Source organism: Phyllobates terribilis, unplaced genomic scaffold (genome assembly GCF_046119375.1).
Source record: "Phyllobates terribilis strain yellow unplaced genomic scaffold, ASM4611937v1 Scaffold_5__5_contigs__length_657084704, whole genome shotgun sequence".
Lineage (NCBI taxonomy): Eukaryota > Metazoa > Chordata > Amphibia > Anura > Dendrobatidae > Phyllobates > Phyllobates terribilis.
In genome coordinates, this window is record NW_027362765.1 from 612,366,284 (window position 1) to 612,510,462 (window position 144,179).

A 144,179-nucleotide genomic window follows, 5' to 3' on the forward strand; every position below is an offset into this window, starting at 1 on the left:
GTGTTCCATCCCAAGATCCGACTGGGTCCCGGTGTTAAGGGAACGGTTGCAAACAACTTTATTAAATAATGGAAAGCAACCGAACCTGGGGTCCGCGATGTAGCCTGGAGGACTGCGGCCGAACACCTTCCGGGTAAGAAGGTAAAACAACCAACTGAAATAACAATCCCTTCCGTGTTACTGCACACCGGAACGGGAATAGGGATTCGCATCTCCATTAGCTGTGCGACAAATAATGTATCTGTAGCCCTGTTTACAGCACAGGGACTACACAGCAGACGCTAGGATGCGTGTGTAATTCACGCCGGCGTATACGTGCTCCCAGTCGGCGTGCTACCGGACTGAGGAGTATCTCTCCACGTGGCATACAGGCGGTGCCGGGAATACGGCGTCTGCAGACTGCTCGGGGTGTATGGCGACCCCTTTGTCAGAGCCAGACTGTCAGACGAAGCTACCTGTCTCCCTCCTTCTAAGGCTGCCTATCCCCCACTAAACCTGCCTGACAGAAGCTAAAGCACACGTGGAGCGCAAATGACCAAGCGTCCACACAAAAATACCATCACAGCTCAATGATCAGAGCGCGCCGCCATGTTTGTGGGCGGGCTATTTAAAGATTAAGCCCTGCCCACCGTCGCACTTTTGGTGACGTCACCCACGACCAATCAGGCGGTGCCAGGTCACCAGATCAGCTGACTCCCAAACCACCAATCACGGTCCGCTATGTCACGGGCTTGCTCAGTGCAGTGAATCCTGGATTTAGGCTGTAGCAGCCCTGTTTCCCTCCGCAACCTACACTTCATGTTGCTAGTAACAAAGACTCAAGAGATAACTTGTGCATCTTGTGCACCAGCTAGGCGTTGGGACTGATGATGATGCTGAGCAGCATCAGCCCTGGCTAGACCAGAATGGGAGACCACAGAATCCACTGGTGGTTCTGAACCCATTTTGGATTCAGCAAACGCCCGACGCCTAACACCCAGCTTCCACTATGTTAACCCAGTGTGCCGTCAGCGAGATGTATCATCCCTGCCCACAAGCGCTTGTCCTCATGTCCACGTGTCCGTGGTTAGGTGGACTTTCCCAGTAACTGCGTTGTTGAGGGCACAGCTAATGTTTTGGGACACATGCTTGTGTAATGTGGGGATGGAACACCGGGAGAAATAGTGGCGGCTGGGGACCGAGTACCGAGGAACGGCCACCGCCATCAGGTTGCGGAACGCTCCGTCTCCACAAGCCTAAAAGGCAACATTTCGAGCGCAAGCAGTCGTGAAATGTGAGAATTTAGTAGTGTGGCCTGTGGGGCGTTGGCTGCATATTTGCGTTCCAAGGACTGGGGTATGGACAACTGAACACTGCGCTGGGACAAGGACATGGACGTGCTTCCTGATGCTGCTACTTGAGAGTGCGCAACGACAGGTGCAGGGCAGGAGGCATCTTCGCATGCACCATGGACATTGTATTGGCTTGCATGCACAACAGCAGAAGAAGCAATGGTGCCACCTGCAGACAATGTTCCTGGACCCTGGGGTTCGGCCAACAAAGTCGGGTGCTTTGCTGCCATGTGCCTGATCATGCTCGTGGTGGTCAGGCAGGTCGTTTTGCCAACCCTGCTGATGCTGGCCTGGCAGGTGGTGCAAATGGCCTTTTTGGGGTTATCGGCAGAGTCTTTAAAAAACAACCAGACTCGGGAAGACCTAACAGTTGTACTGGCAACTTCCTTCGTGTTGGTGTTACGGGGAAAGGTTGCCTGCCTTCTGTCTGCGGCCACCACACTGCTTTTTCCTGCCTGTTGGGGTACTCTGCCTCCCCCCCTGTGTGCTGCTGTCCTCGCTCTGCATGTCCTCCTGCCAGGTTGGGTCAGTTACTAAAGCATCCACCACCTCGTCTTCCACTTCTGCACCCTGGTCCTCCTCCTGACTTTCTGGCAATTGTGTCTCATCATCGTTGTAACATACCTGGCGGCGCCCTTGCATGGTGGTCCATCTCCCACTGTGCAAGAGCGCGCACTTGGTCTCCGGTCCAGAATGTCTCTCTGGCTTCCCTCCATGCTGTCTGTTTGTGTCTGTTTCTGCTGCTTAAGGGCGGCGCCCGATCACTTCCTGCTTTTTGTACCTGCTGTGGGTCACACCCCTTGTGCATCCTCAGCCTATTGCTGTCTGTCACCTGGTATATAACCCAGCTGCTCCAATCAATCCCTGCCTGAGCATTGTGCTTCATTCAGTGTGTGCTTGCACTCTGAAGGTGCCAGGTCCCGTTCTGTGTTTCTCTTGTCTGCCTATCCTGGAGGCTGTATTTCCAGGCCTGTCTGAACACGCTCCTAGCCTGTTCCTCCCGCCTTCTAGGGGCCGATTATCTAGACCCGCTCCTGTATCTTGTCTGTCCTGTCTGAACACGCTCCTAGCCTGTTCCCCCCGCCTTCTAGGGGCCGATTACCTAGACCCGCTCCTGTATCTTGTCTGTCCTGTCTGAACACGCTCCTAGCCTGTTCCTCCCGCCTTCTAGGGGCCGATTACCTAGACCCGCTCCTGTATCTTGTCTGTCCTGTCTGAACAAGCTCCTTGCCTGTTCGTCCCGCCTCTCTGGGGGCCGTATTCCCAGACCCGCTCCTGTATCCCGCTGCAGTGTCGGTCTCTTCCGTACACTCAGTTCCAGTCTGAACTCTCTCCTATCCTTTACCTGTTTTGCCTCTATGTCCGTTCCTTTCCTTTTTCTGCAGAGTCTGAACTCGTACCTAACTCCTGCTTGTTGTCTCTGTACTCCCGTTTGTGAGTTTGTGTTCCACTCGCTGCTTCACTGCGGGTGCCCTGTGGGTGTCTGGCTCTGCCTTTCCCTTCCTGTCTGTTCCGTGTGAACAGAGCTCTGTCCGTCCTGCTCTGACTCCTTGCTCACTGCTCCGGCAGCCTTGCTCTGCTCTGACCCTTTTGCTCACTGCTCCGGCAGCCTTGCTCCGCTCTGACCCTTTTGCTCACTGCTCCGGCAGCCTTGCTCCGCTCTGACCCTTTTGCTCACTGCTCCGGCAGTCTCGCTCCGCTCTTATCCTCTTGCTCACCGCTCCAGGCGGTCTCGTCCTGCTCTGCTCTTGCTCACCGCTCCAGGCGGTCTCGTCCTGCCCTGCTCTTGCTCACCGCTCCGGGCGGTCTCGTCCTGCCCTGCTCTCGCTCACCTCTCTGGGTGGCCTCACTCTGCTGTGTTTGTCCGCCACATCTGTGGTTCTGTTCCAGAGTCCCAGTGTGTACTGGGTCCTATCCCGCCTGTGTTCCTACCTGCTAGTGCCTTCCTGTCTGCACTCTAGCCATGCTTGCCTGTACCCCCCTGCCTGCATACCCGCCTGCCTGCATACCAGTCGTGCCTGCCTATTCCCACCAGTCTGTGTGCCAGCCTAACCAGTCTGTTCCTGTATTCCCCTGTGTGGGTCAACAGCCGTGTCCGGGGTCTGTCCTGGAGTAGCACCTGGTCCCTCTGCTCGGTTCCTCCTTGGTGCACTGGTGTCATATGCCGTCGTGCGACCCTGGTCGGATCGGGTGAATACCTAGTTACGCCCCTCCAGGCATTCACTCTCCGGCATGGTCCAGTGGAATCACACGCACACGCCGCTCAGCCCGAGCGTGTGCATTACAATCGTCTACCTCTTGTGACACTTTCCCACCGTCGCCATCATGTGACCGTGGCTGCGCAAATATTTGGGCATCGCTACACGCAATCTCCTCTTGCCCCGCTTCAAGTGGACCGGGCGAGAGGCCTGAATCTATAAATGGAAAAGTGAACAGCTCTTCAGAGTGTCCAAGTGTGGGATCAGTTGTCTCCCTGCACTCGGCATGGTGGGAGGAAGGAGGATCAGGGTGAGGAATATCCGGTCCAGACTCACGGCTACTGAGACTTGACCGTGTGGAAGACAGGGTGGTGCTGGTTGTGGTGGCTAAGTGACTGGTAGCATTATCCGCTATCCAACCAACAACCTTTTGACACTGTTCTGGGTTCAGTAGTGGTGTGCTGTGGTCCCCCAGGAATTGGGACCGGAAGGTCAGGCGAGAAGATGTGGGTGTTTGTTGTGGCACAATTTCAGCTAGCCCACTGCCTTGTCCTCGGCCTCTGTATGCACCATCACCATCACGTCCAGTTCCCCGTCCTTTGCCACGTGCCTTGCCCTTTTTAAATTGAGGACGGTATCTTCCACACTCACTACAAATGACTGAGTTTGGAGCGAACTTATATGTGATCCGTGTGACGGAGAAAACAGAGTTTTAAATACCTGGCCTGTAGGTAAGTAGTTTGAACAGCAAACTGGTGGGAATTGTTTCACTGACACACTGAAAGAAATTTTTAATGGAGGCCAGAAATGGCAGCATTTTCTGACAACGTATATGTGATCCGTGTGACGGAGAAAACAGTTTTAAATAGCTGGATTTCTAGCGCTGTAATATGGAAAGGACCTGGCAGTATTCTGCAGTGCCAACAAGCCAATGGCGCAGTAAAACGGTGTTCTCTGGATTGCTTTTTAAGCAAATAATGAGGATTAAGATCCAAAAAAAAGTATTCCTGGCCCCTAAGACCTGGGCCTTTGTATAGAAATATCTAACAGTAGCAGAAGGCAGAATTGGAATGGAGCCTCTTGTGCTATATGCATTGCAGTCTGCTATATACACTGCCTGCCTATATACACTGCCTGCCTGATATCTCTGCAGATGGATTAGTTAGTCCTCAAAAGGACTGTTTGTTAAGACGGATATGTGTAATGTATGGTTTTTCACCCTACACTACCTAATACAAAAGGAAATCTCTCCCAGACGCAGCAGCACCTCTCCCTACTGCCTGATTCCGGAGTGACTGTGACGAGCACAGCGGCGTCAGGTCTGATATAGACCTGACGACGCTGTGCGGCCAGCCAATCACTGTAATGCCACAACCACCATGGCTGCGGCATTACAATGAGTGGCAGGCAATCCCTGCATGTTGATTGGCACTCTAAAGAGCGCCAAACATGGAGGGAGGGGACCCGAGCTCCCGCCGAGCATCTCGACCAGTGAGATGCTCGGGTGAGGACTGAGCAGTAGTGAGCATGCTCGCTCATCACTAGTAATGACTCTGTATAATGAGTTTCACTTTTTGTATTGAAGAACTGAAATAAATTAACTTTTTGATGATATTCTAATTTAGTGAGAAGCATATATATGCCCTCCATCCGGGTATATATGTTCCCCATTCTGGTACATATGACTTCTATCCTGGTATACTGTATATGTTAAAGGGAATCTGTCACCCCCTGGGACCTATCAGACCTCTAATATGGGCATACAGGTGATAGAAATGTGAATCTATACTTACTTGTATGCCCCATATTAGAAGTCTTGTGGCTGTGAAATTGCTTTGTATTCTTGTGACTTACGATGTGTTCCCGTCCAGGGGATGGGAATAAATCCCGACCTCTTGTTTAATTAAAATATTTCTCCCCTCTCCTGCACGTCACAGTGCCCTGTGATGTGCAGTTCCCGTGGCCGGATCCCGCACCTGCGCACTTATTCCGCAAGGCGCATTTCCCTGGCGTCTGTGTATCCTTGTAGAGAAGGGAACTTGTGCACAGGCGCCGGTGAGTCACTCTGACTTCCTGGCGCCTGCGCACTAGATCCCTGCTTCACACTTGTACACAGATGGCAGGGAAATGCGCCTTGCAGAAGAAGGTGAAGTGCGCAGGCGCGGGATCCTTCGGCCATGGGAACTGCAGGGAAGGGGAGAAATATTTTAATTAAACAAATAGGAAGGATTTCTTCCATTTCACCCGGACAGGAACACATCGTAAGCCACAAGAAATAAAAACAATTTCACAGCCACAAGACCTCTAATATGGGGCATACATGTCAGTATAGATTCACATTTCTATCACCTGTATGCCCCATATTAGAGGTCAGATAGGTCCCAGGGAGTGACCTTTAAGCATCCTGGGCCAATCCTGGTATATAAGTTCCCCAACCTGGTGCATACGTTCCCCACCCTGAACCCATCCTGATATATACATCACCCACCCTGGTATATAAATCCATTATTTTGGTCCCATCCTGATATATATGTCCCTTATCCTGGGCCCCATCCTGGTATATATCTCTTATCCTGAAATATATGTCCTTTATCGTTGGCATCATCCTAGTATAGTCCTGCTCATCGTTATTGGCACCCATGAAGTTTAAGTACATAATGTGCCATATTTCCTGAAAAAAATTTGCCAAGTGAAACAGTTTTTTGTATACAGCACCTGTGTTAAATACAAAAGAGAAAATAAAATAATTTAAAACAGAAAACAATGGGAGGGAAAAATAGAAAAACCTAAAGCTTGCTGTGACACTGGTATTGGCATCCTTTACATTAATTTAGTATGGAAATACATTTTTACTCGCCTGTAGTAAATCACAACAGAGATTCACCTGTGATTAATTGTCAACGCCAATGTGACATGAATTACCAATGAATGATGACTTCAGTGTTTTAAAAAGCCACATGATAGGCCCTGTTCCTTTGTCACAATGGTGAAGAGAAATTAGCTGTCTGAAGACATCAAAACTTCTATTTATAGCAAACACAAGACTTCCAACGGGTATAAGGCCATCTCCAAAGACCTTGGTATCCCAGTTTCTACAGTGCGTAGTGTTATTAAGAAGTTTGGCAAGCATGAAACTGTCAAGAACCTCCCTGGACGTGGGGGAAAGAGGAAAATTGACAAGAGATGTTTTCGAAGGTTGGTGCGAATGGTGGAAAAAACACCATGTCAAACATCCAAAATCCTGAAGGCTAACCTGGAACTGTCTGTGGTCATGGTTTCAACAAGTACCATACGCCACACACTAAACCAAGCATAGCTTTATGGGTGAAGGCCAAGGAAGAAACCATTGCTGAAGAAAAGACATAAAAAGGAAAGACTGATCTTTGCCAAAGAAAACCTTGACAAACCACAATCCTTCTAGGAAAATGTTCTGTGGACAGATGAAACAAAAAATGAAAATTTGGTGAAAATTTTGCAATTTTAAAACTTTTAATTTTTATGCCCTTAAATCAGAGAGTTATGTCATACGAAATAGTTAATAAATAACACTTCCCATATGGCTACTTTTCATCAGCACAATTTTTTAAACAATTTTTTTGTTAGTAAGTTATATGGGTTAAAAGTTCTCCAGCGATTTCTAATTTTTCCAACAAAATTTACAAAACCATTTTTTTAGGAACCACATCACATTTGAAGTGACTTTGAGGGGTCTATATAACAGAAAACACCCCAAAGTGACACTATTCTAAAAATTGCACCCCTGAAGGTGCTCAAAACCACATTCAAGAAGTTTATTAACCCTTCAGTTGCTTCACTGAAACTGAAGCAACGTGGAAGGAAAAAATGAACATTCAACTTTTTTTCACAAAAATTTTCCTATATTTTACCCTTGTCAAAATAAAAAAATTGTAACAGGAGAAAATGGACCACAAAATTGTTGTGAAATTTCTACTGGGCATGCCAATACCCAATATGTAGGGAAAAAACGCTGTTTGGGCGCACGGCAGGGCTCGGAAGGGAAGGAGCACCGTTTGACTTTTTGAATGCAAAATTGACTGATATCAAAAGCAGATGCCACGTCGCGTTTGGAGAGCCCCTGATGTGCTTAAACAGGGGAAATCCCCCAAAAGTGAGCCCATTTTGGAAACTAGACACCCACGTAATTTATCTAGATATGTGATGAGCACCTTGGATTCCCCAGGTGCTTCACAGAAAATCATAACATTGAGTCTTGAAAATAAAAAAAATCTATTTTTTTCCATAAATTTTATTTTAGCCCCAATTGTCTTGCAGAATTTGATGGAATGGTCTGAGGGCGTCATGTTGCATTAGGAGAGCCCATGATGTGCCTAAACAGTAGAAACCCCCCAGAAGTAACCCTATAGGCTATGTGCCCACGATGCAGAAATGCTCTGGATTTTTCCTGAGCGTTTCTGCATCTCCCTGGCAGAAAAAACGCATGCGGATTGTACATGCATTTTCCTGCCAGGGACATGTGGAAGTGAAGCGTTCTTCACATGCATTTCCACATGCGGGTTGTCAAGCGCTTTCCAAGCGATTTTAGCATCACTTGGAAAGTGCTTGACAACTTGGTCACACTATATAAATCCATGCAAACGGCATGGATTTATATAGTGTGCCCGAAAGAATGGTAAAAACTAAAAAAAATAAATATATACTTACCTTCTGATGGCCCCCGGTGTCTTTATCCGATGCATCTTGGCTTGCCGGCAGCTCACGGTACACTAAAGGACCTGCCGACGTCAGCGGTCGCATGACCCGTCACATGACTAAATGACGTCATGACAGGTCCTTTTCAGACCAGCGCAAGTTGCTGGCAAGCCGAGGCGCATCGCTAAGGACACCGGGGTCCATCAGAAGGTAAGTATAATGTATATTTTTTTATTTTATTCTTTTTTTTTTACAGGTACTACAGTACCCGGGTCCGGAGGAGAGTCTCCTCTTCTCCAAACCCGGGTACAATCCGCACATTGAAACGCATGGATTCCACATCTGCAGATGCAGTGATGCAGGATTCCACGCATTCCAATGCAAGTCAATGGTGGCAAAAACACCACGTTTACGCAAAATAATTGGTAGTGCTGCGGATTTTTTCCGCAATGATAATCCGCAACGGAAACTTCCACGGCATGTGCACAGCACATGCGGATTATCATTGGGGAACATGGCAGACCTTCTAACAAGCGTTTAAGCATTTCTGCAGCGGAATTCCCGCTGTGGAAACGCTAAAAAAAACACATAGTGGGCACACAGCCTTATTGAAATTGATCTAGTATTTTCCTGGTATGTGAAATTTATAATGTGGGGGCATATACGTAAATTAAATAGAGTGCATCAGGTTCACATACGTGAGTTGTGTAGCGTTTGTCAGGTTGGCATACGAAAATTGTGTAGTGTACATCAAGTTGTCATATGTGAGTTGTGTACAGTACGTCAGGTTGGCATACATGAGTTGTGTAAGTCTGAAATTAATTTAGTAGTCCATGGTTGTGTGGTACAGTTCAAAGCATTCTTTTATACACAGGCCAGGTTTGTCGGGGCAGGTGTCGCATTGTCAAATGGTGTTCTTGCTTATCCCCCTTTTGTAACAGACTCTGCACCTCTTTTGCAACCTTCCTTTCTTTGAGGTTTGAGGGACCTCACCAATGGAATGTTGGCCTGGTACGATACGAGCACCTTCAGTTCTGGAAGTACTGGAGCCCGCTCCTTCCTGACTGCCAAATATTAGGGCCTCCTATCACTACCTCCTGGAACTGAAGGTATGTACCGGTATGCCCTGCACATCGTGATAGCATAAAGTGTTGTACATTGCCATTTGTACGATGTGCATGGCCATCTTCTTGTACCACACTTTGGCTTTTCTCATAGCACTGTATTGCTGGAGGACTTGAACAAAGAGATCAACTCCCCTCATGCTCTTTTTGTACCCCAGTACACAGTCTGGTTTGGTAACCTGTGTAGAGGTACCTTGTACCGTGGTGGGGGTGCTGCCATCACCATGTATTGTGGTCAAAAAAGGACATCCCTTTTGTCCTTGTTCTTGACCACCAGTATGTTGTCTCTACATTGGATTCTGCTCTCACATTTTCTGAACAGCTGCCCAGTTAGCATCTTAGGGAGGCCTTTCTGATTTTTGCAGACAGTACCGCAGGCTGCGGTAGTTTGTGCAGAGAGGGACTTGAATAGTGGGATGCTAGTATAAAAGTTTTCTACGTACAGGTGATAACCTTGATCCAGCAGTGGGTGCACCAAATCCCACACAATTTTCCCACTCACTCCCAGGACACGGGGGCATTCAGGGGGATGAATCCGGGTGTCCTTTCCTTCATAAACTCTAAACCTGTGGGCATACCCTGAGGTACTCTCGCACTGCTTGCAGAGTTTAATTCCGTACCTGGCCCTCTTACTGTTGGAATTTGGGCCTCCCCTTGAAATGTATTAGGGACTCATCCATGCAAGTGTCCCTTTGGGGCATGTACATCTCAGCAAATTTGTTGCTGAAGTGATCATTGACTGGCCGAACTTTGAAAAGTCCGTCAAAGTTGGGGTCATCTTGGGAAGGACACCATGCATTATCTTTGTAATACAAAAATTTGTGGATGACCTCAAAACATTTATGGGTCATGGCCATGCTGAATACTGTATAAAATACTGCATTGTATAAAACATCAACACTCCAAGTTCTAGCTTCGTCACTAACCCCATGTGAAGAATCAGGCCTCATATAATTTCTACTTCGTCTACAGGGGTCCAATTAGAAAATGATGAAGGCTGGTTTTATGCTAAAAATTGCTGGATGTACAAATTTGTCTCGGCCACCATGAGGTTTACAAAATCCTCAGAGAAAAAGACTTTGAAAAATTCTATTTCTGTGATGCCCGTGCTATCAAATTGGATTCCTGGTTGCACCACAAAATGAGGAATCTGTGGCTCACGGTCTTTGGGGGGTGAGGTCCATATGGAGTCCATAACGGTGGGCGCTGGTTCATTTTCTGTCTTGGGGCTTCTACGTGGCGGTCCAGTATCACTTGAGAAAGAGGATGAGTCGAAAAAAGAGAGGAAGGTGGGATTTCCTACCTCGCTATCAAAGTTAGGTGTCAGTCTGTTGCTGGATTCAAAATGGGTCCAGAACATCCTGTGGTCTCCCATTTCAGTCCAGCCAATGGTCATGCTGCTCAGCATCATCATCAGCCCCAACACCTAGCTAGTCCACAAGATGTGCAGATTGTCTCCTGGGTATTTGTGCCTAGCAATGTAAAGCATAGGTTGCAGAGGGAGACAGGGCTTTTGGAGTCTAAGTCCAGGATTCGCCGCACTGAGCATGCCCGTGACCTGGCGGATTGTGATTGGTGGTTTGGCACCCACAAGACCCGGTGACCTGCACCGCCTGATTGGTCCATGGGTAGCGTCACCAATGGCGTGTCGATGGGCAGGGCTTAGTCTTTAAAAGGCCTGCCCACAAACATGGCGGTGCGCTCTGATCATTGAGCAGTGATGCTGGTGTGTGGATGACTCTGTTCCACGTGTAGTTTCCGCTAGGCAGGTTAGCTCCATAGAGGCAGGTAGCTTCGTCTAGCAGTCTGGCTCAGCCAAAGGGGTCGCCTAACACCCCGAGCAGCCTGAAGATGTCCTGTTCATGGTTATCATCTGTCAGAAACGTGGAGTAATACCCTGCAGTCCGGTAGCACGCCGGCTGGAGGCACGTGTACCCGTCGGCGTAGTCACACACACATCCTAGTGCCGCCAGTGTAGTCCCTGTGTAGTTAACAGGGCTACAGATAGTTTCCCAGTCGCACATCTCCCGTGCTGTTAACGGAGATAGAGCAAACCGCTATACCCGTTCCTGTGTGCAGTAACACGGAAGGGTTTATCATTTAAGTTGGTTGCTTTCCGTTTCACCTGGAAAGTGTTCGGCAGCAGTCCTCCAGGCTGCATCGCGGACCCCGGGGTCGGTTGCTTTCCATTATAATAAAGTTGTCTGCAACTGCCCTCCTAACACTATCAGAGCGCCAGGGTCTTGCCGAACATGGCCGACAACCAGCAACTGCTGCAGTATATACAGCGAATTGAGGGCAGACTTAAATCTCTGGAACAAGCTGTCCCGGTCGCTGATATCACTGCAGTAGCTACCCAGGCGGCTACTCTAGCAGCCAATATTATTAACTCGGCTGCGGTGAATACTGCAAGCACTGCAAGTGCCCCATTACCCCGTTTTGCTCTCCCGGAAAATTTTTCTGGGGACAGTAAACTCTGCAGGGGTTTTATTAATGTATGCTCCATTCATTTGGAGATGATGGAGGCACGGTTCCCCTCCGAAACAGCCAAAGATATATCATCTCATTACTCTCTCACAGGGCTCTGGAGTGGGCTACTCCTCTATGGGAGCGGAATGATCCGGTTGTAGTAAATGCGGGTCTTTTTCTTAAGACCTTAAAAGGTGTATTCCTAGGTCCTCAGGTCACGCATGATATGGCTCTTAAGCTTCTCGCGTTGATCCAGGGTTTGGCCACCGCCAGCCACTATGCCATCCAGTTCAGAACCCTAGTGGCTGAACTGGATTGGTCTGATCGGTCACTTATCCCGGTGTTCTGGAAGGGTCTGGCTGGGCATATTAAAGATGCTCTATCTACCAGAGAGATTCCAACCTCCCTGGAGGAGTTAATATCTCTCGCTGACCGTATAGATTTGCGTCATGCGGCACACAAGTTAGAGCTGGAGGTTGCCAGACCTCAGTATCAGTTGGCACCATCCTTTTCTAGACCCATTTCCAAACCCGAGACTCTCGACCCGGAGCCTGAGGCTATGGATATATCCCCGACTGAGTCTGGTCCTTCTCGTTCCCGTCCTGCACATCTCTTTTAGTCCCCCGTTAATAAGGGTTCCAAGCAGTCGGGTAAACGAGTTGGTCTTACCACCGTTGGAGGAGGTGTATTAAATTCTGGGACTTCTTCCTCCAAATTATTATATAACGTGACATTGTCTGTTGGTACATCTGCAGTTACTGCCAAGGCGTGGGTGGACTCTGGTGCTGATGGCAATTTTTTATCATCTACGTTTGCCCAGAGGCATGCCATCCCTATAGAGTTACTCTTAAGACCAGTGAACATTAGTGTTGTCAATGGTTCATTCCTGGACGCGCAAATCACAAACCAGTCGATTCCCTTACCATGTCATTTCCTCAGGGCCACCGGGAGGTCATCTCATTTCTTATTATTCCTGGTGGATTAGACGAGGTGTTATTGGGTCTCCCCTGGCTACGCTGTCATACTCCACACGTTGACTGGAATACGGGGAGAATTTCTTCCTGGAGTGAGAATTGTGCGTCTCAGTGTATGTCAAAGTCACCCGGAGGGTAGTCTCTGAACCCTCTACCGATGTGGCCTCCGGTATAGATTCTTTGTCTGTCCCCAGGACCAGGGTCTTGTCACACTATGTCAAAAAGAACTCTCAGGTAGAGAGGGTGGCTGCAGTGTCCTCTAACCCGGTTCCGTCGGGGAGGACGTTTTTTTCCCCTAATCTACAGAATATGGTGCTCTCCTGGGCTCATGTCCCTAAGATCGGAGCCCACCTGGGGGTCAAACGTACCGCTAAGTCCCTTCAACGGTCCTATTGGTGGCACCGGGGGCGCCAGGACATCAGGGACTTTGTTCTCGCGTGCCCCGTCTGTGCGAGAGTTAAATCTTTCCGCCAAAGTCCGGTTGGTCTTCCCCATCTGTCACCCGTGACGGACTCCACACATAGTGAGTCTGTTGCCACTTCTCGTCGCCCTGTCCCCGTATTCTATCCGGGCGATAGAGTGTGGCTCTCGACCCGCAATACTGAAGTACGCAGGGAGTCTGCTAAGTTTGCCCCCCGCTTTAAAAAAGGGTACCCTGTACACCGGAGGGGTCACTATTCTGTGAATCCTCTCTGTGACCAGGTGGACCTCATTCTTGCCCCCCGGCTCATGGGGGAAAATGAGTGTCAAGTGGAGGGGGATGTTAGGCGTCGGTCTGTTGCTGGATTCGAAATGTGTCCAGAACCTTCTGCGGTCTCCCATTTCAGTCCAGCCAGGGCTGATGCTGCTCAGCATCATCATCAGCCCCAACACCTAGCTTGTCCATGAGATGTGCAGATTGTCTCCTGGGTATTTGTGCCTAGCAATGTTAAGCATAGGTTGCAGAGGGAGACAGGGCTTTTGGAGTCTAAGTCCAGGATTCGCCGCACTGAGCATGCCCGTGACCTGGCGGATCGTGATTGGTGGTTTGGCACCCACCTGACCCGGTGACCTGGCACCGCCTGATTGGTCCATGGGTAGCGTCACCAATGGCGTGTCGGTGGGCAGGGCTTAGTCTTTAAAAGGCCTGCCCACAAACATGGCGGTGCGCTCTGATCATTTGAGCAAGTGATGCTGTTGTGTGGACAACTCTGTTCCACGTGCTCCCTAGCTGTTCACTCCATGACCTGCCGATGCCAGAGTTCGCTCGGCTAATTAGCACAGGTCGCTTAGGCAGGTTAGCTCCATAGAGGCAGGTTAGCTTCATAGAGGCAGGTAGCTTCGTCTAGCAGCCTGGCTCAGCCAAAGGGGTCACCTATCACCCCGAGCAGCCTGCAGACGTCATGTTCACGGCTAACGCATGTCAGCCACGTGGAGTTGAGCCCTTCTGTCCGGTAGCACGCCGGCTGGGGGCACGTGTACCCGTTGGCGTAGTCACACACACATCCTAGCACCGCCACTGTAGTCCCTGTGCTGTAACAGGACTACAGATAGTTTTTCTCTGCTTATCTCTCGTGCAGCTAATGGAGATAGTGCGAATTGCTATACCCGTTCCAGTGTGCAGAAACACGGAAGGGTTTTACATTTAAGTTGGTTGCTTTCCGTTTCACCCGGAAAGTGTTCGGCAGCAGTCCTCCAGGCTGCATCGCGGACCCCGGGGTCAGTTGCGTTCCATTAAAATAAAGTTGTCTGCAACCGCCCTCCTAACAGTCAGAGGCAAGGAAGGCATATGCCTTATCTGCTGAATACCGTGTTTGGGACGAGCGGGACAACAGTTTTTCACGTATGCGTTGTTTGTATATGTACCAAATTTTATTCAGGTGTGTGCGTGAGTGTAAACTTTTTTATTCAGAAGAGAAAAAAATCCAATCCTATCAACTAATTTAAATTTTTTTTATTCTTTTTTCACACAAACCCCCCCCCCAAAAAAAACAGCCGGAGGTCGATCAGTGATGTCTTGCTGATCAGTAATCGATGGCTGTAGGATGGACGCATGGTTGTGATTTTTTTTTTCCGCACTAACTCTAACCCTGACTCAGTTCAGTAAAAAATACTGTAGTAGACAATGATTACAATGGCATATTTTTACTGTCCCTAATCTAGTCCTATCAACTAATCTAAATTATGTTTTTGATTTTTTTTTACTTTACTATCTGACACTAACTCAATTCAGTAAAAAATACTGTAGTAGTCGACGATTACTAGGCTATATTTTTACTGTCCATAATCTAGTCACATCAGCTAATCTTAATTATTTTTTACTCGATTCTTTTTTCACACCAAAAAAAACTACAACCAGGGGCCGGTCAGTGATGTTCGTCACCGACCAGCGCTTGAAGGCTGTAGGACGCATGCACAGATGTGGTGCAAAAGGGGAAAGAAACAAGAAGCCAATGCCTATAGAAGGGAGGAAAAGTAACGTGGAATATTGCAATTGCAGGGCGCAGGTGTGGGACAACCACTAGATGCCACAGGGCCCTGTGACGCTAATGGGAAATTACAGGCATGTACATGAAGACTGGAGGCCAAGAGTCCTTCAGGAACCGCACGCCCCAGAGCCTAAAAGAATGCATTAACATAAATGATTAAAAGATGATTTCTGAAGAACAAGACTGCAGATATGAGGAATCTAGGTATGACTATTTTAAGTATTCTAGAACCCTTATGTCCATATTAATAGGTTAGGTACATCCAAAGGGGTGACAGATTCTCTTTAACAAAATTATTTTATTTAGCGGCACGATTCTGTTGTCAGATTACCGGGGGCCAAGGGTTCCTTCCCCCTAGGGGCGCCCTAACTATCCCTGCTCCCTAGATTACTACTGATTATGAAGATGCTGGGGCCACGTACCTTGCTGAACTCCTGAATCAGCCCTATATCTGTCCCCCCTCCCCCACCCAGGGAAGTGGGAAGGAATTGTGTATGTATATGCACAAACTAGACAAACAAGGAAGGATGTACAGGGATAACTGAAAATACCAATTGTGACAACACAGCTTTTAATCTTAATTATCCAGACATCTAAATCCAGTAGGGCAGGAGCCATACGCTTTTATTTTTATGTTGACTTTTGAACTTATGTGTTTCTTTCTTAGAGTGGAACAAGAAACATGGACTTTTGTCATAAGTCTGAATGTTGATTATTTGAGTTGATATTTGTTAATTGATGAATGGCTGTTATTTAGATCTTATATCAGCTCCTACAGTTATTCTACTGTTATCTGTGCAAGACAGGGTCATAGAACAATGATGTTTGCTAATATGCTAATTACATATTGTACTAGGCCAGCTAGTTTGTTGATCTGCAGAGCAGTGGGATACAAACTATGCAAATTGATTCTCATGGATATGTTGTTTGGGGCTGCCAGGTAGGACCCTCCGGTCACCTGGAACCCATTGATACACTTGGAGAAAGCCAGGTTGGGACCATCCAGTCACCTGGCCACGTACCTCAAAGGACTGTTAGCTTCCTAAGCTTGCCGCTACCTCCTCTCTGTGGATGTCCACCCAAAGTGGGGTGCAACTGGTTGAGGTAGTTGGCCCTGAAAGTCTTAAAGTTGCAGCTGCTGTTTTCCCTGCGGGCCAGCGGAAGAGTGAGACTATGTAATTTTTCACCATCTTGGGTATTTACTCTGACTATTATGTATGTTTATTGTCTGTTTAGTGGTTCAATAAAGTATTGCCACACTGTTTTACCCTCACCCTGTGCTGTCTGAGTAGTATTCTGCCCACGGAAGACCCCCGTGTCTTCACACCAATCATACAAATATGCACTCGCAAACAACAGAGAAGAACACCAGGGAGAAAAGGAAGGGAAATTAAATAGGAGAGGAGAGTATTTGCACACAGCCAAAACACCGAAGCAACAGTCAAAAATAAACACTCCAAGCGCCTCTACCAACAGCCGACTCCTCCAAGACTTAACACTGGCAATCCAGAGGCGAGTATATATAGGAGAGGGGAGTGGCCAATACTGAACAGCTGAGATCAACCAAGCTGAGAAGCCTCAAAGACTCCAAGCTGAACAGATTAACCCCTGCACTGATAACAGGAACCTCCACCATTTAACATGAAGAAGTCATGCTTCTGATCAGCGCAGGAGTGCGTGAAATAAGAAGCTGCAGTCTTTTGGACCCTCTCTATTGCGGTAGACCTGTGACAGTTAGATAGTGAAGACAATATGACTGATTTTCCTTGTAAGTCACGCTTCCTCTGAGCCATAACAGCATGCATCACTACTTCCTTAAATACAAAACATCACACATACAAACAATTAAAAGCATCCACTAAGTAAATTGTGGTGAAAAGCTGTTAGAGTGCATTAATCATTAATCACAGGAAACAACTAATATTGCAATTTTTACCTTTGCAGAAAAGGACTAAGATCAGTCTTGATCATTTAATCCACCTTGACCTAGTGCCTCAGTACAAAGTATTAGTTGAGCTTTTCTCTGTAAGGGTATGTTATGCCTGTCCCCTTCACCACATGGTATTGGGATCTGACACAGGGCGAGAAACTGTGTGAATTGTTAAAAGGGGTGAATTAAGAGTAGCCAGGACCCTGTGAAATTTAAAAGGCATGGGCCCACCAGGTGCCGGATGACATTTCACATGATCACGTTTAATAGATCATATGACACGTCATGTGAGTAACACACAGGTGCTTTGGTGCACATCGATACACATAAAATGACAGATAGCTTGGCGCAAATTTTTCCCTTATGTATAGCACCATACATAACAGTGTTATACAGAATAGAGCAGTCGTGGGAGATTAATTTTCCCAAGGGGCCACATGAGAGACCGTGACTGTTGTGGAGGCCAAACCAATAGGCTGAAATTAATTCTGCTCAATATTAACATAGTATAAAAAAATAATTATTAATAATTGTATGACTTAATATTGAGCAGAATTAAGTATGCTGACATCCCCCACATAGCCCTCTACATACAACATGAGCCACTACATAGCCCCCTCAACTATCAACCAAAGTGACCAACCTATGGGACCCTTATACATGTAAACCATGACAAAAAAAAGCTTGAAAAATTCTCTCTTTATATAGTTAGTTTGAAAACCCCATAATAAAGACATAAATACACACACATTTGCACAGAAAAAAACAGTGATTTTAAAAAATAAGAGCAGAAATGAGGGGAGATGGGGACTAGTTTTGCCCTTCACAATTCCCTTCCTGACAGCGGAGGTTGGCACCCTAACTTGAAATGGTATGGCACCCCCGCTCCTTGTCAACTGCCCCTATGTAGCCCTACCACTAGTCTAACTGACCAGACGTCCTCAATAGTTGATCAGATAATGTGTAACGAACATATATAAATATATTCAATATAGATACTAATGGACTGAGGGGTATATATATATATATATATATATATATACAGTACAGACCAAACGTTTGGACACACCTTCTCATTTAAAGATTTTTCTGTATTTTCATGACTTTGAAAATTGTACATTCACACTGAAGGCATCAAAACTATGAATTAATACATGTGGAATTATATATTTAACAAAAAAGTGTGAAACAACTGAAAATATGTCTTATATTCTAGGTTCTTCAAAATAGCCACCTTTTGCTTTGATGACTGCTTTGCACACTCTTGGCATTCTCATGATGAGCTTCAAGAGGTAGTCACCGGAAATGGTCTTCCAACAATCTTGAAGGAGTTCCCAGAGATGCATAGCAGTTGTTGGCCCTTTTGCCTTCACTCTGCGGTCCAGCTCACCCCAAACCATCTGTGGAGGTCGGGTCATCTGGCGTAGCACCCCATCACTCTCTTTCTTGGTCAAATAGCCCTTACACAGCCTGGAGGTGTGTTTGGGGTCATTGTCCTGTTGAAAAATAATTGATGGTCCAACTAAACGCAAACCGGATGGAATAGCATGCCGCTGCAAGATGCTGTGGTAGACATGCTGGTTCAGTATGCCTTCAATTTTGAAAAAATCCCCAACAGTGTTATCGGCAAAGCACCCCCACACCATCACACCTCCTCCTCCATGCTTCACGGTGGGAACCAGGCATGTAGAGTCCATCCGTTCACCTTTTCTGCGTCACACAAAGACACGGTGGTTGGAACCAAAGATCTCAAATTTGGACTCATCAGACCAAAGCACAGCTTTCCACTGGTCTAATGTCCATTCCTTGTGTTCTTTAGCCCAAACAAGTAACGAGTGGACACAAAACTCACAAACAGAAGTACAGAGACAACGAGTTGGAGTTAGGTGCAGGTTCAGACACTGCAGGAAAAGGAAAGGATCGGACATAGAGACAAACAGGTAACGGGCTAGGACACAGTTAAGACAGGAACTGAACCTGGAACAAGATACAGGAACGAGCCTGGGTACTCAGCCCCCAGGGAGGCGGAAACAGACTAGAAGTCACAGATACAGGTTACGGGCCTGGGTATACAGCCCCCAGGGTGGCGGAAACAGACAAGATACAGGACCTGGCAACTCAGTTGCACAGAACACACTGAAAGAAAGTGCTGCTCAGGCACCTGCTACTGGATGGAGGGGGGTTTAAGTATCCAGTGACTCACAGCAATAGGCTGGGGACGCATTAGGACTGCCCACACTGTAACTTTAAGAAACAGGAAGCAACAGCGCCGCCGCCATAAGCAATCAGACAAGAGACATGCACACAGCAAGTAATGGAGCAAAGTGTGAAACCTGGACTGATAGGAAAGTTGGCATTCTTGCATGGTGGGAGATGGTAAGCCATGCCAGCATGCCGCCAGGGATGTTACAGGGAAGTAATAAAACCCATCCGAGTACCTTCATTCTTGGAGGAAACAGAGCGATTTTGGAAATATAAGTTGCACCCCTCCTTAAAATTATTAAATAGTTTCTGATCTCCCCCAAAAAATCAGGAAGGGGCACCTTAGGTTCTATGGGAATGACCCCCGCTGCAGTCCTGGGGTTAGAACTTACCTGTATTGGGGGACCCCATGAGCCAGGGTCTGGCTGTGCTGGTTCACAGTGCCCGCCAAATCCTGGAACATTCCCAGAAGACTCTGCATCTGGTCAGGAAGTGTCACGGGTGTGTCAGATGTGACAGACAGTCGCCCTGCAGTTGGTTGCAGGTGATCTCTTCGTTTGGCATTACAGACACCTTCTCAGAAGCTCTCTCACTCTAGGACCCAGCGGCCACCTCCCTCATGCTCTAATTAACATGCTGGCCTGGGTGTTTAAATACTTTCAGTCTGCTTTAGTGCGGCGCCAGTGATATTCACATGTTTCCTTGTGAAAGCTTGGAGCAAGTCCAGTTTTTACTTCCCCTCTGGTGCTAAGAGGACGTGTGTGCTATCTCTCTGAAGTCGGCTCAAGCTGTTATTTCCCCCATGTCTGTCTCCCCTTGCTGTCTTTAGTTGTTAGTGGGGACTGACTAGCGCTCACCCCCCCCCCTTCCCTAGCGAGGGCTTAGCTCTAGAGAAATAAAGGGTTTTAGGTTCCTGTGCGGTGATTGGTGATGAACCAATATAGAGATGATAGGGGAGACAGGGTGATATCAGATCAGCCTAGTAGGTCTCCACTCCCCCTTTCCCTTGTGTTTGGGCTCCCTTCCCCTCATCCCTTCATGTTGCACTGAGTCTTTTCCACAACTTGCTTGACATTATCAGTGACCGTGCACATTTAGAGAAAAAAAAACCTGACACTTTAGTTTAATTGGGTGGGGTTTTTTTTACTTTCTCCTTGGTATGGGTTCAGTTGCAGAGCAGTTGTGCAGTTTGTCTCTGGAGGTGGATGACCTCCTCTGTTAGGGTCAGCAACAGTATCAGCGGCTACAGGTCACTAATGTGGGGGTCTCTGCAGGTAGGCCTGTCCAGTCTGAACCCATGGTTGCCCTCCCGGACAGGTTTTCAGGAGGTAGGGACAAGTTTTTTGTATTCAAGGCCTGCAAACTGTATTTTAAACTTCGTCCTTACTCCACCAGAAGTGAGGAGCAACGAGTAGGAATTGTGATTTCACTGTTCCAGGGAGATCCTCAGTCCTGGACGTTTTCTATACCACAGGATTCGGTTTGTCTCCAGTCTGTAGAGGGGTTTTTCAGGGCTCTGGCCCTCATCTATGATGACCCTGACGGAGTCGCCTTGGCTGAATCTAGGCTCGTCGCCTTCAGCAGGGGAATCGGTCAGTGGAGACGTACAGTTTTGAATTCCGTAGATGGGCATCGGATTCTAAATGGAATGACTCAGCTCTTAAAAACCAATTTTGTGAGGGTTTTACTGAAAGGTTGAAAGATTCTTGGGCAGTATATGAAACCCCTCAGTCCTTAGAGGCTGCTATGTCGTTGGCCATACGTCTTAATAGACGCCTTCGGGATAGATGGGTGAGACCACCTTCTTCAGGGCCTTCTGGTCGGAGTTATGTACCTATGCCGAGGGAGCGGTCTGGCAGTGAACCAGTACTGGGGGTGGTGGAGGAACCCATGCAGTTAGGGGGTGCCTTTATATCATACATTTTCCCAGAGATTCGCAAGAAAAAAAGGCATTTTTTGGGGGGGGGGGGGGCCTTTCTTTGGGACCTGTCCTTCAATTCCTAAACAAAAGGAGACTCGATTAACTCTTGGCAGCCTCGAGTTGGATAAGCAAGGGGTGCATTTGACACCAACCTGCAGTTTCCGGTTTGTCCTGACAGCAGATGTGGTGCTAGAGAACAAAACCGAGAAAATTTCTGTGCTTGTTGACAGTGGAGCCGGAGTCAGCATGGTCGATGCTGAGTTTGTGAAAACTTATGGTCTTGCTTGCTGTACTTTAGCTAAACCTATTCCCATCTTCGCCATCGACTCGGTGCCACTTGCACAAAAAGCATTTACTCAGATTGTACATAATGTAAAACTGAGGGTGGGGTCGGTTCATTGTGAATTAATCCCTTGCTATGTCCTGGACAGTCTTCCTACCCCAATTGTTTTGGGCCCTCCCTGGCTGGTGAAACATAATCCATTGGTGTATTGGCAAACCGGGGAGATTATTGAATGGGGAGATTACTGCAATGAGAACTGTTTAGATATTTCCCTTGGTACAGTTTCTACAAAAATATTACCTGCTTTTCTGTCTTTTTTGTGGACATTTTTACTGAGACGGGATGTCAGGATTTGCCTTCTCATTGTGCATATGACTGTTCATTTAATTGAAATAAACACACAATTCTTTATTGTTCTAAATTAAACCATACTTACCATCATGCCCATTCCAGCTGAAGCCAACGATCTCCTGCAATAAAAGTAAAATAATAAACCAACATCATCCTTACCTTTCCATGGTTCCCAGGACGGCTTCAGCTCTGCTACATTCACATGACAGGCTGGATCGCAGCAGAAAGCTGCCATCCAGCCTGTCATACCGCAGGCAGACACTGAGAAGCGCAGGCATGCTTGCGCTCCTCAGTGTCAGGCTGTGACGGCATCCAGATGAGCCGACAATGAACTCAGCTCACCTCATGCACGTCACTGACAGCGTGGGAGAATTCTCCTGCGCATGCGGTGAGCGTGCGAGACTTAGCTCATCTGGATGCCGTCACAGCCTGACACTGAGTAGCGCAAGCATGCCTGCGCTTCTCAGTGTCTGCGGGATGACAGGCTGGATGGCAGCTTTCTGCTGCGATCCCGCCTGTCATCTCGATGTAGCAGAGCTGGAGCTGTCCTGGGAACCATCGAAAGGTAAGGATGATGTTGCTTTATTATTTTTCTTTTATTGCAGGAGATCGTTGGCTTCAGCTGGAATGGGCATGATGGTAAGTATGGTTTAATTTAGAACAATAAAAATTGTGTGTTTATTTCAATTAAAGGACTTTATTCTGGGTGTTGTGTTTTTTTTAAATACTTTACCAGAAATTCATGGCGGTCATGTCTAATATTGGCGTGACCCCATGAATTTCGGGCTTAGGGCCAGCTGATAATACCAAGCTGGCCCTAACCCCTTTATTACCCAGTGAGCCACCGCACCAGGGCCCTGGATGAGTTGGGTACAGCGCCAGAAGATGGCGCTTCTATAAACGCGCCATTTTCCGGGGTGGCTGCGGACTGCAATTTACAGCGGGGGGGGGGCAGAAAGCTTGGGCTCCCTGCGCTGTAGATTCCAGCTCCCAGCTGCCTAGTTGTACCTGGCTGGACACAAAAATAGGGCGAAGCCCCACGTATTTTTTTTTTTAATTATTTCAAGAAATTCATGAAATAATTAAGAAAAAAGGGCTTCCCTATATTGTTGTGTCCAACCAGTTACAAATAGGCAGCTGGTGGTTGGGGGCAACCCGTTCCTGCCTGCTGTACCAGGCTGGACACAAATATAGTGCAAAGCCCCACGTCAATTTTTTTAAATTATTTCAGGAAATTCATGAAATAATTAAAAAAAAATTGACGTGGGGCTTCGCACTATACACTGTGTTCCAAATTATTATGCAAATAATATTTTTTCAGATTTTCCCAAATTACCTATATGAATTGCAGTCATTGTAATTTTCCAGTCAAATAACTATTGAGTACAATTGAAAGGTTTTTGTACAAACTGCCTATGATAACAGTATATTTTTAAAAAAAAAAAAAAAACTCAAACTGCACTCAGAATGCATGTTCCAAATTATTATGCACAGCAGAGTTTTCAACCTTTTCATTTTAATAAAGAACAAAAAAATGGTCATTTTTGAAATTATAAGCATTAGCAGGTTATTACAAACTGAAATCAAACAGTTTTCAACTCAAAACTTTATTCTAGGTGATGTTACATTTGCACATAGGACCCCTTGTTCGAAAGGAGTTTCTGAACTCTCTCGTCCATTGAATTTGTCAGGTTTTGGATGGTTTCTGCTTTAATTGTTTTGCATGAGGACAGAATACCCTCCCAGAGCTGTTGCTTAGATGTGAACTGCCTCCCGCCATCATAGACACTCCTTTTGATGATTCTCCAGAGGTTCTCAATAGGGTTGAGGTCAGGGGAGTATGGGTTCCACACCATAAGTTTGTCCCCTTTTATGCCCATAGCAGCCAGAGATGCAGATGTGTTATGTGCAGCATGAGACGGGGCATTATCATGCATGAAAATGATCTTGCTGCGGAATACACAGTTCTTCTTCTTGAACCATGGAAGGAAGTGCTGTTTGAGAAACTGAACATACATTATGGAGTTCATCTTTACCCCTTCAGGGATCCTAAAAGGGCCGACAATCTCTCTCCCCATGATTCCAGCCCAAAACATTACTCCACCTTCTCCTTGTTAGCGCCGTAGCCGTGTTTGCATGGGGTGTCCATCAACCAGCCATCCTCCACTCCATCCATCTGGACCATCGAGATCATTTCATGCATGATAATGCCCCGTCTCATGCTGCACATAACACATCTGCATCTCTGACTGCTATGGGCATAAAAGGGGACAAACTTATGGTGTGGCCCCCATGCTCCCCTGACCTCAACCCCATTGAGAACCTCTGGAGCATCATCAAAAGGAGTGTCTATGATGGCGGGAGACAGATCACATCTAAGCAACAGCTCTGGGAGGGTATTCTGTCCTCATGCAAAACAATTGAAGCAGAAACCATCCAAAACCTGACAAATTCAATGGACGAGAGAGTTCAGAAGCTCCTTTCGAACAAGGGGTCCTATGTAGTGTTGAGCCACCCCCGTAGTGTTCGAGTTCGGTTCGGTTCGTCGAACACCCGTGTGTTCGCCGAACTGTTCGTCGAACACCTTCGAACACCGTTAAAACCAATGGCAGGCAAACAAAAACACATAGAAACACATAGAAAACACCTTCAAAGGTGTCCAAAAGCTGACAAACTGCTCAGAAGACACAACTAACACATGGAAAAGTGACAAGTACATATAGTCATGCGAAAAGAAAAGAGGTGGAGGAGTAAAAGGAGGGGGAGACACAAATATAGGCATGTCATGCCCTTCTAAAATCCAAAAAGTGAGAAGCCGACACGTTCAGTCCGCTCCTGCCCGTGCAACCTCCGTGTCGCCGGGTTTGTGCCAGAGCCGCGGTGAACCCTGACGGCCAGCCCCCCTCTCCCAATACTGGTGCCTGTCCGCTGGTGGGTCGAGCGAGCCCCCCTGTGGTGGAGGCAGCTCTAAGCTTTTTAATTTAAATTGTCTCTCTAATTTGAATGAATACACTTTAAATCCATTTACAAGGATCTATTGGAGGGCAAGTCTCATGCCAGCAGCCGCGTAATTCCAGCTCCAGTAGCGTCCACTAAAGCTGCTGCAGCTAAAAAGCTTTTATAAGGATCGAGCTCGGCTGTCCACCGCAAGGCATCCTACTGCCAGTCCCAGCCCCTATGCCTTGGGGTGCCTCCTGATGCTCTTCACTGAGTATCCCGTGGTCCCGAAGCATTTCCTTTGAAAAAATTAAGTGTCCAAACTACAGGTGGTGTAGCTTGCTTAACAGCCGGGATAATCCGCTGACTAGCAGACACTGCTACTAGGCACAAAGTATTTCCTGGGCTAGATGCAGTTAAAAATTTGTAATTAGATACTCTCGTTGGATGCTGAGAAAGCATTCCATAGAGTCTCCTGGCACGCCATATATAATTCTCTTAAAAAGCTTGGGGTAGGGGTCTAGGGGACCCTTTTATAGCCAAAATCACGGCCCTGTATCACAATACGTCACATAGGCTGAAGATAAATGGAACTGTAGCACCCTGAGGGCTCGGTTGCTACAGAGGCATTGCACCTCACCCAGAGGTGTGATATCTCACTCTCAGGTAAGGATGGAGTGTGGATCAGGACCCGACACCTGCATGCATTACACCACATTGCCGTGGGGCAGGGCGACCAATATGCCTCTGAGATGGGCACGACAGTCCCTGTCCCTGGCTGGAGTGGGGGGAGGGAACACTGAGGAAGGGGAACCCTGTAGTGCAGGAGCAGGGAGGAAGCAGTTCCTGGGTGCATTGAGAAGGGAGTATAAAAGGTGGGCACCATCTTAGTTCAGTGCAGAGAAGTCTGAGCAGAAGTGGCAGGGAGCAGGGGCTCTGCATGAGCTCTGCTCCGGAGGCGGGCCTAGTAACAGAGACCCAGGCCTGGAAGAGGGAGAAGGAAGGAAGAGGAGCGGAGAAGGCTCCAGGAACGAGGAATGAAGGGATCCCAGGGGTGCGGACGGGCGAGTCGCCACCGCAAGCCCGAATCCACCTGCGTGGAGGGGTCAGGCCAAACGGGGAGACCGGTCCCCGAAACTAGTGGAGGCAGGAAACGACCCTCAGCTAGAAACCGGAGGCTCTGACATTTTATGTGGCGCAGCCCCTCGCTACACCCGCTAGGAAGGCACCACATAGGGTCAGGGAAACTGGCGCCAAGTTTACCAAGAGGAGGCCCGAGGCAGCCGGACAGAAGGGTTGGTAAGAAAGGCCAGACAAAGGACACACAAAGGGGGTCCTGTGAAGCGCTCCAAAGTTATCTGGGAGTTGTCTAAGCCCCTCACCTGGTGAGCACAGTACGACGTGGGCAGCCGTTACCTGCAGACGTGGTCTGGATAATAAGAACTGTGAGTAAAGGCCCTGGACTGCATCACTGACTCCGTGTCGTTACTGCTGCTGCCCTCCACCATCACCCCCATCCTCCGCATACACTGCCCTGAGGCTATACTCCTCCCGTGGGGAGTTATGCTACGCTCTGCTGCACCCACAACACCAGCCTCAGCGGTCTGCCCTGCAGCGGCGATTCACTCTGACCGCAATCCAAGGGTGGCGTAGTCGGACATTTAAACATCAAAACCACATAAATAGTTCTGCCACTGGTTTGACCACCCTGAGCCACGGAACCGGGTCGCCGCCACGAAGACTACAACCACCAGCATCCACCAAAAAGGGTCCGGCTCCGGGTGTCCCAAGGCCCAGGGGGTGCATCAGAACATTTTCATCACCTTTCACAATCACCAATGGGACAAGGCAGGGATGTCCTCTGTCCCCTCTCTTATACATCCTAGTGACGGAGCACCTGCTCTCATCAATTCGCCATAACCCCAATATTAGGTGGATTGAGGTGGGAGGCACCGAGTACAAGTGCTCTCTATTTGCTGATGATGTCCTAGTATATATCACTCAATCACATATATCCATCCATGCTGTTATGGCTGAAATAGATCACTTTGTTACATGGTCAAATTTTAAAATCAATGCAGCGAAGTCTGAGGCCCTCGATGTCTCCCTCCCCAAATCCATATAGGATTCCATCCAGTCCAACTTTCCCTTTGCCTGGCCCTCACAGGGTATCAAATACTTAGGAATTCCTATTCATAGAGACCTCTCCCATCTATGTTATCTTAATTTTGGGCCCTTTATTGAACAACTCCATACAGACCACGGTTGGCAAGTTAGAACTGTAAGATTCACTACGTGAACCACTGGTGTTTTGTGGAAAAGCACATGTACACTGTGTTCCAAATTATTATGCAAAAAGTGTTTAGGAGTGATAAGGGAAGAATTTGTTTGTTTGTCAGTTAAACTCATTGATGGTGATGTGTGTCAGGGCTCTTTATATCACTGTAAGCAATTGCAGACACCTGTGCTAATTAGTTTGGCAGGTGTGTCCAATGAAAGGCAAGACTACTTAAGAAGGCTGTCTCACATTATTAAGCAGCCTACATTTTCTGCCAAAATGGGAAAGAAAAAGGATGTGTCGGCTGCTGAGAAGCAACAAATTGTGGAGTGTTTAGGTCAAGGCATGACTACAATCAACATTGTGCGATGATCAGGATGAAGTGTCTTGGCAATCAAGAAGTATGTAGCTGATTCACAGTACACACGTGTGCGTGCTGATAAGGGCAAATTGAGGACTCTTTCCTACAGGCAATTACGTCAGGTTAAAAGAGCAGCGGCAAAAAAGCCTTGTCATAGCAGCAGACAAGTTTTTGAAGCTGCTGGTGCCTCCAACGTCCCCCGAACAACAAGATGCAGGGTCCTTCAGAGGTTTACAGCTGTGCATACGCCATCCTGTCGACCTCCTCTATCCACTTCACACAAGCAGAAACGGCTCCAGTGGGCTAAACATTACATGAAGACTGATTTCAAAACTGTTTTGTTCACGGATGAGTGTCGTGCAGCGCTCGATGGTCTCCAGATGGATGGAGTGGAGGATGGCTGGTTGATGGACACCCCACGCAAACACGGCTACAGCGCCAACAAGGAGGAGGTGGAGTAATGTTTTGGGCTGGAATCATGGGGAGAGAGATTGTCGGCCCCTTTAGGATCCCTGAAGGCGCTAAAGATGAACTCCATAATGTATGTGGATTTTCTCAAACAGCACTTCCTGCCATGGTTCAAGAAAAGAACCGTGTATTTCACAGCAAGATCATTTTTTTGCATGATAATGCACCATCTCATGCTGCACATAAAACATCTGCATCTCTGGCTGATATGGGCATAAAAGGGGACAAACTTATGGTGTGACCCCCATGCTCCCCTGACCTCTACCCCATTCAGAACCTCTGGAGCATCATCAAGAGGAGTGTCTATGATGGCGGGAGGCAGTTCACATCTAAGCAACACCTCTGGGAGGGTATTCTGTCCTCATGCAAAACAATTGAAGCAGAAACCATCCAAAACCTGACAAATTCAATGGACGAGAGAGTTCAGAAGCTCCTTTCGAACAAGGGGTCCTATGTGAAAATGTAACATCACCTAGAATAAAGTTTTGAGTTGAAAACTGTTTGATTTCAGTTTCTAATAACCTGCTAATGCTTATAATTTCAAAAATGACCATTTTTTTTGGTCTTTATTAAAATGAAAAGGTTGATCGAAAAGTTTGGGGGATCTAAGAGTGTGGCAACCCAGTAGTCATGATTACTTCGAATTCTGACAATATGAGGGTCATGTTGCAGGTAGTGCAGCAAGAAGGCACTTATGTGTCTTGCGCATCTCGGAGCCCCAAAATTATTTTCCGGGCTAGATGCAGCTAAAAATTATTATTAATTTTAAATCTGGTGGAGCTTAGTATAGATGGCCTAATAGGATCAGTGCTGCACACTGCTACAAAGCCCAAATTATTTTCCAGCCAAGATACAGATAAACATGATTAGTAATTTTAAATCTGGTGGAGCTTATTATAGATGGCCTAATAGAATTAGTGCTGCACACTGCTACAAAGCCCAAATTATTTTCCAGCCAAGATACAGATAAACATGATTAGTAATTTGAAAGCTTAAAACGGTTGGTAGGGTGATTTTAACCAATCATCAAGCTTTTACTCTCCCCAGGATGACACAGGGGTAGAAAAGTCGTTTCGGATCCATGATTTGTTCATCTTTATGAACGTGAGTCTGTCTACATTATCAGTGGAGAGCCGCGTGCGCTTATCTGTCAGCACACCACCAGCAGCGCTGAACACACGTTCAGACAGAACGCTGGCTGCGGGGCATGACAAGATCTCCAAGGCATAAGTGGCTAGCTCCGGCCATTTATCCAGATTGGAAGCCCAAAAAGAGCAAGGGTCCAGTGACACAGTCATGGCTTCAATGTTTACTTGGAGATACTCCTGTACCATCGTCTCTAGGCGTTGACTATGTGTCAGACTTCTTGTCTCCTGTGGCCTTGCAAAGGATGGGCTAAAAAAGTGGTGAAATGATTCCGCAAAATTGATGTTACCAGCAGATACTGTGGTTCTGTTACGGTTTGAGTGCTGAACACTTGACGGTCCCACGGTTGGCAAGTTGGAACTGTGAGATTTACTACGTGCACCACTGGTGTTTTGTGGAAAAGCACATGTAAGATTCTGCAACAGTCTCTGCTGATACTCCTGCATGCGTGCATCCCTTTCTATGGCAGGAATAATTTCTGCAAATTTACTTTTGTACCGGGGATCTAACAGTGTGGCAACCCAGTAGTCAGGATTATTTCTAATTCTCACAATTCGAGGGTCATGTTGCAGGTAGTGCAGCAAGAAGGCACTCATGTGTGTTGCGCATCCAGGAGCACCAAGTCCCTGTTGTGTTGGTGGCGAGGTAACAATCATGCTTCCTTCCTCTGTCCTCTCCCCCCAACCTCGCACAACAGAAATGTGATCAAGGTCTCCCTCATCTGATGAGTCTTCCATCAATTCGTCCTCCACTTCTTCCTGGGCTCCTGCACCTTCCTCACTAGTTTGGCTCCTACCATGCGCCCTGGTAAAACCATCTCCCCCACCCTCACATGCCTGCCGCCTTGGTGTTGCCGACCGTCTGGACCTTGCAGATGTTAGCCCTTCCGCATACAACTCCTCCTCCTCTACTTCCTCCACCTCCTCTTGTGCCACCACCTGACTCCGAATTCTGTTTAACATGTGCTCCAGCATGTAAATCACCGGAATAGTCATGCTAATAATGGCATCGTCAGCACTAAACATCTTCGTCGCCATTTCAAAACTGTGCAGAAGGGTGCATAGGTCCCTGATCTGAGACCACTCCTCCAGCGTGATATGCCCCACCTCTGGATCTCGTTGGCCCAGGCTATACGTCAGAACGTATTGCACCAGGGCTTGTCGGTGCTGCCACAGTCGCTGCAACATGTGCAGAGTTGAATTCCACCGGGTAGGCACATTGCATTTTAGCCGGTGAAGTGGCAGGCCCAACGACTTCTGTAGAGATGTAAGTCGCTGAGCTGCGGGATGTGAACGGCGGAAGTGAGCACACAGCGACCGTGCCCTCTGCAGAAGGCCATCTAGTCTGGGATAGTGGGCTAAAAATTGCTGGACAACCAGGTTCAACACGTGAGCCATACAAGGCACGTGTGTGACATTGCCCCGGCGAAGAGCCGCACCCAGGTTTGCAGCATTGTCGCACACGGCCTTCCCTGGTTTCAGGTCCAGTGGAGACAACCATTCATGAAATTGGTTCTCCAGAGCTGACCACAACTCCTCAGCTGTGTGACTCACATTTCCCAGACATTTCAAAGTAAAAACCGCCTGGTGACGTTGAGCCCTACTGCCAGCATAGTAAGGAGGTGTGCAGGATCCCTTCTGCGCAGTTAGAAAGCTTGTGGCATGACCAGACAGGCTTTGGGTGCAGGTGGAAGACCGAGAGGAGGTTGAGGAGGCAGAAGCAGTGGAGGAACTTAGACATAAAGAGGATTGACGCACAACTCGTGGGGACGGCAAGACTTGGACAGCAGCCCCTTGTCCTGCTGTCACCATAGTTACCCAGTGCCCAGTCAGCAACATGTAACGCCCCTGTCCATGCCTACTCGTCCAAGTGTCTGTGGTGAAATGCACCCTGTCACACACAGAGTTTCTCAAAGAAGCGGTGATGTTGTGTGCGACAATGTGGTGGAGCGCAGGCACACCTTTCTTTGAGAAGTAGTGCCGACTGGGCATCTGGTACTGGGGCACTGCGACGGACATAAGGTCTCAAAAATCCTCTGTGTCCACCAGGCGGAAAGGCAGCATTTCTGTAGCCAAGAGCTTGCAGATGGTGAAATTCAACCTCTTAGCTTTCTCATGGCTAGGAGGAAATGGTCTTTTACTTGTCCACATCTGAGGGACCGAGGGCTGGCTATTGTGCTTAGACGGGGTTGATAAGGGTGTCCCCGGCAAACTGCCGGTCTGTGAGGAAGATGCAGGCGGACATGTTAGGTTGCCTTGATCCAAAGGTGGTGCTATCGATGTCGGACAGCGCTCAACACCAGCTGGTGTTACCACCTCCAAAGAAAATGATGACCTGCCAATCACGCTGGCTGTTGCGGGTAAAGAGGTGGCAGGTCTGTGCCCCAAAACAGGTGTGACTTCTGTCCCCCCAGTCACAGAGGATGAAGAGGCCGCGGATGCACAAGATATGGCAGACGGTGGATGGCCCGGGCGGCTAGGCCGCATTGTAGCACACTGAGCTTCCCACTGCAACTTATGCTTCATGTCCATGTGCCGGTTCATGCATGAAGTACTCAAACTATGTATTTTTTGGCCTCTACTTAGCTTTTGCTGACAAATGTTACAGATAACACGAGTTGGGTCATCTTTATCGATCTGAAAAAATGCCCAGGCTATGAAAGGCTTAGCACCCATGCGACCTGAAGAGCCACCACGACTTGTGGTGAGAGGCAGAGTTGTGTTTGAGGATGCAGTTGTTGACGTGCTTCCAGTACTACGTCTCTGTCCAGGAAGGCGCAACCTGACCTCGTCGTCACTAGCATCTTCCTCCACCTCCTCTGCTGACCTCATCTCTTGGCTGACTGTGGGTTGACAGTAAGTGGGATCTCCAACCTCATCATCATCACCCTGTGCGTTATCACACCCGTCGTCCTCAGAGCCAACCTGTTCCTGCCCTGACAAAAAACTAAAGTTGTCTCTCCAATCAGGTATTTGAGTCTCATCATCGTCTTCCTCATTGTCTCCACCAACAGGAGTTACAGTTTGGGAATGAGGGTCTACATTATGGTCAGAACCTTCTGCGTCTGGTCCTGGATCCGACTCATAAAGATTCTGGGCATCAGTGCAGATCATTTCCTCGTCTGGATTCACAGAAGCGCTGGAGTCGACCTCTGATTCCCAGGCTATAGTATGAGTAAACAGCTCTGCAGACTCAACCATCTGTTCTACCTCATACTCAGACGGGCAGCTGGAGATTTGGGAGCTTTGAGGAAGCAAGTGCGATTGGGGTGACACCTTTGAGGACTGGAGTATTTGTGATGTTGAAGTTGATGTGGAGGAGAGCCCACTTAAAGGAGCACTTGATATCCGTTGAAGCACCTGCTGTTTTTGTGCCTCATCTGGAATTTGCAGCGATTGGCGTGGCCGTAAGAAAGGGATCTTATCACATTGTCCGCTAAAAGAAGTAGACATTTTAGTTTGGCTGGAAGATGGTCTTTCTTCTGCAGATGTTACTGTTGCTTTAACACCTACCCCACGGACACAACCTTTTTTCCCCTTCCCAACACGCCTATTCCCCTTTCCACCAGCAGCAGGCATTTTTCCACTCATTTTGGTGGTTAACTAATTCACAACTCTGGAGTTGTTTGCACAAAAAAACAATGGATGGGAACCGAGCAGAGCTGAATGGCCAAACTGTGGTATTGGGCCAAAACTATTGGCTGGGTTAGATGGAGAAAAAAATTATATTCGATTTGCAACCTGATGGAGGTCAGTATAGATGGACTAATAGAACAAGTCCTACACACAGCTAGAAGCCCAAATATTTTTTCAGAGGTAGATGCAGAAAAAAAATATATTCAGTTTGCAACCTGATGGAGGTCAGTATAGATGGACTAACAGAGAAAGTCCCACACACTGCTAGAAGGCCAAATATTTTTTCAGAGCTAGATGCAGACAAAAAATTATTTTGAATTTGCAACCTGATGGAGGTCAGTATAGGTGGACTAATAGAACAAGTCCCACACACTGCTAGAAGGCCAAATATTTTTTCAGAGCTAGATGCAGAAAAAAATTATATTCAGTTTGCAACCTGATGGAGGTCAGTATAGATGGACTAATAGAACAAGTCCCACACACTGCTAGAAGCCCAAATATTTTTTCAGAGGTAGATGCAGAAAAAAATTATATTCAGTTTGCAACCTGATGGAGGTCAGTATAGATGGACTAATAGAACAAGTCCCACACACAGCTAGAAGCCCAAATATTTTTTCAGAGGTAGATGCAGATAAAAATTATTTTTAATTTGCAACCTGATGGAGGTCAGTATAGATGGACTAATAGAGAAAGTCCCACACACTACTAGAAGGCCAAATATTTTTTCAGAGCTAGATGCAGAAAAAAATTATATTCAGTTTGCAACCTGATGGAGGTCAGTATAGATGGACTAATAGAACAAGTCCCACACACAGCTAGAAGCCCAAATATTTTTTCAGAGGTAGATGCAGATAAAAATTATTTTTAATTTGCAAGCTGATGGAGGTCAGTATAGATGGACTAATAGAGAAAGTCCCACACACTGCTAGAAGGCCAAATATTTTTTCAGAGCTAGATGCAGATAAAAATTATTTTTAATTTGCAACCTGATGGAGGTCAGTATAGATGGACTAAAAGAGAAAGTCCCACACACTGCTAGAAGGCCAACTATTTTTTCAGAGCTAGATGCAGAAAAAAATTATATTCAGTTTGCAACCTGATGGAGGTCTGTATAGATGGATTAATAGAACAAGTCCCACACACAGCTAGAAGCCCAATATTTTTTCAGAGCTAGATGCAGAAAAAAATTATATTCAGTTTGCAACCTGATGGAGGTCAGTATAGATGGACTAATAGAACAAGTCCCACACACAGCTAGAAGCCCAAATATTTTTTCAGAGGTAGATGCAGATAAAAATTATTTTTAATTTGCAACCTGATGGAGGTCAGTATAGATGGACTAATAGAGAATGTCCCACACACTGCTAGAAGGCCAAATATTTTTTCAGATCTAGATGCAGATAAAAATTATTTTTAATTTGCAACCTGATGGAGGTCAGTATAGATGGACTAATAGAGAAAGTCCCACACACTGCTAGAAGGCCAAATATTTTTTCAGAGCTAGATGCAGAAAAAAATTATATTCAGTTTGCAACCTGATGGAGGTCAGTATAGATGGACTAATAGAACAAGTCCCACACACTGCTAGAAGCCCAAATATTTTTTCAGAGCTAGATGCAGAAAAAAATTATATTCAATTTGCAACCTGATGGAGGTCAGTATAGATGGACTAATAGAATGATGCTATGCCCAAAAGATTTTACTTCACTAGGTGCAGTAAAAAAATTGGTATTCTATACACAGGTGGTATATCTTGCAACACAGATAGGCTACTCCACTGACTAACACACTCTGCAATAGGCCAAAAAGGATTAGCTTTGCTAGATTCAGCCAAATGCTGTGAAAAAAACTTGCACAGCACTGGCACAGACCTGCCTGGCAAAAACTGATAGAAACTGATGTAACCTAGTCCTGAAAAGGACTGCAATTACAATTAGTCTTTACTCCCACAACCTATCTATTTAAGAGCACAGACCTGCCTGATAAAAGTCGTAGGAAATGCTGTAACCTAGTCCTTAAAGGACTGCAATCACAACTATTCCCTACTCCCAAGCTATCTGTAGATTTGTGCGAAAATTGGCTTGAAATTAACAAGGTATAGCGCACACAGCAACAGCGGTGCCGTCTAACACGCAGCTGCAGCAGTGAGAAAATGGTGGCGACGGGGAAAATGGCTTGGTCTTATAGGGCAAGGACATGTGACATACACTGCCAATGACACATGCCCTTGCTTGTGTGAAAAACAGCAGTTCGCTCCGTGTGTGCGCTGCTGATAGGCTGACAGATTGCACCTCCCCACTGTAAATGCGGGAAAGAGAAAAAAAAATGGAGATCTTCATTATTCCTGCAGAGATCCATCCCCTGCCCCTCCCCCCACCCCGCTGTACACTCAAACTGCGTATTAACATTCATTTTCATCATTACTGAGAAAAAATCCAGTTATGATTTTGGTGCACGAACAGTTATCGAACATAACCTCGAACAGCCGAATTTTTCTCAAATCGTTCGTGTTCGCCGAACGGCTCGAACACCGCCCAAAACAGCTCGAATTTGAGATTGGCGAACAGTTCGAGTAGAACAACGCTCATCTCTAGTCCTATGTGCAAATGTAACATCACCTAGAATAAAGTTTTGAGTTGAAAACTGTTTGATTTCAGTTTGTAATAACCTGCTAATGCTTATAATTTCAAAAATGACCATTTTTTTGTTCTTTATTAAAATGAAAAGGTTGAAAACTCTGCTGTGCATAATAATTTGGAACATGCATTTTGAGTGCAGTTTGAGTTTTTTATTTTTTTTAAAAATATACTGTTATCATAGGCAGTTTGTACAAAAACCTTTCAATTGTACTCTAATAGTTATTTGACTGGAAAATTACAACGACTGCAATTCATATAGGTAATTTGGGAAAATCTGAGAAAATATTATTTGCATAATAATTTGGAACACAGTGTATTTGTGTCCAGTCAGGTACAGTAGGCAGGAACGGGCTGCCTCCAACCACCAGCTGCCTATTTGTACCTGGCCGGACACAACAATATAGGGAAGCCCTTTTTTTTTTAATTATTTCATGAAATAATTAAAAAAAAATTGACGTGGGGCTTCGCACTATATTTGTGTCCAGCCAGGTACAGCAGGCAGGAACGGGCTGCCCCCAACCACCAGCTGCCTATTTGTACCTGGCCGGACACAGCAATATAGGGAAGCCCTTTTTATCTCAATTATTTCATGAATTTCATGAAATAATTGAAAAAAAAAAATACGTAGGGCTACGCCCTATTTTTGTGTCCAGCCAGGTACAACTAGGCAGCTGGGGGCTGGAATCCGCAGCGCAGGGAGGCCCAAGCTTTCTGTCCCCCCCCCCCCGCTGCAAATTGCAGTCCGCAGCTACCCCGGAAAATGGCGCGTTCATAGAAGTGCCATCAATGGGACACAAATATCGGAATGAAAATAAACCCTTTCTTTCCTTGTAGGTTAATTCTACATGAAGGAAAACAACTAACAATAATGTAGAATGTATTGGGGGAGGTGGTTGCCCAAATCAATGGGAACAGTGCTCACAGTGAAACATGAAAAGCCGGCAATTCAGCAGCGGCATACACCGGTACCCGACAATTTAGAACAGAAAGAATAGAGAGAGCTTCACACATAGATTAGATAGATAGAAACATGTCAGTCACATATATAATAAGTACAGTGACAGTGTTGGTTACTGTACTTGTCATTTAGTGTAAAGGATTTATTTAAAAAAATAATAGTGTTTTCATGCACCGTCTCTTTAAGAAAGCCGGCCGGCAATTCAGCAGCGGTACCCGACAATTTAGAACAGAAAGATAGAGCATCACACATAGATTAGATAGATAGAAACATGTCAGTCACATATATAAGAAGTACAGTGACAGTGTTGGATACTGTACTTGTCATTTAGTGTTAAAATAAAGGATTTATTAAAAAAAAATTGGCGTGGGGTTCCCCGTAATTTTAGTCTCTAGCGGAGGTTAAGCAGACGGCTGGGGCAGATGTTTGAAGCCTGGGAAGGGGGTAATACCCACGGAGCTTCCCAGGCTACTAATATCAGCCCCCAGCTGTCTGCCTAGCCTGATATATATATATATATTTTTTTTATTATTTATTTATTTATTTTTTTAAAGAGTCAGGTGAGTACCTCTGCAAGAACCCCAGGAAGTGAAACCAAAAGAGAAAATGAGAAAACCCCTGAAAATATTGCAACACTAATGCTAGCACCACTCACCACCATGGGCATATAGGAACTGCAATAAACAGCAGAGGACTGAGCAGGGAGCAGGATTAAATAGCCCGCCTAATGATTAGGTGTTGAATACCTCCCAATCATCCCCAGACAGCCACTCCCTGCTAGTTTGATCTGCAGAATGGACAACCTCCCACCGCTGCATAGTGCCAGACACAATAGTGTCCTGCGTTGCCTGGCAACCAGAGAAATCAGTTAAAGACACGGCGTCCATTGTCATCACACATCCTAAAACACCAGAACACGATTGTCCCAATCTTATGGAGCATCTCTGTGCACATGTAGTAGCTCTGCCTCCAAGGTCAGGACAATGGAAGCTTCTGCGACCGGAGCAGCGTAGAACCGGAACTGCTCCATTCCCAGGTGGGAACACAGAACCACAATTCCTAACACTATATACATTATGAGCCTCCACATTCCATACATATATTATTTAAAAAAAACACAAAAACATACAGACATACTCACCTTGCTGCCGTTCAGTCTGGCCAGCGCATACATGCAGACGCGTGGTGACGTTATCGCACTGGCACATAGCAGAGGTGACAGGAGCTCCACTGATTGCCCTCATTATAATCCGCCTATGATTGTTACCATGAAACTCCCGCATAAGCTGTATTAAAGGGGTTGTCCCCTTCCAAATCTGAATGTTTGCCCCCATTAAAGTAAAAATACTTATACTCATCTCTGGTGACAGCACCGTTCCAGAGGTGTCGGCACTCGTGTTCCTGGGGCTCATGTGAGACTGTTATATCACACGAGCCCTGCACCCTATCAGTGCCTGCTTCACTCTCCCCGCTTTTGGCAGGGACAGTGAAGCAGGCACTGATGGGCACAGGGCTTATGTGAAATGACGACCTTACATTGGCCCCAGGAACGCAAGTGCTGACATTACTGGAACGGAGCCAGCACTGGAGTTGAGTATAAGTGTTTTTATTTTAACGGCGGCAAACATTCAGATTGAGCAGGGGTTGTCCTAGTAGGGGACAACCCCTTTAATCTAGGTGAACCATTCCCAGTTTCTAAAGATTTATAATAGATCTAATAATCTTTATACATACTGGATTCAGACTAATTTAATTATAGAATGGGTTTTTATTTTCAAGCAGACAAAGGGTTAAACAGTTTCTTTCCTGTGAAACTGGTGTAAATCCCCCAGACTTGACTCACAGGAACATTACTTGTTTGGAAACAGTTAATGTACAGGATGATGAGACTGCAGTGCATACAGCCACAATACCACGCCTGGGGCACAGTGCCAGCCAATCAGAGGGAAGTGCTGAGCATTAAAAGGCACAGTCCTCCCTGCTGCAGGACAGACAAGAGCGCAACTAGCTCCAAGGAGGGATACAACACAGCAGCTTCAAGGGGAACTCTGTTCTGTGGTGGTGAGTGTGATTCTAAAGACTGAATGGCAATTTCGCAATTTAATTTACTAAACTATCTATTTCTCATGTTTAAGTAAGAGGCAGAAGTAAAAAGCTTTCTTATTAGGATTAGGAAATCTAAAACAAGGATGTTTATATCATTAGGCAGCATAGTTTGGATAATATATGCTCTAAACCACTTATGTCAGCATGAATTGCTTCTTAAGGCCACGGTCCCACTATCAGTATTCGGTCAGTATTTTTTCTCAGGAGCGGGAGCCAAAACCAGGAGTGGGTGATAAATGCAGAATTGGTGACTTGTTTCTGTTATACCTTTTCTCTGATTGTTCCTCACCTGGTTTTTGCTCCCACTCCTGAGAAAAAATACTGACCCAATACTGATAGCGGGGCCCTGGCCTAAGAGGAAAGCTTGGATCATTCACATTGTCTGTCTGGATGTCAGACTAGGTAAAGTTACAACAGCCTGCTTTCTCCATCTGATTTACACTATGGAAGCTGCAGCCTTCTAATGGATTCATAGGACAGAAGCATTGCTGCTACTCACATTGTACCTGCGATCAACTGTTCTCCCCGGGGTGTTCTTTTCTGCAGTGATATTGCATTGCGTTCTGGCCACTGGTCTCATTGGACACAGAAGGCCATTCAGACAGCTTGCTGTAGCTTTCTGCTATGATGTTTCAGTTATTTTAATTGTAAAATTATAAATTATGCATTTTCTCTTTATAAATAGAAATTTGTAAAATATCTACATCAGTAGTTTTTTATATATTTTTTTTGTTAAACCAGCCATGTATATTAAATGTATGACTCTCCTTGTAGTTGACAGAGTCCATTTGATAGAAGATGAAGCTCATCCTATTCTTAGCGCTTGCATCTGTGTTGATCACTGGATTAGAATCGGTAACGTTTTTCTCACGTGACCATTAAATTATTATTGAGTTATACTGTTCTACAGTTGGTAATACAACTTTCTCTTTTAGATTTTAAATAAACACCACAAAAAGCTAAAGGACAATGAAGGTAAATGTAAAGACAGTATACAAGCTACTAATCATGGTACATGAAGTAATCAATACTGTCATATATACATATATATATTTATTACTGTAATATTATTATTTATTATTATAGCACCATTTATTCCATGGCACTTTACATGTGAAAAAGCAGTATAATACAAGAACAGTTACAATAATCTTGAACACAATGTGACAGCGACTGGTACAGGAGGAGCGAGGACCCTGCCCGCGAGGGCTCACAATCTACAAGGAATATGACTATGCAAGTCAGACATTGCATTTTAAATAGTATTATCCAAAAAAAGGATATAGGGAAATTATTAACGCTGCATGGCCAGACCAACCATCATTGGCACAATGGCAACACTCTTTAATTTGCTCTATGCGAACACATATTGGCAACATTTTACTCATCGATGTGGCACTTAACATCTATTGTTATGGGCTAATAATCAGCGAATGAGGATTCGTAAGGGTCCCAAGTATTGGCCTGAGCAAACATGCCGCCAACCTGCTGACAAACAAAGCGCCCATTTGTTGGCTGATTAGATTGTTTATGCTGGCATAAAAATCATAGTTTTTTGGGGGATAAATTGACATATTTTTTTTACCGATTGGATTGGCCTGTGTGAGCACCTAAAGGAGTGCCCGCTGACTTGTATTGTCGATCAATGAGTGTTATGGGCAGAAATCTGCTTGTCTGAATGGATCGTTAGCCATAAATGACTGTATAATATTTTAGTATAGATTGCAGACCTGTTGATTTCCTTTCTCTCTAAACAGAATGCAGTTGCTTACATGGAGGAACTTGTTTACACTACGGTATATACCGTAAATCGTATAGATGTATCTGTCCTGTAGGATATGGTGGAAAAGACTGTGAAAAAGGTATTTACTTTTTCTTCTAAATCAAAGCAGTTGGCTCTTCCTTTCCAAGGCATTTGTTAAGGGCCTAGGGGGTTTAAGAAAAAAATATATATACTGATTTCCTGGATCAGCACCACTCCAGCCCAGCTAATCAGATGTCGTTGATTGTCGGCAGTGATCGTGCGATTCACCCCACCAAATATTGATGCTAGCAAAGAGGATTGGCACTGCTGTGGGAGGTTAGTATAGGTTCTTTTTGCTTAAATCACCCTCTGCCCATTAAAGGGAATCGGTCACTGTTTTTATTTCTATCTAATCTGAGAGCAGCGTGATGGCAGAGACCCTGATTCCAACAATGTGTCACTTACTAGAGTGCTTGGTGCAGTTTTCATAAAATCACATGCACAGTATACACAGAAAGCTGCCAATCAGTGGAGTGGATGTGGTTGTACAGAGCTCAGCATTAAGAGAACTGATAGATATGTAGAAGATAAACAGTAATTCTATTAAAATGACAGCAAGCGGCCTAGTAAGTGACACATCGCTGGAACCAGGGTCTCTAGCCCTACATCACAATGCTCTCAGATTACATAGCGAAAAACGGGTGAGAGATTCCATTTCAGTGTAATTTCTAAAACCATTTACAAATTAGTTTTGATCTTATTTCAAGTAGTTTTTAAGAATCATCTTTTTTAGGTTTTTTTTTTGCCTTAGATCAAAGGAAAGAAATGGATGCATCACAGAATAATAGGGAAAGCCCTTTCTGCCATTATTTCTATATTTCCATACTTTGCATAGTTGTATTCAGGTTTCAATTTGGGCTCATTCACACGTAAATTTTTTCATAATACTGCTATGTGTGTTTTTCACGAGTAGAACTCATAGCTATTATAGTCTATGGGACTGTTCACATGTCCGTGGTATTTTTCTAGACCAAGTGGTTTGCATAATATCCTAGAGGCATGTTCAATTTTGATCCGAAGATTGGATCAAACTCGCCAATGCAAGTCTATGGGTCTGTGAAAAAATAGAACAACTGTTTAGTATAAGAAGCTTAAGAAACCTCCCTCAGGGTTTTTTTTTTTTTCATTGCAGACAAACTGACCAAACTCTGATTACACGTTAATCAAAAATGCTGATGAAACTCAGATAATTTTTAGTGTACGAAAAAAATCATTTAATGTCTGAATGAGCCCTAACTCATAGAATTCCCTGTCCCGGATAGGGCTCAAAATCTAATTTTATGTCTCACAAAAACTAGGGCACATTTAATAGAAAACTAAAGAGACTCTTCTTTCTTTTGGAGGAATTTACAATATTTGGGAAAATTCGCTCAAACACATGGAGAACATAGAAACTTGATGCAGATGTTGCCCATTGATTGGCGTATAAGACATTTCCAGAAGGCACTAGCGGAAGCCACTGTCCTGCCCAACAAGAGAGGAGCTGAATCCCTTGACTACTGGCTCTTATACTACTTTAGAATTGTAATAGAAGCATGGATAACATATACAATTTTAGCATTGTCTATTGCTGCTAAAGGGCATACAAGTTATTCTTTATCCATGATAACATAATGATAGGGGTCTGACTGCTTGGATACCCACTGATCCTGAGAATGGAACAGAGGCCTATGGCACTGCCGGAGATGGAAATGTTTTTCATGGATAAACATATTATTGGTTTAATGTGTGTGTGTATATGTATATATATATTTTTTCCATTTTAACGTTTTTAATTATTTGCACAGACTTGTTTGCTAGGTGTTACAATGGCTCAGGCTATGAGTACAGAGGTACCGCATCAAAAAACAGATTCAATGATGAATGCCTGCACTGGGATTCTCCACTACTGAGAAATCACCATGTAAATGCTTATATGAAGGATGCATTAAAGCTAGGGATTGGAAAGCACAATTACTGCAGGTAATATAGTGTTCTGCTTATCAGTAACTGAGCTATAATATAAGACCATTGGAGAACCTATAACTAACTACATTACTTGTAAAGCTGCACCTATTCTTTGGAATGCTCTACCCAAAGAAATTAGGACGAATCACAACTTACACAGTTTTAGGGGCTCTCTAAAAACACACCTGTTTAGGGCGGCCTATCACGTTCCCTAATCAAAGTCCTTTTTATAGCCCATTCTTTATTTCTCCAAACATAAGACTCCACCGCACCCAAAAGCTCTACAGATACGGCTGGTGACGAGCTCATGCAGCCTTTATCTATCCCTCATCCCCTCAAGATGGCTGGACGATTATTGTGAATAGGCCCCTGCACTTTGTGTCACCCCCCACCTCATTGTAGATTGTAAGCTCTTACGAGCAGGTTCATCATTAGTTTTGCTTTAATTATTGTATTATCTTTAGCTATGTTACTTATGACTGTTGTGTGTGAACCTCTGAATTGTAAAGCGCTGCAGAATATGTTGGTGCTATATAAATAAAGATTATTATTAAATTAATTTTATTTTCCCAGGAACCCAAAAAATGGATTAAAACCATGGTGCTATTTTAACGGACCAACAGGCGTTACAAGAATGTTTTGCAAGATCCCCAAATGTGAAGAGAATAAAAACACAGGTAAATGTATAGAATACCAAGATTGCATAATAAAGAATAGTGAGGGAGATTTACTATGCTAAATGCACCAGATATATGGTAAAATGTGCGCAAAAGTCTTTCATGCCTTGCACAACATTTATTATGTGTTTTAGACACTTTGTTTTCCTGCAAGGGGCTTGACTTCATGTAAATGGGTGATGGCTTCACTGGAAAGAGGGATGATCTAACACGTAATAACATATGCCATAAGATGCACCAAATAATTCTGGCACAAAATGGTGGCATTAAAGCGATTTATCTTTTATTTTATTATGACCTTATCTTTTATGTGTATTACGCAGAACCCACTTGTGGCCTTCGTCAGCACAAATTGTATAAAATCGTGGGTGGCATGAACAGCCCTGTGGAATCACAGCCATGGTTAGCTACACTTTACTATATTGTCAGAAGAAACAGAAACGAGCAGCGCTATGTGTGTGGTGCCAGTCTTATTCACCCCTGCTGGGTTCTTACTGCAGCCCACTGCTTTCCAGACAGGTTGGTGACTATTGAATGTAAATGCTTGAAACTATCCGTGTGCTGTATAATTTTTTTTTTCACAGATTCATAGACTTGCATTGGCAATTTTTATCCGAGAATCGGATCAATAATGAACAAGTCGCTGTTCTTTTATGCAGACCACTCGGTCCAAGTTAAAAATTGGACAGGTGAACTACCCCATAGACTATATTGGATACGAGTGCTAGCCAGGAAAATCACAGATAGCACACATGGGAATGAGCCATAAGGTGTGCCGAAATCATTAAGAGGCAAGCTTCTCCTAATGCATTTGGTACATCTTTTAGCACCAGCGTCAAATATATACTTCAATGAATTAAAATGATTTTTTTCAGCCCACACTTAACACCCCTTCCTTCAATCTGTGCACACTTTCTAAAAAAGATATCGGAGCTGGCTAAAAAAATACTACTAGTTTAGCAAATTTTTTTTACAATTTAACAGTTTTACCCCAGATTCCTGTTTGATAAAATGAATTTTCTGTGTGTGGTGAGAGATAGTGAGAGTTTTTGATGACCAGGACTTCCCACATCTAGATTTTATGAAGCTACATCCAAAGCCTTATAAGACTTGTGCTTGTGGGGGAACATTTAATGAGAAGCCGGGTATCCGATTACTGTGGACTTCACAATACCAGCCATCTATATACACCAGCGGAATGTAGAGCACTGAAGCTGATTACCACCATCTTCAGGACCAGTAATAATTATAAAATACATATAACTTACTAACAATACTATTGGCTTGTTCTTATAAAGTAGATCAACATGAGACCTTCACAGAAAAGGTCCACAGAAGACAGATGTCTAACTGCTGCATAGTCCTGTTTCTTTCTGTGGTCAGATTTATGTATTATACCTTTATGTGACAATGTAGATTTTGCCCATGATGATACTTAGCTTCTTCTACTTCTATCTTTTCTGTAAAAATGTATTTGACAGCTTCAATTATAACCTGCTTTGTCTATTTTGTTTTTAATCCAGTGAGTTTCCTGAGCCAAAGGACTATACAATTAATCTAGGAAAATCTCATCTTTACGAAGAAAATGAGTATAGAGAGCAAAGATTTTTGGTGGAGAAAATAATCCGTCATTCGGACTACAGTGATAAAACAGGCGCATTGAACAATGATATTGGTAAGCTTTACAATAGTGACTTAAATGTGTTGTTACAAATTCTTAAAGGGAATCTGTCAGCAGGATTTCTCCCCCCCCCCCAAACTATTTATATGTACATGTAGCTCTCTCAAAGACAAGTCCAGCAAAATCTTTACTAGCCAGTCCTTTCCTCCATTACAAAGAAATCAGCTTTTGAATTGATATGCAAATGAGGATGAAGAGGGATGGTAGATCTGAAGCCTCTGTCACTACAGCTCTATTCCCTCCCAAGAGCCACCTCATCCTGCTCGACTGACAGACTCTAATCTGTGTGTCTGCCAGGAGGAGGCGACGCTGGGCTGGGAATAGAGCTGGAGTGACAGAGGCTTCTACAGTTCATTGCGTAGGTTACAGGCGAGTCTGCGTTAGGAGTGCTTGCAGACTCTATGCTTTTCAGAGCCCAGCGCTCTGAAGCTGACCAGATGTCTGTATCCTGCCAGCTTCAGTGCCCCTGCACTACTTCAATGATGCAGAGGAAAAGCTAAGAAAATCTCAGTTTGGGACACCAGTGCGTCCCTGCAACTGGTCAGAGCTGTCAATCTTCAGGAGTGCATCGGCCAGGGCAACAAGGAAGCCAGGAGGCAGGAGAGTGGTGTGCTTGTAAGCAGGGAACATTAGAACAACCCTTTAATATAACAGTATGCAGATCCATTTCATTTCCACATTAATGTTAAAAAAAATTTTTTTTCCAGCATTGCTGAAGATTCGTTCAGAGTCCGGACAATGTGCTTCTACGACTGACTATGTGCAAACTGTTTGCCTGCCATCGGCTGACCTGAAATTGAAAGATGGGACACATTGTGAGATTGCTGGCTTTGGAAAAGAGACTTTTGGTTAGTGAACTTAGGTTTTCTGCCTCCATTCCTCTACCTGAGAGCATGTACCTATAATAATTCTGTTTTAACTGTAAACCAGTTATCACCAGCAGGAAAGTGAAGGCTTTTTCTTTCTTTATTTTATTCATAAACTAGCCAAAAAATGAATCAATAATATAGTAGAATATTGCTGAGAGATCAAATCCCAAGTATGGTTATTACACAGAGGCTCCTTTGCTCTGGAGAGTAATGTGAACGGAGTCCTCCTATGGACATTGGCAATAGGTTTGATAATCTACTTCTTTTCTGCAGAGAGCAGTAGATTTTCTGAAAATCTGAAGTCCACATCAGTTCAGCTCATATCACAAGATATTTGCCAATTACCTGATTACTATGGGAAGCTCATCAACAACAACATGTTTTGTGCTGGAGACCCTGAGTGGAAGGTGGATGCTTGCAAGGTACTGCCATGATTAATATTATGTATTCCTAATTAATGGAAGTTCTATATCCTTATTTAAACATTTGCGAGCTGTGGTGGGGAATGGCATGGTGTGTCCCCTGTAGAGCTGCTTTCCTCCTTACTACTGTCAGCACAGTAGCCATTATTCTTGCAGCTAAACAGTTCAGCCACTTGAGTCAGACTGATTGCTATATAGTGTACAGCAGGGCAAGAGGTGCGGAAGGATGAGGGAATGACTAATAAATTATACATTTTATTGTAGTTTATTTAAAAAATGCACATAAATCATTTAGTGTTTAAAGGGGTTTCACATTACCTTTTATTCTACATTTTGATCTACTTTCCACAACTTGCAGTTATTTATTTTCAGGTTAGCATGGTGGCTCAGTGGTTAGCACTGTAGCCCAGCATTGCTGGGGTCTGCGGTTCAAATCCCACCAAGGACAATATCTGCATATTGCATTGTGATCTTGTGTGCAGCAAACAGCTGCTATACACAGGGGAGGCATGAGAACGCACCTGCACATACTGATACTGTGTGCGCTCTTGTCCCCCGCACATTGTCAGTGTGGATTTATATTGGGCAATCCAATGAGAGCGCTATCAATCACCATGAGGGCAGGGACGAAAGATGGTAACTGAGAAGGCAGAACTGTGCACTGAGCCCTTTGTCACGCCAGGGTTGCACTGAAGCCCCCTCATTCAATAAAACTGTTTTATTTAACATGCAATAAGTAAAATCTACAGTATAACTATTTTTATTATATATTTGTACACCAGTCTTAATGGGGTGTGCAGAAATAAGAGGCGCATGACACTAATTTGGTGCATCTTCTCAGTGGCATTCATCTCTGTGCTCCTCCCTAGAAATGTTACTCTAGTGAAGATGTAGAGTAAAATTTCTTGTGTAAGAAACACTGTCACTTTTGATGAAGTTAATTGGCAGGTTTGCCATGCCCACCCTGCCTCCTACTCAACTACGCTGACTTTGGCATTGACATAGATGCCAGAAACTATCATGAAAGCTCCAAAAGTAACCAGATTTCTACATGCAACTTCGTATTGTACAAAAGTTTTCTAAGTTGCACTTTGTAACTGGGCTTATATGATTTATGTGCATATTTTACATAAACTACAATAAAAGTTATATTTTGTTGTTCACACTCTTATCCTTCCCCTTCTTTGCCCTTTATATATGACATTTACTATAAATGTACGCTTAGTGTGAGGATTATCTTTATTCGGTTCATTCATTTGGAGGACTGACTTTGTTAATGTGAACAACTTTAATTTTTCTCTGATTGCTTGGTATACATTATCATGGAGAAATTTTCTAGTAACTAGGCATGGATTTGCATAAATACATATATACTTAGAGAAATACAGTATATGCTATTTAAAAATGACCCAATGCCGTCCCATGTTTCTAATGTTTTATTATCTTGTTTTTTTGCAGGGAGACTCTGGTGGTCCTCTAATCTGTCAGCACAATGGAAAAATGGTGTTATATGGTATTATAAGCTGGGGGGATAATTGTGCCAAGAGGAACAAGCCTGGCGTGTACACTCGCATCACAAACTACATACAGTGGATACAGGACACCATGGCTGAAGCAAACAATGTGAGAAGTAATACTATTCCTAAGTAATCAGCCAGCTTTATAAAAGGGAAACTGTCATCAGATTCCTGCTGCCATAACTGTGGACAGCATAATTTAGACACAGGCTGTTCAATTGTGGCAATATATGTTTCTCTCTATGTATCTGCATAGAGAAAGACCTGTCAGTTAAAAGGATCAGGGCGGGGAGAAGCTGGCTGACTCTTCAAAGTATGTTACTCTGAAAAGCCACAGGGATTCAGAGTGAAATATCCCTGTCTATACTGAAAGTGATCAATTCATGCTGCCCAAACCACAAGTAATCAGTAATCTGATTATCGGTCCCTTTAACTTGGAATGTAGAGAAGCAAACAAAGTTGAGCCTTTTTGGTACATTTGCCATTAAAAACTGTGCAAGCCTTTGTAAAGTAGTAACATATCAGTTTATCCCATCATGAAGGATTAGTGCATTTCCACCTGAGTGCTTTAAGCAGTTAGCTTTGTGCTATTAAACTGCTATCTTGCTAATGTCTAAGTTGTTAATCATAGTTTCACACTTTCAAGGTTGAAAGAAGACTTATTAAGCCACTTCTGTAACCTTGACTAGTCTTTATATGTGCCCGCTCAAAAATATTGCTCCTAGTTAAGCCCCTTAGTGTTCCCACACAGTATCGTACGGCTTTCATGGCCAGTAGCATAAAGCAGTACATTCCCACAATCACAGCATGATGTCCTCACAGTACATTCCCCCACATATAGTATTATGTTCTCATAGTTTATCCTCCCCCACAATATTACGTCCGAACAGTGCATTCCCCCGTATACAGTATGATGTCCTCACAATACATTGCCCCATATACAGTACGATGTCCCCATAGTCCATTCCTTCTCACACAGTATGAGGTCCTTAGAGTACATTCCCACACACACAGTATGATGTCCCCACATTACATTCCCCTACACACAATAAGATTCCACATACACAGTACGATGTCCCCACAGTATGATGTCCCCACAGTATGAGTCCCCCATAGTATATACAGTTATATGAAAAAGTTTGGGCACCCCTATTAATCTTAAGCTTAATGTTTTATAAAAATTGGTGTTTTTGCAACAGCTATTTCAGTTTGATATATGTAATAACTGTTGCACACAGTAATGTTTCTGCCTTGAAATGAGGTTTATTGTACTAACAGAAAATGTGCAATCTGCATTCAAACATAATTTGACAGGTGCATAAGTATGGGCACCTCACCAGAAAAGTGACATTAATATTTAGTAGATCCTCCTTTTGCAAAATTAACAGCCTCTAGTCGCTTCCTGTAGCTTTTAATGATTTCCTGGATCCTGGATGAAGGTATTTTTGACCATTCCTCTTTACAAAACAATTCCAGTTCAGTTAAGTTTGATGGTCGCCGAGCATGGACAGCCCTCTTCAAATGATCCCACAGATGTTCAATGATATTCAGGTCTGGGGACTGGGATGGCCATTCCAGAACATTGTAATTGTTCCTCTGCATGAATGCCTGAGTAGATTTGGAGCGGTGTTTTGGATCATTGTCTTGCTGAAAGATCCATCCCCTGCGTAACTTCAACTTTGTCACTGATTCTTGAACATTATTGTCAAGAATCTGCTGATACTGAGTGGAATCCATGCGTCCCTCAACTTTAACAAGATTCCCGGAGCCGGCATTGGCCACACAGCCCCAAAGCATGATGGAACCTCCACCAAATTTTACTGTGGGTAGCAAGTGTTTTTCTTGGAATGCTGTTTTTTTGCCACCATGCATAACGCCTTTTTGTATGACCAAACAACTCAATCTTGGTTTCATCAGTCCACAGGACCTTCTTCCAAAAAGAAATTGGCTTCTCCAAATGTGCTTTTGCATACCTCAGCCGACTCTGTTTGTGGCGTGCTTGCAGAAACGGCTTCTTTTGCATCACTCTCCCATACAGCTTCTCCTTGTGCAAAGTGCGTTGTATAGTTGACCGATGCACAATGACACCATCTGCAGCAAGTTGATGCTGCAGCTCTCTGGAGGTGGTCTGAGGATTGTTCTTGACTGATCTCATCATTCTTCTTCTCTGCCTTTATGATGTTTTTCTTGGCCTGCCACTTCTAGCCTTAACAAGAACTGTCCCTGTGTTCTTCCATTTCCTTACTATGTTCCTCACAGTGGAAACTGACAGGTTAAATCTCTGAGTCAGCTTTTTGTATCCTTCCCCTGAACAACTATGTTGAATAATCTTTGTTTTCAGATCATTTGACAGTTGTTTTGAGGAGCCCAAGATGCCACTCTTCAGAGGAGATTCAAACAGGAGAACAACTTGCAAGTGGCCACTTTAAGTAGCTTTTCTCATGATTGCATACACCTGGCTATGAAGTTCAAAGCTCAATAAGGTTACAAAACCAAAAAAAGTGCTTTAGTAAGTCAGTAAAAAGCAGGTAGGAGTATTTAAAACAAGAAAATGATAAGGGTGCCCATACTTATGCACCTGTCAAATTTTGTTTGAATGCAGATTGCACATTTTCTGTTAGTACAATAAACCTCATTTCAAGGCAGAAACATTACTGTGTCCAACAGTTATTACATATATCAAACTGAAATAGCTGTTGCAAAAACACCAATTTTTATAAAACATTAAGCTTAAGATTAATAGGGGTGCCCAAACTTTTTCATATAACTGTATAATCCTATGCCAGGTTAAGTTTTCTCTCCAGAAGTAAGTTTTGGCAGACTGACAGATTATCTCTTGTGTAGTGGGTTTATGGCCTTGAACAGCAATATATACACTGTATATATATATATATATATATATATATATATATATATATTCTCATTAAGAGATGTACAATGTTTACTGAATCACATCTTATGGAGTTTTGGAACCAGTAATTTATTTTTTACTATTTATCTTTCCATTATGTAACTTATAATATTGTACATTTACTTTGTGGACGTAAAATAACATTTATGTAAATGGTATGGTTAATGTTTAGCTCAGTAGCTGGATTTTTTTTATGGAAAGATATAGTACAGGCACATACTGTCATATTCTAAGGATATTCAAACACTTTTGTTCCAATGACTTTTAAGCCAAATGCCTATGCCTACAGTAAAGCAAATGTAATAATTCTTAGATAACAATTTCATATTTATGAATATATTGAGAATATGAAAAATCTAAATATTTAGGTCCTCTTAAACACAGATTAACATTCATTTCAGTTTGTTTGATTTCTTGTTGCTAATATATCCATTATATGTTCAAGGCTAAAGCTTGGTCTCAGGTGACCTCTTGTGGCTAATCAACACACCACAATCCAGCTTAACCTCAATTGCCTTAGAATGTATTCTATGCTTAGCAATGCTGTTGATATTTTATTTATTTTTAATGAAATAATTCTGCCTGACAAAATGGCAAGAAGGTGGCCAAAATGTTAGAACTTTTGAAAGTCTATTCTGGGCCTTCTTCACTTACAGGGAATCTCACTAGGTTTAATCTGCTACATCTACGAGCAGCTTAAAGTATGGCTAGAAACCCATGTTCAGTGCTTTGTGCTGTAGATCTGGTAAAACATAGTTTATTCGCTGCAGCTCTGCTAGTCTTCTCAGTGAAAAGATCATGCTATGAAGGCTGCAATATTTATGAGCTTTGCCTATCCCCACCCCCTCCGATGGGCAGCTCTCTTCTTCTACACAGTGTAGGCACAAAGCTGTCTGTCAATGGAGTGGGTTGGGTTAGAAAGAGCTTGTAACTGAGAGGCCTAGCAGCACTGCAGCAGATAAAACAGAAATGTTATCAAAACTACAGCAAAGTGCCAATTAAGTGACCCAGGAATGAAATCAGGGTCTCTGTCCCTATTTTATGCTTCCCTCAATTTGAGTATCAGAAACCTTAATATTTTAATGGGCTGGACCCTTGAACATGATTAATTATTGTTTTAAACATTATTTACTTGTACTGATTAAATTGTAATTATTATTTATATTATTTAATTTATTTGTAATAAATTATTTTTTGCCAGCTTACATGTTTCTTTGTTCTTGATCATTGTCACTTATTTTCCCATATTTTAAGTAAATCTGCAATGAATATAAAATGATATGTAATAAACAAGTAACCTACATTCACCCAATGGCTTCAGCGTCCCTGCTCCGGTCAGTCCGTCCGGCCTATGCTATCTTCCTGTAGCGATGATGTGTATACATGATCACTGTAGTCTAATACTTGCTACAGCAGTCACGTGCCTTACATGCAGCGCCAGGCAAGTGATTGGCTATCACATATACATAGAAGGCATGTCATCACTCCAGAAGGTAAACCGAGACTGGCAGGGACCAACAGAATGGTAGCAGTGGTAGATAAAAAGGAAGAATAGGATACTTTTTTTGTATTCAATACTCTCCTCATGACAGAATTGATTAATTTACTGGAGAACCCCTTTAACAACAGATTCTCTTTCCAACCTGACTGCTTCGCCCCTTTATAGCAATGCAATAATGAGATATTTTAAGCCTACATACAATAATATAACTTTATATTTAACTATAATCTGTGGCAATGTTAATGTTTCACAGTCTGAGGAAAAAATAAAGCACAGAGACCCTGATTTCAATTTATAGTCACTTAATAGGCTTCTTGTGTACTTTGATAAAATCGCTGTTCTTTCTGCTGTAGTCTTCTAGTCCTCTCAGTGATCCACTATGTCGGACCCCACCTTTGCCATTGATTGACAGCTTTTTGAGTACACTTCAGCATAGCTACTTTTATGGGGCCATGATAGAGAATGTCCTTGGATCAAATGATCCTATGTACGTTTTTTTTTTTTTTTCCTCTGGTGATTGAGTTGCTTCTCCCAATATAGAGAGAGGCCTTTACCTTTCCAGTAAAAGGGAAAAAAAAGGAGCTGATAATCGCATACCACATTACTTGCAAAACAGAGGGAGCAGTTTACTATGCAAAAAGAAAGAGGATTCGTCAGCTCACCTATCCTGAATACGTATTCAATTGAACAGACTCCCGCGGCGCTGCAGGAAATCAAAGTCCAGCATGCTGAAGATCTTCTAAAAAGTTCATATTTATTAACAAGTAGAATATAAAAAGGATGTGTGAACCATATCCAAATGCATCCCTATGAGAATATGCTCTATACAAATCTCAATTGTGGTACACTTATCCTGGGAAGATAGATGCAAATTTATCCTTGATTGATAACAATTGTTTGCATCAGTGTTTAGTGAAGAGAATGATTTAAATAGTAGACAGGATGTGATGTCACGTAAAGATTTCTTCTTTTTTTGTAACATAGCAGCAAGATACTGCAAGGACTAAGATCGAAACGCGTCGCTTTGTATTTGCTAATTCTATTTTTAATATTGCACTTAGATATGGATCACACATCCTTTTTATATTTGATTTGTTAATAAATAAGGACTTTTTAGCAGACCTTCAGCATGCTGGACTTTGTTTTTCTCAGTTTACTATGCAACTGACCTTTGATTTTGATCTATTTGAGACTTATCTAGGAAATTGAAGATAAGGACAGATGAACGTGTCAGAGACATCACAAATAAGCTGGATATTAAGGATGCATCTCAGATCAAATTCATACCCAGATATTTTAAACCCATACTTCGATGTTACTGTAGACAACTGGAAGTAATAGGTGCCGATCGGGCCCAGATTAACAAAAGAGGAAGAGATTGGAGGAAGATATTTTCTCAATCTGTGGCCACATGGCTAATAAATGTGGATATGGTCCACTCGAAGGGCATTAACTAATAAGTTTGTCTCTTTCCTTTAATTGTCAATTTATTTTTAGGTATAAGGGTGAATTGCCTTTTTATAATGTTTTCAATGTCTGAATCTGATTCCATCTTTGTAGGACTCTTTGGAAGCAGAGGCCGGATTGCGTCGGGCATAGTAGGTACATTGAGGACTTCAGTGAGACTTGGTCCTGGTAGCAATATGTATTCTGCAAGCAGGGGGATTTATTAATGGAGGAAGATTTGGACTCTTTATTGGATAGAACATTGGGAGGATGTTCTCCTGTTGAAAGCAATGACTTATTTGAACCCTTGTTTAAACAGGTTTCTATGGTTCCTGTATTATTTGGTCTCTTGGCAACTATCATGCAACATATACGATCTCCTTATACTCACTTTTGACATTTATTATTTATGGCAGTTATGTACCTTTGCATCTACCCTCATTAGATAGCTTACATCTCTTATTTTATTTCACTTACCTTTATTTGAATTGTGTATTTCCTTTTCGCAATTTATTGTTTTTACACTGTTTAGGACTCTTTATCCCCTTTTAAGCACATTATCATTATTAAGCTATCACAGTTGGAGAATTTAATCTTTCAGGTTTTTTTTTGTTCTTTCAGTCGCATGAATTTCATGTAAATGAATTGTTCTACACAAAAGAATTTTATGTATTTTAAAGCTTTTCACACTTATATAGGGTGTCTCTAAAGTCTAGACACATAGGAATTCTCATTAATTATAACTTTAATGGTAATAGAATTTTGCAAAGCGCATCAACCTTTGCATCGCAAATAATGGAAATCATATTATTTAATATTCCAATTCAGTAAAATGTTAATACATTTAATTTCTTGAAAATATGTACTTTTGCCTATATGTCCAGACTTTAGGGACACCCCGTATTCTATTCTACTAATTTCTATTATTATATCACGCATGAATCTAATCCTTGGTAATGTGCTTTGTCACATTCATTACTTGTAGGGTATATGGACTCTGTTTTTTATCTTGTAAACTCCAGCAATGATTTTTTTATCCATGTATAAAAATATTTTGCTCTTATGTATCTCATAATACACTTTATGATGGTACTTTTTTAATTTACGTATTACTATATTTCTGCTATTATTATTTGTAGAAAAAAAAATCATTTCATAGGCAGTCCAAAAAATGTGTAGAATCTATACTTATGTATACAGTCGTGGGCAACATTTTGGAGACAAATTTCACAAATTTTGATTTTCACAAAATTATTCTAGTGACAATGTACATTCTCATGTAAGGACCTGTGTCGGTTAGTTCCGGTCTGTAAATTTCTGGGACATTTCATCCAGGCAGGTGGGCAGTAGTTTTTTGTTTGACACTATACGTGAGACGTGGTGAAACTGGGAACGTGGCAAGCTATTATTGGAGGATCTTTGGTGGCAACTAGGCTAATGTAAGAGACTTTTGGAATCAGTCGGCTTGGTATATAGGTCCGTGGTAAGTGTGACTGTGTTGTCTTTCTGTACCAATGTGTCTAAATATGAAATCTTTGTGTGTTACAATTAATTGTGAACTGTAGGAGTTAAGGTAGTGGAGAAAGGTAAATAGGGATTCTGATGTGCCTTTCCATAGAATACATCGTCTATATAATCCAACATTTAGTGTATTTCTTGAACAAGTCGTTGGTATATATGAACTCCTGTTCAAATTAGTCCATATAGCAGTCAGCATAAGCTGGCGCAACTTTGTAACCCATAGCGGTCCCACAGATTTGTAAATAGAACTGGTCACCAAATAGAAAAAAATTGTTGTGTAATACCAATGATGTAAGTTCGAGACAGAACTCTTTGGAATTCTGCGTAAGGTCCAAGGTCCCCAGCATATTTTGGACTGCTCGTAAGCCTAGGTTATGTCTGATTGAAGTGTATAGGCTATTAACATTTAAGGTTACCAGTAGGCTGTCAGGTGTGATGTCTGTTAAATGCTTAATGATATTAAGGAAATGACCTGTGTCCAGAATAAAGGAGCAAGAGTTTTTGACCAACGAGGTGATTTTTTGGAGGAATATCGATAAGGGCGAAAGTATGGAGTCTGTAGAGGCTATAATGGGTTGGCCGGGGGGGAAGTTGGCAAAGAACTAGTGAATTTTGGGTAGGGTGTAGAACATCGGAGTGACGGGATGTAAGTTTGTGAGAAAAGTGGCTGTTTTCTTGTGGATGGTGTTCAGAGATAATGTTTATCCATTATCTGTTTAATTTTGAGTGTGACTGAGGATGTGGGGTTGTGGGTGTTTTTTTTATAGGTTGTGGTGCCTGAGAGCTGGCATGAAATTTCACTCATGTACAGTGAATGGTCCACGATAATGATGGTTCCACCCCTATCAGCTGGTTTGATAATTATGTCTTTTTTAGTCTTAAGTGAATCGGTAGCATGTCTCTAGATCTGTGTCATGTTGCCACTAGTGGGAAATAATCCCATTTGGTGTTGAGCCAGAATATGGCCCACATCTCTGTGTACAAGCTCACTAGTCACCAGGAAAAGTGGCATCAATTGACTCACAGTCAAAATTTTATAATGGTACAGCAGCAGTCAGCCATGGACCATGCATGAGGTTTCAGGGTCTGGGCCAGCATTTACAGCTTTGAATTTAACTTCAAATTAAAACAAGGTGGGTGAGGGGTCAGTGTAGGCCTGCTGTGCTGGGAGCCCCGATACCTCATGCAATAGCTCAAACTGCTTTTCTGCTCAGCCACACTCAAGTGGCACAATATCAGATTTGTGTACTATTGCTAGAAAAATGTAAAAGTAGTAACACAGGTAGTTGACTGAAAGTAAGTGCAGGCCTGCCAGTCTGGCAGCCCTATTGCTACAGGCTAGACACATGAAGGAGACCAAACTTGGAGTGAAAACATTTCCAAAAATTTGGGCAGACACGACTAAAGTGGCATCAATTTCCCCAGAGTAGAAATAGTATGGTGGGGCTCTGACACCTCTTCCACTACAAGCAACCCCCCAGATGGACACCCAACTTGGAGTCTCCACATTTCAAAAAATTAGGGGCAGACACCACTAAAGTGGCATCAATTTCCCCAGAGTAGAAATAGTATAATGGGCCTCTGACACCCGTTTCACTATAGGCAATCCACCAGATGGAGCCCCAACTTGGAGTCTCCACATTTCAAAAAATTGGTAGTAACATGAGCAGCAGTAGCAACAGCAGGCACAGAAGCCACGGCTAAGGTGTCACAGACTGCAATAACGCAAAATCAATGCAGCACACTAAAAACTACATGATCGCCTAGTCTGCCAAGTTTACGAATGGGGAGGAAAAGTCATTGGAGATCCATGATTCGTTTATCTTGATGAAAGTTAGGTGGTCTACACTTTCAGGGGACAGCCGGATCTGCCTATCCATCAAGACACAACCAGCAGCGCTGAAGACGCGTTCTGAGAGAATGCTGACTGCCGGACATGACAAAACCTCCAAGACGTGACAGGCTAGCGCAGGCCACTCTTCCATTTTTGAAGACCAAAATACAAAAGGGTCCAACCCCGCCCTGATGGCATTGATATTGTGTTTGAGACACTCTTGCACCATCCTCTCCAGTCATTCACTACGTGTTAGACTTGTACTCTGTTCTGCTGGTGCACAGGCTGGTCTAAAAAATGTTTGAAACGACTCACAGAAATTGCTTCTGCTACTTACACTGCTGCTGCTAATGTTTTTGCATCAACGTTCCCAGGGTTGGAAGTCTAAATCTGCGATGCGCACTGTGTGTCTCACTGCTGTCTTGGGGAAAACCACTCTTAAGATTGTCTACAAGCGTGTTTCGATACTCCAGCATGCGTGTGTCCCTTTTCAGGGAAGGAAGCATCTGGCAAAATTTACTCTTGTACCATGGATCTAACAGAGTGGAAACCCAGTAGTCAACACTATTTCTAATCCTAACAATGTTGTAGATAGTGCAGCAAAAAGGTGCTCAGGTGTTGGGTGCTTCCATAAGGTCCAAGTCCATGGTGTGTTGGTGGAGGGGTAACACTCAATCTTGCTTCCTCTGTCCTCTTCCTTCAACCACAGATAACAGAGAGGAGATCATTATCCTCTTTATCTCCTGACTGTTGCGCACCCATCACCTCTTCTTCCTCGTCCTCCTCCATTTGTTCCTTGGCTCCTGCGACTTCACTAACAGTTTATCTAGTACCATGAGCCCTCCTAGATCACTGTAATCTGCCCTACCTTGGCACCTGCTTGTCCCTTTCTCATCCTCCTCTGCTTTCTCCTCTTCCTCTTGGACCACCACCTCCTCCCGCAGACTATTCAAAGTGTGTTCCAGCATGTACATGAAAGGAATAGTGATTCTGATGATGACATTGCCAGTACTAACCATCTTAGTAGCCATTTCAAAACTGTGCAGAAGGGTGCAGAGGTCCTTCATCTTTGCCAACTTTGCAAGCGTGATTTCACCATGTTCGTCCTGCGTTGGCCCAGGCTATACAAAATGAGAAACTGCACCAGGGCTCATCGCTGCTGCCACATGTGCAGAGTGGAATTCCATCATGTTGGCACATCACATATCAACCGGTTAACCGGTAGGCCGAAAGACCTCTGTAGCGATGCAAGTTGATGATGCGGAAGTGAGCACACAGCAACCGTGCTTTATGCAGCAGTTGTCACACTGTCACAGAATACTGGAGGTAGGGGGCCTAAGCTGACCCTAAGCTGGGGCCCTGACTAATCCCTCATCCTGGAGGTACTGTTAAAGGTACAGAGGTCCAGGCCGCCAGCGTAACCCCTACCTCCTGAGGATCCCTGCACCACAGTAATCTAGTCCTGAGAAGGACCCCGATCACAACAATTGGGAACCAGCGATAATATGCCCACACACAGTATTTAGACGAACGAGACAGTACAAGGGAAAAACCAAAACCACCTTGCATACAACTTCAACAAAACTACAACAGAGGGAACACCAACGGGAAAGGAGATAAATGATAAAGCGAGGAAAGGGAAATAACACTTTCAAATACACTTATCTCAGCAACTCCAAACACCACGATCCGCTCTGTAAGTCTGAATGAAAAGCTTTCACCGACACCTCACAAACAGACCAGCAGGAATATAAAGGAGTCTCACTAACGAAGCATTGATTGCAGCTGGGCGAGGCTGGACCTCAGCTAGCCCAGAGAGAGAGAGAATTAACTCCTTCACTGCCGAGAAAACACAAAGCACCAACAAGTCAGCTGCGAGAAGTCAGGCTGTGTACTCGTGACGATCTTCGTGGCAACACACCCGTGACAGTACCCCCCCTTCTACGAGGGGCCTCCGGACCCTCAGGGCCAGGTTTATCCGGGTGAGTCGTGTGGAAGGCCCGAACTAATCGGTCTGCGTTAATATCCGACGCAGGAACCCACATCCTCTCCTCAGGACCATACCCCTTCCAATGAACCAAGTACTGAAGGGACCGGCGATTAAAGCGTGAATCAATGACCCTCGATACCTGGAACTCCAAGTTACCATTGACAACCACAGGAGGGGGAGGTAAAGGTGACGGTACCACCGGCGCCACATACCTCTTAAGCAATGATCTGTGAAACACGTTGTGAATTTTAAACGTAGGGGGGAGGTCAAGACGGAATGCCACCGGATTAATAACAGAACTGATTCTGTACGGCCCGATGAACCTGGGACCCAGTTTCCAGGAGGGAACCTTAAGTTTAATATTCCTGGTAGACAACCATACCTGATCGTTCACACTTAGGTCCGGACCAGACACTCTCCTCCTATCAGCCATACGTTTGTATCGGTTCCCCATAGTATTCAGATTCTTCAGCACCCCTCTCCATACTGAAGCGAGAGATGAGGAAAATCGTTCCTCCTCCGGAACCCCCGAAGAGCCCCCCCTACTGAAAGTACAAAACTGGGGGTGAAAACCATATGCCCCAAAAAACGGGGACTTACCAGTGGACTCGCTTCGCCTATTATTGAGAGCAAACTCTGCCAGAGGTAGGAAAGAAGACCAGTCCTCCTGGTTCTCTGACACAAAACACCGAAGATATGTCTCCAAGCTCTGGTTCATACGTTCCGTCTGACCATTGGTCTGAGGATGAAAAGCCGACGAGAATGACAAATGCATCCCCCGCCGTGCACAAAACGCCTTCCAGAACTTGGACACAAACTGAGACCCCCGATCAGACACCACCTCGGAGGGTACCCCGTGAAGCCTCACAATCTCCCCAATGAACACCTGCGCAAGAGTTTTAGCATTAAGGAGAGCCGGAAGAGCGATAAAATGTGCCATCTTGCTGAACCTGTCCACTACAACGAGTATGACCGTTTTACCCGAAGACGGAGGGAGGTCCGTAATAAAGTCCATAGACAGATGAGTCCAAGGACGCTCCGGGATCTTCAAAGGTAAGAGGGCCCCAGACGGACGGGTATGTGAGGTCTTAGAGCGCGCACAAACCCCACAGGACGCGACAAAAGTTACCACCTCTTTATGTAAGTTAGGCCACCAAAACCGACGCGAGAGGAGATCCACAGTTGCTTTACTCCCCGGGTGTCCTGCAAAAACTGAGTTATGGTGTGCCTCGATCACCTTTTGTCGCAACTGATCTGGAACGAACAGTCTCCCCGGAGGTCCAACAGGGGCGTCCCCCTGAGCCTCCAATATCTCCTCCTCCAGCTCAGAGCATACTGCCGAAACCACCACCCCCTCCTGAAGAACAGGAATCGGGTCGTCCGTATTCCCGGCCCCAGGGAAACTACGAGATAAGGCATCCGCCTTTACATTTTTAGACCCAGGACGATATGTAACGACGAAATTAAACCTGGTAAAAAACAATGACCACCTAGCTTGTCTGGGATTCAGACGTTTAGCGGACTCCAGATATAGCAGGTTCTTGTGATCGGTGATGACGGTGACCGGATGAACTGCCCCCTCCAAAAAATGGCGCCACTCCTCAAAAGCTAACTTAATGGCCAGGAGTTCCCTATTGCCGACATCGTAATTCCTCTCAGCGGACGACAATTTTTTAGAGAAAAAGGCGCACGGATGCCACTTACCAGGGGACGAACCCTGTGACAATACTGCTCCCACCCCTACCTCGGAAGCGTCTACCTCTACAAAGAATGGCTGAGACGCATCAGGTTGAATGAGTATGGGTGCCGAGGCAAAACATTTTTTCAAGGAGGAGAATGCTTGACAAGCCTTGTCAGACCACCTAGAAAAATCCGTCCCCTTTTTAGTCATGTCTGTGAGAGGCTTAACCACGGACGAGAAATTACGAATGAACTTCCGGTAATAGTTAGCAAACCCCAGGAAACGTTGTAGTGCCTTAAGATTCTCCGGCCGATCCCACTCAAGAACTGCCCGCACTTTCCCAGGGTCCATACGAAAACCGGACGCAGAAACCAGGAAGCCTAAAAACTGGAGTTCCTGTACGGCGAACACACACTTTTCCCACTTGGCATACAGTTTATTATCCCGCAAGATCTGTAACACCTGTCTAACATGCTCCTGATGAGACACCAGATCCGGCGAGTAAATTAAGATATCATCCAGATATATGACAACAAACTGTCCCACCAGGTGGCGAAAAATATCATTAACAAAGTGTTGAAACACCGCCGGGGCATTAGTCAGACCGAATGGCATGACAAGGTTCTCATAATGCCCCTCCGGAGTGTTAAAAGCCGTCTTCCACTCATCCCCCTCCTTCATCCTAATCAAATTGTACGCCCCCCTGAGATCCAACTTAGAGAACCATTTGGCGCCCACGATCTGATTAAAGAGATCGGGAATAAGTGGGAGCGGATACGGATCTCGGACCGTAATCCGATTAAGTTCACGGAAATCCAGGCAAGGGCGTAGGCCTCCATCTTTCTTCTTAACAAAGAAGAACCCCGCGGCCACCGGTGAAGATGAAGGTCTAATATGCCCCTTAGCCAGACTTTCAGAAATATAATCCTTCATGGCCTGCCTCTCAGGACCAGAAAGGTTATACAACCTAGCTTTAGGTAACTTGGCCTCAGGGAGCAGTTTTACAGAACAGTCATACTCGCGATGAGGAGGTAGTTCCTGACACCCATTCTCCGAGAATACATCCTCAAAGTCTGCCAGAAATGGAGGTAAGACCCAAGGAGTAACCGCACCGATGACCGTGTTCATGCAGTTTTTATTACAGAATTTACTCCATTGGCTTATCTCTCTGGTTTGCCAATTAATAACAGGGTTATGCTTAGCTAACCAAGGAAGGCCCAACACTATAGGAGTGGGAAGACCCTCCAACACGTAGCAAGACAACAGTTCTTTATGTATTGCCCCCACTTGAAGTTTTACGCCATGCACAGCTTGCAAAAAACTTCCCTGACCGAGAGGCCTGGCATCGATCGAGAATATGGGGATGGGTTTAGCCAACTCACTCAATCGCATACCTTGAACCCGGGCAAACCGAGCATCAACCAGATTAGCCCCGGCCCCACTATCCAGAAGAACAGATATCCTCTCAGTTCTCGTACCCACCACCACCTCCGCCGGTACGAGAAACTGAGACGAACCTAGGGACGAAATACCTACTCCCAGATTGCCGTCCACCACACAACCTGGGATCAACAGTTTTTTCGACGACTCTTTACTCAGCAAGGGGCGGGATGGACACCCCCCAATAAAATGTCCCTTTTTCCCGCAGAGGAAACACCTTCCTGTCTTATGGCGCACCACCGGTCCCCTTCCCCGAAATGATGTCCCTCCTAATTGCATAGGCTCCTCCGGACTGACCAGGGGAACCACCATATGAGGGGACCTTGTAAGAGGTGGAGACATTACAGGGGGTAGAGTTATCCCGCACCTCTCCCGAAGCCGTCTGTCAACGCGAATAGCAAGGGCCATAGCGGCTTCCAGTGACGCGGGAGAGTCATACTGTGCCAACACATCCTGTAATTTGTCGGATAAACCATGACAAAACTGGCTCCTAAGAGCCGGGTCATTCCACTGGGTGTCCGTGGCCCACCTACGGAACTCCGAACAGAATTCCTCCGCCGGACGATCTCCCTGCTGAATCCTACGTAACTTAGACTCAGCAAGGGAGATCCGATCTGGGTCATCATATACGAGTCCCAAAGCAGCGAAAAACCTATCCACTGACTGGAGAACTGGGGAGCTAGGGGGAAGAGAGAACGCCCAAGATTGTGGGTCCCCTTGTAGGAGCGAGATGACAATTCCCACCCTTTGTTCTTCACTGCCCGATGACCGAGGCCGCAGCCGAAAGTACAATTTGCATGCCTCCCGGAAAACAAAAAACTTGTCCCGCCCCCCAGTGAACCTGTCAGGGAGAGCTACTTTAGGTTCTGGTCCGGCTTGCTCCAGAGGATGCAAAACCTTGGACCTAACGTCCGCCAGCCCCATGGACAAACTCTGCAACTGCTGAGCTAGACCGGCTACTGGATCCATGGTAGCTGGAGAAAAACTAAGTTGGTCGGTGAAAATGTCACACTGTCACAGAATACTGGAGGTAGGGGGCCTAAGCTGACCCTAAGCTGGGGCCCTGACTAATCCCTCATCCTGGAGGTACTGTTAAAGGTACAGAGGTCCAGGCCGCCAGCGTAACCCCTACCTCCTGAGGATCCCTGCACCACAGTAATCTAGTCCTGAGAAGGACCCCGATCACAACAATTGGGAACCAGCGATAATATGCCCACACACAGTATTTAGACGAACGAGACAGTACAAGGGAAAAACCAAAACCACCTTGCATACAACTTCAACAAAACTACAACAGAGGGAACACCAACGGGAAAGGAGATAAATGATAAAGCGAGGAAAGGGAAATAACACTTTCAAATACACTTATCTCAGCAACTCCAAACACCATGATCCGCTCTGTAAGTCTGAATGAAAAGCTTTCACCGACACCTCACAAACAGACCAGCAGGAATATAAAGGAGTCTCACTAACGAAGCATTGATTGCAGCTGGGCGAGGCTGGACCTCAGCTAGCCCAGAGAGAGAGAGAATTAACTCCTTCACTGCCGAGAAAACACAAAGCACCAACAAGTCAGCTGCGAGAAGTCAGGCTGTGTACTCGTGACGATCTTCGTGGCAACACACCCGTGACAGCAGTGCATCCAGGCCAGAATAGTGGTGGAGAATTTGCTGTACCACCAGGTTGAGGATGTGAGCCATGCAAGGCACGTATGTGAGGTTACCCCGGCGTAGGGCCACCACCAGGTTCCACCGTAATTGCACATGGCCTTCCCTGGCTCCAGGTTCAGTGGACACAGCTATTGCTCAAACTCGGCTTGGGTAGCTGTCCACAACTCTTGGGTTGTGGGACTGCGATCTCCAAGGCATATTAATTTGAACACTACCTGATTGCGGTGAGCCCTGGCTGCGCAGTATGGAGGTCCAGGAGAATTCTCTCTGCACTGTTGGAATGCGTGTTTCAGAGGTTGAAAGTGCAGGTGGAGGCCCTAGAGGAGGTGGAGGAGGCAGAAGCATTCGATACAGAGGTTTGTCCCGCAAGCCTTGGGGATTCCAAGACTTGTGGAGCAGACCCTTCCCCGGCTGCCCCCACAGCCCCCACAGCCACCAGAGTCACCCAGTGCCCAGTCAGCGAGATGTAATGCCCACGGCCATGCTTGCTCGTCCAGGTGTCAGTGGTGAAATGCAGCCTGGCAGACATAGATTTTTTCAAGGAACGGGTGATGTTGTCTGCGACATGCTGGTGTAGCGTAGGCACAGCTTTCTTAGAGAAGTAATAGCAACTGGGCAACTGGTAATGGGGGATTGCGACGGCCATCAGCTTCTGGAAACCGACTGTATCCAACAGGTGGAAAGGCAACATTCCCGTGGCCAACAGATTGAATATGGTGGAGTTCAAGCTCTTAGCTTTGGCATGTGTAGAAGGAAACAATCTTTTACATGACCACCACTGCTTGACCGAGGGCTGGCTGCTGTGCTGAGAGAGGGTGGAGTAGTGTGAACATGACAAACTGCTGGACCGTGAGTAAGGTGAAGGCAGAGATGTTAAGGTGGATTCAGAAAGATGGGGTTGATGGGGCAGCTGGTGGTTGGTGAGGCCCGTTAGTGTGCATTTTAGCGCATAGAGGTTCCCAGACTAACGCATGTTGATTGCGCATGTGCTGGTTCATGCATTTAGTAGTCAAATTATTGAAATTTTTGCATCTACTAAGTCGTTTTTTACAAATTTGACAGATAATGTGAGTTGGGTCATTTTTTGCTCAAAAAAGGCCCAAGCTAGGCAACCCTTGCCGCCCCTGCGCCTCTGATGCCCATGGAATAGAATGTGTGAATAGCTCTGCAGACTCGCCCATCTGTGTTTCCCCACAGTCAGTTGGGCGGTTGGAAAGTTGTGACGTAGGGGGACACAAGGGTAATTGGGGTGCAACCTCTGGGGACTGTACTGTGTGTGATGTTAAGATGGAGGAAGAGGAGGAGAGGCTTCTTGATTCAGTGCTTGCCATCCACTGGAGCACATGCTCATTCTGTCCCTCATCCACAAGGCGAATCGCTGTGCGGCTGCCAAAGAAAGGGAGTGAGGAAGCCCGTCCAGTAACAGAAGTTGTCAGTTATCTTTGGATAGGACGAGACGGTGTTTGTTCAGTAGAAGTTTCAGTAACCATACCACCTACCCCATGTACACCTTGAACACCAAGCCTATTCCCCCTTCCACGACGACCTCGCTTTTTCCCACTCATGTTAGATGTACCCTTTCCCTTTTTTTACCAGCTGTTTCACAATCTTAAGCCCAGACCTGTCAGTCACCTATCATTACATTAACAATCAGTATTTATTTGCAGAGATAGTGTGGCTGGAACACGCTATTAGCACAAGGAATTTAGCTTCTGAAATGTGGACTCCTGGCTGGACAAAAATATTAGCACAAAAGATTTATATGCTATAATGTGGCCTAGTTTCTGGACCACGCTATTAGCACAAATAATTTAGATTCGGAAATGTGGACTCTTGGCTGGACAAAAATGTTAGCACAAAAGATTTATAGTGAATGTGAAATCTGAAATGTGGCCTGGTTTCTGGACCACACTATTAGCACAAAGGATTTAGATTCAGAAATGTAGACTCCTGGCTGGACCAGGGTATAGTTTCCAAAATGAGGTAACTTGTGAGGGGTTTCCACTGTTTAGGCACATCAGGGCCTTTCCAAACGTGACATGACGCCTGCATACCATTCCATCAAAGTCTGCATTTCAAAACGTCACTCCTTCCTTTCCGAGTCCTGCTGTGCGCCCAAACAATTGTTTTCCACTACATATGGGGTATCTGCATACTCAGGAGAAATTTCACAACAAATTTTAGGGTCCATTTTCTCCTGTTATCCTTGTGAAAATAATTTGGGGCTAAAAGTACATTTTTGAGGAAAAAATTTTATTTCTTATTTTCATGGCTCTACGTTATGAACTTCTGTGAAGCACCTGGGAGTTCAGGGAGTTCACCACACATCTAGATACATTCTTTGAAGGGTCTAGTTTCCAAAATAAGGTCAATTGTGGGGGATTTCCACTGTTCAGGCACAACATGCGCTCTCCAAACGCGACATGGTGTCCGCTCTCAATTCCAGCCATATTTGCATTCAAAAAGTCAAACTGTGCTTCTTCCCTTCCGAAACCTGCCGTGTGCCCAAACAGTAGTTTTACCCCACATATGATGCATCGGTGTACTCAGGAGAAATTTCACAACAAATTTAGGGGTTTCTTTTCTCCTGTTACCCTTGTGAAAATAAAAAATATGAGGCTAAAGTAAAATTTTTGTGAAAAAAAGTAAAATGTTAATTTTTTCCTTCACGTGAAGCACCTGAAGGGTTAATAAACCTCTTGAATGTGGTTTTGAGGAATTTGCGGGGTGCAGTTTTTAGAATGGGTATCACTTTTGGGTATTTTCTGTCATATAGGCTCTCCAAAGTCACTTCAAATGTGACGTGGTCCCTAAAAAAGTGGTTTTGTAAATTTTGTTGGAAAAATTAGAAATTGCTGTTTATATTTCAAAAATGATGCAGATGTAAAGTAAACATGTGAGAAATGTTAATTATTAATTATTTTATGTGACATATCTCTCTGGTTTAAGTGCATAAGAATTAAAATTTGAAAATTGCAAAATTTTCAATTTTTTTTCAAATTTCCGATATTTTCACAAATAAACGCAAGTCATATCGAAGAAATTTTACCACTATTATGAGGTACAATATGTCTTGAAACAATAAGCTCAGAATCAGTGGGATCCGTTGAAGCGTTCAAGAGTTATTACCACATAAAGTGACACTGGTCAAATTTAAAAAATTTGGCCTGGTCATTAAGGTCAAAATTGGCTCGGTCACTAAGGTCAGTTCCATAAAACAAATAAAATAAAAAATACCAAAAAACAGTGTTGGATTACTCCTCCCTTCAATCTTTATTTAATTTATTTATTTTACTCAGTTCGATAGCGCTTTACAGACATTATAGGCAGTGTACCCATTGGGGTTCACAATGTAATTTTCTAATTTCCCTATCAGTATGTCTTTGGAGGAAACCCATGCAAACATGAGGAGAAGATACAAACTCCTTGCAGATGTTGTCCTTGGTTGGATTTTAACCCAGGACCCCAGCGCTGCAAAGCTGCAGTGCCACCAACTGAGCCACTGTGCAGCCCTGCCTCTTCTACCTATATCGCCACGTCCACCTCCTCTTTTACTTGGAACTTTTTCTCTTGGTTCAAGATTATTATTTTTCATTTCTACTCTGCTTAGTGTCAGGACAGGACACTGCCGTAGTGAGGGACAGTTTTAGGTTTTGCATGTGTGCAGTTTTCAAAAAATAATCTCTATGTGTACTCTGCACCCATGTCTGTGATAGTACCGTGTGTAACCAAAAGTTTTTAGAATCTTCAACTTTGTCGGTGGGAGTGATGTGCATCTAAACATATTTTTCTACTCTTATGCAACCATGTCAGTGATAGTACTGTGCAAAAGCCGCTGTGTGTATTCTTTAGCATATATCTGTAGGAGTACTTTGCCAAAAGCCACGGTGTGTATTCTTTAACCCATAACCGTGGGGGTACTGTGCCCCATTGTCTAGATGTGAAATTTTTAATCAGCTTTCTCAGGGAAATGTGAAAACATACTCTGTGGGTGAAATTTGTTACCAGCTTCTGTGAGGAAATGTGGAAACATGCTCTGTGGGTGAAATTTGTTAATAGCTTCTGTTGGGGTACTGTGGGTGCTCAAAAGCATCTGTGTACTCTGCAGCTGTGTCTGTATGAGTAGTGTGCCTAAAAATAATTTTACTCTACCTTTGTGGCCTGGCCTAATGCTCATTAAAGGATTTAACTACTCATTCCAATTACAGAGCCTCTAAATTGTCATGGATGGCTGTTTCGCTGTCTCGCAACTTCAACTGCTGACTCAGTTGCGAAGTGGTTAATTTGCTTGACTGCTGCCTTCCATGGATGTGGTATGCGTTTATCAGACTGCCTCTCCGGAATAGAACCTTGATTCTCAGTTACAAGTGTGTACTCTGTAACCCCGCCTGTGGCCGGTTTGAGATTGGATGGCTGAGAGTGCCTCCAGTTCCTTCACTTTGTGTTCCACCGGGTCACCTCTTAATCATACCCCAGTTTGAACAAACAAGAAAACAGAAATGGAGTACAATTCCATTATCCCTAGCTGAAATATTCATGCGTGGCTTACTGCTTTGAACACAATTTTTTATAAGGGAAGCACTTTGAGCCCCCGAGACTCTTAAGCATAAGGAAACCGCATTGGATAGGCATCCCAAGGCAAAAGGGCTGGGACTCATGGTAACAAGCTTCGCGGCAGAGCGCCAGCTGTATCCAGAATCAAACTATGAGCTTTTTATCTGCGGCTGCTCTACTGTACGCTACTGAAGATAAACGTTTGGCTCTGTAGGGGAAATTTGTAAGTAGGGGTATTCTGCCCCATGCGCTGTGGGTGAAATTTTTAACCGGACTGCAGATAGCAAGCCTCACAGCAGACCTCCAGCTTGATCCAAGATCATACTACCAGATTTTTGTCAGCGGCTGCTTGTACGCTACTGGAGGTTACATTTTGGAGCTGTGGGGGAAATGTGGAAACATCTGTGGGTGAAATTTTTGATAAGATTCTGTGGGGGGTACTCTGGACCATGCTCTGTGGGTGACATTTTTAAGAAGATTCAATGGGGATACTCTGGTCCATGCTCTGTGGGTGAAATTTTTAAGCAGCTTCTTTGGGGCTACTCTGCTCCATGGTCTGTGGGTGAAATTTGTTATCAGCTTCTGTGGGTTAAATGTGGAAACATGCTCTGTGGGTGAAATTTTTAACTGGACTGCTGGTAGCAAACCTTGATGCGGACTGCCACCTTAATCTGAGATCATACTAACAGCTTTTCATCGGTGGAATTTGTAACGTGCGCTACTCGAGAAGACATTTTGGAGCTGTGGGGGCACTGTGCCCCATGCTCTGTGTTGAAATTTGTAAGCTGCTTCTGTAGGGGTACTGTGCTACATGCTCTCTGGGTGAAATTTTTAACTGGGCTAGCGATCGCAAGCCTCAGTGAAGGCACTGTTTAAATTTTAATGTTATTCATTTACTTCATATTTTACCATGATTGCAATGGCGACAGAACCCCTTTAAGTCATTTCCCTATCCACATTTGTTTGCAGGGCAATTGTCCTTGTCTTACCCCTATTTTTCATCCTTTTCCAGCCCCATAGCCCTTCCTTCAACCATTTTACAGCATGTAAGTTCGGGTCCCTATTGACTTATATGGGGTTCGGTGTCCATGGTCAAGTTCGGGTCCCGAACTGGACTTTTTCAAAAGTCCAGCCGAACCCAATGAACCCAAACATCCACAGGTTCGCTCATCACTACTTGTTACCTTTTGCCATTCTTCTTTCTTCAATGATCTTTAGAGTCTCTTCTGTTAACCATGGATGTGGGGGACCCTTCTGCCTCTTGTTTATTGTCTTACTGTTTTCTTCAGTAATAATAGTCTTTATATGTGTCCATAATTACTCACGATTTCTGTCATTCATATCCAGTGATGTAAATCGGTCGTGCAGACCATTCCAAAAATCTTCAGGTATATTGATTAAATTGAAGTTGGAAATCGCCTATTGTCTAGTCTGTTTGCGCAGCGTAACTCCAATTTTTGATGTCAAAAGTTTATGATCAGTTCCACAGTCAGCTCATCTTAGGTGAACATATACACTACCGTTCAAAAGTTTGGGGTCACCCAGACAATTTTGTGTTTTCCATGAAAACTCATACTTTTATTTATCAAATGAGTTGCAAAATGATTAGAAAATATAGTCCAGACATTGACAAGGTTAGAAATAATGATTTTTATTAGAAAGAATAATTTTCTCCTTCAAACTTTGCTTTCATCAAAAAATGCTCCCTTTACAGCATTGCAGACCTTTGGCATTCTAGCTGTTAATTTGCTGAGGTAATCTTGAGAAATTTCACCCCATGCTTCCTGAAGCCCCTCCCACAACTTGGATTGGCTTGATGGGAACTTTTTGCATACTATACGGTCAAGCTGCTCCCACAACAGCTCAATGGGGTTGAGATCTGGTGACTGCGCTGGGCACTCCATTACAGATAGAATAAAAGCTGCCTGCTTCTTCCCTAAATAGTTCATGCATAATTTGGAGGTGTGCTTTGGGTCATTGTCCTGTTGTAGGATGAAATTGGCTCCAATCAAGCGCTGTCCACAGGGTATGGGCATGGCGTTGCAAAATTGAGTGATAGCCTTCCTTATTCAAAATCCCATTTACCTTGTACAAATCTCCCACTTTACCAGCACCAAAGCAACCCCAGACCATCATATTACCTCCACCATGCTTGACAGATGGCGTCAGGCACTCTTCCAGCATCTTTTCAGTTGTTCTGCGTCTCACATATGTTCTTCTGTGTGATCTAAACACCTCAAACTTTGATTCATCTGTCCATTAAACTTTTTTCCAATCTTCCTCTGTCCAGTGTATGTGTTCTTTTGCCCATATTAATCTTTTCATTTTACTAGCCAGTCTCAGATATGGCTTTTTCTTTGGCACTTTGCCCTGAAGGCCAGCATCCCGGAGTCGCCTCTTCACTGTAGACGTTGACACTGGCGTTTTGCGTGTACTATTTAATGAAGCTGCCAGTTGAGGAGCTGTGAGGCGTCGATTTCTCAAACTAGAGACTCTAATGTACTTGTCTTGTTGCTCAGTTGTGCAGCGGGGCCTCCCACTTCTCTTTCTACTCTGGTTAGAGCCTGTTTGTGCTCTCCTTTGAAGGGAGTAGTACACACCGTTGTAGGAAATCTTCAGTTTCTTGGCAATTTCTCGCATGGAATAGCCTTCATTTTAAGAGCAAGAATAGACTGTTGAGTTTCACATGAAAGTTCTCTTTTTATGGCCATTTTGAGAGTTTCATAGAACAAACAAATGTAATGCTCCAGATTCTCAACTAGCTCAAAGGAAGGTCAATTTTATAGCTTCTCAAATCAGCCAAACTGTTTTCAGCTGGGCTAACATACTTGTGCAAGGGTTTTCTAGGGTTTTCTAAACATCCATTAGCCTTCTTACACAGTTAGCAAACACAATGTACCATTAAAACACTGGAGTGGTGGTTGTTGGAAATGGGCCTCTATACACCTATGTAGATATTGCAACAAGACGTACAAACAAGACGTTTGCAGCTAGAATAGTCATTTACCACATTAACAATGTATAGAGTGTATTTCTGATTCATTTAATGTTAGCTTCATTGAAAAAAAATGTGCTTTTCTTTCAAAAATAATGAAATTTCTAAATGACCCCAAACTTTTGAACGGTAGTGTATGTAGTCAATCTGATTCTTGTAGGCCTCATTCAGTGATGTCCATGTGTAGAGCCTTCGTTTGTGATTTTGGAAAAAGGTGCTCATGATGGACAGTTTATTTGTCGTACAAAAGTCAATAAAACTTCCTCCAGCTTCGTTTCGTTCATCATGTCAAAAGTTTCCAACAACTGTTCCATGTTTGCCTTGGCCCACTTTGGCATTCAAGTCTCCCATGATAATGAGTAAATCTCGTTTTGGCATCTTGATCGTAGAATAGTTCAACGTCCTCCTTGGTATCTGTTTTTGGTGAGTAGACTTGTATAACTGTGACTACCTTGTAGTCCTATCGAAATGACTTTATCACTGACTGAATTATACTTCAGGACAGTGCTGGCCAATCTTCGGTTGAGAATAAAAGCGACACCTTTTTATCTTTGGTTATCATTGCCAGATTAGTAGATCCAATGTTCATTTGATTGAAAATGTCTGAATTGAGTCCACCTTATTCACTAATTCCAAGTTTAGTCCTGTTCTGTTCATTTGGTTCATGTTTCGTACATTCCAAGTTCTGAACGATATATCTCTGCAGCTTTTGATTTTCCCTTTCGACCAATGCTTCCCTTATATCTTCAAGCAAGTCTTTGTTATGGATCACCCCCAGGAAGTTGGACTCGTTGAATCATTTTTGGTGGTGTTGGTGAGGAATATTTGGAGAACAACCTAGATAAAGCATCAGTCTTACCATTATGGCAACCAGGTCTGTAAGAGATAAAAAAGTTGAATCAGTTAAGAAAAAGACTCTTGAGTTTGGTAGGGAGTAGTGATGAGTGAACGTGCTCGCCACTGCTCGGTACTCGCCAGAGCATCACGGTGCTCGACAAGCTCTGCGCTCGGCAAGTATTTCTGGGTTGCTCGGGCGGGAACTCGGATTCCCGCCTTGCATGTTTGGCGCTCTTTATAGAGCCAATGAACATACAGGGATCGCTTGCTACGCACTGTAATGCCATAGCCATGTTGGTTGTGGGCATTACAGTGATTGCCTGGCTGCACAGCGTCATCAGGTCTATATAAGACCTGGCGCTGCCATGCTCGTCACAGTCTACCCCAGAACCAGGCAGAGCAGGGAGAGCTGCTGCTCAGTCAGGGAGAGATTTGCTTGTTTAAAGTTAGTAAAAGTATTCCACAGCACATCTACCGTATTTTTCGGACTATAAGATGCACCGGATCATAAGACGCACCTAGGTTTTAGAGGAGGAAAATAGAAAAATAAAAATTTAAGCAAAAAATGTGGTCATGATACACTTTTAAGGGGGAGGGGGTCTTCTGCTGACACTGGTATAGGGGTAATGTCCCCCAATTCTGACAGTATCCCCCATCCTGGTCTATATTCCGCCCCCCTTCCTTTTATACGTGGTCCCCATCCCCATCCTGGTATGCCTGGCATCCCTCCATCCTGGTATGCATGGCACCCCTCATCCCTGTCCTGGTATGCATGGCACCCCTCATCCCTGTCCTGGTATGCATGGCACCCCTAATCCCTATTCTGGTATGCATGGCACCCCTAATCCCTGTCCTGGTATGCCTGGCACCCCTCATCTCTGTCCTGGTATGCATGGCACCCCTCATCCCTGTCCTGGTATGCATGGCACCCCTAATCCCTATCCTGGTATGCATTGAACCCATCATCCCTATTCTGGTATGCATGGCACCCCTCATCCCTGTCCTGGTATGCATGGCACCCCTAATCCCTATCCTGGTATGCATGGCACCCCTAATCCCTGTCCTGGTATACTTGGCACCCCTAATCCCTGTCCTGGTATGCATGGCACCCCTAATCCCTGTCCTGGTATGCATGGCACCCCTAATCCCTGTCCTGGTATGCATGGCACCCCTAATCCCTGTCCTGGTATGCATGGCACCCCTAATCCCTGTCCTGGTATACATGACACCCCTAATCCCTGTCCTAGTATGCATGGCACCCCTAATCCCTGTCCTAGTATGCATGGTCCCCCTAATCGCCATCATGCTGCAAATTAAAAAAAAATAAACACTCCTGCTCACCTTTCTTCTCTCCTCCAGCGCTGCGTCCTGTCTGCCCGCACTGATCTCTCCATGTGAGCCGTGCATGACGTCACTGCCATGCGCGGCTCACAAGGAGAGATCAGCTGCCGGAAGTCACTGCTCCCCATGCAGGGTTTGTGTGCGCGGGGAGCAGTGACTTCACTCTCCTTCATAGCCGGCACACAGCGGAGCCGCGCTGCGGCTGCTGCTGGCTATCTACTGTGCCAGCTCATTAAAGGGCATGAATATTCACCCCCTCCCCACGCACATGGGCGTGGAGAGAGGTTGAATATTCATGCACTTTAACAGCGGGCACAGGAGATAGCCGGCAGCAGCAGTGTAGCCGGCAGCAGCAGGAGCCGCAGCGCGGCTACACTGTATACCGCTATTAAGGAGCATGAATATTCACTGGTCCCCACGCCCATTGGGAGCAGTGAATATTCATTTTCTTTAGCAGCGGGGACAGTGTAGGCTGCAGTAGGCGGCTGCTGCCTCCTGTGCCCCGCTCCTCCACCGATACCGCTCCCCCCACACCACACATAAATATACACCCGGCCCCCAACATTCGGACTATAAGAGGCACCCCCCATTTTCCTTCAAAATTTTGGAGGAAAAAAGTGCGTCTTATAGTCCGAAAAATACGGTATATATCCATCTGAACTAACAGTCCTTCTGAGGACTAATCCAGCTGCATAAATTCACTGGTGATAGCAGGAGTTAGGCAGGCAGGCAATGTATGTGGCAGACTGCAGTGCACATAGTGCAAGAGGGTTCATAGCACGTTCCTTCTGCTGCTGTTCTTACAGATACTTGTAGACGTAGCCCCATATATCAGGGACCAGAGCAATTTTTTTTTTATCTTAATCCTAGTTATTTGATTAAAAACCAAGGCAGGCGGGGTATGTGACAGACTGCAGTGCATGATACAGCACAAGAGGGTCCATTGCAAGTTCAACTTCTCAGTGTTCCTGCTGTGACAAATATTTGTAGACATAGCCCCAGGTATCAGGGTTCAGGGCAATTTTTTTTTTTATCTTAATCCTGGGTATTTGCTTAAAAGGCAATCCAAAGTACACCATTTTTCTGCTCCATTTGCTTGTTAGCACTGCAGAATACAGCCAGATCTTTTCCGTATTACAGCAATAAAAATCCAGAAATTTGAACTGAAAGTGGAAAATATTGGCCTCCTTTTCCATTTTGTTGCAGTGTGTCGGTCAAGCTATTCACACTAGGTCTCTGTGAAGAATAGTATTAGTAAACTACAGGCCTGCTATTTAAAACCATGGTTCTCTGTCAGACATATCACATATAACAGCGTTCCAAACTCAGCCATTTCTGCCTTCCATTTCGTTGCAGTGTGTCGGTCAAGCTATTCACACTAGATCTCTGTGAAGAATAGTATTACTAAATTACAGGCCTGCTATTTAAAACCGTGGTTCTCTGTCAGACGTATCACATATAACTGCATTCCAAAATCAGCCATTTCTTGTGAAAGTGCAAAATATTGTCCTCCATTTAAAATTGGCCAAGGTGTGTGGCAAGGGACGGGGAAGTGGACGTGATGGTGATGGTGCATGCAGAGGCTGAGGACGTGGTCGTGGGCAAGCTGAAATTGTGCCACAACAAATACCCACATCTTGTCGCTCGACCTTCCTGTCCCAATTACTAGGGGACCGCAGAACACCACTATTGAACCCAGAGCAGTGTCAAAAGGTTGTTGGTTGGATAGCAGATAATGCTTCCAGTTACTTTGCCACCACCACCACCACCACCCTGTCTTCCACATGGTCAAGTCTCAGTAGCCGTGAGTCTGGACCGCATATTCCTCACCTTGATCCTCCTTCCTCCCACCATGCTGAGTGCCCAGAGACAACTGATCCCACACTTGGACAATCAGAAGAGCTGTTCAGTTTTCCATTTGTAGATTCGGACCTCTCGCCCGGCCAGCTTCAAGCGAGTCAAAAGGAGAATGCGTGTAGCGATGCCCAAATATTTGAGCAGCAACGGTCACAAGAAGGCGACGGTGGGAAAGTGCAATTACTGTTGCAAGAGGTGGATGATGATGATGAGACACAATTGCCAGAAAGTCAGGAGGAGGACCAGGGTGCGTAAGTGGAAGACAAGGTGGTGGATGATATAGTAACTGACCAAACACGACAGGGGGACATGCAGCAGCACAAGGGGGAGGGAAGCATAGCACCACAACAGGCAGGAAGAAGCAGTGTGGTGGCCGCACACACAAAGCAGGAAAGCGTTCCCCGTAACGTCAACACGAGGGAAGTTGCCAGTACAACTGTTAGGTATTCCCGAGTCTGGTTGTTTTTTAAAGACTCTGCAGATAACCCCAAAAAGGCCATTTGCACCACCTGCCAGGCCAGCATCAGCAGGGGTAGCAAAACTAGCAGCCTGACCACCACCAGCATGATCAGGCACATGGCAGCAAAGCACCCGACTAAGTGGGCCGGACCCCAGGGTCCAGAAACAGTGTCTGCGGGTGACACCACTGCTTCTTCTGCTGTCCATGGCACATGTTAAGATGCCTCCTGCCCTACACCTGTCATTGCACACTCTCAACTAGCACCATCAGAAAGCACGTCCACGTCCCAGTGCAGCGTTACGTTGTCCCTACCCCAGTCCTTGGAATGAAAGCGCAAATACGCAGCCAACGCCCCACAGGCCACACTACTAAATTCACACATTTCGCGAATGCTTTCTGCAACCTGATGGCAGCGGTCGTCCCTCTCTACTTGGTCCCCAGCCGCCACTATTTCTCCCGGTGTGCCGACCCCTCATTACACGAGCACGTATCCCACAACATTAGTCGTGCCCTCAACAATGCAGTTACTGGGAAAGTCCACCTAACCACGGACACGTGGAAAAGTGCTTGTGGGCAGGGACGGTACATCTTGCTGACAGCACACTGGGTTAATATAGTGGAAGCTGGGACCCAGTCGGACCTTGGGACGGAACACGTCCTCCTGACGCCGAGGATTGCGGGCTCTGGGTCAATCAGAGTTGCCTCCACATTCTACAGCTCCTGCACCTCTTCCTCTTCAGCCTCCATCTCCCAAATGACCGTATGAGTCACAAGCTGGAAGCACTGCAGCACTGCCTTGGCCACGCGGCAACAGGCTGTGCTGAAGATAATATGCTTAGGTGACAGGCGCACAACGCTGAAGAGTTGTGGACAGCTCTGAAAGAGCAGGCAGATCTGTGGCTGACAGCGCTGACCCTACAGCCAGGCATGGTCGTGTGTGACAATGGCCGTAACCTGGTGGCATGTCTGAAGCGAGGTGAGCTCACACACGTACCATGCCTGGCCCATGTGCTTAACCTCATGGTTTCTCAAAACCTACCCGGATTTGCTTGTCAAACTACGCCACCTGTGTGCCCATTTTAGAAAGTCAGCTACAGCTTTTGCCGCCCTTGTCATGCTTCAGCAGCATTTGCAGCTGCCAGCTCAGCGACTGGTGTGTGATGTCCCCACGCATTGGAACTCTACATTGCAGATGTTGGGAAGGATTTATGAGCAGAAGAGGGCAGTTGTTGACTACCAGCATCAACAAGGCCGTCGGTATTCAGGTCAGACTCCACACATAAGACCTCAGGAGTGGACATGGATGTCAGACATCTGTACTATCCTCTAAAACTTTGAGGACTCCACCAAGATGGTGAGCGGTGTTGACGCCATAATTAGCATCACCATCCTGCTTCTCTGTCTTCTGAAATGCTCTCTGCTCACAATTAAAGAGGATGCATTGCAGGCGGCGCACGATGAGATGGAGCAAGGAACCATACAGGGTGATTCCACACAGCCCAGCCTCATCACATCCCAACGTGGATTGGGTGACATTGAGGAGGAGGAGGAAGAACAGGAGCTAGTTTCCTGCGCTATCGACGGTACTACCTGCACAACTGTCATACTGTCTGTTCAGCGTGGATGGGCTGAGGGCAGGGAGGAGAAGGAGGAAGATGAGGAGAAGAGCATGGTCAGTCGTCCTCTTGGTGAAGACACGAAAGTCATGCCTGTTAGCAGTCTGGCACACATGGCTGAGTTTATGTTATGCTGCCTTTCCCGTGACCCTCGCGTTGTCCAAATTTTGGGTGACAGTCATTACTGGTTGGTGACACTTCTAGACCCACGCTACAAGGAGAACTTTGTCTCTTATTCCCGCGCAGGACAGGCCCAATAAAATGGGGCAGTACGAGAAAGCCCTTGTTGCGGAATTATTTTAAAAATTCCCATCTGAAAACGCTGGCGGCAGTAGTCACAGTTCGTTGGACAACCAAGGAGTACAGGCGAGAGAGACACAAATGCAATACAGCAGAGGCAGGGGAACACTGTCGAAATTCTGGGGCAGTTTTCTCAGACCCTCCCATCGCACAGGCCTTGAGGTGTGGGGTACTCTGACAAGGAGGGAAACGTTTCAGAAGATGGTGAGGCAGTACCTTGCCGACCGTACCAACGTCCTCCGTGATTCCTCTGTGCCTTATAATTATTGGGTATCCAAGCTGGACATGTGGCATGAACTGGCTCTCTATGCCTTGGAGATCCTGGCCTGCCTTGCCACTGTAGCATCGGCGTCTCTGCCCCCTGACAGGCAGAGATACCGTCCCCCTTACCGCTACGCTCCCGGCCCGGCGTATTCAGGCTCTCCTGCTGCTGGCGCACGCAGCTTCCCAGGCACTGTGCTTAAGGCACGCGCGCTCCCTCCCTCTTAAAGGGGCCGCACGCGCCGTCCTAAGGAGTCCCCGGCCAATGGCCGGAGGACTTCTCATATAAAAGGCACCTCCTCCAAAATGGAGGAGCCCGTGCAAGGTTGTAGCTTTGTGTTCTAAACTCTGCTTCAGCCCTCATGTCCCGATGCTAGTCTGACTACCAGTCCGCCAGCCTGACTACCAGTCCAGTCCGCCAGCCTGACTACCAGTCCAGTCCTCCAGCCTGACTACCAGTCCTGTCCGCCAGTCTGACTACCAGTCCTGTCAGGCCAGCCTGATTACCTGTCTCCGCCAGCCAAGTGTACTCTCCAGCCCGACGGTCTGCCTACGATCCAAACCCGCCAGTCTGTCTATGGGCTAGGCTTGCCTGCCTACCCGGAGAACGTACCAATTACCTGCCGTGCCTACCAGCCAGCCTACCTGGAGGCTCCTACCAGTTACCTGCCGCATCTACCAGCCAGCCTACCTGGAGGCTCCTGCCAGTTGCCCATGGGAGTCACCTGCTCTCATACAAGGACTGGCCCAGAGTAGCACCTGGTCCCTCTGCCCGGTCCTTCCCTGGTTCACGGAGTCGATTGAGCCGCCATGCGACCTTGGTCAGTCCGAGTTGATACCTAGTTAAGCCCCTCTGGTCCCTCCTTGCACCACAGCACAGAGGTTCCACCACCCGGATCCGTAACAGCCGCTAGCGTTTTGTCAGAGCGGGTTTTTAATGCCGCTGGTGGAATTATAACCAATAGGCACATCCGCTTGTCAACTGAAAATGCTGACAGGCTGACTCTTATAAAAATGAACAAGGGCTGGATTGGGCCAGACTTCTCAGCACCACGGAATGATAGCAGCATAACATAAACTCAAATACAGTGTCTTTTTTTTGGGAGGTCTAACTCTATTCTTATTCACCTCTGTCTTCACACCCAGACATGGGTATACACTTACTGATTTTGTCTATTTGGTCTTGTCATCCTCCTTCTCCTCATCCTCATCCTCCACCACCATATCACCACCATATCTACCATATCACCATATCTACGTCTCTTGCAAAGGACATTGGTGCCTTCAAATTTTTGGCAGCCGTTACATTCACTGCATAGGAAAACAGTATGGGAGACCCACTTCCTAATAATGGGAACATTGTTTTCAGGAGGCCCTCTGACCTCTACGTCTCTTGCAAGGACATTGGAGTTCCTCCAAATTTTTGGCAGCTGTTGCATTCACTGCATACCCTATAACTGTATAGCCGACCCTCTCCTTTCTAATGGGAACATGTCGTTACTGTGGCCAAGCTCTATGTGTCTTTAAATTGTTAGTAGGGTTTTTCCTAAATTTTGGCGCCGTTGGACTCACTGCGTACCCTATAACTGTATAGCAAACCCTCTTCTTAATAATGGGAACATGTCGTTACTGTGGCCCAGCTCTATGTGTCTTTAAATTGTTAGTAGGGTTTTTCTTAAATGTTGGCAACCGTTGGACTAAATGCATGCACTATAACTGTATGGCAGACCCTCTCCTTTCTAATAGGAACATGTCGTTACTGTGGCTCAGAACTTTGTGTCTTTAAATTGTTAATATGGTTTTCCCTAAATTTTGGCAGCCGTTGGACTCACTACATATCCTATAACGGTATAGCAGACCCTCTCCTTTCTAATAGGAACATGTCGTTACGTGCCCCAGCTCTATGTGTCTACATTGGTATTGGGGTTTTTCCCAAATTTTGGCAGCCCTTGCAGTCACTGCATGGGCATTACCACTATAGTAGACCCACTCCTTTATAATGGGAACTTTTTTTTACTGAGGCCCTCCTCTATGTCTCTTCAAAGGTGTATTGGGGTGCGTCCAAATTTTTGGCAGCACTTGCAGTCACTGCATACGCAATAACAGTATAGGAGACCCACTCGTTAATAATGGGAACAAGAAAGAATAGCCGGCTGATGGCCCTCTAACAATAGTTATTGCCGATTGCTGCCCCTTTAAGAATAGTAAGGGCCACCTGATGGCCCTATAAAAATAGTGTTTGTGACTTTCAGAGTCCCTCCTTCATAAATGAAACAGAATGTGTCTGATCATGTCTCACACACCACATGGCCATATAACGTTGTAAAATGCTAAAATGGCATTTACTGGTGAATGTATTTTTCACCGTTGAAAGCAAAGCAAAAGTGCAAAAACGCATCAAAAACGCTACGTGTGAACATAGCCCATGGTGTGGAGAAGCATTTCTGTTTTTGGTTATTTATTTTGCCATATATGCAAGTAATTACCCTGGAAAGGATGTTCCTTAACATTTTTCCCAGGAAAATCCATTTTGGTTTCGTCTTTCTATGTTTTATTGTGAGTCCATAAAAGTGGCGTAATACTCTGACAATATTGTTGACAGCAGTGACCTGGGAGTCAGAGATGTTGCCAGGGGTCTTTCCCATGCTGTTCCCATGTCATTTGAGCACTGTTCCCATCCATTTGGGAAATTTTTAGGCTCTCTGCAGACCGCCGGTGGGAGGGGGGGGTGGCCACCGGAAAAATGCTCGAGTTTCCCATAGACTTACATTGGGCTCGTTACTCGGAGCGAGCACTCGAGCATTCCAATTTGCTCGACCCGAACAATGAGTACAAGATCATTTTAGTGCTTGCTCATCACTAGAAGAGAGACAAACACTAGGCAGATTTAACAAATTCATGGTTATAATGGTCAGTTAGAACAACAAATTGTTGAGCTGCTCCTTCTAGATGATGTCTCCATTGCTTGAAAGCCACTGTGATAGCTAGGAGCTCCATGTTTTTCCTTGTTTTATTTAGGAAAAATAAGCACAAGGACGCAACAATTTTTTTATTCCTGTTCTTTGTGAAAGAATGGCCCCACGTGCACCAACTGAAGCATCTACTTCTACTATGAAGGCATGTTCAGGATTGAGTTGAATCAGTATAAGAGTTGTAGTGAACTTCATCCTCAGGCAAGAAAGAGCATCTTGTGCTTGAGGAGACCAAACAAATGATATGATTTTCTTTGTTAATTGTGTGATTAGTGAAATTATATCTGAAAAAATTTGAATGTAAAAATAAGCAATGCCCACAAATCGTTGGACATCTTTTTCTTGGTTGGCCAGTCAATGATAACTTGAATCTAGCGAGAGTCTATTTATAACCCTTGAGTAGAGATTATATAACTAAGAACTGTATCTCTGTTTGATGGAATTCATATTTCTCCAGCTCAATATAAAGATGATAGGTTCTTAAATGCTCTAGCACAGTTTTCACATGTCGTCTGCTGATTTAGAAAAGACTAGTATATCATCCACATAAATGACCACAAATTAATCAAGCAAGTTTCTGAAAATGTCATTAACGAAATGCTGAAACGTTGCAGGAGCATTGCAAAGTCCAAATAACATGACTAAATACTCACAATGTCCATAACATAATCTAAATGCTGTCTTCTATTCATCACCTGGTCTAATACGAACTAAATTATATGTTCCACAAAGATTCAGTTTTGTGAACAACTTTGCATGATGAACTCTGTCCAGCAACTCAGGGATCAAAAGCAGAGGATAATGATTCTTTACAGTAATTTTATTTAATTCTCTGTAATCAATGCAAGGTCTCAAGGAACCATCTTTTTAAAAATAAAAAATATAAGCTCACCTCTTGGTGATGAAGATAGATGAATAAATCCGTTGGCTCCATTTTCATCAATGTATTTGTCATGCACGCAGGTGGTGCATGTGGTTCATGGACCCACTGTGTCACGAAGTCAGGCTTACCTATGAGGGGCGTAGCTAAGCATCTGCCTGGTGTTCACTGGAGCTCCTGATGGGGGAGTCAGGCTTGAGCTGCAGGTATGTAACAACAAGATCACAGGCTTAATTAAGGCCCAAGATACACAAGAGTATTTTTCACCTAAAATAATCTTTATTTAAAAAATATAGATAATTATATGATAAAGGGGTAACAAAAAATCAGAGTGCAACTAAAAAAGCAAGGATGCAAAACACATGATCATCTAGCCAGATACCAGCTGCATGTCGGTATATCAACAGCGACAAGATTAATTTTGGTCAATCATTCACTTGATGGTATAAATTGCACCTGACTGTGAGAATGTAGCATATACAGTGGTGGCCAAAAGTATTGGCACCCCTGCAATTCTGTCAGATAATACTCAGTTTCTTCCTGAAAATGATTGCAATCACAAATTCTTTGGTATTATTATCTTCATTTAATTTGTCTTCAATGAAAAAACACAAAAAGAATTGTCCTAAAGCCAAATTGGATACAATTCCACACCAAACCTAAAAAAGGGGGTGGCCAAAAGTATTGGCACTGTTTGAAAAATCATGTGATGCTTCTCTAATTCGTGTAATTAACAGCACCTGTAACTTACCTGTGGCACCTAACAGGTGTTGGCAATAACTAAATCACACTTGCAGCCAGTTAACATGGATTAAAGTTGACTCAACCTCTGTCCTGTGTCCTTGTGTGTACCACATTGAGCATGGAGAAAAGAAAGAAGACCAAAGAACTGTCTGAGGACTTGAGAAACCAAATTGTGAGGAAGCATGAACAATCTCAAGGCTACAAGTCCATCTCCAAAGACCTGAATGTTCCTGTGTCTTCCGTGCGCAGTGTCATCAAGAAGTTTAAAGCCCACGGCACTGTGGCTAACCTCCCTAGATGTGGACGGAAAAGAAAAATTGACGAGAGATTTCAACGCAAGATTGTGTGGATGGTGGATAAAGAACCTCGACTAACATCCAAACAAGTTCAAGCTGCCCTGCAGTTCGAGGGTACAACAGTGTCAACCAGTACTATCCGTCGGTGTCTGAATGAAAAGGGACTGTATGGTAGGATACCCAAGAAGACCCAACTTCTTACCCCGAGACATAAAAAAGCCAGGCTGGAGTTTGTCAAAACTTATCTGATAAAGCCTAAAACATTTTGGAAGAATGTTCTCTGGTCAGATGAGACAAAAGTAGAGCTTTTTGGCAAAAAGCATCAACATAGAGTGTACAGGAAAAAAAAAGAGGCATTCAAAGAAAAGAACACGGTCCTTACAGTCAAACATGGAGGAGGTTCCCTGATGTTTTGGGGTTGCTTTGCTGCCTCTGGCACTGGACTGCTTGACCGTGTGCATGGCATTATGAAGTCTGAAGACTACCACCAAATTTTACAGCATAATGTAGGGCCCAGTGTGAGAAAGCTGGGTCACTCAGAGGTCACACTTCCAAAAGCACTATAAAATGGTTTGAGAGAAAGCACTGGAGACTTCTAAGGTGGCCAGCAAATGAGTCCAGACCTGAATCCCATAGAACACCTGTGGAGAGATCTCAAAATGGCAGTTTGGAGAAGGCACCCTTCAAATATCAGGGACCTGGAGCAGTTTGCCAAAGAAGAATGGTCTACAATTCCAGCAGAGCATTGTAAGAAACTCATTGATGGTTACCGGAAGCGGTTGTTCGCAGTTATTTTGGCTAAAGGTTGTGCAACCAAGTATTAGGCTGAGGGTGCCAATACTTTTGTCTGGCCCATTTTTGGAGTTTTGTGTGAAATGATCAATGATTTGATTTTTGCTTAATTCTCTTTTGTGTTTTTTCCTTGCAAGCAAATTAAATGAAGATAATAATACCAAAGAATTTGTGATTGCAATCATTTTCAGGAAGAAACTGAGTATTATCTGACAGAATTGCAGGGGTGCCAATACTTTTGGACACCACTGTAGGTAGTATATAGGTAATGTTTAACCGACAGTTAGTACAGCCCCAATGAAATAGCACCTATGCATACAGTGTAGAGTATAAGCCACCATTGCAAGAATGTAAAGCTATATATAAAGTAACATGCTGCAACTTACAGCTGGATGCAGATGAAATGTTAACCGTGCCGCCCCAACGTGCGTTTCTAAATTTTTCTTCACCAGGGGGCATATGTACCAGGACTAAGGGATAGGTATATGTCCAATTCACTGCCCAATCAGAGTTCCGAGTGTGCAGTCACATGTGGGGATGTTAATGAAGTGCGTCACAACTGGTGCATGCGCAGATGAGCATCATCCTCATGTGGGATGCGTTTTTATGCAGTTTTTGAAGCGTTTTTTGTACATCAATGAATGCTTTTTGGAGCTCAATAAAGTTATTTGGTGGAACATTGCTTAAATCCTTGGATTACTGTCAGAACTGGGGTGAGTATATTGGTTAATGTAAATAATTAAAGAATGTGTCTGTTGTATTTCAAATAAAGTGTTTGATCTTTGTGTGTTTATTTAACTCTTTCCTTTAATTTGTTTGGTGATGACAAGGTGTCAATTAGACCCTTTCATCACCAAACCTAAGAGCTAGGTGTCAGCTAAATTCGCCCAATCTTCATTAGCATTCCCATTCATGTAATTTATGCGGCAGCTGTCAGCTGCTATTTTTAGCCTAGGAAGGTGCCATTTGCAAACATGGTCCCTGGCCATTATTAACAGCCCACAGCTGTTTGGTTAGCCCCTACGTTCCCCTCACTCAGCAGCGCTTTGGACACAGCGTATTTTTGCAGTGTCCAAAACGCGGTGTTCTAATGACGCACTTTTGTTGTCGGTACATGTGAATCCACCGCATATAATGACACTTCAATCGGTAAAAATCTGCAGTGGAGACTAGCACATAGCCTAACAGTGTGCAGATCAGTTAAAGGGGTATTCCAATCTCCAAGATTCTATCCAAATATGTAGTAGGTGTAATAATAATAATAATAATAATAATAATAATAATAATAATATTAGCAAATACCTCCAATTAGAAATGTAGTATAGTTCTTCTGATAAGATATGTCACTTACCTCATGTGCATGGCATTGCAGGACCTTAGGTATCCATGGTTACGTCCACTCATATAGTTAGCTAGTTGCTAGTGGTCGTAACTACGGATGCCTAAGCTACTGCAATGCCCTGCATGGGGAAAGTGACATAGTGAATCAGAAGAACTATACTACATTTCTAATTGGAGGTATTTGCTAATATTATTATTATTACACCTACTACATATTGGGATAGGAACTTGGAGATGGGAATACCCCTTTAAGTCAAATTAATAGATGGGGAATGAGTGGCTAAAATGTGTGGTGCAAAACCCTGTAAAATGATGATTAAAATGTGAGTGAGATGAATGTGTGTGTGTGGGTGTGCTGAACAAGGAATTGTACTATTGTTCCAACTGGTGTAATTTAAAAAAAATATACACAATTTAAATTACATATGTGCCTAAGTGTGCCATATTAAGTGTTGGTTAAACATTACCTATATAGTACCTATATGCTACATTCCCACAATCATGTGCAATTTATGCCATAAAGTGAATGATCATGTGTTTTGCATCCCTGCTTTTCTTAGTTGCACTCTGCTTTTTATTTACCACTGATTTTATCATATAATTATATATATTTTTTTTAATACAGATTATTTTAGGTTAAAAATACTGTTGTGTATATTTGGGCCTTAATTAAGCCTGTGATCTTGTTATTTTATTGCTATTATTGAGTGCTTGACCATAATATTAATGAGACTCCACATGGGAAATTGTTGTATCTAATATTGAGCTGCAGATAGCCACTAGGTACCACTCTTACTGAAGCTGCTGACCCCAGGTGTCAAGTATGCAGACATGGACTGGACACAAGCTCCTTTCAGACTACTCCTCGGGCAGGACGGATACTGACACAGAGTCACAGACAGGGCTGGATTCCAAGATTGGTGTACCAGTCCGGACAACTCACAGTACTAGGATAGATGCACATTCAGACACACTGGTCTCGGGAATAGGTTCAGGTCCCACCAGCACAGCTTCAGAGTTCGGATATCACCGAATGAGGTTTCAGGATTCAAATACTGGCCACACAGAGATCAGGGAAGCAGGTTCGGGTTCTGGCCACGCATGGACCAGCGGAGCAGGTTCGGGCATTGGACACACACGGACCAGGGAAGAAAGTTTAGGCCCTGGCCACTCAAGGACCAGGAAAGCAGGTTTGAGCACTCGCCAGACAGACCAGGGAAGCACGTTCGGGTACTGGCCACACAGACTAGGGAAGCAGGTTCGGGCAATGGAAGCACACAGACCAGGGGAGCAGGTTCGGGCACTAGCCACAAACGGACCAGGGATTTGGATTCAGGACCTGTCCACACAAAGACCTAACAACTCACTAGTTCCAAACTAACTAAAGAATCAATGTTGCTTAGTCACCTCTCTATTGGGGATGGTGCCTTTTATACAAGATGCCTCCCAGCTAGTGGCTCGGGGCCTCTTAGCAGGTACTCACGCTGCCCTTTTAAAGAACAGGGCAGCACGTGTGCACTAGGGGCGTCACCGGGAAGTGCACAGTCAGATACAGGGAGGCACAATGGGGGGGGGGGGGGTATGTTGGAGTCCCTGCATGGAGGGGGAAGGGGAACCATACAGGGGTGCTGGCATTCATTTGAAGGTTTTTAATTCTTGCTCTGCCAGTGGGTAAATGCTTCCAAAGAGAATATCTGCTCCAGGCAATATATCAATTGGACAATCATGGCGGATAATGAGGGAGATTGTTGCCATTTTTCTTGTTAAATAAATCAGCAAATTCTTTGTATAGAGGTAGTGGTTTAGAAGATTGTTCAGGATCCTCTACAATCTCTTTATTTGGTGAAGTCTGTGGGGAGTGGACAGCTAATGGAAAAGACACTTTGCTTTCTCAGCTAATTGTGGTATTTTGAGTTTGTAACCATGGCAACCCCAGGATAATTCAAAAATATGGACATGAAAAACACAAGAGAGATAAGACCTCATGGTGATGAGGTTCCATAACTATCTCCTAGGGTTCAGTCTCTTAATTCACTGGTCCTGAGCTCAGTGGGGAGCATTCAACAGCTTCCATAACCATAGATGAAGGTTTGTTTTTAATTCCCATTTGTTCCTGAATCAACCATGGCAGGTATAAATTCAATGAAAATCAACTTGAGCCTTGATAGGACTGAAGCAATGAGAATGCTTGTTTTCTTTTTTAAGGTTGGGTGCAAAAGAAAATATTAATTGGCTGACGACGTTCACTGGAGGTGCTGGTTCAGACAAGACTTATTCTTTATCAGAACAATTGGGATCCTTAACCGCTGCCACTGTTTTTTGTAGTTAAAAAGGACAATTGAGAGGGCGTGGCCTAGACACAGTGCAGACAGGATGTGTGCTTCCCCCATCACAACACCTCCTAAGGCTATGTGCCCACGATGCAGAAATGCTCAGGATTTTTTCCTGATCGTTTCTGCATCTCCCTGGCAGAAAAAAACACATGCGGATTGTACATGTGGATTGTACATGCAGATTGTACATGCGGATTGTACATGCAGATTGTACATGCAGATTGTACATGCGTTTTCCTGCCAGGGACATGCGGATGTGAAGCGTTCTTCACATGCATTTCCGCATGTGGATTGACAAGCGCTTTCCAAGCGATTTTAGCATCACTTGGAAAGTGCTTGTGACAACTAGGTCACACTATATAAATCCATGCAAGCAGCATGGATTTATATAGTGTGACCCGAGAGAGTGGTCAAAAATAAAAAAATAAATATATACTTACCCTCCGATGGCCCCCGGTGTTCCGCTCACGCCGTTCTCCCTTGCCGGCAGCAGTGAATTGAAAGACCTGCCGACGTCAGCGTCGCGTGACCCGTCACATGACTCTGACGTCAGCGCAGGTTCTCCAAGTCACTGCAAAGTGCCGGGAAGCAAGTAGGAGCGCAGCGCGGGCCGCCAGAAGGTAAGTATACATTTATTTTTTATTTTATTCTTTTTTTACAGATATTTTAATGGTACCTGGGTGTGGATGAGACTCTCCTCTCCTCTACACCCGGGTACCATCCACACATTAGAACGCGCCAATTACGCATCTACATATACAGTGATGCGTAATCCATGCGGTCTAATGCAAGTCAATGGCAGCGAAGACAGAGCACTTCCGCAAAACAATTGGTAGTGCTGCGTTTTTTTCCGCAATCATAATCCGCAGCGGAAGTTTCCGCAGCATGTGCACAGCACATGCGGATTATCATTGGGGAACATTGCTGCCCTTCTACCATGCGTTTTTAATGCGTTTCCGCAGCTGCAAAAACACTGCGGAAACGCATTAAAAACGCATCGTGGGCACACAGCCTAACACAGCCTGGACCACGGGGAAGCGAAAAACTTCAGAATCCCACCATTTAGAAGGAAGTGGACTGTTCTTATCCTCCTGGCCCCTGACTGAGGTGAGACGGCGAGAAGCACTTGCCCGACCGGAGAAGGCGAAACTGCAAGCAACGCAAGTGTTTCGAAGGTGAAGGGAGTGCACTGCATTACGGGGATCCCACCCCGGTGGAAAGCCCGGACTGTACCAGTCAGGACCTCAGCACGAGGTGTGACACCCTGCTTGCCTCCCTCCCACTTCCCTCCCTCCATCTTGCTCAGAGATGCCGATGTCCTGGGAGGCCGGAGCACTGAAGTGCCGAGGGAAAGACATCTTACCTGACCTCCTATGGTGTTCCGCTGGGCTCCGGTACTGCCATACCTCCCAACTTTAGAAGAAAAGGAAGAGGGACAGATCAAGTGGCGTGCGTAGATGCCGCGGTAAATTTTGGTCAAGCCCCTGGCCACACCCCAAATTCATGCCCATTTAACATTTCTTTCTCCCCTGGCAGGAGGAGTTGTCAGAGGGGAGCTGGTAATGATGGCATTCAGCAGATGCCCGAGACTGCAGGGTGCAGACCCAAATCTAGGACTGTTGGGACTATAGATGAGCGGATGGATTCCCGGGTCTCTGGTCCAGCATCCAGGTCAGTGTTACCTGGCGGCTGGACAGGAGGCCATGAATCTCTAATGTTAAGGCGTCCTCGGCGACTTTTGATCACCCAGGGCAGCGCAACGTTATCTGTGCATCCTGCTCATCTCTAGTTGGCACCTCTGGATTAATTTTTGTTCCTTCATTCACAGTCGGAGACGCCAGAACTTTCTGATCTTTATGTAGCTTCACTATACGACATCTTGCTTTTTTTTGTCAGTAAGGCCGTATTCACATGTCCCAATCCTGGTATGCATGGCCCCATCATCCCCAATCCTGGTATGCATAGCGCCCTCATCCCCAATCTTGGTATGCATGGCCCCATCATCCCCAATCCTGGTATGCATGGTCCCCTCATCCCTAATCCTGGTATGCGTGGCCTCCTCATCCCCCATCATGGTATGCGTGGCCCCCTCATCCCCAATCCTGGTATGCTTGGCCCCCTCATCCCAATCCTGGTATGCTTGGCCCCCTCCTCCCCAATCCTGGTGTGTGGCCCCTTCATCCCCCATCATGGTAAGCGTGGCCCCCTCATCCCCAATCCTGGTATGCTTGGCCCTCATCCCAATCCTGATTTGCGTGGCCCCCTCATCTCCAATCCTGATATGCATGGCCCCCTCATCCCAATCCTGGTAGGCAAGGCCCCCTCATCCCCCATCATGGTACGCGTGGCCCGCTCATCCCCAATCCTGGTATGCTTGACCCCCTCATCCCAATCCTGGTATGCTTGGCCCCCTCATCCCAATGCTGGTATGCTTGGCCCCCTCATCCCAATCTTGGTATGCATGGCCCCCTCAACCCCAATCCTGGTATGCATGGTCCCCTCATCCCAATCCTGGTATGCATGGCCCCCTCATCACCAATCCTGGTATGCATGGCCACATTATCCCCAATCCTGATATAAATGGCCCCCCTATCCTGGTATACATGGCCCCCCATCACTGCACACATGAAAAAAATAAACACTCCTACTCACCTTCCTTCCCTCTGCTCCAGCGCTGCATCCTTTTCTGCCAGCAGCAGCTCACCTCCACATCTGAGCAGCGCATGACTTCACTGCCATGTGCCCTCAGATGTCGAGGTGAGCTGCGGGGATATTCACTCCTCTCCACGATGGGACTATGGGTGTCGAGAAGAGTGAATACTCATTCTCCTTAATAGCGTGCAGTGTCAGCAGCGGCCGCAGCTCCAGCTGCAGCTCAGCAATCCTCTGTGCCCGCTACTAAAAAAAAGAATGAATATTCACTCTTCTTTACGCCCATGGGAGTGGAGAAGAGTGAATATTCATTCTCTCTATTAGCGGGCACACAGGATTGCCCAGCCGCTGCAGGAAGCCGGTGGCTGCGATTGACAGTGAGCTCTAATGAGAAGACTGAATATTCACTCCTCTCCACTCCCATGGGCGTGGAGAATAGTGAATACATGGCTGCCGGCTACTGCATGTGTCTGCTGCTCCACCACCGCCACTCCTCCACCACCCTCCATAGCCAGAATGTATAGAAGACGGGAGAACAGCTGAGCTGTGATGGGACGCAAGACTGAGCTCTCAAAGCGGGACAGTCCTGTCAAAAGCGGGACGGTTGGGAGCTAGGGGTACTGCTGCCTCTTTAGGGATCTGTTTCAGACTTTATGAGGGGCTGGTAAACCATCTTCTCTGTGTCCCACCACGCACTGCTGTAGCCACCATCTCAGAGGTGAAAAATGTGCCAAATCTGCCATCTTGAGGCATAGGGAGTTGAGAGGAGCGGTGCTATTCTTTTTCCTGGCTCACTTTCTACGGTCCCTCAGTTCCAGGGATTGTGCTCAGCTGGGATTAAAGTTCACTAAGTCTGCTACCTTTAAGGAGCAGAAATAGAACAGTGCTCTTTAAATCTATATATTCCAGGCTAGTGGGCCTGAAAACAACAGACATTTACTGTTATCACTGACTGATCTTGAAGATTACACTGCCATTTCTTGTTTTTTTTTTAGGCAAAGACAGTTCTATTTCAAGGGCAACACTGCCATCTTCTGCCATTTGGGGGCTCTACAGTTTCACAACCATCAATGATGCTTTTCATGACATATTAACTACTGTTCTATCCACTGAGATAAAATTCAGTACTGATCTCTCTTAAAATACGAACACTTGCTCTCCAATTTAAAGCTAAGTAATGGATGGTGTCTTACTTCTTAACAAAGGAAAATTGTCCTTTATACTAGAGATCTCAGCATGAACTCAAGTGTGATACTTTTACATACACGCTCATAATCATTAATTTCAAAATGGTTAAAACAAACAAGGAGAGTGTAAAAGACTCTGAGAACAATTTAGTTTCTCGTAAACAGGGAGAGCTGGACAAGTTCCTAAAAAAAAAACCCTATCTACGCCTCAAAAATCTTCTATAAAATCGGCCTCTCATTTATCTACCCAAGCCTCAGCGGCTGACTCTGATTTTAGCAACGAAGACTCAGATTCTGACTCCAACTAATCTGCCCCAATGCCAATTTCCAGATCCTTTCTGAAAAAAACTCTGGTGCAAGCAATGCAACCATTGCAGGAATTGTCCAGTCTAGGGTCAGACCTCAAGCAAATAGGACATAGAGTTGAATCCCTTGAATCTGTCCAAACGGATCTGCTAGATTTTTCTGAAACTCTAAAGCACCAAATGATCCAACAAAAACAGCAACTGAACTCAGCTATGCTTGCTATAGAAGATCAAGAAAACAGGTTGGGAGTCCATTTGTCATTTTCATCTGGGTATCATCCTGAGTCTAATGGACAGACAGAAAGAAAGAACCAGGATGTTGAGCAGTTTTTGCGTTGTTTTGTGGCAGACAATCAAGATGGGTGGTCTGAGTTTCTGCCACTTGCTGAATTTGCTCTTAACAACCATACATCCTCTTCTGCTGGGTGTTCTCTATTTTTTTGTTGTGCTGGGAGACATCCGTCGTTTGGTTCGTTCTCCAAATTGGTGTCGGCTGTGCCGGAGGAGGAGAATTTTTCCGGTGATTTGGAGAGAGTTTGGACTGATGTACGTTGTAACCTTCAAGAGGCTAACAAAAAATCTAAGAAGTATTTTAACAGGAAACATCAAGAGGTTTTGTTTACGGTTGGTGACATGGTTTGGTTGTCCTCAAAGAATCTGCGGTTGAGGATTTCTTCTAAGAAATTGGGTCCGAAGTTTGTGGGACCATTTAAGGTGCTTCAGGTGGTTAACCAGTCTGCTGTTAGGTTGGAGGTTCCCTCCTCCTGGAAGATTAATCCGGTGTTTCATGTTTCCTTGCTGAAAAAAGCTGATGTATCGGATAGGGATGCCACAGTCACAGTTCCTACGGTGGTGGAAGACGGTGAATATGAAATTTCTCGTATCCTGAATTCAAGAAGGCATAGAGGGAGATTGCAGTATCTCGTCGCTTGGAAAGGTTTCGGTCCTGAGGATAACTCCTGGGTAAGGGCAGATGATGTCTCTGCTCCTAGACTTATCAGAGTGTTTCACAGGAGGTTTCCTGATAGGCCTGGGCCTGGAGGATCCGGAGGATCCTCATAGAAGAGGGGGTACTGTTAGAACCCTCCTGTTAGTTTTTTTCTATTTTGTGGTCACGTGACCTGTTGCCTATTTATTCCAGCTCCGCCCTTCTGGCTTTGCTGGACTTCAGTGTTACTTTGACTCTTAATCTAGCCACGTGCTTTGTACCTATCTCTATAGTTTGCTTGGTCCTTGGACCTCTAAGTATTTTCGTCTGTTTGTCTTTTTGCTCCGCTACAACTTCTGCTAGGAGGTGTCCAATTTTGTCCCAGTCCTTAGTACTTTTAGGGACCCCTCCCTTATATCTATAGGTCTGCGTTCAGACTAGCTGAGGACGAAGGCGGGTCTGTTCACAAGGAACAGGTTGCCCGCTGCATCGTAGGGAATCAGTTTAGTCCTATTGTAGGGACAGTTTTCCTATCTTTCCTTAGTTCTTGTAGCAGATCATAACAACCGGGAGTTACTCACCATTAAGATGGCTTTGGAAGAGTGGCGATATCTGCTGGAGGATGCAGTCTATCCGGTGGTCATCTACACGGACCATAAGAACCTGGCGTATCTTCAGTCCGCCCAGAGACTTAATCCATGCCAGGCCAGGTGGTCTTTGTTTTTTGTCCGCTTTAAATTTTTGTTACATTTCAGGTCCAGTGACAAGAATATCAGAGCTAATGCCCTCTCTCGCTCATTTCTGTCCGGGGACCAAGAGGAGGATCCTCAATTTATCATCGAACCATCCAAGAAGGTTACTGTCGCTCCAGTCAGCCTGTCGCGAATTCCCCCAGGAAAAACCCTTGTGGCCGAATCCGAGAGGGAGCGAGTTTTGTCATGGGGCCACTCATCCTAGGTGGCTGGTGTAAGGTGGCTAATGGTCGCGTAGTCGATGGGGAGAATGGGCGGATCCAGCAACCCACATACCTCACCTCTGGGTGTGGTTAACAGCCTATAAAATGGAGGCTGTTGTTTGGCACATGGTCTGTGTGCTTGGAGGGAGAAGGTATCCTGTGTATGTTTTGACTCCAGACCAAGCCAGGACACTGGACGCTGCACCAACCTGTGTGACCACAGCGCTGGCCATCCAGAGACTTTGCTAAAAGGACTGTTATCTTTGTTTTTGCCTGCACTAAAGGCTGTTTTGTTTGCATTTTTCTTTTGAACGGTTTATGAAGCTAATGAACCGTTATGGACATTTAAAGGAACATACCTCCTGTTTGCCTCAAACCACACCTGGGTGAGTACTATCTCTACACTGGTCATGCGGGACAAAGGAAGATGCTACAATTGATTTCTCACCACTACTGGTGGCCATCCATGAGGATGGAGATCTATGCCTACGTGGCTGCCTGTCCGATTTGTGCTCTCAATAAAGTCCCCAGATGACTTCCTACGGGTTCTCTCCTGCTGTTACCCGTGCCGTCTGGTCCGTGGCAGTACATAGCAATGGACTTCATTACGGATTTGCCAATATCGTAGATCGCTTCTCCAAGATGGCGGATTTTACCCCATTGTCTGCTCTTCCGTCTGATCCCGAACTGGCTGACAGCTTCAGCAAACATATTTTCCATCTGCACGGATTTCCTCGTCACATTGTGTCCGATCGAGGTTCGCAGTTCACTTCCAGATTCTGGCGAGCTCTCTGTAACCATCTGGATATCGTCTCAGACTTTTTCTCGGCCTATCACCCTTAGTCCAATGGGTAAGTGGAACGTGTCAACCAGGTCCTGGGCAACTACCTGAGACACTTCGTCAATGCCCACCACAATGATTGGGAGAAATTACTTCCCTGGGCTGGGTTCTTGTACAACAATCATGTTGGTGAAGCCTCGGGAGAGTCTCCTTTCTACATTATTTTCGGTCGGCAACCCGAGGTTCCCCTCCAGGTGACGGCTTCTTCTGAGGTTCCTGTGGCAGATGTCCTCTCCAAGAATTAAAGTTGTGGGAGGACACCAAAGTCACTCTAGAAGCGATCTCCGCCCGTATGAAGAGACATGCGGACAAAAGGCACCTGGACCCTTCCGCCCTGGCGACAAGGTATGGCTCTTGGCCAGGTAAGTCCGGCTGAAGGTTCCCTCTTACAAATTCGGTCCTCGTTTTATCTGTTTTTTCGAAGTGCTGAAGCGGATCAACGAGGTCTCCTATAAACTGAAGTTGCTTCCTTCATTATGGATTCCGAATGCTTTCTACATATCTCTGCTGAAGCCGCTTGTCCTGAGCCCCTTCTTCAAGGATCCTGATACCACACCCGCGACAACCGCCTCGGATGATGCTTTTGAGGTGGAGAACATCTTGACAATGAAGAAGGTGAGAGGCAAGACTTTCTTCCTTGTTGACTGGAAAGGATTTGTTCCCGAAGAGAGATCCTGGGAGCCTAAGGAGAATATTCACGCTCCAATTCTTCTTCGGAACTTCCTCGAGGCTTCCAGCCGTGTTTTTAGGGCACGCGCGCGCTCCCGCCCTCTAAAAGAGCAAGCGCGTGCACTTGCTATTACTTCCCCAGCCAATGGCTGTGAGACATTACATACATATCGCTTCCTACCCACTGGGGAGGTGCCTGAGCAACCTTCCTGTTCTGCAGTCTATGTTGTTAAGGTTGCGTACCAGTCCTCGCTACAAACCCAGCTTGCTGCACTCCGGTGCAAACCCAGCCTGCTGAATTACGGTGCAAACCCAGCCTGCTGCACTCGGGTGCAAATTCAGCCTGCTGCCCTCCGGTGCAAATCCAGCCTGCTGCACTCCGGTGCAAACCCAGCCTGCTGCACTTCGGTGCAAATCCAGCCTGCTGCACTCCGGTGCAAACCCAGCCTGCTGCACCATCCAGTCCGTCCTACTGGGTCCAACTGCTGCGCGTCCGTTGGTCTGTCCTGGAGTGGCACCTGGCGTTCGTCAGGAGCCAAGTCTAACCTCACCATCAGAGGCTCTAGCGAACAATCCGGTGCTTGCTTAGTCACGCCCCTCCAGGCTCTCCGCGGTCCGTGGCACAGTGATTCCACAAAACATGTCCGTGACAGATTCACCGAACATTTCTCTTTAGCTTGGCCCTTTATCCAATGGGTATATTTAGTTCTCATTTTCTTACCTTCATTGGTCTTTTTGTCTTAAAAGTATTGCTTTAATTATAATCTGCTATATCTTAACCCCTTAGTGACCAGACCAATTTTTTAAAATCTGACCAGTGTCACTTTATGTAGTAATAACTGTAACATACCTGGCGGCGTCCTTGCATAGTGGTCCATCTCCCACTGTGCAAGAGCGCGCACTTGATCTCCTGTCCAGAATGTCTCTCTGGCTTCCCTCCATGCTGTCTGTTTGTGTCTGTTTCTGCTGCTTAAGGGCGGCGCCCGATCACTTCCTGCTTTTTGTACCTGCTGTGGGTCACACCTCTTATGCGTCCTCAGCCTATTGCTGTCTGTCACCTGGTATATAGCTCAGCTGCGCCCATCTATCCCTGCCTGAGCATAGTGTTTCATTCAGTGTGTGCTTGCACTCTGAAGGTGCCAGGTCCCGTTCTGTGTTCTCTTGTCTGCCTATCCTGGAGGCTGTATTTCCAGGCCTGTCTGAACACGCTCCTAGCCTGTTCCTCCTGCCTTCTAGGGGCCGAATACCTAGACCCGTTCCTGTATCTTGTCTGACCTGTCTGAACACGCTCCTAGCCTGTTCCTCCTGCCTTCTAGGGGCTGATTACCTAGACCTGCTCCTGTATCTTGTCTGTCCTGTCTGAACACGCACCTTGCCTGTTCGTCCTGCCTCTCTGGGGGCCGTATTCCCAGACCCGCTCCTGTATTCCGCTGCAGTGTCGGTCTCCTCCGTACACTCAGTTCCAGTCTGAACTCTCTCCTATCCTTTACCTGTTTTGCCTCTATGTCCGTTCCCTTCCTTTTTTTGCAGAGTCTGAACTCGTACCTAACTCCTGCTTGTTGTCTCTGTACTCCCGTTTGTGAGTTTGTGGTCCACTCGCTACTTCTCTGCTAGTACCCTGTGGGTGTCTGGCTCTGCCTTTCCCTTCCTGTCTGTTCCGTGTGAACAGAGCCCTGTCCCCCCTACTCAGCCTAGCCTGCTCTGACTCCTTTGCTCACCGCTCCGGTGGTTCTAGCCTGCTCTGACTCCTTTGCTCACCGCTCCGGCGGTCCTGTCCTGCCCTGCTTCTGCCCGCTGCTCCGGCAGTCCTGTCCTGCCCTGCTTCTGCCCGCTGCTCCGGCAGTCCTGTCCTGCCCTGCTTCTGCCCGCTGCTCCGGCAGTCCTGTCCTGCCCTGCTTCTGCCCGCTGCTCCGGCAGTCCTGTCCTGCCCTGCTTCTGCCCGCTGCTCCGGCAGTCCTGTCCTGCCCTGCTTCTGCCCGCTGCTCCGGCAGTCCTGTCCTGCCCTGCTTCTGCCCGCTGCTCCGGCAGTCCTGTCCTGCCCTGCTTCTGCCCGCTGCTCCGGCAGTCCTGTCCTGCCCTGCTTCTGCCCGCTGCTCCGGCAGTCCTGTCCTGCCCTGCTTCTGCCCGCTGCTCCGGCAGTCCTGTCCTGCCCTGCTTGTGCTCGCTGCTCCTGCAGCCCCGTCCTGCTCTGTTCTTGCCCACCGCTTCGGGCGTTCCCTCTCTGCTGTGGTTGTCTACCGCATCTGCGGTTCTGTGACCCAGTCTGTACTGGGTCTTAACCTTTCTGTGCTCCAGCCTGTCCTTTCGGCCAGTACCTCCCTGCCTGCATACTTGCCTGTACCCCTCTACCTGTATTGTTCCTGAGTCCCAGTGTGTACTGGGTCCTATCCCGCCTGTGTTCCTACCTGCTAGTGCCTCCCTGTCTGCACTCTAGCTGCGCTTGCCTTTACCCGCCTGCCTGCATACCAGTCGTGCCTGCCTATACCCTCCAGTCTGTGCGCCAGCCTAACCAGCCTGATCCAGTAATCCCTGTGTGGGTCAACCCCCGTGTCCGGAGTTTGACCTGGAGTAGCACCTGGTCCCTCTGCCCGGTTTCTCCCTGGTGCACTGGCGTCGTATGCCGTCGTGCCATCTTGGTCGGATCGGCCAGATACTTAGTCACGCCCCTCCAGGCACTCTCCGGTTCATGGTCCAGTGGAATCACTACAATCACACGCACACGCCGCTCAGCCCGGGCGTGTGCATAACAATAACAATGGAATGCTTCAATATATCCCATTGATTTTGAGATTGTTTTTTTGTGACATATGATACTTTATAACAATGGTAAATTTAAGTTGATATGTTTTGCGTTTATTTATAAAAATATCAGAAATTTGAAAAAAAAGTTTTAAAAATTGCAATTTTCAAACTTTGAATGACTATCCCTTTCATCCCATTAGTCATACCACACAAAAACATTAATAAACAACATTTCCCTCATGTCTGCTTTACATCAGCACCATTTGTAAAGCGTTGTTTTATTTTGTTAGCATTTTAGAAGGTTTAAAAATGTAGCAGTAATTTTTCATTTTTTCAAGGAAATTTACAAAATTTATTTTTATAGGGACCTGTTCAGTTTTGAAGTGACTTTGGGGTGCATCTCGCTAAATTAGAATATCATCTAAAAGTTAATTTATTTCAGTTCTTCAATACAAAGAGTGAAACTCATATATTATATAGAGTCATTACAAACAGAGTGTCACGCAAGCTGTGGGAAAGACTTAGTGCAACACAAAGGGAAGAGGGAAAGGGAGCCCAGACTGTAGGGAAAGGGGGAAGTGGAGACCACCTAGGCTGGTCTAGTGTGTCCCTGCCTTCCCTAACGACCCTGTATTGGCTCTTCACCAACTGCCGCATGCATACCTCGTCCTGTCTTTCCCTGGCATATGGCTATGGCTAGGGAAGGGAGGAGATGAGCACTAGTCAATCCCCACTGAACGCTAAAAACAATAAGGGAGGACAAACAGGGGGAAATTGCTTAGCTTTAGATGACTCCAGACAAATGCACACAGGTCCTCAAGCTCCAGAGAGGAAGTACTGTTCTTGCTAAAACATTCACAAGGAGTAATGAATATCACCAGCACATCCCTCTGGAACACAGCAGGTATTTATACACCCAGGCCAGGGTGTTAATTAGCGAGAGGAAGGTAGCTGGTGGGCCCTAGAGACTACCTCTAAAAAGATGTCTGTAATGCCAAACGTAGAGATCTCCTGCAACCCACTGCAGGGCGACTGTCACTTCTGACACACCCGTGATATTACCTCCCCCTCTATAAGTGGCCTCCGGACATTCAGGACTAGGTTTCTTGGGATAAGAGGTGTGGAATGAACGAACCAACTTGGGAGCGTTCAACTCTGATGCTGAAATCCACATCCTCTCCTCTGGACCATAGCCTTTCCAGTGCACCAAGTATTGTAGAGAACAATGTTGGAGACGAGAATCTACAATCCTCGAAATCTGGAACTCCAGATTACCATCAACCATTACTGGGGGCGGTGGTAGAGGTGAGGGCTCAAGAGGTAAGGACCTATGGAACACGTTGTGGACCTTAAGGGCCTGAGGAAGTTCAAGACAAAACGTTGCTGGGTTAATGACGGCTGTTATTTTATAGGGACCAATAAATCTAGGTCTCAGCTTCCAAGAAGGAACTTTCACTCTTATATTTCTGGTAGACAACCACACAAAGTCATTCACATTCAGGTCTAGAATTGGCAAGCGTTTTCTGTCAGCCATACGTTTATACCTGCCTCCCATGACCTTTAAATTACTCAGAACACCCTGCCATACCGAGGAGAGCAACGAAGCAAACAGTTCCTCCTCAGGAACTCCTGAAGCTCCTCCCCCACTAAAGGTACCAAACTGTGGGTGATAACTGTATGAACCGAAGAACGGCGACCTGCCAGTGGATTCTTGATGATGATTATTAATGGCAAATTCTGCCAGCGGTAAGTAGAATGCTCAATCCTTCTGATTTTCAGAGACAAAACACCTGAGGTAGGTCTCCAAATTCTGATTGACACGCTCGGTCTGTCCATTCGACTGAGGGTAGAAGGCAGAGGAAAAGGCCAGCTGCACCCCCAGTAGAGAACAGAATGCCTTTCAGAACTTAGAAACAAACTGGGTCCCCGAATCTGACAACACATCGGAGGGAACCCCGTGAAGCTTCACGATCTCATTTATGAACACCTGAGCAAGTGTCTTGGCATTTGGAAGTGCAGGCAATGCGACGAAGTGAACCATTTTACTGAACCTATCTACTACCACCAAAACCACAGTTTTGCCTGCAGAAACTGGTAGGTCAGTAAAAAAATCCATGGACAAGTGTGTCCATGGCCTACTAGGGATAGGTAGCGGAAGAAGAGTACCAGACGGATGGGTATGCGAAACCTTAGAATGTATGCAAATACAGCTACGTGGTCAATTACATCCCAATGCAACCCCAGCCACCAAAAATGACGAGAAAGGAGGTCAGTGGTTGCCTTACCTCCTGTATGCCCAGCAAGCACAGAGTTATGATGTTCCTTAATTACTTTGCGGCGCAGATCAGATGGTACAAATAACCTTCCTGAAAGGCAGGAGGCAAGGGCACTCCCCTGAGCCTTCAACACCTCACCCTCCAGTTCAGGATACAGTGCCGAAATGATTACCCCTTTCTGTAATATCGGGGCAGTGTTCTCATGGTCACCACCACCAGAGAAGCTCTGGGGCAAAGCATCAGCCTTGACATTTTTGACCCCTGGACGAAAAGTGACAACAAAATTGAACCTAGTTAAAAACATGGACCATCTGGCTTGCCGAGGGTTGAGACGTTTAGCTGACTGGTGATATGACAGGTTCTTATCGTCAGTAATAACAGTAATTGGATGGACAGCTCCCTCCAACCAATTTCGCCATTCCTCAAACATAAATTTGATTGCCAAAAGTTCCATATTACCCATGTCATAATTTCTCTCAGCCGAAGACAATTTTTTAAATAAGAAGGTGCATGGATGCCATTTACCAGGGGACGTACCCTGAGACAACACAGCCCCAACCCCGACATCCGACGCATCAACCTCCACAATAAAGGGAAATATCAGGTTGACTGAGTATAGGTGCAGTGGCAAAATGATTCTTTAAGGAAGAAAAAGCCTGGAAGGAAGCATCCGACCATTTGGAAAAAATCAGACACTTTTTTAGTCATGTCAGTAAGGGGTTTCACAATCACAGCCTAATTTTGGATAAATTTCCAGTAAAAATTAGTAAAGCACAGAAAACGTTGTAGAGCCTTCAGGTTCTCGGGATGTCCCCAATCAAGAACTGCATGGATCTTCCTGAAGATGACAACAAGTACCCCAAAAACTGCACCTCCTGAACAACGAAAACACATTTTTCCAGTTTGGCATAAAGTTTGTTACGCCTTAATATCTGGAAAACCTGCTTAACATGCCCCTGATCTGTCTCAAAATCAAGTGAGTAAACCAAAATATCGTCTAGATAGACCACCACAAACCTCCCCACCAAATGATGGAAAGTATCATTTATGAAATGCTGGAATATCGCAGGTGTGTTGGTCAAACCAAAAGGCATAACTAGACACTCGAAATGTCCTTCCGGGGTATTGAACGCTGTTTTCCATTCGTCCCCTTCTCTGATTCTAACTAGATTGTAGGCTACCCTTAAATCCAGCTTGGAGAATACCTTAGCTCCTACAACCTGGCTGAACAAATAAAGAATCAGAGGAAGAGGGTAAGGATCACAGATGGTAATTTGATTTAATTCCCGGAAATCTGAACAGGGACAAAGACCGCCATCTTTTATCTTCACAAAGAAGAACCCTGCCGTCACAGGCAAAGATGAGGGTCTGATATTTCCCTTCTCCAGACTTTCCGCAATGAAATCCGTCATGGCTTGTCTCTCAGAGCCAGAAAGCCTATACAGTCTGGACTTCGGTAGTTTAGCTCCGGGTTCAGGTTAATAGGACAGTCGTAAGCACGATGAGGCAAATCCTGACACCCCCTCGTCCTCAAAGCCAGACAGAAAAGCAGGTAATATTTCCGTAGAAACAGAAGCAAGGGAAATATTTAAACAGTTCTCATGGCAGTAATCTCTCCATTCAATAATCTCCCCGGCTTGCCAATCCACCAATGGATTATGTTTAACAAGGCAATAGGTTTGGGAAGATTGTCCAGCAATAGATAGCAAGGGATTATTTTACAATGAACTGACCCCACCCTCAGTTTTACAATCTGAGTAAATGCTTTTTGTGCAAGTGGTGCCGAGTCGATGGCAAAGATGGAAATAGGTTCAGCTATAGCACAGCAAACAAGACCATGAGTCTTCACAAACTCAGCATCAACCATGCTGACTCCAGCTCCACTGTCAAAAAACACAGAAATGTTCTCGGTTTCGCTCTCTAGCACCACCTCTGCTGACAGGACAAAGCTGGAACTTCAGGTTGGTGACAATTGAACTCTTGTTTATCCAACTCCAGGCTACCAAGAGTTAATCGAATCTCCTTTTGTTTAGGTATTGAAGGACAGGTCTCAACAAAATGTCCCTTCTTCCCACAAAAAAAACATACGCATTTTTCCTGCGAATCTCCGGGAGATGTATGATAGACACATCCCCTAAATGCATGGGTTCTTCCACCTCCCCGAGTACTGGCTCAACCCCAGACCGCTCCACCGGCAGATGTACACAATCCCGACAAGAAGGCCCCAGAGTAGGTGGTCTCATCCGTCTATTCCAAAGGCGTCTATCAAGGCGTATGGCCTCCAAGGACTGAGGGGTTTCATATACTGTCAAGGCATCTTTCAACCTTTCAGTAAGCCCCTCACAAAATAGGCTTCTAAGGGCTGAATCATTCCATTTGGAATCCATTGCCCATCTACAGAATTCCGAACTGTACGTCTCTACTGACTGATTCCCCTGCTGAAGGCGATGTAGCCCAGACTCAGCCAAGGCGACTCGGTCAGGGACATCATAGATGAGGGCCAGAGCCCCGAAAAACCCCTCTATAGACTGGAGACAAACTGAGTCCTGCGGTAAGGAAAACACTCACGACTGAGGATCTCCCGGCAATAGAGAGATCACAATACCAACCCGTTGCTCCTCATTACTGGAGGAGTAAGGACGAAGTTTAAAATACAGTTTGCATGCTTCCTTAAATACAAAAAACTTGTCCCTACCTCATGAAAACCTGTCCGGGAGGGCAACTTTGGGTTCAGGCTGAAGAGGTCTACCTACCGAGACCCCCACATTGGTGACCTGTAACCGCTGATGCTGCTGCTGAACCTCAAAACGGAGGTTATTCACCTCCAGAGACAGACAGCAGACCTGCTCTGCGAGCTCTGCAACTGAACCCATACCACGGGAGAAAGGAAAAAAAAATTCCACGCCCAAAAACACACAGAGAAAAAAACCCCAAAGAGTCAGTTTTTTTTCCCCTTTTAAAAATGTGCTCGGATGGCGATAATGTCACGCAAGGTGTGGGAAAGACTTAGTGCAACACAAAGGGAAGAGGAAAAGGGAGCCCAGACTCTAGGGAAACAGGGGAGTGGAGACTTCCTAGGCTGGTCTATTGTCATCCTATCTACCCCTAACGACCCTATATTGGCTCTTCACCAGTTGCCGCATGCGTGCCTCGCTTTGTCTTTCCCTGGCGTATGGCTAAGGCTAGGGAAGGGAGGAGATGAGCACTAGTCGATCCCCACTAAACACTAAAGACAACAAGGGAGGACAAACAGGGGAAATTGCTGAGCTTTAGATGACCCTAGACAAATGCACACACATCCTTGCTAATGCCCTCACAAGGAGTAATGAATATCACCAGCACCTCCCTCTGGAACACAGCAGGTATTTATACACCTAGGCCAGGGTGTTAATAAGCCAGAGGAAGGTAGCCTCTCGGTCCTAGAGACAGCCCCCAAAAAGATATCTGTAATGCTAAACATAGAGATCTCCTGCAACCCACTGCAGGGCGACTGTCTGTCACTTCTGACACACCCGTGACACAGAGTGATGTATTTCATGTGTTTATTTCTGTTAATGTTGATGATTATGGCTTACAGCCAATGAAAACACAAAAGTCATTATCTCAGTAATTTAGAATACTTTATAACAACAGTTTGAAAAATGTTTTAAAATTCCGAAATGTTGGCCTACTGAAATGTATGTTCAGTAAATGAACTCAATACTTGGTCGGGGCTCTGTTTGCATCAATTACTGCATCAATGTGGCGTGGCATGGAGGCCATCAGCCTGTGGCACTGCTGAGGTGTTATGAAAGCCCAGGTTGCTTTGATAGCAGCCTTCAGCTCGTCTGCATTGTTGGGTCTGGTGTCTCTCATCTTCCTCTTGACAATACCCTATAGATTCTCTATGGGGTTAAGGTCAGGCGAGTTTGCTGGCCAATCAAACACAGTGATACTGTTGTTTTTAAACCAGGTATTGGTACTTTTGGCAGTGTGGACAGGTGCCAAGTCCTGCTGGAGAATGAAATTTCCATCTCCAAAAAGCTTGTCTGCAGAGGGAAGCATGAAGTGCTCTAAAATTTCCTGGTAGATGGCTGTGCTAACTTTGGTCTTGATAAAACACAGTGGACCTACACCACCAGATGACATGGCTCCGTGACCATCACTGATTGTGGAAACTTCACACTAGACCTCAAGCATCTTGGATTGTGGCCTATCCGCTCTTTCTCCAGACTCTGGGACCTTGATTTCCAAATGAAAATTGGAACTCTGGGACCTTGTGGAGTGTGTCAATAAGTGCCTTCTGGGCCTTCTGGACATCTGTCAAGTCAGCAGTCTTCCCCATGATTGTGGAGCCTACTGAAAAGACTAAGGGACCTTTTTAAACTCTTAGGAAGCCTTTGCAGGTGTTTTTTGTTAATTATTGTAATTTACTGAGATAATGACTTTTGTGTTTTCATTGGCTGTAAGCCATAATCATAACATTAACAGAAATAAACACTTGAAATAGATCACTCTGTTTGTAATGACTCTATATAATATATGCGTTTCACTTTTTGATTTGAGGAACTGAAATTAATTAACTTTTTGATGATATTCTAATTTAGTGAGATGCACCTGTATATGTTGGAAACCACACAAAAGTCATACCATTTGAAAAACCGCACCCCTCAACATATTTAAAATTGCTTTCAGCTAGTTCATTAACCCTTCTGGTTCTTTTCAGGAAGTAATGGAAAGTGGCATGACAAGAAAGAAAAAAGTTTACTTTTACCACCTAAATTTTGATAACTTCTGTACAATCTGCTATAGCCAGCAGACTCTAAGGCCGTTATTTGGCCATGAACTGTCATGGCAAACATCAGGACCACACAATCAAGATCTCAAAGTGCTGATGCGGTTAAAGAGGGAGCCCTCACACTCTGTTAACTATTTAGATTCTGTAGTCACTATTGACAGCAGAATCTAAGGGGTTAAATGTGCATGGTTGGTGCCAACACTGATCATGGCTGATGCAGCAAGTTGTCAGCTATAATGTACAGGTGACAGTTACAGGATTGTCACCCGTCGGGGAGTGCTAATTTCTTATATCGCAGGTCAGTAAAAAGACGTCTCTTGGTCACTAATGAGCTAAGTCTTAAACAGGTCCTCCATTTCTAGGTATTGTGTTGACGTTATATAAACTTAGTTATTGTCCTTGTCTTGTTCTTAACAACATGCTTGTAGTGTTTTTGGAAACATTTTGTAACAATTTGTTTAAATTCCACATTGCATCTCATTATCTATTACATTGCTGCATTAATTTCGATCTTTACTTTGCATGTTATAAATAAAGAATTGCTAAAAAAAAGGACAATTGATGAGGAAGTGGTCATATTTGCCAAAAGAAACACTGATTTTTTCCAAGTCTCTGTTCTTTTCTCTCCACACTTTTTCATTTTAATAGGCTGTCAATCTGCATGGGATCAGCTTCAAATACTTAAAAGGGAATCAGTCAGCAGGTTTTTGCTATATAAACTAAAGACAGCAGGAGATAGAGGCTGAAACACATCATTCAGGGAATGTGTCACTTGTCAAGGTGCAGTGCTGTTGTTTTCTAACTGAAGGATTTAACATTTCCGGATAGTCTGGCAACTAAGTGTGTGGGGTGCATGCACATGTCTTCTTGGACGAAGTGTCTTCGGCGCTAAGTGTGTGCAGTTATTTCATTCGGCAATGGACTAACAACTATCTTCCTCTCTTCACACAGGTTTAACATCTGTGCTTGCTGTATCTGTCATCTGTTGCCATATCCCCCTAAAACATTATAATGGTATAACATCTCTGCTTGCTGTATCTGTCATCTGTTGCCATATCCCCCTAAAACATTTTAATGGTATAACATCTCTGCTTGCTGTATCTGTCATCTGTTGCCATATCCCCCTAAAACATTATAATGGTATAACATCTCTGCTTGCTGTATCTGTCAGCTGTTGCTATATCCCCCTAAAACATTATAATGGTATAACATCTCTGCTTGCTGTATCTGTCATCTGTTGCCATATCCCCCTAAAACATTATAATGGTATAACATCTCTGCTTGCTGTATCTGTCATCTGTTGCCATATCCCCCTAAAACATTATAATGGTATAACATCTCTGCTTGCTGTATCTGTCATCTGTTGACATATCCCCCTAAAACATTATAATGGTATAACATCTCTGCTTGCTGTATCTGTCATCTGTTGCCATATCCCCCTAAAACATTATAATGGTATAACATCTCTGCTTGCTGTATCTGTCATCTGTTGCCATATCCCCCTAAAACATTATAATGGTATAACATCTCTGCTTGCTGTATCTGTCATCTGTTGACATATCCCCCTAAAACATTATAATGGTATAACATCTCTGCTTGCTGTATCTGTCATCTGTTGCCATATCCCCCTAAAACATTATAATGGTATAACATCTCTGCTTGCTGTATCTGTCAGCTGTTGCTATATCCCCCTAAAACATTATAATGGTATAACATCTCTGCTTGCTGTATCTGTCAGCTGTTGCTATATTCCCCTGAAACATTTTAATGGTATAACATCTCTGCTTGCTGTATCTGTCATCTGTTGCTATATCCCCCTAAAACATTATAATGGTATAACATCTCTGCTTGCTGTATCTGTCTTCTGTTGCTATATCCCCCTGAAACATTTTAATGGTATAACATCTCTGCTTGCTGTATCTGTCATCTGTTGCCATATCCCCCTAAAACATTATAATGGTATAACATCTCTGCTTGCTGTATCTGTCATCTGTTGCCATATCCCCCTAAAACATTATAATGGTATAACATCTCTGCTTGCTGTATCTGTCATCTGTTGCCATATCCCCCTAAAACATTTTAATGGTATAACATCTCTGCTTGCTGTATCTGTCATCTGTTGCCATATCCCCCTAAAACATTATAATGGTATAACATCTCTGCTTGCTGTATCTGTCAGCTGTTGCTATATCCCCCTAAAACATTATAATGGTATAACATCTCTGCTTGCTGTATCTGTCATCTGTTGCCATATCCCCCTAAAACATTATAATGGTATAACATCTCTGCTTGCTGTATCTGTCATCTGTTGCCATATCCCCCTAAAACATTATAATGGTATAACATCTCTGCTTGCTGTATCTGTCATCTGTTGACATATCCCCCTAAAACATTATAATGGTATAACATCTCTGCTTGCTGTATCTGTCATCTGTTGCCATATCCCCCTAAAACATTATAATGGTATAACATCTCTGCTTGCTGTATCTGTCATCTGTTGCCATATCCCCCTAAAACATTATAATGGTATAACATCTCTGCTTGCTGTATCTGTCATCTGTTGACATATCCCCCTAAAACATTATAATGGTATAACATCTCTGCTTGCTGTATCTGTCATCTGTTGCCATATCCCCCTAAAACATTATAATGGTATAACATCTCTGCTTGCTGTATCTGTCAGCTGTTGCTATATCCCCCTAAAACATTATAATGGTATAACATCTCTGCTTGCTGTATCTGTCAGCTGTTGCTATATTCCCCTGAAACATTTTAATGGTATAACATCTCTGCTTGCTGTATCTGTCATCTGTTGCTATATCCCCCTAAAACATTATAATGGTATAACATCTCTGCTTGCTGTATCTGTCTTCTGTTGCTATATCCCCCTGAAACATTTTAATGGTATAACATCTCTGCTTGCTGTATCTGTCATCTGTTGCCATATCCCCCTAAAACATTATAATGGTATAACATCTCTGCTTGCTGTATCTGTCATCTGTTGCCATATCCCCCTAAAACATTATAATGGTATAACATCTCTGCTTGCTGTATCTGTCATCTGTTGCCATATCCCCCTAAAACATTATAATGGTATAACATCTCTGCTTGCTGTATCTGTCAGCTGTTGCTATATTCCCCTGAAACATTATAATGGTATAACATCTCTACTTGCTGTATCTGTCAGCTGTTGCTATATCCCCCTGAAACATTTTAATGGTATAACATCCCTGCTTGCTGTACCTTTGCTATATGTTATCTGTTACATTTCATTCAATACTCACTGATATGTCTGTCCTTCCCTCATTGTAGACTTTATCTGATGGTTGAAGATGTTAAACTGAGTAGCCATGCATAGTCTTAGTTCTGTCTTTTATCAGCTAGTCATCTCCTGGTGTGTTGATCAGCTGCTAATTTATCCACAAGCAGCTCCCACAATGCCCCTCACCTGATGTCATAGTCTGCCCTATAAATCTAGAAGCAGCATAAAAGGATGCACGTGTGGGGTGCATATGACACGCCCCCTGGGCCGTGTATGTGTGGGGATACCCGGAACCGGACCCGTTGCGGATGCTGGGGGTTGTAGTCCTTGCGTGGCGGGGACCCGATCCCGTGGCTCAGGGTGGTCAACTGAAATGGCAGTCTATTTGTGTGGTTTTATGATATTTAAATGTCCGACTACGCCACCCGTGGTTTATGGTCAGGATGAACCGCCGCTGCAGGGCAGACCACTGAGGCTGGTGTTGTGGATGCAGCAGAGGATAGTATAACTCCCCACGGGAGGAGTATAGCCTCAGGGCAGTAAATAGGGATGTTGGTGGTGATGGTGCGCGGGAGCAGCAGTAACCACACGGAGTCTGTCATGCAAGTCAGGGTCTTTACTGTTGGTGGTATTAAGGGACCCGTCCGGAATACAGGTTAACAATGGAGGCCTGGTCAGTCTGAGAGCAACTGGGAAATCCTGCTGGTCAGGGGGAGTTTGTAGGCCTACCATGCTGACTTCACTCTTTCTTGGCTATCCTGCTGTATTGTAGTGGTAGCCCACGTCTCTGAGTGTACCGTGTTGTTCTCACCCGTATGACTGGCGACTCGGGCCTTCCGTGCTTCTCACCCCTCCAGGGCAGTAGTGCTCCCTCTCGTGTAGCTGAGCCTCCGGGCTTCCTTGGGCCAGAGGACTTGAAGTCCCTTGCGTGGTGGTTTTCTGCTGCTGGGCTTATAACCCTCACAGCCTCGGACTCCAGTGTCCAGCTTAGTAAGTCTCTGGTCAGGACGAACTCTGCTAGTTCCCCTCCTGGCCTCGTGTTCCTCCTCTGCCTACAAGGACTCCTCAGCCTGCTGCTGACCTGTCCCTTTCTGCGACTTGTCTGGAACTTCTCTCTGGCTGATCTCGACTCTCTAACCCCGCCCCAGATCCAGTTTATAAAGGGCAGGTTTCTCCCCTCCCTGGACTGAGGCAGGAGGTGCTGCATGCTAATTGTCCCCAACCAGGGAACCTCCCACCTGCTCTCAGACATGACATTGCTGCCACTGTGGCGACCAGACCTGGGGTGCCACACATACATGTGTCTTCTTGTGCAAAGTGTCTTCGGCGCTAAGTGTATGCAGGACTAAAAACCATCTTCTTCTCTTCACAAAGGTATAACATCTCTGCTTGCTGTCATCTGTTGCTATATTCCCCTGAAACATTTTAATGGTATAACATTCCTGCTTAACCACTATTTTGGAGTGTCAGCCTGCCTTCTGTCTGTATTAGTCTACATAAAAAATCTTTGATTGCCGTGCACAAAGCAGTAGTCCAAACATTTCCTACTGCCTGCTACAAACAAGCACCAGGCCATTTTAACACATAACAACTGTCGAGTGGGTGTAGATCACTGACATTTGTGAGGTTCTTGAGAACTTTGAGTACTGCACCAACCTCTTGAGCGGTGATCAGGCTATTATCAGCGTAACCATCCTGCTGCTGTGTCTCTTGAAGCAATCACTGCAGAATCTCAAAGAGGAAGCTTTGAGTGCCCAGCATGTTGGTATGGAGCCAGATTTCCCAATGGGTGATATTACCCAGCCTAGCCATTATTCTCAGGCAGCATTGGGTGATGAGGAGGAAGATGAGGAGGATGAGGAGGGAGAGGACTTGTTTTTCTTTGCTACCGAGGGGACTCGAAATGCTACAGAGGGGACACCCAACCCAAGCTTCATGTCTGTCCAGCCTGGATGGGCTGGAGAGGAGGAAGTGGAGGAGGAGGCCAGTCAGCTTGAGGAGAGGATGGGTACTTTCTACTGTTGGGGACAAAGAACATTTGCCTTTTTGCAGCTTTGCCTACATGGCACAGTTCATGTGTAAGTGTCTGTGGCAAGACCCCCTTGTTTTATCCAACAACCTATACTGCTTGGCCACCTTTCTCGATCCACGGTACAAGGAGAAATTTCCTTCTCTCCTTTTAGAGTCACCAAAGAGTTTTACAATGGAATCATTCAAGAGGACCGTTGTAGATCAGTTGCTGAAAACATCACCCCAGATAATGCTGGTGGCAGAGGTACCGGCTCTTTTCAACACCAAGGGATAATGGGGAGGGACACGAACACTAGCTCCAACAAAGGTGGAGGGTAAATTGTGCACAAATTGGGCAATTTTCAATAAACCAGCACAACAGCAAGGGCTATCTGTGCATGTAACAATGCCAAGGAGGGATAAGTTGCAGAACATGGTCAAGGGGTACTTAAGTGACCATACGTGCGTCCTTTCTGATACTTCAGTTCCCTTTTAATTATTGGGTGTCTAAGCTGAACACTTGAACTGACCTCTCCTTATATGCCTTGGAGGTGCTGGCCTGCCCAGCTGCTAGTGTGGTGTCTGAGCGTGTTTTCAGTTCCGATGGGCAATCATCACTGATAGGCGCACACGTCTCTCCACGGAAAATGCAGACAGACTTATTTAGATTAAATTCAACAAGGACTGGATATCTTCACAGCTTTTAATCCCTACAGATGACAGCAAGCCAACCAAAATTCACCAGAAATACAGATTCATGCTACTGCTGTTAACATCACCCCCTTCCCATAAAAAAAAGTTTCCTTCCTTCGTCAACCATGACTCAGCCCAGAGGGCTAATTTTTAGAAACCCTATGCACATTGTTCAGTGGACACACCAGGACAGTATTCCTACTCCAGCCTAAATATTATTTGTGATTGGAGGCCCTTGTGATGATGGCTTCCTGCTTCAACCATGGCTCAGCCCAGAGGGATAATTTTTAGAAAACCTATGCACATTGTGCAGTGGACAAACCAGTCCAGGACAGTATTCCTACTCCAGCCTAACTACTATTTGTGATTGGAGGCCCTTGTGATGATGGCTTCCTGCTTCAACCATGACTCAGCCCAGAGGGCTAATTTTTAGAAACCCTATGCACACAGTGCAGTGGACAAACCAGTCCAGGACAGGTTTGTCCACTGAAGCCTAACTCTAGCCTAACTACTATTTGTTTTTTCGTTTGTTTTTTTTAACCATTATTCACATTTTATTAAGAGCTAGATAAAAATTTGCTTCTACAGTGATGGAAAATTCAACAAAAATAAATTACATAAACTGTGTCCCTAAAAGAATTTTGAAAGTCCAGATTACAGATTCAAACACATTGGAATATTGAGCTTAAATGTAGAGATCTCTGATATGAAGAAAGTTGTGTATGGAGGTCAAAGACACCAATTTTTATGTCACAGAACAATCCTGCAAAATAATTCACAACAAATATGACATGACACTGCAAAGGGAAAACATCAAATCAGAACTAAGTACATATTAGTAGTTGAGGCATCTAGAGAATCGCAAAATTCCTTTCTTGGTTTCCTTCAACTTTGCCAAAAAAATGTAACATTGTACCTAATTCTGTAATAGGAAATTGCACAAAAATAGTTTCCTATCTGTGATTTGTCTTCAATCAGTAAAAAATTGATTTGTAAATGAGGACTCCGCTAGGTTATGAGAGCATCTTAGTGTGGTACACTGATTATTCCCCAACAGTCAGGATCCATATCTGTGACATATAAAGACACAGTGATTCTAAGGCCCCAGGGACATAAATCAACAAATTAACGGGAATCCTGCAGAGCCACAGGATTGAGAGATGAAAGAAACATATAGTTAAAACATGAGTATATTAGGACGTTGAGCAAATGGAAATGGTAAGGTGAAGGGCAACACTGTTTCAGGAATTAATGGGTCCTTTCTGCCATTTTATCAATGATTTTCAGTGCAACAATCCCCTCATCACAAAAAAAAGTCCATTCTGGTCCTTATTTTATCGCCGAAAAAAACGGTTCTTGAAAGCTTTTATTGTTTTGGCCATCATGGGAGCGACCTTTTTCATTTGTGGTTTATGTGGATCATGTCCGGGCTGGACAACACTGCTTGGTGTGGACACTGTACTGCTAGTACTTGGTCTGTCAAATGAGCAGAGTTCCTCAGATGGCACACTGCTATAACTGCTAGTGACTGGCATGAAGGGTTTAATCCTTGCTTTTTCACTGACAGCTGCTGCTCCTGTTCCAAACTTTTCTTGCTTTCTACGTACATCATGTGGGGATTTCACTTCTGTATTCACAAATGCCATCTTGGCTTGTTGGACTTTAGGCTTCTTTGCATGTGAAGAGCCGATATTCTGAGTTAGCATGACCAGCCTGTGCTCTCGAGCTTCATGGAGACGGAGATACAGCTCTCTCCAGCTCTCATACTCATCTGGAATCTCATTTCTGAAATCTCTTTGACAGGGATTTCTCCAGAGTTGTTCTGAGTCCTCAATCAGTACATGATTACAATCTTCTATCCGGTACAACTGCTCTGGTGTTCATTTCTCCAAAACCGGCTCAAGCATTGAATAAGGTACACCTCCTACCTCATAGATCGAGTCTATGTTGTTAGTCAGGACTCGGATGCACTGCTTGTAGAGGGACATCATCTTTGGCAAGTAAGCGGATTTAGATCCAGAATACACCTGCATCTTGGAGTTTAATCTGTGTCCAGTAAATCCGTTACCTTCATCCTCCTCTTGAGGGTACAGTGGAGCTTTCCTCTTATGAGGCATGGAGGGAACAGTGTCAATAGATGGAAGAGGTCGATAATTTGGCTGGATAGTTGGCAATGGTATATCAGGTAGAACAGGGATTTGGTCTATCTTGAACTCTTTCTTTTCCTTTTCTTCAGGCATTTGCTATTTCGCTTTGCTTTTCTCTTTACGATCTACTTTACTCTCACTCTGTTTCTTGTTGCTCTTTTCAGGTGTAGAAGTCGATGTTGATGTTGGCTTTTACATTAGGTTTCTTCTTTTTCTTATGGTTCTGGGGCTGGTAATAGTTGAGATAGGACTCAAAAGACATTGTTGGCTGCTCAAATTCATCTTCATCGGGTTCAGTTTCTGGAGGTGGCAGAGTGATCTTAATAGATTTCTTATCTTGTGTTCCTGAGTCATTTGAATGAGTTTTGCTCTTGACTTTTTCTGTTTTTTTTCCTTGGTTACCAGATTTTTTTTCAGATACCTTTCCTTTCTCAACAGGATCCAAGCCTATTTTATGTTTGTCAGGTTTTGATTTCTAACTACTATTTGTGATTGGAGGCCCTTGTGATGATGGCTTCCTGTTTCAACCATGACTCAGCCCAGAGGGCTAATTTTTAGAAACACTATGCACATTGTGCAGTGGACAAACCAGGACAGTATTTCTACTCCAGCCTAACTACTATTTGTGATTGTAGGCCCTTGTGATGATGGCTTCCTGCGTCAACCATGACTCAGCCCAGAGGTCTAATTTTTAGAAACCCTATGCACATTGTGCAGTGGGCAAACCAGTCCAGGACAGTATTCATACTCCAGCCTAACTACTATTTGTGATTGGAGGCCCTTGTGATGATGGCTTCCTGCTTCAACCATGACTCAGCCCAGAGGGCTAATTTTTAGAAACCCTATGAACATTGTGCAGTGGACAAATCTGAAATGTACAGTGGTCCTACCAAACTAATATTTGTCATTGGAGGCCCTTGTCACAGGTTGTGCCACATTGTGACTGAGATAGGGGATACATATTCAATAGAAATTTACACTGACTGTTGATGATCGACTGATGGCCCTCTGAAAACTTGAATTGAGGGCCACAACTACTACAGTACTCCATCATACATAATGTTTGACAAGGGAAGCCCTTGTCATGGAATTTCCCTGCACCTATGACACAGCCCCCAGGAGAGATTTTTGGAAATACGATGCTGCACATTCTGCACTGGACCAAATAGTACAGTATGAGAAGTATTCTCTTCCTATTTAATCAGTGGAATATTGACAATCAAAATCTCTGAGCCATTTGGAGAAGCTTTTCCAACCCATCCTGGAGGGGGGCACCATATATCCTTTGACTTGCACAAGTATTATATTTGATATTGCATTTTTGGCCTATTACATGAAATTTAGGTTAGGCTTGGTAGTTGTTCTTGTGTGTCTGTGAAAGTGGCGTAACACTGCGACAAAATTATTCCCAGAAACCATATGTGAGTCAGTAATGCATGCAGGTACATTCTCCAGGCTCCTCCTATTGTTTCATCACTTTCCCATCCATTTCAGCCTTTTCCTCCGGCCCCCAGACCCCTTTGTAGAGTGCAGCAGAAAATAACTCGCATTTCCCATTGACTTACATTGTACTCGCTATTCGGAACGAATACGCGATTATTATAAAGTACTTGTTATGAGTATAGCGATTACGAATATTACGGTACTCACTCATCACTAATTATACTCCGTTTAACGTATGGAGGCTGTGTGTTGTTGAACCTATTCACACCTGGTCGCTGACCGATAGCATATTACAAGGCCAGTGGCTAAAACCATGGTCGCCAGAAGTATCAAATATTTCTGCGATACTAATCCAGAAATTTTTAGGGACCATGTCAGATATTATACTTCATTTAAAGTCTGCCAGTTGTGTGTTGTTCAACCTATTCACACTTGGTCGTGGACCAATACCATACTATAAGGCCACTGGCTAAAACAGTGGTCGTCAGACATATCAGATATTACTTCGATAGTAATACTGAAATTTTTAGGGAACGTGTCAAATATTATACTCCATTTAAAGTATGCCAGTTGTGTGTTCAAACCTATTTACAGTTGGTCCTGACAAATACCATACATGTGAACAATGTTGTCAGAGTATTATGCCACTTTTACAAACTGACAATGAAACATACAAAAACAAAGCTAAAATGGATTTTCCTGGAAGAAATGTTAAGAAACATTCTTTGCAGGGTCATGACTTGTATATAAGGCCAAATAAATAAAAAAAAAACCTATAAGAACACTGCAGGTTCTTTAGTATAAAAAACAGACTCGCCAATGTAACCTCTTAATCCTTGCAAGCTTCAACATAATGTTCACAAGGTAGACAGCAGTAGTATTGAATTTGTTCGGCATTTCAAATTTATGTTCGTGTTCGGGGTTCCGACTTGTTCGCGCCAAAATATCGGCTTCGCCCATGAACATCCCTCATTTTCCACGCTGTCACGCAGACAATGAGCAAACTTCTTCATGATGATAGAGGCCCCCATCAACTTAGCTTGCTGGTAATTTTCAGTGGGAATGAGCTTGTCTCCAACCAGCCAGGAATATCCAGTGAATGGCACGCCATGGTTTGGTATTAGCACCCAGTACCAGAAGCAAAGCCATCCACAATTTCCATATCTCAGGAATTTTATTTGGTAGATTGGCTGCCCAAACATTAGTTTTTCACAAAGGATTTGAAGACACTGAGTGGCAGTAGGTGCAAGTTTCTCCAGTATGACCTGTTTGTTAGATATTAGAGAGAGAACAGAATTGGGCTTTGCCAAGGTGCCAGATTGGATCTTAAGTCTTATAGATTGCTGGAGCCAGTCAACGGTAAATAAGCAGCCATAGAGTGTCCAGGAACCTTCACACAGACTTTTCTTAGCCAGGGCTGCTTCTCGGTGAAAGTTGTATTTCACCACAGCCATATTCTTTAGGTTGGTGAAAGGACTGGCATAGAGGGAAACTATATCTACTCTGGCTGTCATTTCTCCCAGGGAGTCCTCTAATGCAGCCCAATGTTCACAATGTTCTTCAGTCTGACACTGCTTCTCGGTGAGAGTTGTATTTTACCACAGCCATATTCTTTAGCTTGGTGAATGGACTGGCATGGAGGGAAACCATATTTACTCCGGCTGTCATTTCTCCCAGGAAGTCCTCTCATGCAGCTTGTTCCATAAGCAATGGCAGGCCGTCCAACATCCGCTCACACTTCTCGGTGGTGCTTCAACACACAAAGATCTTTCTTTACGCCTTGAATTTCATTACTACAGAGTTGGGCAATGGCCTGATCTGCAATGCGTTTTGAGAAATAACGTGCATAAGCAAAGCCACGGTTTAGGCCCCTGAAGGTCATCATTAAGCAAAACTCATACAACTTTCCCACAGACTGAAAGAGGGGTATCAATGCATCTTCATATATCTCCTGAGAAATATTGCCAATAAAAATTTCAGAATGATGTACAGGAGCTTCTCCAACCCAACCTGGAGGGGGGCCACCATATTTCCTTTATCCATTCTCTTGCACCAGTGATACATTAGAGCTCCTCATCCACTCGATGAGTCCAGCTTTATTTTTCCTGTTCGCAGGCTGCAATGGCTGCTCCCTTCTGCTCAATGGCTCCTCTTCTGCAGAGTCTGTGTCTCTTTGGATAAAGCCATGCTACGAAGCTGATGGTCTGCAGAAAGTCTGATCTTTGATTCTCCTTGTAAAGTCAATTCAAATCTCTAACTCTAATCTCCTGCTACAGAGTCATATGTTCCTTAAAGGGAACCTGTCACGTCCTATCTACTATCTACACTGCCCCCATTACTTTGTTGGTGACGCAATGTGCATCACTAACAAGCTTTTTTCATTAAAATCGGTGGTAGTATAATGATTTTATAACAGTATATACACTTTGTCCTACCTGCTGTATCCAGTCATAGGGGTGTGATCCTGCTATTCAGTCATGGGCAGCACCGCATTCACTCACTGCTGACGCCGCCCATGTATTTGAATACTGCTCCCAGCAAGGTTGCGTCTAGATTGGAGTTGATTTTTTGAGGCCCTCACTCCAGCAACTACGATCTAGTCTCCTCAGCAGTGAAGTGTCTAGATCGGAGGGGCTAAAGTGAGGACCACAAAAAATCACCTCCAATCTAGACACTTCAGAACCTGAAGCAGTATCACATCTCTGGAGGACACAAAGAAATCACAGAGACAATTCATCTGCTATTACAAGTCGGATTTTTCAGTCACGCATTTAGTCCATTCAACAGTCCGGTATTTCCAGTCCGAAAATCAGATGGTTCCTGGCGTTTAACTATTGATTACAGAGGACTAAACAAAATGGCCCCACCACAGCATGCAGCAGTCCCAGACATGTTTTCTTTGGTGGAGAATATTGCACAGACTGGAGGCGAATGGCACGCAGTAATAGACTTGGCTAATGCATTTTTTTCCATCGTTATCGATGACAGCTCCCAGGATCAGTTCGCTTTCTCTTGGGAAGGACAGCAGTATGCACAAACTGTCGTTTCACAGGGGTATGTACATTCACCAACGATATGTCATGGACTATTGGCAAGGAACCTTGACAATATACCCAAACTTTTGACCTGCAGCATGTACCATTACATTGATGACATTATGGTGTCAGGTAATACCCAAGAGACTGTTCGAGTGGATTTAAATGTACTGATCGATTGGATGCCGAGTCAGAGGTGGGCCATTAACAAAGATAAGGTACAAGGGCCCGTCCAACAAGTAAAATTTCTGGGAATGATTTGGCATGGACCAGAGAAAATAATACCACAACCAGTTTTGGACACTATTTCAAATCTGAAGGAACCGGAACCCACCAATGTGAAAGAGGTTCAGTCTTTGCTGGGTTTATTTGGTTTCTGGAGATCATTTGTGCCTCATCTTGGACTGATTCTTAGACCAATGTATGATGTGACCAGAAAGAAAGCCAGTTTTTCTTGGAACAAGGCCTAGGAGGATGCTTTAAACTGTGCCAAACAAGCTATACGAGCCCATAACAGATTAGGGCCCATCAGACCAGACGAACCTTTCATCTTGGATGTGTCAGTGACTGATCATGGCATATCCTGGGAACTGTGGCAAAAGGCCTCAACTGCAGGGGCAAGAAAAGTCACTATAGGTTTCTGGTCTAGGCAATCTACGTTGACACAACGACGATATAGCCCTTTGGAGAAACAGCTTTTAGCAGCCTGTACCGCTTTACAACACAAAGAAGCAGCAACGGGACTTCAGCCAGTCACTGTTCGTACAGACCTGCCTATAAGTAACTGGGTGCATCAAGAAGGCCTTGCAGCTCGTACCTCAGTTGGCCAAAAGCAGACTTTGCAGCAGTGGAAATGGTATTTATCTGAAAGAGGGAAACTGTGTGGACAAGCACCTTCAGCTGTCAACCAACAACTGGCAGGACTAGTGGACTTTTAGTCTCAACAGATGGAGGAGCCACCTTTAAAAGTAGAAGGGGGCCCTACCTGAAGCCCCTCCCTGGGATCAGCTAAATGAAGAACAGAGAGGTAAAAGCTGGTTCACAGAAGGTTCTGCTACAGTGACATATAAAGGACGCTCTTTGACAGCAGCTGCTATCCAACCTTCCACAGAGACTGTATTACATGAAACAGGAGATGCTGGATCGAGTCAGTTTGCAGAACTTATGGCTGTATTGATGGTCATTGAAGAAACTCAAGGTGAAGTGTATATCTACACTGGTAGTTGGGCAGTGTATCAAGGCCTAATTGTGTGGATGTGCACATGGCACCAAAATCAATGGACAGTCATTGGGAAACCGCTCTGGGGAGGTTCAGAGGTATGGAATAAGTTGTGCAAATGTAGGAACCAAAAGGACTATCTATATTGGTCATGTGAATGCACATACTAATGTGCCTGGAAACACTGAAGCAGACAATTTATCAAAAATTGGGAAAGTGAATATAGAAGAATTAATTACCCTAGGCAAATGGGTACATGGGCAATGTGGTCATGGTGGAATTCAAGCCACTTATAAATGGGCTAAACAGCGAGGAGTCCCACTAACATTCAAAGATGCAGAAAATATTGTAGCTGATTGTCCCGTGTGCCAAGAGAATAAAAAACGACAATGGAAACAACCTTTGGGCCAGATACATAGAGGTCAGCATGGAGGCCAAGTATGGCAAGTTGATTTTATTGGACTACTTCCAGTGGGAAAAGGTAGTGTACAGTAATGTGCTACAGCAGTGGGCACTCACTCAGGAGTGATGCTTACTCATTCTACTAAGCATGCTGACCAAGACACTACCTTGCGGTTACTACAAAAATTAAAAATGAGCTATGGACTCTCACAAGAGATGTGCACTGGGTCTACCATATTCCTTATTACCCCCAAGCAGCTGGACTTATTGAAAGAATGAATGGTTTACTAAGAGAACAGATATGCAGACTCACACCCACACATACACTGAGGGGGTGGGACAAAGAACTTGAGGAAGCAGTTTTCCTTTTGAACAACAGGGTGATTCAAGATCACACCTCATACCAGAGAATGATAGGATTGCACTCAGACAAAGAAGACAAGGCTTTGCAAGTGATTATTAGAACTAAAAAGGTTCTCAGTCAAACAGAAAACAAAATCTCAGTGTATATAATTTTGAGGAGAAGGAAGGGGGGGCGGATTGGAATTGTGAAAATTAGGTACCTGAAAATGGTGAATTCTGGCGATTCTACACTTGCATTGTTGAGATCCCCAGGGGGTACAAGCTGTTAGTTTTGCCACATGCTCAACTGGTACCATGGTGTCAGTTTCCGGAAATGACAGAAGTAGATGAGTTAGGAGAACATTTTGTTAGGGTTAATCCCCTTTGTAATGGGTCAATTGAAAAGGGGCAGGAGATCTGTCAATTAATACTGGCATATTGCCCAAAAATAACCGAGAGTGTGATCATTTTAGGAAAGGGCAGTAGAGTAAGGACCCAGCCTAGTGCAGGAGATTCTAGGAACAAGCTAAAAAACGGAGAGATTATAGCAGCAAAGCCAGGGTCTACTTTCTTAGTATTAGAGGAAGGAAAAACTAAACCTGTTTATTTTCCCTCCCACAGGCTGATTCCAGTGTTATAAGATGTCTATCTATGAGGAGTAGTTCGGTCCAAGAATTTTCTGCAGGAGGCTAAATATGGTGTTTGGGAGTATCATTTTTCCCGTGGGATTACTTTGGATAATTTTTGAAGGCTGTAAATCTGGACATGCTCACAACAATCCACGTTTCATGAGAGACTTGGCTGAAAACCAGTTGGTGAAGTATCATTGGATGGCAGCTAAAATGTTCAATGAAACTGATTGTTGGTTGTGTACCCATGATCCGGTTTCATCACAAGCCATGAAAATGATGGGATTACCAGCAACATTAGAGGACACTGAAACTGCTTTGAATTGTTCATATACTGATGCAATTGGCTCAAGATCGTATGGCACAAGTAGAGACTTTGAAAGATAATTTTAGAGAATTTCATCAATCCAGTCTTCCTGAATGGTTGGAGAAGCTTAGTCCAACATATTGGTTTAAGGGAATATTTGGATGGGCGGGAGGTTTACTACAGTCTGTTCTATATATATTTGTGTTAATAGTACTAGTGTATCTTGTTTTGCGACTTTGTATTTGTTGTTGTTCAATGTGTAAGGTAGATACATCATAAGTAAATAGGTTACCTATACGGGACAATTAATTAAACTGGTTATAACCATGGGGTGGAATGTAATCCTAGAGATTGATTTTTATGGCTTCAATCAGTTTAATTAATATATATATATATTGTGAGGCAGTGACCGGAATCGTATACGAGGGACGTTGTATATCCCCCAGAATGTGTACAGAGACCTATTAAATCCATTGGAGTGCATTGCAGTCACAGACACAGCTGTGGCTGCAATGCAGGAATGAAGGTGAGCATTGACCTGGTCAGGCTATCTGGTTAAGGCAGATTAAGGAAAACCCGGCAGGGCCTTCATTTCTTGGAGGAGGTCACAGGAGGCAGTGGGGCGGCCTCCTCCCTCCAACCCGGATTTTCCAGTGGCTCTTACCACAGGTCCTTTAAGACTCCTTCACTAAGGTTTAGTGTTGTTTTATGTTGCAACCTGCTAGGAGCACAGCAGGTTAGCTCAGCAGGACTGAGTGTGGCTGAACCACCGCCTAGGAAGGCTCTGCACCCGTCAGGCTCTGAGAGGCCTGGCGTGGCCGTTGTCCGCGGCAACCGTTGTTTATGGACTCATGTTAACCCGGCTGCGAACCGGAGGACTTTCTGTTTAACCGTGAGTTGCTGAATAAAAGCTGTTTATGTTGGACTTGCTTGGGTCACTGCCTCAGTTACTGCACGGTGTGTAAGGCACCGCCGCCTTACAATATATATATATATATATATATATATATATATATATATATGTATATGTATATATGTATATATCCTTACTTTCAGGGAGTTCAACAGAAGGTCATTGATATTGAAATGTTCAACCAGATGGCCTATTAAACATAGGAATGTAAATGACAGGTCATTTGTTGATATCTACTAACAAAGGACCTTTTGATGTTCAAGGATGAGCGCAACTGATTAGATTGGGTGTAATTTTCCCAGAGGTGTCATCTTGTGAAATCTTATCTGTTGGTTTAAGAGGGTTTCTCCCTGGCATGCCATGGAAGATCAAAGCTCTTAACTGAGATACATTGGATGTTTTAAGAGATAAAAGATGACTGAACTCTGGGGAGGAGAGAGAGGTGTTTTGGACATTGAGGGATATACAAGTTACATATGGAGACATAGAGAAGAGAAGGCATATTTTTCAGAATCTGGAGACGTCCAGAACCAACATTACTTTCATTCTGGGTCAGTTGCGCATACCATCCAGGATTGTTATTATACGAAGCTAAGTATCTTAATTACTCTCATTTATTGATTTAATTATTGTTTAATTTTCCTTTTACTTTGCTTGAAACTTAGTTGTTATTTGTAATTTCTTATTGTAATTTTTTTTTAATTCTTAAGTAAAATAATAATTGATCACTCATTTAGTGCAAATAATTTATTTTATCGATAACAATCTTACAAATTATAAACCCGTTACAATACAGAGGGCGACATAAAATAGAAGAAATCCTCAGGCATATATATTACCCATAGAAAATAGTCGGCACTCAGTGAATATAGGTGGTGTTCGTGGAAATAATGAAATTCCAAAGAAGAAAACAGGTCCCAGCACTCACTTATGAAGATTAATTAATTTGTTTATTCAATTGACAAAAGCCCAGGACGGGCTGAAACATTTTTCCATTTCTTTATGTGGAATAAACAAATTAATTAATCTTCATAAATGAGTGCTGGGACCTGTTTTCTTCTTATATATTACCCATGTCTGGCTATGAAGGGGTGCATGGGAATAGACCCCCCTCAAAAAATAATGACTGGATTTGAGTTTATGTTACGCTGCTATCATCTGGTGGTGTTGAGAAGTCTGGCCCAATCCAGCCCTTGTTCATTTTGATAAGAGTCAGCCTGTGAGCATTTTCAGCTGACAGGCGGATGCGCCCCCGGCGGCACTAAAAACCATCTCTGACAAAAGCTAGCGGCCATTACCTCCAAGGCGTACAGAGACAGTTCATGCTACGCATCAAAAACACTACGTGTGAACATAGCCCAAGGTGTAGAGGAGCATTTTTGTTTTGGGTTATTTATTTTGCCTTATACGCAAGTCATTACCCGGGAAAGAATGTTACTTAACTTTTTTTCATGGAAAATCCATTTTTTTGTTTTTGTATGTTTTAATGTGACTCCATTAGAGTGGCGTAATACTCTGACAACATTGTTCACAGCAGTGATCTGGGAATCAGAAATGCTTCCACGGGTCCTCCCCATGCTGTTCCCATGTAATTTCAGCACTGTTCCCATCAATTTGGGCAATTTTTAGGCCCCCTGCAGACCTCCGGGGGGGGGGGGGCGCCGGAAGAATGCTCGAGTTTCCCATAGACTTACATTTGGTTCGTTGCTCAGGTCGAGCACCAGAGCATTACAATCTGTTCGACCTGAGCAACAAGCAACTGAGCATTTTAGTGCTCGCTCATCACTAGTAGCCATGCATAGTTTAGTTCTGTCTTTAATCAGCTAGTCATCCCCTGGTGTGTTGATCAACTGCCAATTTATCCACAAGCACCTCCCACAATGCCCTTCACCTGATGGTATAGCATGCCTTATAAATCTAGAAGCAGCATAAGGGGTGCTCGTGTGTGGGGTTTATGCACATGTCTTCTTGTGCAAAGTGTCTTCGGCGCTAAGTGTGTGCAGTTATTTCATTCGGCAATGGACTAACAACCATCTTCTCTTCAAACAGGTATAACATCTCTGCTTGCTGTATCTTTCATTTGTTGCTATATCCCCTGTTGTAAGTCGACTACTTCTGGGCTGAGAAGTTGAAGACGACACAGGAACATTTTCGTATGCAGGTTTATTTACGACGGCATAAATAAAACACTGCAGTTTCCACAAAGTAAACACAGCCTTGCTGGCATAACAGTGAAACAAAAGATAAATGATAGCACAGTCCATATGCCTGCTGGATTGCCCGCTTAAGTTGGGCTGTGTGCCCTCTATGCGTTTTTTAAGCGTTTCCCCAGCGGCAATTCCGCTGCAGAAACGTTTAAAAAACGCTTGGTAGAAGGTCTGCCATGTTCCCCAATGATAATCCGCATGTGCTGTGCACATGCTGCAAAAATTTACGCTGCGGAAAAATCCGCAGCACTACCAATTATTTTGCGTAATCGCAGCGTTTTCGCCGCCATTGACTTGCATTGGATCGCATAATATCCGCATGACTACATGTGCACATGCGGATATTAAGCGATTCAATGTGCGGATGGTACCTGGGATTGGAGAAGAGGAGACTCTCCTCCAGACCCGGGTACCATAGTACCTGTAAAAAAAAGAATTAAAATAAAAAATATACATTATACTTACCTCCTGATGGCCCCCGGTCTCCATAGCGATCCGTCCTGGCTTTCCAGCAGCTCGCGATTGTCTAAAAGGACCTGCCATGACGTCATTTAGTCATGTGACAGGTCACTCGACCGCTGACGTCGGCGGTCACGTGACCCGTCGCATGACTAAATGACGTCATGGCAGGTCCTTTTACACCACCGTGAAACACCGGGAAGACCGGACCGATCGCTATGGGGCCATCAGAAGGTAAGTATAATATTTATGTTTTATTCTTTACCATTCTTTTATGGTCACACTATATAAATCCATGCTGGTTGCATGGATTTATATAGTGTGACCAAGTTGTCAAGCACTTTCCAAGTGATGCTAAAATCGCTTGGAAAGCGCTTATCAACCCGCATGCGAAATCGCATGTGAAAAACGCTTCACTTACGCTTGTCCCTGGCAGGAAAAACACATGTAAAAATCTGCATGCGTTTTTTCTGCCAGGGAGATGCAGAAACGCTCAGGAAAAATCTGGAGCATTTCTGCACTTAGTCTTACAGCACCCTTCAGCTTTTCCTGAGCTGAAGTTCCACACAGCCTGAAGACTTTCTTCTCCAAACTCACAGCAAAGAAAAAAAAACAGTAACTGAGCATTTAGCTTGCCCAGCCACACTCTGAGGTGGAGATATGGTGACTGATTTCAAACCCTTCTCAATGTCATTCACAAAAAAACACTCCCTTTTAAAATAGTGGTTTAACCCCCAACACATAACATGCTGGAGGAAATTTGTAGGTTTAGTTCACTGAAGCTAGTAGCCGCAGTGAAACATATCTCACCTCACATATATCACCAGTGAGTCTGTCACATATTCCCCCCCTCTACCCAAAGCTGGGAGTTTGGGCACCTTCAGACACCAAACATGGAATTCTGGAGAGGGCATCAACGTTGCCATGTAATTTCCCCGGCCTATGCTTGATGTTAAAATTAAAGTCCTGAAGACCTAAGAACCACCTAGGCACCGGGGCATTCTTACCCTTCTTTACCTCAACCATCTCAAAGTGGCATGGTCCGACACTAGTTTAAATTTCTGGCCTAGTAGGTAATATCATAACGTATCTACGGCCCATTTTATGGCTAAGCATTCTTTCTCTACTATAGCGTAGTTTTTCTCGCAGAAAGAGAGCTTCCTGCTCAGATACAGGATGGGATGCTCTTCCCCATTTAGCTCTTGGGACAGCATGGCTCCTAGGCCAACTTGTGAAGCGTCTGTCTGGACCACGAATTCTTTATTAAAGTGTGGTGCAACCAGGACCGACTGCATACACAGTGCCAGCTTCAGCTGTTGGAATGCCGTCACCGTTTCAACCGTCCATTTCGCCACCGTTGATTTGGTGCCTTTGAGAAGATACGTAAGTGGCACGACCATCATGACAAAGTTTGGGATAAACAGCCGGTAGTATCCCACAATCCCAAGAAACGCTCTCACCTGCTTCTTGGAGAGCGGTTGCAGCCAGTTTTTGTCTCGATTGTTTTCGACTAACCTCGTTATCCTCTCCTGAGTTTTCTCAACCACCAGGTGTCCCCCGAGAACATGTGAATGGGCCATATCTAATACCCTCCGTCGGTATGGTCCTGGAACTTACAGCTGTTCCACTACCTCACCACCCCTTAGTTTGGTCACCTGATACACTAATTCCCCCTGAACTGTAAAGTGTGGGAACCTGGTGTCTGCCCCCTGCTCTTGAGCAACCCCATTACAGACAGTAACATTATCCCATGCCCCCTTTAAAGTCAAGTCCCGAACTTGAGCAGACCCAAAGTTCTTTCCGGACACCTCTACCTCAGAGAGGTCGGCCTCCTCGGTCACAGTCTCATCCTCTTCCATGGCAAGGACACACAGGGGGAACTCATCCACCTTTGATTTCAACGGGGTTTCTTCCCGAGGGATCTGTTTTTTCCCTGAGCATCTAGATACAGACCGCCTTTTCCACAAGTCCCAAAATAAAAAAAAGTTCTGCCTCAATATGACGGGATGTATCAGGTCCTTGACCACTCTGATCTCATGGGGCTGGGCACCACAGTCTGTTCCTACAGTTTCTCTGGCCACAGGTTAGTCCTTGGCGTCCCCATGTATGCAGCGAACACCCACAGTTTTTACAGGGATCAGTCCAAGCACCATTACCCTATTAACAGACACGGCACATGCCTGCGGCCCCTCATCAGGTTGACTGTCCACATTACAGGCCAGATAGGCATAACAGGAACAACGCTGGCCTAGGCTGCAGTCCATTGGTTCAGGGGACATATGGCACCGGGCGGCTACGTGTCCAGGATTATGACAATGCCAACAGACCACTTCCTTAACAGTCTTTGCATGGCCCTCATCGGAATTGGGACGACCCCCATTTGTGACTCTAGCCCCCTTATGTGGTGATCCCGCCCCCCTTTGGGTACTCCAGTGTGGTGAAGTGACTATGTCCGGTTTCCCGAGGGATTTCTCGACCATTTGGTACCTCACTACTAGGCCCATGAGGTTGTCCGCATTCCGAGAGTCGCCCTGGGCAACCCAGGTCTGCACCGGCCTGGGAAGGGAATGGATGAATCTGTCCATCCCCACACACTCGAACATCTGGTCAGGAGTGGAAGACTCTGGATGTAGCCACTTCTGTAGCAAGTCAAACATCCGCGAGCGAGGGGGTTTGTCGCCAGCATACGCCCAGTGGTGGACCCTCTGTGCTCTGACAGACAAAGTCACTCCTGGGCGTGCCAATATCTCTGTCTTTAACTTGGCATACTCCTGTGCATCCTGTAGGGCCAGGTCATAGTAGGTCTTTTGGGGTTCACCCGTTAAATAGGGGGCACACTGCTCCGGCAATAGCTTTTCCCGCTCTGCTACCCTTTCGAACACAGTCAAAAATGGCACAAAATCATTACCTGGGGTCATCTTTTGCATAGCACGCCTTACCACCTTCCGGACGTAGGAGACATCACCTGGAGTTGGGGAGCTGGGGGAGGGGTGGTTTCTCTGTTGTGGACCACCCCTGCTAGGAGTTCCAACTGCCGTTGCTGCTGTTGGATTTGCTGCATCAGGAGTTTATTTGTCTCCTGCTGCATCTGCTGCTGTTCTCGGTGCTGCTGGCTCTACTGCTCTCGATGCTGCTGTAGCTGCTGCTGTTGCTCTCATTGCTGCTGTAGCTGATGCAGGTGCTGTTGGTGCTGCTGCTGTTGGCTTTGGACCAGGTGCTTAATTAGCTCCTCCATGCTGCTGCACATCTCTGGCTGGCGGCCTTTACCCAGGACATCAACCATTCACTGTAACAGTTAGACGTGTTCTTGGAATCTTGCACGCACTCTCGCACCAACTGTGGTAAGTCGACTTACTCGGCTGCTTCCTGAAGTAGACACAGGAAAGTTTTCGTCTGCAGGTTTATTTACAATGGCATAAAACACTGCAGGTTCCACAAAATAAACACAGCCTTGCTGGCATAACAGTAACACAAAAGATAAACGACAGCACAGTCCATATGCCTGCGGGATTACCTGCTTCAGTTGCAGCACACTTCAGCTCCTCCTGAGCTGAAGTTCCACACAGCCTGCAGCCTCCAAACTCACAACAGGGAAAAAAAAACAGTGACTGAGCATTTAACTTGCCCAGCCACTCCCTGAGGTGGAGATATGGTGAATAACTTCCCACCCTTCTCAAGCTAGTAGCTGCAGTGAAACATATCTCCCCTCACATCACCAGTGACTCTATCACACCCCCTTAAACATTTTAATGGTATAATATCCCTTCTTGCTGTATATTTGCTATATGTTATCTGTTGCATTCCATTCAATACTCACTGATATACAGTGGGGACAAAAAGTATTTAGTCAGCCACCAATTGTGCAAGTTCTTCCACTTAAAAAGATGAGAGGCCTGTAATTGACATCATAGGTAGACCTCAACTACGAGAGACAAAATGAGAAAACAAATCCTGAAAATTACATAGTCTGATTTGGAAATAATTTTTTCTCAAATTTTGGTGGAAAATAAGTATTTGGTCAATTACAAACAAGCAAGATTTCTGGCTATCACAGACCTATAACTTCTTCTTCTTCTTCTGTCCTCCACTCATTACCTGTAGTACTGGCACCTGTTTGAACTTGTTATCAGTATAAAAGACACCTGTCCGCAACCTCAAACAATCACAATCCAAACTCCACTATGGTGAAGACGAAAGAGCTGTAAAAGGACACCAGAAACAAAATTGTAGCCCTGCACCAGGCTGGGAAGACTGAATCTGCAATAGGCAAGCAGCTTGGTGTGAAGAAATCAACTGTGGGAGCAATAATCAGAAAATGGAAAACATACAAAACCACTGATAATCTCCCTCGATCTGGGGCTCCACACAAGATCTCACCCCGTGGGGTCAAAATGATCTCAAGAAAGGTGAGCAAAAATTCCAGAACCACACAGGGGGACCTAGTGAATGACCTGCAGAGAGCTGGGAACAACGTTACACAGGCTACCACCAGTAACACACTAGGCCGCCAGGGACTCAGACCCTGCAGTGCCAGACGTGTCCCCCTGCTTAAGCCATTACATGTCCGAGCCCGTCTGAAGTTTGCTAGAGAGCATTTGGATGATCCAGAAGAGTATTGGGAGAATGTCATATGGTCAGATGAAACCAAAGTAGGACTGTTTGGTAGAAACACAACTCGTCGTGTTTGGAGGAGAAAGAATGCTGAGTTGCATCCAAAGAACACCATACCTACTGTGAAGCTTGGGGGTGGCAACATCATGCTTTGGGGCTCTTTCTCTGCCAAGGGACCAGGACGACTAATCTGTGTACATGAAAGAATGAATGGGGCCATGTATCATGAGATGTTGAGTGCAAACCTCCTTCCATCAGCAAGGGCATTGAAGGTGAAACGTGGCTGGGTCTTTCAGCATGACAATGATCCCAAGCACACCGCCAGGGCAACGAAGGAGTGGCTTCGTAAGAAGCATTTCAAGGTCCTGGAATGGCCTAGCCAGTCTTCAGATCTAAACCCTATAGAAAACCTTTGGTGGGAGTTGAAAGTCTGTGTCGCCCAGCAACAGCCCCAAAACATCACTGCTCTAGAGGAGATCTGCATGGAGGAAAGGGCCAACATACCAGCAACAGTGTGTGCCAACCTTGTGACGACTTACAGAAAACGTTTGACCTCTGTCATTGCCAACAAAGGATATATAACAAAGTATTGAGATGAACTTTTGTAATTGACCGAATACTTATTTGAAAAAAATTTCTTTCCAAATCAGACAATGTGATTTTCAGGATTTGTTTTCTCATTTTGTCTCTCCTAGTTGAGGTCTACCTATGATGTCAATTACAGGTCCCTCTCATCTTTTTAAGTGGAAGAACTTGCACAATTGGTGGCTGACTAAATACTTTTTTTCCCCACTGTATATCTGTCCTTCCCTCATTGTAGACTTTATCTGATGGTTGAAGGCGTTAAACTGTGTAGCCATTCAGCGTCTTCAGCGCTAAGTGTGTGCAGTTATTTCATTCAACAGTTAGTCAGGGCAGGAGTCAGTTTATACTCTTTTAATTATGTGCTTAATTTCAAAGTTCATCTCCCTTTGTGCTTTTGTCCTTCACATTCACCGCCCCATCCCTCCTCCATCACCACTCATCTACATCAGCCCCTCTCTTCTTCCCTCTCCCATGTCCAGCTCCCATGCTTTTTTCACCTTCCTGAATAATCTCAGTCCATCTGGTCCCAAGATACTGCACAATAAACCATGTCACAAATCCAAAAATTATTTGCTCTTTCTCATTTTACGGCTTCTTCTTTTTCAGAGGATATCTCTCCTAACCCTGGTCCACCCTCCACCAACTTCAATTCCTCCCCCACCTCACATCGAAACCCTGCTAACCTTATTAATATCAGTTGTACTCCTTCATCTCCCTCTTTTAATTGTGCACTGTGGAATCCACTGTCTGTATGCAACAAGCTTCCTTACCTGCACAATTACTTTCTCACTAACTCTCTTAATCTGCTGGCCATCACTGAAACCTGGATTCAGGACTCTGACACTGTCTCCCCTGCTGCTTTTTCTCATGGCGGCTTACATTTTTCCCATTCCTCGAGACCTGCGAACAGAGGTGGTAGTGGAGTCGGCTTACTCCTGTCCCCACAATGCACTTTCCAGGTCATCCCACCAGTCCTATCACTCTCATTCCCTTCTTTTGAGGCCAACACCATCAGGTTCTTCCATCACCTCTCCCTCAGAGTAGCGGTCGTATACCGTCCCCCAGGTTCACCCACCCAGTTCCTTGACCATTTTTCTGCCTGGCAGCCTCACTTCATGTCCTCAGAATTGCCAACCCCTATCCTTTGAGACTTCAAAATTCCCATAAACAGCCCCACCTCCCCATCTGCATCCCAGCTTCCATCTCTAACCACTTCTCTTGGTCTCTCACAGCTTTCAACCTCTGAGACACACAAAGACGGGAACACCCTTGATCTGGTCTTTGTCCGACTCTGTTCAATCTCCGACTTAGATAACTGCCCTATTCCCCTCTCTGACCATAACATTCTCTCTTTCTTGTTCACAAATCCTCGCCCACCCCAGCACACTCCTACCTTTCACACATTCAGAAATCTACAAGCCATTAACCCTCATGACTGCTTCACTCATCACTGTTCCAAATTTTGTCTTTCTCCTGTACTGATCTGGCTGTAAATCACTATAACAACACTCGCAGAAGCACCCTGGACCAAGTAGGGTCCATCACCCTCAGAACCTCCAAGCACTGAGTAAAAAAGCCCTGGCTCACACCCGAAACCCGATTTCTCCAGCGATGCTCTAGGAGTGGCAAACGCCTATGGAGGAAAACTCGCACACCAGAAAACTTTATCCACCATAAATTTATGTTAAAAACCTATAACTCTGCCCTTCACCTCGCCAAACAGACCTATTTCACCACCCTGATCTCCTCACTATTCAACAACCCCAAAAAACTCTTCGACACCTTTCACTCTCTCCTCAGTCCTAAAGCACAGGCCCTTATCACAGACATTTGTGTTGAGGATCTGGCCTCCTACTTCACAGAGAAAATAGAGAATATCCATCAGGAAATCAGCTCCCAGCCACCAAGTGCTGTAACTCCCATCCCTCCCCACATCTCCTCTGGCTCACTCTCCACATTTGACCTAGTCACAGAAGAAGAAGTCTCCAGGCTCTTCTCTTCTTCTCGTCCTACTGCGTGCAATACTGACCCTATTCCCTCACACTTACTCCAGTCTCTCTCTCCCGTCATCACTACTCACCTAACTAAAATATTCAAGCTCTCCCTCTCTTCCGGTATCTTCCCCTCCTCCCTCAAACACTCTATCATTACTCCATTATTAAAAAAAAAAACTCCCTTGACCCTTCCTGCACAAATAACTATAGACCAGTGGAGTGCAGCATGGTCTACTCCTGCCTTACAAGTTACTTCTCCACTCACTCGCTCCTAGATCCATCACAGTCTGGCTCCCCCCCCACTACATTCTACAGAAACTCCACTTATCAAATTGACCAATGACCTTCTGACAGCAAAACGTAATGGTGACTATTTTCTGCTCATTCTTCTTGACCTCTCTGTAGCTTTCGACACTGTTGATTACCATCTCCTACTCTCTATGCTCCACTCAATCGGCATGAAGGACACTGCTCTCTACTGGTTCTCCTCCTATCTTTCTGACTGCTCCTTCAGTGTATCGTTCGCTGGCTCCACTTCTTCTCCTCTTCCTCTCGCTATTGGGGTCCCTTAGGGTTCAGTCCTTGGCCCACTTCTCTTCTCTCTCTACATGGCCCCAATTGGACTGACCATCAGCAAATTTGGCTTTCAGTACTATCTTTATGCTGATGACACACAACTTTACACTTCATCCCCTGACCTCACCTCCGCTGTACTACAAAACACCAGTGACTGTCTTTCCGCAGTTTCCAACAACATGTCCGCTCTCTATCTGAAACTCAACCTTTCCAAAAGTGAACTTGTTCTGCTCCCGCCATCTACTTACCTCCCTAAATCTGAAATCTGTCTCTCTCTGTGTGGCACCAAAATAATGCCACGCCAGCAGGATTGCTGTCTGGGTGTTGTGTTTGACATCAATCTTTCCTTCACCTCCCATATACAATCTCTTGCCCGCTCTTGTCGCTTGCACCTGAAGAACATCTCTAGAATCCGCCCCTTTCTCACCATGGAAACAACAAAAACCCTCACTATTGCCCTCATCCACTCCCGCCTGGACTATTATAATTCTCTATTAATTGGCCTCCCCCTCACTCGACTTTTCCCCTCCAATCCTTCCTTAATGCAACAGCCAGGGTCATCTACTTTGCTAATCATTACTCGGACGCTTCCGCTCTGTGCCAGTCATTGCATTGGCTGTCCATACATTGTAGGATCCAATTTAAACTGCTTGTTCTCACCCACAAAGATCTCCAAAGTGTGGCACCACACTACATCTCTTCCCTCATTTTTGTTTATCGGCCTACCCATTCTCTATACTCCTCAAGCGATTTTCAACTAACATCCGCACTAATCCATATCTCCCACTCCCGGCTCCAAGACTTCTGAGCTGCACCTATTCTTTGGAATGCTGTTCCCCAAGAAATTAGGACTAATCACAACTTACAGTTTTAGGCACTCCCTATAAACACATCTGTTTGGGGCGGCCTATCACGTTCGCTAATCAAAGTCCTTTTATATATAGCCCATTCACTATTTCTTCAAACATAATTCTCCACCAAACTCCACCGCATCCAAAAGCACTACAAATACTGGCTTGTGACTAGTTCATGCAGCTTTTATCTATCGCCAATTCCCTCAACATGGCTGGACCATCATTGCAAATAAGCACCTGTACTCTGTGTCACCCCCACCTCATTGTAGATTGTAAGCTCTTACGAGCAGGGTCGTCATTATTTCTGCTTTAATTATTGTATTATCTTTAGCTATGTTACTTATGACTGTTGTATATGAAGCTCTGAATTGTAAAGCACTGTGGAATATGTTGGCACTATATAAATAAAGATTATTATTATTATTACTAAGCACCTCACTGTCTATGGACTTAGCACATGGAGAGCCTGGTGTGAGTGTGGCGCCCCTGAGGGCTCAGTCGCCACAGAGATACTGCACCTCACCCCGAGGTGTGGTGTCTCCCTTCTCTCAGGTAAGGATGGGAGTGCTGCACGGAACCCCAACCACCAACATCCAACACAACACAGCTCCAGGCCAGCAGGAGGGGCAAGACGCAATGTAGTTTTCTGCTGAGCCCTTGCCCTGGCTGGAGTAGGGGGGGAACCCAAAGGTAGGGGGAACCAATAGTGGGTGTGGGTGGAGGAAACAGATACACGGAGCACATATACAGTAAGTATATAATAGGAAGCCATATTAGGTCTAGGGGGAGTTCTAGTGAGAGCTGGTCAGAGGAACAGTCTGGGAGCAGAGGCTCAGTCAGAGCTCTGCTCCACAAGTTAGGGCCCAGGATAGAGGCCCCGGAGGGGAGCAGGCTCCATTCTACTTAAAGGATCCCAGGGCGTACGGCGCGTGCAGGACGGCACCCGTACGCCCCGCTCCTGCCAGGTGATCAGCAGGGATTGGTTGCTACACTTAAAACCCCAGGGGGTCAGGTTGGTCCCGGATCCGACGTACAGGAAGGACTTCAGCATACCCGAGCGGGAATGAGAGTGAGCAGCGTAGGACCACGGTGAGAAGGACCGAGTGTGAAAAAGGTCGAGATAGGTACATATGAAAGTGGGGTTCCGCCAGGCATTACTAAATTTGCTGAGAAAGGACTGAACCCCTGCCCGGTGAACGCAGTGCGACGAGGGAGGCCTTCACCTGCAAAGTGCATTTGTGAATTGCCTAAGAACTGTAAGTAAAACCTTGGACGACTGCATCGAACAGCCTCTGTCTGTTTCTTCACCGGCATCACTGATCCTCACCGCACTACAACGCCCAGCACACCATTCCACTATCTATCTATACTGCCCTGAGGCCCCACTCCACCTGTGGGGAGCTGTACCATCTTTAGCTGCCTTGTCACCTGCCTCAGAAGACTGCTGCAGTGCTGGCGACCTTCACCAGACACCACAGGTTGTGTCACGAATTTCTCTGAACTTTATTAGTAATTGCTACCCCTTTTGTGCACTGTCCACCCTGGGCCAGCCACCGTGATATATATATACTGTCCCCAAACAGTAAGGCCCCCGGGGGCGCGACATGAGCAGGGATAGCTTCTCAGCTCTGAAACACTGTTATATTCAGCTTTTCTTTGCCTATATCATGCTGCTCTCAGATGAGGTAGCAAAAACCTGCTGACAGATTAGCTTTGAGGACTCTTTGTTTCAAATTCTCTGGCACTGGTGGTTGAAGCAAGTAGACAACGATTAGGCTATGTGCCTACGATGCAGAAATGCTCCGGATTTTTTCCTGAGAATTTCTGCATCTCCCTGGCAGAAAAAACGCATGTGGATTGTACATGCGGATTGTACATGAGGATTGTACATGCGGATTGTACATGCGTTTTTCCTGCCAGGGACAAGCGGATGTGAAGCGTTCTTCACATGCATTTTCGCATGCGGGTTGACAAGTGCTTTCCAAGCGATTTTAGCATCACTTGGAAAGTGCTTGACAACTTGGTCACACTATATAAATCCATGCAAACGGCATGGATTTATATAGTGTGACCTTAAAGAATGGTAAAAAATAAAAAAATAAATCTATACTTACCTTCCGATGGCCCCCGCAGTCTTTATTCACTCCGTCCTGGCTTGCCGGCAGCTCGTGGTACACTGAAGGACCTGCCGTCACATGACTAAATGATGTCAGCGCAGGTCCTTCAGTCCACCGCGATCTGCCGGCAAGCGAAGACAAGCGCACCGTGGGCCATCAGAAGGTAAATATAATATTTATTTTTTATTTTATTCTTTTTTTTACAGGTTCTATGGTACCTGGGTACGGAGGAGAGTCTCCTTTCCTCCAGACCCGGGTACCATCCGCACATTGAAACGCTTAGATTCCGCATGTACAGATCCAGTGATGCGGAATCCAAGAGTTCCAATGCAAGTCAATGGTGGCGAAAACGCAGCGCTTCCGCAAAATAATTGGTATTGCTGCGTTTTTTTCCTCAATGATAACCCGCAGCGGAGATTTCCGCAGCATGTGCACAGCACATGCAGATTATCATTGGGGAACATGGCAGGCCTTTTACCATGCATTTTTTAAGAGTTTCTGCAGCGATTTTGCCGCTGCGGAAACGCTTAAAAAACGCATCGTGGGCACACAGCCTTACAGTTACAGGACGAGGTTGAATTCCACTTCTCCAGTCTTCTCTCTGATAATCGGGTGTCTACTTGAATACATTGGCTTCCTCAGGCGAAAGCTTGTTGTGTCAGTAAAATAATGATACAAAGTACCTTCCATCAGACAGTAGAAAAGTGAACAGAGTGTGCACCGAAGTATAATTTGCACTAGTTGCTGAGTCCATGATATCGGTCATGGTCCCTAGTGATGAGCGAACACTAAAATGCTCGGGTACTCGTTACTCGGGTCGAGTAAATCGTAATGCTTGGGTGCTTGACCCGAGTAACGAGTCCAATGTAAGTCAATGGGAAACCCAAGAATTTTTCCTGCGGCCCCTCCCGGGGTTCAGCGGGGGGACCTAAAAATTGGTGAAATCAATGGAAACAGTGCTGAAATTACATGGGAACAGACAGCATAGGGAAGACCATTGGAAGCATCTCTGAATCCAAGGCCATTGCTGTGAACAATGTTGTCAGAGTATTACGCCATTTTTACGGACCAACAATAAAACATACAAAAACTAAGCTTGTATGAATTTTTCTGGAAAAAATGTTAAGACACATTCTTTCCAGGGTAATGACTTGTATATAAGGCAAAATAAATAACCCCCCCAAAAAATGCTCCTCCACACCTTGGGCTATGTTCACATGTAGTGTTTTTATTGCACTTTTGCATTGCTTTCAACGGTGAAAAATACATTCACCAGTAAATGTAATTTTAACATTTTACTACCTTATCTGAGCGCAGGTAAGTACAGGGAGACTAGGTCACAGTTGTACGGAGGAGACAGGTTTTCGATGGCTTGGTATGCCAAAGTTAGGCTTTTCAATTGGAGTCTCTAGGGAACGGGGAGCCAGTGCAGGGACTGACAGAGGTGAGAAGCCGGGGAATAGTGGGTGACAGGTGGATTAGTCAGCCAGTACTGTTTAAGATAGATTGGAGGGGTGCGAGAGTGGTAAAAGGGAGGCCACAGAGCAGGAGGTTGCATTAATCAAGGCGGGAGATGATGAGGGCGTGCACTGGTGTTTTTGTAGATTTCTGGGTGGGGGAATGTGCAGATACCGGAGATATTTTGGAGTTGAAGTCGGCAGCAAGTGGAAAGGGTTTGGATCTGACGTTTGATGGACAGATCAGAGTCAAGCTTGCGAGACTGGGGAGAGTGCACAGCCATTGACTTTGATGGATAGGTCAGTTCGGGGGGATGAATGAGATGGTGGAAAGATGATGAATTCGGTTTTATCCAGGTTAAGCTTTACAAACCTAGCAGAGAAGAAAGATGAAATAGCGGACACACATTGTGGGATTCTGGTTAGTAAGGAATGATGGTCAAGAAAGGTAGATCTGTGTGTCATCAGCATAGATGTGATACTGAAAGCCATGAGACTCTATGTGCTGTCCCAGGCCGAAGGTGTAGATGGAGAAGAGCAGGGGTCCTAGAACTGAACCTTGGGCGACACTGACACAGGGGGCGAAATGAGGAGGTGGTGTGTGAGTGGTTGACACTGAATGTCTGGTCGGTTAGGTATGAAGAGATCCAAGATAGGGCCAAGTCTGTGATGCCGAGAAAGCGGTACGCCTTGTAGATGAGGGCCAGAAAGAACATGTGCTCCAGTAGATGACAAGCGCTGCATCAAGTGGCCTCTGCTCCTCTTCCTCCCCTTTAACATCACACACAGTACAGTCCTCAGAGGTGGGACCCCAATTACCCTTGTTTTCCTCTGCGTCACAACTTTCCAACCGCCCAACTGACTGTGGGGAACCACAGATGGGTGAGTCTGCAGAGCTGTTCACACATTATATTCCAGGGAATCAGAGGTCTGATACAAAGCTTTACAGACTCAAGAGGGGAAAGCATGCGTAGCAATGCCCAAAATTTTTTTCAGTTAATCCGGGGCCGGACGAAGTAGGGTCTGAGCAGAATCCAAACCCTTGTCACCAGATGTTAACCCCTGGGGGTGTAGGTGATCCTGATGAGACTCAGATACTTGGCACACGCAGATTGAACTGTGCTGTCAGGGCAGGAAGAGGAGAAGGGTGATTCTCAGGGCAAGGAGTGGGAGAACAGAGAGGATGGAGAACCAAACTAATAGACAACAGGGGTTGTGTAGTGCCGGCGTCCCTGCCCTCTGCTAGGCAGGGACGCTGTTCCCCTCACCGCTCTGCTCCGTGCCCGGCGTCCCTCTCCCGCTCTGCTGGCAGCGCGCGCTCCTTCCCGGCCACTGTGCATAGGGCGCGCGCCCTCCCTCCCTCTTAAAGGGGCCGCGCGCGCCGTCCTAAGGAGTCCCCGGCCAATGGCCGGAGGACTTTACCATATATAAGGCACCTCCTCCAAAATGGAGGTGCCCGAGCAATGTTGTTGCACCGTTCTACTCTGCTTCAGCCCTCAGGTCCCGTTGCCAGTTACCTGCCAGTTACCTGCCAGATTCCTGCCAGCTGCTGTCCTAATCCTGCCTGATTTCCTGTTACCTGCCTGCCTGCCTGAGGTCCGACGGTCTGCCTTACAACTCCGGTCAGTCTGTCTAAGGACCAACTTGCCCGCTCACCTGGGAGCGCACATCAGCTACCTGCCTGCTTGCCTGAGGTCCGACGGTCTGCCTTACAACTCCGGTCAGTCTGTCTATGGACCAGCTTGCCCGCTCACCTGGGAGCGCTTCTCCGCTACCTGCCTGCTTGCCTGCCCGGAGGCTCCGCTGTCACGTGCTGTGACCACCAGCTATTCCAGACTCTTGCCCGCTCACCTGGGAGCGCTTCTCCGCTACCTGCCTGCTTGCCTGCCCGGGGGTTCCGCTGTCACGTGCTGGGACCACCAGCTATTCCAGAGACTCTTGCCCGCTCACCTGGGAGCGCTTCTCCGCTACCTGCCTGCTTGCCTACCTGGAGGCTCCGCCGTCACGTGCTGTGACCACCTGCTATTCCAGAGACTCTCGCTTGCTCACCTGGGAGCACACATCCTCCATCTGCCTTGCTAGCCTACCTGGAGGTTCAGCCATCACAGGTCGTACCTACCCTTTACCTAGAGACTGCCCCGGTCACTTGCCGTGACCTCCAGCCCGTTCTTCCAGAGACAGCCACGGTCACTTGCCGTGACCTCCAGCCCGTTCTTCCAGAGACTGCCCTGATCACTTGCCGTGACCTCCTGCCCGTACACCCAGAGACTGTCCCGGTCACCTGCTGTGACTGCCTGCCTGGTCGCCACCCGCTCCCTTACAAGGACCGCTCCCTTGTATAGTAGCCCAGAGGTTCCGCCTCCCAGACCCGTTACAGTTTGCTCGGGCCATGGAACCCGGTGGCACCCAAGCTCCCTCGCTCTCGGACCTGTGTCATGAACTGTCCCGTCAAAGGTCCCAACAGGAGTCCATCCTGGGTCACCTGCGGAATGTCAATACTCGCCTGGACACTCTGACTGTTCCACCAACAACCTCCGCCAGTGCCATGTCTCGCAATCCGGCAGCTCCGCTGTCCACTAACACCATGATATCCTACCCCGGACCTCGGCTTTCTGCACCTCCTCGCTTCGGAGGCGACTTAGCCCAGGCTCGGGGCTTCATAAATCAGTGCACCCTGCACTTTGAACTATTGTCCCACCAGTTTAACTCCGACCGAGCCAAAATTGCATTCATCATGTCCCATCTCACCGGGGAGGCCCTGGCCTGGCTAAATCCTCTATGGGAGAGAGGAGACCCCCTGGTGTCCAACTTGCCTGCTTTTCTCACGGCTTTCCGGAAAGTCTTCGACGAACCCGGACGGAAGACCTCATCCGCATCATCGTTGCTACGCCTCCGTCAGGAAAGTCTCACCGTGGGCCAATATGCCATACGGTTCCGTACCCTTGCCTCGGAGCTGGCCTGGGATAACGACGCTCTGGTTTCCGTCTTCTGGGAGGGTCTGTCCGGCCGTATTAAAGATGAACTTGCCGGTCGGGACATTCCTACCACTCTCGATGACTTAATAACTCTTGCCACCCGGATTGACCTACGGTTCCAGGAGCGTGCCAGAGAGGTCACCCGTGAGAGGAGGTTACCACGTCTAGCTCCTACTTTTCAGAAACCCGTCACTCCTTCTGTCTCTAACCAGGTACACCCTCCTGAGCCTATGCAGGTTGTAACGGGTCTGGGAGGCGGAACCTCTGGGCTACAATACAAGGGGGCGATCCTTGTAAGGGAGCGGGTGGCGACCAGGCAGGTAGTCACAGGAGGTGACCAGGACAGTCTCTGGGTGTACGGGCAGGAGGACACGGCAAGTGATCGGGGCAGTCTCTGGATAAAGGGTAGGTATGACCTGTGATGGCTGAACCTCCAGGTAGGCTAGCAAGGCAGATGGAGAATGTGTGCTCCCAGGTGAGCAAGCGAGAGTCTCTGGAATAGCAGGTGGTCACAGCACGTGACGGCGGAGCCTCCAGGTAGGCAAGCAGGCAGGTAACGGAGAAGCGCTCCCAGGTGAGCGGGCAAGAGTCTCAGGAATAGCTGGTGGTCACAGCACGTGACAGCGGAGCCTCCGGGCAGGCAAGCAGGCAGGTAGCGGAGAAGCGCTCCCAGGTGAGCGGGCAAGAGTCTGGAGTAGCTGGTGGTCACAGCACGTGACAGCGGAGCCTCCGGGCAGGCAAGCAAGCAGGTAGCGGAGAAGCACTCCCAGGTGAGCGGGCAAGAGTCTGGAGTAGCTGGTGGTCACAGCACGTGACAGCGGAGCCTCCGGGCTGGCAAGCAGGCAGGTAACGGAGAAGCGCTCCCAGGTGAGCGGGCAAGCTGGTCCATAGACAGACTGACCGGAGTTGTAAGGCAGACCGTCGGACCTCTGGCAAGCAGGCAGGTAGCTGAGGTGCGCTCCCAGGTGAGCGGGCAGGCTGGTCCTTAGACAGACTGACAGGAGTAGTAAGGCAGACCGTCGGACCTCAGACTAGCAGGCAGGTAGCAGATAATCAGGCAGGAATCTGGCAGGTAACTGGCAGGTAACTGGCAACGGGACCTGAGGGCTGAAGCACAGGTGAGACACAGGTGCAAACAACATTGCTCGGGCACCTCCATTTTGGAGGAGGTGCCTTATATATGATGAAGTCCTCCGGCCATTGGCCGGGGACTCCTTAGGACGGCGCGCGCGGCCCCTTTAAGAGGAGGGGAGCGCGCGCGCCCTAAGCACAGGGGCCGGGAAGGAGCGCGCGCTGAGAGCAGAGCGGGAGGAGGACGCCGGGAAGGAGCGCGCGCTGACAGCAGAGCGGGAGAGGGACGCCGGGCACGGGGCAGAGCGGTGAGGGGAGCAGCGTCCCTGCCTAGCAGAGGGCAGGGACGCCGGCACTACAGTACCCCCCCCTTTAGGCCCCCCCTTTTTTAGGCCAGACAGAAATTTAGCTAGGATGAGAGGGGCATGGATGTTCTCCCGGGGCTCCCACGTTCTCTCCTCAGGACCAAACCCCTTCCAATCTACCAGAAAAAAGGTCTTTCCTCTTACCCTTTTGGTGGCAAGAATGTTCTCTACCTCAAACTCGTCCTCAGCAGAAACCGGAGCAGGAGGCGTACCTGTAGACTTGGAAAAAGAGTTAAGCCCCACAGGTTTGAGGAGAGATACATGGAAGGAGTTAGGGATCCGTAAGTTGGCCGGGAGTTTCAATTTATAGGCCACCGGGTTGATCTGACTGGTGACCTCCAGAGGTCCGATGAACTGAGGCCCTAACTTGTAAGAGGGTATCTTGAGTCGAACATATTTAGATGAGAGCCAGACCTTATCTCCTGGACGAAATTGAGGAGGATCCAGGCGTTTTTTGTCAGCGTGTCTTTTCATCCGCTCGGACGACTGAAGGAGTGCGGATCGGGTACTCTCCCAAATGGAGGAAAATTTGCTAACGAGAGATTCCGCAGCCGGGTTGTCCACCGAGGTGGAGACAGGAAAAGGAATCCGAGGATGCTGACCAAAGACTACAAAAAACGGGGATTTGGAGGAGGATTCGCTCTCGTGATTATTGTAAGAGAACTCGGCCCATGGTAGGAGATCCACCCAGTCAGAATGGTGGGCATTAACGAAGTGCCGGAGGTAACTGGTCAGGTTCTGATTGATCCGCTCCACTTGACCATTGGACTGTGGGTGGTAAGCGGAAGAGAAGTCCAGGGTGACGTCTAGTAGTTTACAAGTGGCTCTCCAGAAGCGTGAGGTGAACTGTACCCCACGATCCGACACGATGTGGAGGGGCAGGCCATGAAGACGGAAGATGTGACGAATAAAGTCTCTAGCTAGCTCGGGTGCAGACGGGAGGCCTGGCAGGGGAACGAAATGAGCCATCTTGGAGAAGCGGTCAGCGACCACCCAAATGACCGTACAACCGGCAGAGAGTGGGAGGTCAGTTATGAAGTCCATTGCAATATGCTGCCAGGGGGCAGCAGGTACTGGGAGCGGAAGGAGGCGACCGGCTGGCAGATGTCTCGGAACCTTGTTGCGGGCGCAGGACACACAGGCAGAAACAAAGTCTATTACATCCTTGTGCAGGGTAGGCCACCAGTAGTGCCGGGAAATAAGCTGGAGGGTCTTCTTCTGACCAGCGTGGCCAGCCAGTTTAGACGAGTGACCCCAGTGAAGGATCTTCTCCCGATCAGGTACTGATACGAACGTCTTTCCGGGAGGGAGACGATTTAGACTCACGGGAGCCACCTGCATTACTCTGGCGGGATCGATGATGTGTTTCGGATCTTCCTCGAGATCAGATACCAGAAAGGATCGAGACAAGGCGTCCGCCTTGACGTTTTTGTCAGCCGGGCGAAAATGAAGGACAAAATCAAAACGAGCAAAAAACAAGGACCACCGGGCTTGGCGCGGGTTAAGTCTCTGGGCATGCTGGAGGTAAGCCAAGTTCTTGTGGTCAGTGTAAATTATTACCGGGTGAAGAGCCCCCTCAAGCAGGTAACGCCACTCCTCCAATGCCAGTTTGATGGCCAATAACTCTCGATCTCCTATGGAATAATTGCGCTCAGAGGAGGAGAAGAGTTTAGAGAAGAAGCCGCAAGTTACCATCCTCCCGGAAGAAGATTTTTGAGTAAGTACCGCTCCAGCTCCAGAGGAGGAAGCGTCCACTTCCAGGAAAAACTGCTTGTTGCCGTCCGGGTGATGCAGCACCGGGGCGGAAGAGAAGGCCTGTTTTAAGGAAAGAAAGGCTTCTTCTGCTTCGGGCGGCCACTCTTTGGGATTAGTACCCTTACGGGTGAGCGCGGAAATTGGGGCAGTCCGGGAAGAGAAGTGTGGTATGAAGAGGCGGTAGTAGTTGGCGAAGCCCAGGAACCGCTGAATGGCCTTCAACCCCTCCGGTCGGGGCCATTTCTCGATGGCAGACAGTTTCTCTGGATCCATTCGTAGGCCGGTCTGAGAAATAATGTAGCCCAAAAACGGAAGCGAGGTCTGCTCAAAGAGGCACTTCTCGTATTTAGCGAAGAGGTGATTCTGCCTGAGCCTGAGCAGGACCTGACGAACGTCCCTCCGGTGAGTCTGGAGATCCGGAGAGAAGACCAAGATGTCGTCCAGGTACACCACTACGCAGGAGTAGAGAAGGTCCCAGAAGATGTCATTGACCAACTCTTGAAAGACGGCAGGAGCGTTACAGAGACCAAAGGGCATTACCAGGTATTCATAGTGGCCGTCCCGGGTGTTGAATGCCGTCTTCCATTCATCCCCTTGACGGATACGAACCAGGTTGTACGCCCCACGGAGGTCTAGTTTGGTGAAGATTCTAGCCCCCCTCAGACGATCAAATAATTCTGGAATGAGCGGAAGGGGGTACTTATTCTTCACCGTGATCTGGTTTAGGCCTCTATAGTCTATACAGGGACGGAGAGAGCCGTCCTTCTTTTTGACGAAAAAGAAGCCTGCTCCCGCCGGGGAGGTAGATTTCCGAATGAATCCCCTGGCCAGATTCTCCTCAATATATTCGGACATCGACCGGGTCTCAGCAGCGGATAAAGGATAAATACGCCCACGGGGAGGAGTAGTACCGGGTAACAGGTCGATGGGACAGTCGTATGGTCTATGAGGGGGTAATGTCTCTGCCTCCTTTTTATTAAAGACATCAGCATAAGACCAATAAGGAATTGGAAGTCCAGGTAGATTAGCTGGGGTAGGAGAGGGACGGACGGGATGGACGGGAACCAGGCAGGTCTTATGACAGTCTTGTCCCCAGCGAAGGACTTCTCCGGTTTGCCAGTCAAGCACGGGTGCATGTTTCTGGAGCCAAGGCAGACCTAGCAAGAGGGCGTGAGAGAGTCCAGGCAGAACATGAAAGGAGATACTTTCAGAATGCAGCATTCCCACCTGCAGAGTAATGGATTCGGTGATGAGTTGGATGGGGCGTGGTAAGAGCCCCCCATCCACGGCAGCAACAGACAAGGGTACAGCCAGAGGTTTGGTGGGGATGCGGTATTTCTCTACCAGGGACTGTGAAATAAGATTCCCGGCTGCTCCAGAGTCCAGTTGGGCTAGTTCGAAATAACGGTTCTCCCCGTAGACGATTGAAACTGACAACAGCAGGGATTGAGAGGATTTATTCTTGTCTAGGTGGACCTCTCTGAGCGAACCTAGACACAGGCGTTTCCCGACCTCTCCGGGCAGGCATGAATCCGGTGCTCCTTACTGCCACAGTAGAAGCAGGTCCCCTCGGCACGGCGTAAGTCCTGACGGGTCTTGACCATCTTGGTCTGGTCGACCTGCATAGGCTCAGGAGGGTGTACCTGGTTAGAGACAGAAGGAGTGACGGGTTTCTGAAAAGTAGGAGCTAGACGTGGTAACCTCCTCTCACGGGTGACCTCTCTGGCACGCTCCTGGAACCGTAGGTCAATCCGGGTGGCAAGAGTTATTAAGTCATCGAGAGTGGTAGGAATGTCCCGACCGGCAAGTTCATCTTTAATACGGCCGGACAGACCCTCCCAGAAGACGGAAACCAGAGCGTCGTTATCCCAGGCCAGCTCCGAGGCAAGGGTACGGAACCGTATGGCATATTGGCCTACGGTGAGACTCTCCTGACGGAGGCGTAGCAACGATGATGCAGATGAGGTCTTCCGTCCGGGTTCGTCGAAGACTTTCCGGAAAGCCGTGAGAAAAGCAGGCAAGTTGGACACCAGGGGGTATCCTCTCTCCCATAGAGGATTTAGCCAGGCCAGGGCCTCCCCGGTGAGATGGGACATGATGAAGGCAATTTTGGCCCGGTCGGAATTAAACTGGTGGGACAAAAGTTCAAAGTGCAGGGTGCACTGATTTAAGAAGCCCCGAGCCTGGACGGAGTCGCCTCTGAAGCGAGGAGGTGCAAAAAGCCGGGGTCCGGGGTAGGATATCATGGTATTAGTGGGCAGCGGAGCTGCTGGATTGCAAGATATGGCACTGGCGGAGGTTGTTGGTGGATCAGACAGAGTGTTCAGGCGAGTATTGACATTCCGCAGGTGACCCATGATGGACTCCTGTTGGGACCTCTGACGGGACAGTTCAAGACAGAGGTCCGAGAGCGAGGGAGCTTGGGTGCCACCGGGTTCCATGGCCCGAGCAAACTGTAACGGGTCTGGGAGGCGGAACC

General features: G+C 45.7%; 1 protein-coding gene and 1 pseudogene across 4 annotated transcripts; one reads left to right on the forward strand and one right to left on the reverse strand.

Annotated features, from left to right (window-relative positions):
- Positions 1-38,266: 38,266 nt before the first annotated feature.
- On the forward strand, positions 38,267-120,190 carry PLAU (plasminogen activator, urokinase). 4 transcript variants are annotated; one of them, XM_073686082.1, is made up of 12 exons: positions 38,267-38,405; positions 39,225-39,305; positions 39,386-39,461; positions 40,208-40,312; positions 42,042-42,216; positions 42,775-42,878; positions 43,202-43,397; positions 44,402-44,553; positions 45,267-45,407; positions 45,702-45,850; positions 47,309-47,473; positions 119,447-120,190. In XM_073686082.1, exons 2-12 carry the CDS (start codon positions 39,249-39,251, stop codon positions 119,516-119,518), a joined length of 1,392 nt encoding a protein of 463 aa, XP_073542183.1. In that variant the 5' UTR covers positions 38,267-38,405; positions 39,225-39,248; the 3' UTR covers positions 119,519-120,190. The 4 variants fall into 4 exon arrangements, with proteins under 4 accessions (XP_073542183.1, XP_073542185.1, XP_073542184.1 ...); XM_073686084.1 differs by having other exon boundaries at positions 39,386-39,425; positions 119,447-120,189; XM_073686083.1 differs by lacking the exon at positions 119,447-120,190 and adding an exon at positions 53,340-54,300.
- LOC141270809 (elongin-A pseudogene) lies at positions 111,567-119,142 on the reverse strand (annotated as a pseudogene).
- Positions 120,191-144,179: the final 23,989 nt, after the last annotated feature.

Bases quoted from the DNA above. Each gene is read 5' to 3' on its own strand.
- PLAU (XM_073686082.1), top strand. From the start codon at position 39,249: ATGAAGCTCATCCTATTCTTAGCGCTTGCATCTGTGTTGATCACTGGA. The intron at 39,306-39,385 runs GTAACGTTTTTC...TTTCTCTTTTAG, and splicing joins TGATCACTGGATTAGAATCG to ATTTTAAATAAACACCACAA. The intron at 42,217-42,774 runs GTAATATAGTGT...TTATTTTCCCAG, and splicing joins GGAAAGCACAATTACTGCAG to GAACCCAAAAAATGGATTAA.